General features: G+C 37.5%; 6 protein-coding genes across 32 annotated transcripts; 3 read left to right on the top strand and 3 right to left on the bottom strand.

Annotated features, from left to right (window-relative positions):
• Positions 1-20,603: 20,603 nt before the first annotated feature.
• Positions 20,604-23,395, bottom strand: LOC103720220 (transcription factor TCP15). Its single transcript, XM_008809826.4, has one exon. The coding sequence runs from the start codon at positions 22,586-22,588 to the stop codon at positions 21,479-21,481; it is 1,110 nt and encodes a 369-aa protein (XP_008808048.2). The 5' UTR covers positions 22,589-23,395; the 3' UTR covers positions 20,604-21,478.
• Positions 23,396-28,577: 5,182 nt separating this feature from the next.
• Positions 28,578-41,137, bottom strand: LOC103720218 (ran guanine nucleotide release factor). Of its 16 annotated transcripts, none has more exons than XR_003388092.2 (11): positions 40,975-41,137; positions 39,990-40,112; positions 39,847-39,882; positions 39,609-39,746; positions 38,220-38,306; positions 33,135-33,182; positions 32,981-33,057; positions 31,017-31,182; positions 29,993-30,045; positions 29,583-29,836; positions 28,578-29,498 (listed from the first exon to the last, which is right to left on the bottom strand). XR_003388092.2 is itself a non-coding variant. In XM_008809824.4 (9 exons), exons 2-8 carry the CDS (start codon positions 40,062-40,064, stop codon positions 31,035-31,037), a joined length of 609 nt encoding a protein of 202 aa, XP_008808046.2. In that variant the 5' UTR covers positions 40,065-40,112; positions 40,975-41,137; the 3' UTR covers positions 28,585-30,045; positions 31,017-31,034. The 16 variants fall into 16 exon arrangements, 2 of the variants coding, with proteins under 2 accessions (XP_008808046.2, XP_026665461.2); XR_003388091.2 differs by adding exons at positions 30,677-30,792; positions 30,882-30,921 and having other exon boundaries at positions 28,585-30,045; XR_005512157.1 differs by adding exons at positions 30,677-30,792; positions 30,882-30,900 and having other exon boundaries at positions 28,585-30,045.
• An 8,186-nt stretch (positions 41,138-49,323) lies between these two features.
• LOC103720217 (cullin-3A-like) lies at positions 49,324-61,355 on the top strand. 2 transcript variants are annotated; one of them, XR_003388087.2, is made up of 3 exons: positions 49,326-49,742; positions 58,106-60,202; positions 60,430-61,355. XR_003388087.2 is itself a non-coding variant. In XM_026809658.2 (2 exons), the coding sequence occupies exons 1-2, from the start codon at positions 49,582-49,584 to the stop codon at positions 60,144-60,146; spliced, it is 2,202 nt and encodes a 733-aa protein (XP_026665459.2). In that variant the 5' UTR covers positions 49,324-49,581; the 3' UTR covers positions 60,147-60,317. The 2 variants fall into 2 exon arrangements, 1 of the variants encoding a protein (XP_026665459.2); XM_026809658.2 differs by lacking the exon at positions 60,430-61,355 and having other exon boundaries at positions 49,324-49,742; positions 58,106-60,317.
• Positions 61,356-62,176: 821 nt separating this feature from the next.
• LOC103720216 (V-type proton ATPase subunit D-like) lies at positions 62,177-74,656 on the top strand. Of its 8 annotated transcripts, none has more exons than XR_005512153.1 (5): positions 62,177-62,403; positions 63,199-64,091; positions 65,396-65,544; positions 72,535-72,611; positions 74,137-74,656. XR_005512153.1 is itself a non-coding variant. In XM_039127263.1 (3 exons), the coding sequence occupies exon 2, from the start codon at positions 63,271-63,273 to the stop codon at positions 64,063-64,065; it is 795 nt and encodes a 264-aa protein (XP_038983191.1). In that variant the 5' UTR covers positions 62,177-62,403; positions 63,199-63,270; the 3' UTR covers positions 64,066-64,091; positions 74,137-74,656. The 8 variants fall into 8 exon arrangements, 3 of the variants coding, with proteins under 3 accessions (XP_038983191.1, XP_008808039.2, XP_008808041.2); XR_005512152.1 differs by having other exon boundaries at positions 72,532-72,611; XR_005512155.1 differs by lacking the exon at positions 65,396-65,544.
• Positions 74,657-75,041: 385 nt separating this feature from the next.
• On the bottom strand, positions 75,042-88,082 carry LOC103720215. Of its 4 annotated transcripts, none has more exons than XR_005512151.1 (9): positions 87,637-88,076; positions 86,662-86,709; positions 86,446-86,493; positions 81,220-81,575; positions 78,488-78,699; positions 77,986-78,213; positions 77,688-77,866; positions 75,538-75,614; positions 75,042-75,387 (listed from the first exon to the last, which is right to left on the bottom strand). XR_005512151.1 is itself a non-coding variant. In XM_039127261.1 (9 exons), the coding sequence occupies exons 2-9, from the start codon at positions 87,791-87,793 to the stop codon at positions 75,540-75,542; spliced, it is 1,332 nt and encodes a 443-aa protein (XP_038983189.1). In that variant the 5' UTR covers positions 87,794-87,803; positions 87,929-88,082; the 3' UTR covers positions 75,042-75,539. The 4 variants fall into 4 exon arrangements, 2 of the variants coding, with proteins under 2 accessions (XP_038983189.1, XP_038983190.1); XM_039127261.1 differs by having other exon boundaries at positions 75,042-75,614; positions 77,957-78,213; positions 87,637-87,803; positions 87,929-88,082; XM_039127262.1 differs by having other exon boundaries at positions 77,957-78,213; positions 87,637-88,074.
• A 1,888-nt stretch (positions 88,083-89,970) lies between these two features.
• On the top strand, positions 89,971-99,586 carry LOC103703289 (thyroid adenoma-associated protein homolog). The gene is made up of 4 exons (XM_008786093.4): positions 89,971-93,448; positions 93,832-94,103; positions 94,968-95,567; positions 96,970-99,586. Exons 1-4 carry the CDS (start codon positions 90,212-90,214, stop codon positions 99,503-99,505), a joined length of 6,645 nt encoding a protein of 2,214 aa, XP_008784315.2. The 5' UTR covers positions 89,971-90,211; the 3' UTR covers positions 99,506-99,586.
• The last annotated feature ends 10,992 nt before the right edge of the window (positions 99,587-110,578 follow it).

The raw sequence follows: 110,578 nt of genomic DNA, 5'->3' as shown, positions 1-110,578 counted from the left end.
GACGAGGTACTGATGGTAGAAAAGTATCTTGTGATTGACCTCTTTCCCTCCATTTCCTCTTACGTGGGGCAGGTGGAGCTGAGCGTACAGACTGCTCCATCGGGCCCTCCGAGAGATCTACTCCCTCAGATCTATTTCTACTGCTTTGCCCTTTCCCCATACTCATTTTCCTCTGTTCTCTTTCAGCTCTTTCCTCTTTGTTTCTGGTCTCCCACTGTTTTGCTTTATCAATCTAGATAAGGTGGGGACCTCTACTGCCAGTACTGCATTATAAAGCGGAGAAATCAGACCCCGCCTGAATCTTTCTATCCTGGCAGCTTCAGTGGGGATGATGTAAGGAGCATACTTCCCCAATCTAGTGAACTCACGAGCGTACTTAGATACGCTCATTCCGGGCATCTGCTTCAGCCTCTCAAACTGAAGAGCCCGATTCTGCCTCTCAGCCGGAGACAAGAACTCATCCATCACTGCATCTCTACTTCCTACCTCTCCTTGATCATCAACCCTCCGTCTATCAGCAGGAGGAGGTTTTTCTCTTTGGGGCCCGACATGTGCAGAACCCGCATCCAATACTATATCTGGCTCCATCCTCTTTCCAGGACGAGCAGGTCCTCTCCTTGGAGGTATTTTTTTATATGTCTCTAAAAGAATCAAGAGAGATGGCAGTTATTACACACTGAGTCATAATATATTTTACTGAATTATAAATGACTCATAAAATAACATACAGAAAAATCCTACGCTCCATAGTATAATCCTATACTTAATCCTGACTCACCCTATTGCTCTGACATGACTCTTCTTAACCTTTGCTCTGATACCAAGCTTTGTCACGACCCCCGCTCCGTTCCCGGCGGGCCGCCGCGACGGTCCTAGGGTGCGGGTAGGCATAAGGCCACCAGCCACCACGTAGAACCCTACTATCTATCAATCATCAATAAATCTTGAAAAATTTGGCATGATACATGCACAAAATGATCACTTTTTCTATAGTGACCTGTCAGGATTATCTCAATACATACAACAACACTACCTGTCAGAGCAGCAATCACATAATCTGTCACATAATGAACCTGGACATATATATCAATACATCATCTCAGGCATATAACTCATCTGCACACATATATATATATATACCTGCTTCCTAATCCATCCATGGTCAAACCCATATCCACAACAGGATCTATGACTGTAACTATGCACTATATACAATAGAAGGTTTATAATACACCAAAAGGTATAAACCTCTATCTACATTATATTATACTATACTATGGAGCGGCACAGCTAGCAGGTAACCACTAACCCTGCTCTTCTCTATACAATACCTGCCCTGCAATCAAAAACACCAAACTGGGGAGTGAGTATATAAATACTCAGTGAGTGGAGTAGAGAGTACTATGCACATGAGACAGAATATAATCATGGCTCGAGATGAAATCTCAAGATCAATAACAAGATGAACATGATCTCAACATAGAGAATATGGAGTAAGTCATCAATATCACCACAATCAATATCAACTCATCTGAAGCATATATGGAATAATCAAGTCAACATATATGCTACTCATGAATATGCTCAACAGGTCATAGTACTGAATCATATAAATCAGGTGTCAATAGGCTGAATCATCAACAAGACAGCTATCGGGAGGTGGGTTTTACGCCCCAGGCGAACCAGCAACAACTCCCTACTGCCGTATGCATACATCGAATATGACACCACACCAATATGTAAATCATCACTAGACAGCTGTCGGGAGGTGGGTTTTACGCCCCAGGCGAACCAGCAACAACTCCCCCCTGTCACATGCATATGCAGGATAAGACACCATACTGATAATGTAAATGATAGACAGCTGTCGGGAGGTAGGTTTTACGCCCCAGGCGAACCAGCAACAGCTCCCTACTGTCACATGCATATGCAGGATAAGACACCACACTAATCATGTAAATGCCGGCCAGTATCCAGAACAGAAATCCATCTCACATCTATATACTAAACGGCACCTCGCGGGAATTCTACATCCGCGGAAAGCCATACTGCACCTCGCGGGGTCTTACTATGCCCGGCGGCAAGCAGAATATAAGTCGTAGGACCGGCCGATCCTACGCCTAGGGCCGTGTCCCCCCCTAGGAAGGGACTGGGCTCCGCCCACCCAGAAGGCTACTATGTGCACAAAGGCCGATGTTCAACCCCCATCGACTATAGGTGTCCTGCAGATACTGCCAAGCCATGCATAAATGCCATAATGCACCCTCCCAATACTCTACTAAAAAGGAGTATGATCAAGACTACCACTCACTCGACTCCGACCCAATCATAAACTAACATCAGGGTTAGGAGTGAGGGTCAAGGAAGTGCAATACAACTCAATATACCACTAAGAAGGCTCTACAAATCTTTGAAATGGAGGAAATGAAATCAATTTACAAAAGAAGTTATTTCACAATTTGGAACCAATTTAATTACTCATAAAAGAGTATAATCAAGCTACGACTCACAAGTCTTTAAAATAGAGGAAATGAAATCAATTTACAAAAGAAATCATTTCACAATTCGGAATCAATTTGATTACTCATCAACCCCTCGTAATTCCTCTCAATGTTCCCTTAAATGCATGTACAGAATAATCAAGCATGGAGAATCAAGATTATAGAGGAATCTACTACAATATCAATCAATATGCTCAAGTGGAATCAATTCACACTTGGCGACATTCATGAAAATGAATTAAGAATGCTCATAGTGCAAAGTACATGACTCCCACTCACCTGTCAATCTGGCACAGCCCTGATACGCCTCCAAAAATCTACAGCAGGCAGTGGGGAACTTCTTCCTCTTGTTCCCTAGCTTCTTGCCCAACTGTGACATGCATTTACAATACATTTAGTCTTGTATCAAGGGCTATAATCTACGTGCCAATTATAACATAGGGAACTTTAATTGATTCAACTCCCCTGTTCCCTGAATCTTTTCTTTTCTTTCTTCTTTTTCTTTTTAATTAATTAACTCACCATTTATGTGTATTAGGGACTCCCTTGCATGAGTACAAGGTCCCTTTTAGCTTGATCTAGGCTTAATACCCTATTATAGCATGAAATCCCCTATTTTCCACCCGGATGAACAGTAACCCGGACCGACAGCCGGTTACTTCATCCCGGGTTTGATCCACTTTTCAGACTCCAAATTTGATGAAATTTTTACCTAACATTCTACACTCATAGAGGATTCCAAAGAGATAACATGCATCATCATCGGAGGCCGTTTGGCCCCCTAAATAATTCGCCGAAGTTGGGACTTCGACACAGTTTTTCCGTAGTATCGGAAAAATTTGTCAAAATCTGATTCTTCCTCTTTTAACCGCCTCTACAACCCTTATCCGACCCCTCTAGACTATATCCACCCTTTGTATAGCCTAATGTCATCAAAAGACTAGATAGGGACGGATATTTACCTTTTTCTTTTTGGAAATCGAGGTCCTTGCGTAGAGGGGAAGGAGATCTACACTTTTTCCTTCAGCTGGCAGCGCAACCGGGATCTCCTTCTTCTTCCTTTCTTCCTTTCCTTTCCTCTTCCTTTCTTCCTTTCCTTTCCTCTCCTTCTTTTTCTTCCTCTCTGTCCGTCTGAGACTCCCTCTCGGTTTCCATCCAAAAGCCACAGCAAACCCCCTAATTAAATCACATCAAAACACTATTCACCCTTTGTTTAATATTATTAAATTCCCATTTTGCCCCTAACACTTCAACATATCTACCGTTATGCCATTAACTTTTGATTCCTTCCAATTTTACCCTTACCACTTCAATGCATCTACAACTATGCCATTATCTTTTGATTCTTTCCTATTTTACCCCTTATATTAATTGAAAAGGACTATTCTATCCCTTTTTATATAAAAAAAAATATTTTGGAGTTATTACAATAGATGACTCTATGGGAGTTTATAATGTAATTGTTACTAGTCTTGCAGAAAAGTTACAATACATTACTAGAAAGAGATATCAAGAATCATCTAGTATCTCTAGAAAGGCATGTGGTATGGAAATTAAGAAATGCAATGACGAAAGTGTTTGAAAGCTTCAGCTTTTACTTCTTCAACAATTGATAATGGGATGTTTGACTATGGTTCCTAGTGCAATTTCTTACTATCACCATATTGCTAGAGCCCATCATATTCCAAATGGCATCAACACTACATTTAACCCAACCAAAAGGAGAGGCATCCCAAAGATCATTTGAGCTGAGAATAATAGATGAGCATGCTATTAAAGTTAATCCATAGGGAATAGAGGCTTCTCATTTGAATGTGAGAAATTACCCTATTCACAACTTGAAGTGTGGAGAGGTTGGCATCATTAAAGATCTTCAATTGTCTAGCCTTCGAAATATGCCATAAAGCAGTAGCAGTACATATGAATAACCATGTAAGAATCATAATAATATGTGTTTTCTCTCATATGCATTGTACATGCCCAGCACCAATATAATATAAAAAGTGCTCGAGTTTTCTGGCTTCATCCATTCTAAGCTTGCCATTCCAATTTGTAGTCTTCATTTCTTTCATCACAAATTTACTTATTTTTCAAAATTTATCTAATATTAACCACTATCTTTAGAAATCTTAAAATTTTAATTTCTTATCAACTCTTTTTTATATTTTATATAAAAGAATGATCGCAATTTTGTTTTAAATTATACTAGCCTACGAATAATCTCCCTTGATAAGCACTCTCTCCCCCTCATGGATCGGATCAACATTGATATGTTTTACACTTTTATTTTTGATAATTTCGGATACCTCATAGTTAATGTTTTTAGATTTCTTTTTGCCTTCGGAGAAGTAAGAGAATTTGTTATTCTACTATCTATTTACTCTAATCATTTGTATAATTTTTTTAAAAAATTTGTAATTTTTACTAGTTCCAATATATGTAGATTTGAATCACAATAAAATCCATTCATATGAATTATTGGTGATTGTATCAGTACAATCACAACCATATGAAAAATTATATTCCACATTGTTTATGTAAAACAAAAAGAATGTTGCCCAGTAGATACAACCCAAGAGGGGGGGTGAATTGGGTCTTTTAAAACTTTTAAGCTACTTCTAGCACTTTTTGATTAATTATGCTAAGTTGTATATATGCGCAGTGAAAGTTAAACTTAGCGACAGTTTGATGTATAGAATGTGACTTGATTGAGTATGCTTGCAACTAAAGAATTCGCGGATAATAGTTAAGCAAGCAATTTATCTAAGTGAGTAAGTGTGTGAGTTAGATAATGACAAAAAGCATTACAAACACAGCAAACATATAGTGGTTCGGTGCACCCCAGCACCTACATCCACTCCCCAAGACTTCTTGGGAATTTCACTATAATCCTACAGATTACAGTCGGTTGTTTTACAAGCTCACAACCCAACTTGTTGTTTTACGAGCGCACAACGAACTCGGTCGGTTTTCCCAGGCTCACCGACTAGAACCACTCCGATTGTTTTTCCGGGCTCACAATCAAACCCTTACACGTTGGTTTTACCCTCGGCTCACCAACAAACCTATCTCCGTTGGTTTTCCCTTCGGCTCACCAACAAACCTTACACCGTTGGTTTTCCCTTTGGCTCACCAACAAACCTTAACCCCTTGATTCAATCCCGTGATTGAATCAAGTTACAAGATAATAAAACAAAGTTTAAAACAAATCAAAGCTTCTTAAACAAGCAAATATAACAATATAAACAAACAGAGTAAAGAGAAGCCCTCAAACGAGTTTTGAAGATGGAGGAGCTCGACTTCTTCTTTACTTGACCCTCTTCTGATTTGGCACGAAGTAGAGGATCACCGAGGCAGCACACTGATGGAGAGGAAGCTTTGGGATTCACTTGGAAGCTCTTCTTCTCTCTATTTCGTTTTGGATGGCCCTTTTGTGCTTGTGGGAGATTTCCTTTGTAATCTCTTTGAGATCTCTTTCCTAGATGATCTCTCCCACTTCCATGCGTTCTCTCCTAGCTCTCTTCTTGTTTTTATAGCTTTAGATGGCGTGGAAACAAGAATCTAGCCGTTAGAGACAAAAATAGAGCCGTTGGAACCAGTCTGCACCTCCTGACAATATGACCGTTGGGATCGGAGTCGACTCGCGCGATCAGGAGTCGGCTCGCCTGTTGCAGGAGTCGGCTCGTGTTTTACCGGAGACGACTCGGCCACTGTTCCAAATTTGAATTAATGTGCTTGCCTCGACTGGGAGTCGACTCGTCTTAACCTGGAGTCGACTCGCCAACTTCTGGAGCTGACTTGGCAATTTCGGAGTCGGCTCATCCACTGAAGTCCGTGGATCCAATTTTGAATTTTGTCCTCTCGAGTCGACTCGACTATCCTGGGAGTCGACTCGAATCCCAGAGTCCGAACTCCCGATCCTCTGTCTTTTGGCTCGTCCAGTCTTGGAGTCGACTCGAACTTCCTTGGAGTCGACTCGGCTCTCAGTTTTCGAAAGTTGGTCTTCTGCCATCTTAGTGTAGTGCTGCCTTGGAGTCGACTCGAGCTGTCTGGGAGTCGACTCGAATCTCAGAGTCGGAAAACTGATCCTCTGTATTTTGGAGCCGCGCTGCCTTGGAGTCGACTCGACTTGTCTTGGAGTCGACTCGCCTCTCAGAGACGAAAATACCGTCTTCTGTCTTGGGGTTGCGCTGTCTTTGGAGTCGACTCGGACTTTGTGGGAGTCGACTCGAATCTCAGTGTCCAAAAACTGCTTCTCTGAGTTTTCCCTTGTGTACCACTGAGAGTCGACTCTCGCTTTCTTTGGAGTCGACCCGACAACCATTGGAGTCGACTCGCATTCCTCAGGAGTCGACTCGAATCTCAGGGTCGAAAATCCCTCTCTGACTTTTCTGCCTTTTACACCCTGGAGTCGACTCGTTCTACTCTCGAGTTGACTCGCCAAGCATTGGAGTCGACTCGAATTCCTCAGGAGTCGACTCGAAGACTATTCTTTTAAATTTTCCTTGAATTTGCTCCTCCAATTTGAATCTTTTGAACTTGAGACTTGGGCCAATAACTTGTAGCTTTCTTCCAACTTTTCTTGAGTGCTTTTAGAGGCCTTCTTGTGTTCTTCCAACTTGCTATGTTCCTTGCAACATAAATATCTTTCTCCTTGCAACATAAACATTAGTATCTATACTTCAAGGTTTTGTGATCATCAAAATCAATCTATGAATCAATCTTTGGGTCATCAATCTCCCCCTTTTTGATGATGACAAAACTTGGAGTATATGCAATATAAAAGATATTGTATTTCTAGAAGTAATACATAGCTAAGTTGCATGAAGTGGAAAAACATATATATTTAAAAACATACTTCATGATAATGCTTTAGATTTAATCAGCTTAACACAATCAACATATTTAAATTTTAAGCTGATTTGTATTCAATTCAAAGTAATAAAGCATTCTGAGTATATAGCATATACTTAGATATTTCTCCCCCTTTTTGACAACATCAAAAAGATAGTGAAACATTAAGTACAAAGATCAGATCAGAACACATCGAGTGTGAATTCAAGAGATTTTCTAATTTGATACCACAGATAGTTTTCTAATCAAGTGTAGGTGGAATCTTCCTTAGGTTAATTCAAGAAGTACCACAAATGATATTCAAGGAAAAACATGAGTGGAAATCTAACCTCTCTTTAATAATAAGTATGAAAGCTTGTTCATTGAAGAACGTTTGCCCAATCTATTAAGTATTTTATCAACATGAGAGCAATTTAATTGATTTTCAGAGTAAAAGATCAAAACTTATATACTTGAAAAACATATCATCATGTTGGATCATGACTTCAAAGTTCTTTTTATGATAATAAGAGCATTGGGGCACAAATACCAAAATATGAATTCATGCAATTTATGATATATCTTAGAGCTCTTTTAAGGACTTTCTTTTATTCCTTTAGAAAATAAGCACGATTTGATACATATATAAAAATATGAATTGGCACAATATTGAAGTTCTAAAGAGCAAGCCAATTAGGACTCATTAGTGAATTCCAAAATAGATTTTCTACGAGATACTCAAGAAAATTTAACACGTTATTCTCCCCTTTTTTCATTAAATTAGAGGCTCTTAAGATCAACTATTTGAATTGCAATTTGGTTCATGATTTGTGCAGAAGATATATTAACCAAATAACATGCCTCAAGGTGTATCATAAAGATTTTCAGATTTAAATTTCAGATGATACATATTGGAGAGTATTAGGATCACTTTTCATTTAGTATTCTTTCCCTCTTCTATAGATTTATGTAATTAAGTTCCGTGAGACCTCTCCTTCTGAAATTTTCTTTCTCCCCCTCTATTGATCATTCCATTTAAGAGTTTAGAATTTGAAGATAATGTTCATAAAATTGTCAATCTCAAAAATATATTTTCTATAAGTTTCAGCTCATTTTCATAAGACTCAAGGTTTGAGATAAGACAGCCTTTATAGAACTCATCTCAAGGTAATTAAAGCATGTCTTGCAATATAAGGAGGTTCATCAAAATCAATCCATAAAATTCAAGGTATGCATCAAATTAAAGTTTCTTTAGGATAAGATACTGAATATCTAAAGCTCCCCCTCAAAAGATGCATTCTTCTTTAATCATTCTTTTCTTTGGTTGAATTTCAGAATTTAATAATAAACGTGAATAAAACTGAAATTCTATGTTATCGAGAATGTAGAGTGATCTAGAATTATTCAAAATTTATAGTATTCACTCTATATATATATATTCTGATGATAGTTTCTAAGAATGTAGGAGAGAAAAACATATAGATGATCATTGAGGTATGTGTATTTATAGAACTCAATTTCTTAATCACAGTTCTTCAGCAATGTATACATGAAGCTCAATAAATTTTTTAAATATTAAAATAAAGTCATATATTTTAAAAATATTTACTTGCAATCAAGATCATCGTAAGACACATCATTTGAATCAAAATTAGTATACTTTGAAGATAAGAAATGATATGTTTCGGATGCGTATCGGAGCAATCAAAATAAATTCTGTTTTTCTTACATTAACATTTTATTTAGTAATCATATGGAGTTTAAACTTTTATACATAATCGGATTCTGAATTACATAGGATTTTCAATAGAAGCTTTCTAAGTCATAATATGAGATATGTATCTTTCACAATGTAGCTCATCTTAAATTGTTACGATTGAAAAATACATATTTCAATAACATTAAAGCACTTTCAGAATCTTTGTGTTTAATTTTGAGTTTCGATACACAATAAAGGATATTTTAACAAGTATTAGGACATTATGTATCAAAGTTAGGCAAGTAGAAAGATAGATCAAAATCAATTTATTTTCCCTAAATAGAGATATTCTTCTCTTCTCCTTTCTACAATTTTATTTAGCTTTCAGATTTTAACAATGATTGTGAATGACAAATCTGAAATTTCTTTTCAATAAAACTAAACAAAGATGTTATGTAGTATTTCATTCAATCAAGTTGTCCAAGTATGGGGAACTACAAAAAATATTGAGAACCCATAATTTAAAATATCATGCTATATGCAAAATATAGTGTGTGTTAAGTCATACATTAAAATATTAAGAACAAGCATGTCAAGGATCGAAATCAATTCTTTTCGAATTAACTCCCCCTATTTAAATATAATCTTCCACTAATTTCATCCTTAAGGTGTGTTTCCAAGTGATTAAAACTTGACTTGATTCTTCTTATATACTTTCATTTACTTTGTCATTCATTTTTACTTTCTTATGCTTTATACTCTATTTGCTCCCTATCCGGTGGAGTTGGGAAGGGGCACGAGGTACTACCACTAGCCTCCCTCTTGTGCCGTCCCTAATATGCCCTACACCGAATAGTTGGGTCAAATAGTGCCGGGTACTACCACTAGCCTCCCCATTGGCACCATCCCTATGATGAGCAATATAGAAAGGTTAAAATGTTCACTTCAAACTCTCCCTGTTTAAGTGTAATTAATTGTGGATTTTATCCCTTCCAAAAGAATGCTCACACAAGTCTCACAAATGTGCCGAATATATTATGTTCGTTTTGCTTTTCCTTAAGATTGAAGTATTTGCCTTTACTTAGATTTTACTTCTCTTGAATAACATCCATTTTCTTTTCTTTATCTCTCTCTCTTTTTGTTATTCTCAAGTAATTTACATGAAAGAGCAGAATAAAGAATATGCAAACAACATTTTCATTGTGCTCAAGGATTCATAACTTCTCACAAGTTATTTTACATCAAAATTTTAAGCATATACTTGTGTATTTCATGGTTATGACACAGACAAAGATATATTTTAGTTTGGGCAAACCATGAAACAATTTCTAAAAGTATAAGTCAGTCAATACACATATAGACATGATATCAAAAATTAATAATTAAAGAATTTAATCATGCCATAATAGGATTTAAGTTATTGACTTAGCTCAATTAATTTGTGAGAAAGGTATCTAAAGTTACCTATTCATTGTATGTTCTTCAAGCCAAACTAGATTTCTTATGTGTGAACTTTTGGCTGAAGAAGATCCTCTCTCTTGTTTGCATGTGAATGTTTAGTGTATCTTACATGAAGATATCCTTCAAGTTGAAATTTCTCATTTTTCTTTCTTGAAGGAAGGTTATTAGTTTCTTTAAGATATAAAGCATTCATCCAACATATATATTTTTTAACTAGATGACTCAATATAAGATATGACAATAGTTGCATGTTGAGTCACTTTACTCAAGAGATTCCCTAAATATAAGCAAGCACATATCACTTGAACTAAAGAGATAGTTTCATTAAATCAGATGGTTCAAGGACAAGCATGTGAGGCAATAGGTAGATTTATCAAGGTCAAATCAATTTCTTATTTTCAAAATCAATTTAGTTTAGATTTTATTCAATAAGGCACGCTAGCTAAGTTTTAATCAACTTATCTTAAACAGTTATTTCTATCACAATTCAGATTATGATTTATTTGTTTATCAATAAAATATGATTCATTAAAGTTAGATTGATGTCTTGCACAAGGTCACATAATGAGCATACAACCTGGTCTACTAGCTGTATGATAAAATAATTATTCTATCATGCTTCAATACAGCTTTAAACAGTAGATCTATTTTGCTCATTCTTTTCAAATCCTACAAGATGGGGTCATAGACATACCTTCTTCATGCCAATCTTCTATGAGAGTTTTCTTGTGGACTAACATTGGTCAATGAAGATCCCCTTTCCTGTTTGTCTTAATTTGGAGTTTGAGAGAAGATGTTAATTCATTCATCATACATATTTCAAACTCACCTTGCAATATAACTCTTCATTAGTAGAACCAGAAATGATGTCATTAATGTATACTTTGAGCAAGTGAGGTGTCACACATTTTTTGATGCAAAGAATTATCACTATTACCTTCTATCAAAAAGGTTATTTAAGCTTTTATATCATGCTCTTGATGCTTGTATCAAATCATATATTGCTTTATCATATTTGTAATGAGTGTTTTCAAATATGGTGGTTATTTAACATATATCTTCTTTAATAAAGTAAGCACATAGGAGTCCATTCTACACACTCATTTGATGGACTATAAAGCTCATAAAGCAAGCAAATGATGATGGTGATCTTTACTTCTAATCATGCAAAAATTTCATCAAGATCTATTTCATCTTTTCTTAATTTAGTCTTTTAGTAGTCATCACTTTTTCTTCATTAAGAGCATATCTGAAAATCCAAGTTGGTTCTAATTATTAACAAGTTTTTCAGATTGTTATATGTAAAAGATTAACCATATACATACATAATTTAATTTTAGTATCTTGATAATAAATCATTAGTCTCATAAAGAATAAAATACCTTGATATTTTTGCAACTAAAAACTTTTCATTGAATACTCTATATGCATTGCTTGATGAATGATATCCAAGGATAGACATATCTCTATCAGATTTGGCATTATTTTCATAAGAGCATATCAAGCATAACATGTACGACTGAAAAATATGAAAGATATGCAATGGTTCATTTTTCATTTTTTCAGAAGATCAAAATTTTCATCAGAAATAGATCTAATAGAAATCATATGTATGACAAGCAGTGATGATAGTCTTTTTTAAAAAATGACTATCATACATAATTGTCTTTTTCATTTCTTCAAGAATTCTATTAACCCCTTTTTACTTATGATGTCCATGGGGCTGAAATAATTGAATTTAATACTATTTTCTGTATAACTTTAATCTGGATTTTGGTTTTCAACACTGTGCCATGATCTTCACAGTTTGGAAACCTTTTTCATTTGAAACGCTTCTACAAGATTTAGTAAATACAGAAAAATACTTCAGTTTTATTCTCCAAGAACAAGTCCAATGTAAGCTTTTGAAGACTTAGAGATGGAAACAACATCTTTAGATTTAGAAATGATTTTTGTTTGTTTCCTTAGTTAGCATGCATAGCAAAACTTTGACCTTTAAGTAGATAATCTAAGCAAGCCTATGGCAAGGTCTTTTGAGATTAAGTACATACTAGCATGAGTTGATTCTATGTGCCAAGGATGGTTTCTTTAATCTTGGTATTCATAGTGCATATATTCAAAAGCATACCAAGTACACATTATCATATTGATGATCAATAAAAATAATGCCATGGATAAAAATTCTTAATCAAGCATATAGAGGGTTCATAGAGTTATTTTTAATGAATTAATTAATCATTTAGCAACTTATCCAATAGTGAGTGGAGCATACAAAAAAAATGAAGTGATTTGAATATATTTTCTTTTCATACCCAAAAAGACAAATATCACTTATATCACAAAAATGATTAATACTTTCAAGTTATGTTTTAATCAACTAATAAAGTAATTTCAATACGAGAAGATGTAAGAATTACTTATTTCATCCTTTCTTTCATTTAAATCATTCTTTTTAATTACATTTTAAATTCAATTCTTTAACACATGTCTAGAGCACCCATTGTTTAGATAACATCTTTCATTAGAACCTTGGATAGCTAGACATGCTTGCTGAAAGAATAATCATATTTTCAACTTAGGAACCCAAGCTCTTTTGGGTCCTTGTAGGTTAGCTATAATTATTCCTTTTGGAACCCATATTCTCTTAATAGCTATTTTGTCCATGAATTTACAGATTTTAGGATTACAAGGGATGTATTTCTGTATCCTCTTGTTGAATTTAACAAACTTAGATCGAACATGAGTAGTAGGAAAACTTTTAATTTTCTGTTTCTCCCTTTTTGGTTCATCAAATTTGTAATGTATAGATTTAGGAACAACAGAAGAGATTTTACTTAGCTTTTGTTTATAAGAATCTGTTTTAGAGTAATTAAAAACTGTTTTAACAAACATATTCTTAAAAGGTTTTTGGGTGTACCAAGGTTGATATCCTAATGTAACTTTATCAAATTCAGCTCCTTGATTATTTATCATTAGGTTCAATTTTTCAGAGCTGAGGGTAAATCTTTCAACAACAGGTTTTAATCTGTCAACTTCTTTAGTTAATCTTTTGTTATCTTCTGAAAGTAACTCATTGTTTTTCTTAAGTTTATCATGACTTTCAGTGAGAAGTTGATCTCTTTGATTTAGTTCTTGATTTTCTTTAATTAAGATTTCAGTTTTACTGGTTAGTTTCAGTTTTTCATCTATTAGAATTTGATTTTCAATCTTCAAGTTTTTGTTTTTACAAATAAGTTTCTTATATTCTAAATACAAATCAGAAAAGGCATCATGGAGTTCATCAAATGTAAAATTGCTTTCAGTTTCAGCATGTACCTCTTGTGCCACCAAGCATGGATTTTCAATATGATACTGCTCTCCTTCTACACATGATGTTTCAGATTTGTTAGTGCATTCATATTTGTCTTCAAGCATATTCCATATTTCTTTAGCAGTCATGCAAGAAGATATGCAATTAAACTCATTCCTATCTAATGCACAATATAAAAGGTTCATGGCATCAGCATTCAATTGTGCTAAATCCTTTTCATTAAAAGTTTGAGAGAGTGTGTGAAGATCATTTATTATGATTTTCCATAAATAATAGTTTTGTGATTGAATAAAGATGCGCATGCGTATTTTCCAATGTGTATAGTTTATGCCATTAAATAGTGGTGGTGTATCAATTGATTGTCCTTCTCCTAGAAAACTATCTATTTGAGTTGTCATGATCTTTGGCTCTAGTCGGTTAAGACTACAAATAATATTTGAGCACCTGCTCTGATACCACTTGTTGCCCAGTAGATACAACCCAAGAGGGGGGGTGAATTGGGTCTTTTAAAACTTTTAAGCTACTTCTAGCACTTTTTGATTAATTATGCTAAGTTGTATATATGCGCAGTGAAAGTTAAACTTAGCGACAGTTTGATGTATAGAATGTGACTTGATTGAGTATGCTTGCAACTAAAGAATTCGCGGATAATAGTTAAGCAAGCAATTTATCTAAGTGAGTAAGTGTGTGAGTTAGATAATGACAAAAAGCATTACAAACACAGCAAACATATAGTGGTTCGGTGCACCCCAGCACCTACATCCACTCCCCAAGACTTCTTGGGAATTTCACTATAATCCTACAGATTACAGTCGGTTGTTTTACAAGCTCACAACCCAACTTGTTGTTTTACGAGCGCACAACGAACTCGGTCGGTTTTCCCAGGCTCACCGACTAGAACCACTCCGATTGTTTTTCCGGGCTCACAATCAAACCCTTACACGTTGGTTTTACCCTCGGCTCACCAACAAACCTATCTCCGTTGGTTTTCCCTTCGGCTCACCAACAAACCTTACACCGTTGGTTTTCCCTTTGGCTCACCAACAAACCTTAACCCCTTGATTCAATCCCGTGATTGAATCAAGTTACAAGATAATAAAACAAAGTTTAAAACAAATCAAAGCTTCTTAAACAAGCAAATATAACAATATAAACAAACAGAGTAAAGAGAAGCCCTCAAACGAGTTTTGAAGATGGAGGAGCTCGACTTCTTCTTTACTTGACCCTCTTCTGATTTGGCACGAAGTAGAGGATCACCGAGGCAGCACACTGATGGAGAGGAAGCTTTGGGATTCACTTGGAAGCTCTTCTTCTCTCTATTTCGTTTTGGATGGCCCTTTTGTGCTTGTGGGAGATTTCCTTTGTAATCTCTTTGAGATCTCTTTCCTAGATGATCTCTCCCACTTCCATGCGTTCTCTCCTAGCTCTCTTCTTGTTTTTATAGCTTTAGATGGCGTGGAAACAAGAATCTAGCCGTTAGAGACAAAAATAGAGCCGTTGGAACCAGTCTGCACCTCCTGACAATATGACCGTTGGGATCGGAGTCGACTCGCGCGATCAGGAGTCGGCTCGCCTGTTGCAGGAGTCGGCTCGTGTTTTACCGGAGACGACTCGGCCACTGTTCCAAATTTGAATTAATGTGCTTGCCTCGACTGGGAGTCGACTCGTCTTAACCTGGAGTCGACTCGCCAACTTCTGGAGCTGACTTGGCAATTTCGGAGTCGGCTCATCCACTGAAGTCCGTGGATCCAATTTTGAATTTTGTCCTCTCGAGTCGACTCGACTATCCTGGGAGTCGACTCGAATCCCAGAGTCCGAACTCCCGATCCTCTGTCTTTTGGCTCGTCCAGTCTTGGAGTCGACTCGAACTTCCTTGGAGTCGACTCGGCTCTCAGTTTTCGAAAGTTGGTCTTCTGCCATCTTAGTGTAGTGCTGCCTTGGAGTCGACTCGAGCTGTCTGGGAGTCGACTCGAATCTCAGAGTCGGAAAACTGATCCTCTGTATTTTGGAGCCGCGCTGCCTTGGAGTCGACTCGACTTGTCTTGGAGTCGACTCGCCTCTCAGAGACGAAAATACCGTCTTCTGTCTTGGGGTTGCGCTGTCTTTGGAGTCGACTCGGACTTTGTGGGAGTCGACTCGAATCTCAGTGTCCAAAAACTGCTTCTCTGAGTTTTCCCTTGTGTACCACTGAGAGTCGACTCTCGCTTTCTTTGGAGTCGACCCGACAACCATTGGAGTCGACTCGCATTCCTCAGGAGTCGACTCGAATCTCAGGGTCGAAAATCCCTCTCTGACTTTTCTGCCTTTTACACCCTGGAGTCGACTCGTTCTACTCTCGAGTTGACTCGCCAAGCATTGGAGTCGACTCGAATTCCTCAGGAGTCGACTCGAAGACTATTCTTTTAAATTTTCCTTGAATTTGCTCCTCCAATTTGAATCTTTTGAACTTGAGACTTGGGCCAATAACTTGTAGCTTTCTTCCAACTTTTCTTGAGTGCTTTTAGAGGCCTTCTTGTGTTCTTCCAACTTGCTATGTTCCTTGCAACATAAATATCTTTCTCCTTGCAACATAAACATTAGTATCTATACTTCAAGGTTTTGTGATCATCAAAATCAATCTATGAATCAATCTTTGGGTCATCAAAGAAAATAGTGGTAAATCATGTTAATAATTATCCATCAAATACATATTTGAATGAGATTGTATTGTGCGTAATGAGATCATGGATATCAATGGAATTGGGTATGTACATCAACTATGCCACATGCTAGCATATAGGAAAGTGTAGTTACAATAGGCTTTCGAATTAATTAAGGGTGCTAAGAGACTTAGTTGGTAAAGTTTTTGGTCTTTGATACTAACATTTTTGGGTCTGAATCTTGTCGTCAGTTTTGGCCAGGATTTATCCCATCCTAGTTCACAGAAAAAAAAAATCCAATAGAATTTATCTTTTATAACCCCTCCACCAATGTATAAACCAACAACATTTGCACACATAAAGATTAATTTCACTATATACAAGGAGTTGTTGTGTGCTAGGTAATGTGCTCGCCTCTTCTTTTAATTCTTCATGAGAACCCCTTTCTTCTAGATTACTCTTTTTAGTTTGAAAAATGGCTTCTCTTAAAGTATAACTAAACAAGATACCCTTCTAATTGAATAACACAAGCCAATTCATAGGTCTATATCAAATATGGATTGTTCACCTAATTCATTTAAATTTCAGCATGCCATATAATGGAAACATGTGCCACATTACTCATGCATAAATATTAAAAGAAGGAAAGTGGATAATGTACTTATAACCATCCATCAAAAAACTTCCATATGTTGGACATATCACAAGTGGTGCAATCATAGCAATCCATAAATTCAGTTATATGCATCACATGTGGGAAAGGGTAGTTAAATATTAAACCATAGTCTATCACAAATCTCAAGATATTATATTACATTTAGTTCAAAAGCTATCAACCTAAAAGGATTCCTTTAAGAATTACACTCTACCGGTCTCTGTCCTCCTAGCATGAAGAATCTATATTTACAACCGCAAGTAGATAGAAGGATAAGTTATGTCAATGGAATGTAACTTTTTTCATTCAAGCAATGTGGAGGGGAACATGTACAATCCCATAAGAAAGGAGGATTAAGAAAGTGTATTATAGCTCGGCAATTGCAGTCATAGACCAAAAAGATAAGCAAATCGTTAAATTATCAAAGATATTAGTTATTCACAAATGTTTCAATAACTAAATGACCAAATGAAAAATTTTAATAACAAACAATCATATAATATATAACATAATTTTCTGAGGAAAAAATGTAACATAACTAATTAGTATATTCCCATCACCAAATCTCCAATGAAGTTCGAAATTATAGTGATTGTCACAACCTAAATCCACTCCAAATTTGGATGGAAAAGATGGAGGGTAGATGACTTACAATATAGAACAATGGAGTTCCCATCACCTATCATATTGCTTGGACAGCTTATTGTACAAAGCACATCAAACAATGAAATGAATTCTAATACAATGAGGATTTACGATATAGAGTTATTGACTGGCAAGTGAGAACTTATAAAACCAGCCCCAAGTAGTTGGAGCAAGGCTTGAAGGCAGAAAGTTATGGTTACCAAGCTTGTCATTGTGCTATCTGTTGGCGTAATACTTATTGCAAAAAGTTTCCTTCCAAGTGGTTCCATCCCTGAATTAAAGGACCTTATTCACATAGATGTACAACATTTTAAAGCTTCAAAATTGTTTTCTTCTTTGCTCTTCACCTGAGCACCATCATGCATAATCCCATGATCTTCAGTCTTCTCAGGCATTTTCGTTTTTCTTTTTTCAATAGGCAAGATGAGTTTATGTGATCCTACCATTTTATTGTTCCAAGAAACAAGAAGAAAAAGAAGAAGAAGAAGGTTGAAGTCCATGTATGCGGAGCTTGTCAAAACCTCCTAAACTTTCACACCAACTAAAAACAAAAGCAAAAATGAAAGAAAATAAAAACAAGGTTGGAGTCCATGTAGGCGGAGCTTGTCAAAACCTCCTACACTGACATGATGGATTTCTCAAAAAAAAAAAAGAAAGAAAAAGAAGAAAGGAACGAGAGAATCCTTCTTTAGCCTCTTAGCTAGAGACAAAAGCCATAGTTGAGAATCTCTAATAGTTTTCTCCTTTTTTTTTTTGTATGTTAATTGGAAGGCCACCTGTTCAACAGCTTTATGATCTACGTAGAAAGTAATTCTTAATAAATCGTTTCAAGTTACACCCAAAATGCATCAAAGTTGATAGAGTACTGGAAATTGACTCCCATGTAAATGGTCGAGTGCTGACGAATCAAGAGATGGGCAAAGGAGGATGATGGGAGACCAAATGGTCCATGCAGGAGTATCTAGTCAAGCTTCTTCAATAATGATGCAAATCATGAATTCTACCACATTTAGGATTTTTAGAGCATTTATTTTACAATTTGACTATTTTTTAGGGGCATGGATAGAGTAATTCATGTCTTTGAGGCAGGCTCTGATTCTGAAGTTTACCAAGTTCCACAATTTCCTTTTTGTGCTAGTCGTTTAATTTCAAATTTGAGTTTAAATTTGCAGAATATGAGATTAAAGTGAATGAGAATCAGTTTTTAGGAAAGGTTTTTACAGTTTTCAGGGATTAAATTAAAAAAAAACTATATCAGATAATTTTGTTTCCAAGGTGTTTGACAAGTGCCAGCATTATTTTAGTAGCTCTATACATAGTGCAAATCATACATACAAATCAATTAATCATGTATTCTTTGGCTTACAAGTTATTTGTCGTGCAATATGAAATCCATAAATCAAATGGCGATCCCTTCTTCTTTGCATTTTGGAAACAAGAATATTTTGTTCATATATCTTGTTTTGGTGCATGATGCATTAGCATTTGGGCTGACTATTTTGTCTGTGTGCACCAGTGGGGAGAGGGATAGGGGGAGAGTTGCTTTAGGAAAACTTGTAGCTATGACAGAGTCGCCACTAAATGTGCAGATGAAAAACCGTAGAATGCCAATGTAAAGGAGCCCCTTAGACAATGATATATGAAGCTTCAAACTTTTCTCTCTCTTTTTCCTTAAAAACAGTGAATAATTTGGTCAAAGTATTGCTCTATGCTACAATAAGCACATATATATAGATGTTGCCATGGTTTCTAAGAGAGTGTTGTTACTGTACCTCGATGCAAGAGGAGCAAACTAATTTTGCCTTGATGAAAGATAAGCATCTCAAATATAATAATCAAGGCACTTGCCTAATTGGGCATCATATACTCCTTGCAGGTGCTTTTGGGGTTAGTCTCTCTTAGAGGACAAGAGTCTCTAAAACTCAAAGCTAGCGCATGCCTGTTTCCTCAAGAAACAATATTTTTATAACCTTATACTACCCTCTCAGGTGAGCAGGAATTACATGGATTTCATAACCCAATATACTAGTTTCCATCATGATCCCATCGCACATAAATAATGCAGCAATCTCGGGAAAAAGAATTACAACCACAGGTGAAGAAAGCTTGAAAGACTGAAACGAAACTTTCTTTTAAAAAGGAAAAATCAGATGATGATGAAAACTTGAAATAAACTTTTCCAGAAAAGGGATTATAAACATTACAAGCATGCCATAAAAAAATAATATACGCTTCACAGTAAAGTGCTGACATGTTAGAGACTTCATGAACATGCATAAAGAGATAAAAGACAGGACCTTCAGAAACTATTTATCTTAGTGATATAAATGCATTCCTTGCATAAAATAAATAATTATTCTAAATATATAAAAAAACCAGCACAAAATTAATCAGTAGTAGCCGATCGATATATAGTCGTGTAAATCCATCATGCCCAAGTATAATATCCTAAAATCTAAAATATATTTTATCAAAAAAAAAAAAGCTGCTGTTTTCCTTACAAAGCTAACAACAAAACTAAGCAGTTACCAGAAAAAAACAAAAGAAATAAGCAATGTCCTAGCTCTTAGAAGTAATGGCAAGGCGGGCCTAAAGATGCTTCCAGTTAAATCTGCTCAGAACTCTCTCTCTCTCTCTCTCTCTCTCTCTCTAGAATTGGTGACTGTAACTCCTGAAAGTGGTCCAGTTTTCTTTCTTATCATTGTTGGAAGAGGGAGTGTCAAGAGAGGAGAGCTTAAAAGAGAGACCGAAAGGATAAGACCGCTTATGTGGTTAGGGTTACTCAATGCAACCCATCACAGCTCAACATATGACAGCTCTAATATGGAACAGAACAACAACCGACAGCTACACCATTGTATTATACCCATTTGGGCTTTTTCCATGCTCTCTTGTTCACATTCAGCTTTCACACCCTGGAACCACTACACCAACGCACAACTCGAATAAAGAAGGCACCCTTTGTGCCAAGAACTTCTCTCCCCCCACCTTCAATGCTATTTTAATGACTATTAAAACACTCATACCTAGTAGGTATGAGTATTAACAGATAAGAAGTATAAACAAAAGACTTTCTTATGTGTCTTACTTCTAGAAAGAACCATAGAAGCCCATTCTAGGAGAACGAAATCATTGATCGGATGATGCTATGAGCTAAAATTTTAAGTTACTCACTATTGGACTCAATGGGTCTTGTGGTCTTCATTGGCTAGGAACTTCAGGTTCCTTCTATTCTGAGTGCTGTCATCACTCGTTGCTGTTCTCTATCTCTATCTTCCGTTGAACTGAATGGCCTCTCTCTCACTCATAAAAGCGTCTGGATGCATTGCAAGTATATTATGGTTGGTTGAAGATTCATGAACATAATACTCCCAACCATGGAAATGGAAATGGAGAAACGAGGAACAATGATATGCTGAGAATATGATAATTGTGTGACAGCACTGAATTTGTTGAACCAAAGACTCACCACCATAGTTCAAAAAAAAAAGAAAAAAAGAACTCATCAGTACTCACTCACTCTTCTCCTCCCTCACTGAAACCCTAGCTGAGAGTCTCACTCACAAACAAAAAAGAATGGCTTGCATGATGTATTGCGAGCATGTTTTATACTTCAGAAATATGAGATTCAAAGATGATAGAAAAATGATAGGATTAAAGAAGAAGAAGAAGAAGAAGAAAAGAGAAAGAGGGAGAGCAACATCATCGCATGCATGGACGCGAGACCAACCGAACCTACGAGTCGCTCGTGCTCATCGTGTCGTGCCGGTCCCCCCCGCCATGGGCTTGCTGGGACCCGGTCGGCATCGGCTCGGAAGAACTGTGTGGCCGGTACGCGTTGAGGGCCGCGAGGATTCCCATGTGCCCCTCGCCGGGGCCTCCGCTGCCGCCGGAGCCGAGGCCTAGCTGCTGGCTCGGCAATAGAGCCATGGGGGTAGGGAAATTCATGAAATGTAGCCCACTAGACATGGAGCCTCGGAACATGGCGGCGCTGCCCATCTGTGGGAACGTCCATAACGACTCGCCACTTGGTATACTTTGGCTGCTAGGGTTTGTCACCATCCACAAGGGTCCCGGCATCTGGCCGTGGCTTGCCTGGCCGTAGCCCGCCATCTGGTGTTGCAGCGGCTGCTGCTGCTGCTGCTGCTGCTGCTGCTGCTGCAAGTGATAATGATGGAGCTCCTGCTCCCACCGGCGCTTCCGCATGTTGCTGCCGAGGTCGGCGTCCGATGATGGGTCGGCCGCGATGCAACTGCCTGAGTTGAAATTGAGGAGCAAGGATGACGAGGACGATGACGGGCCCTCCGAGAGGAAGCTGGAGCCGCCAATCCTGAGGGGAGGGGCGGCGAGGGCAGAGGGAGAGCTGAAGTAGTTGGCGGCGCGGAGGTGGGACGGGGCGGAGACACTGGACCCGGAGCTGCGGAGGGAGATGTTGAGGGAGGTGAAGTTGGCGGGAATGGTGCCCGTGCCGGTGGCGGCGATCACGGCAGGCTCGGCCTGCTGGAGGAGCCACTCGATCGTCTCTCCGTCGGACTTGTGGCCCAGCTCGCGGGTAAGCTGGAAGACCCGTGCAGCGCAGAGGGCCGGCATGCGGATGCGGCGACCCCGGCCGTCGACCTTCGTGTGGCGGTCCTTGGTGGAGCTCCGCTTGGGGGCTGGCTTTCGTGGGGGGTCGACGGCGAGCTCGTGGCCACCACCACCGCTGCCGCCGGCGGCAGTGGAGGGGCCGGAGGAGATGGCAAGGGACGGGTAGCCGGAGCTGGAGCAGGAGTCTTCTTCCTTCTTCTCAAGGAGCTGGAGGGGGAAGTTGGGCCTTCTGGATCCTCCGGCGGCGTCGCCCTCCATATTGGATCAAACCATGATAATGGTTTCTGATTTGATGGGTGTGGGGAAGGGGAGGATAGGAGATAAGATTAAAAGTTCTTAAGGAGCTTGCAGGGGACCCAATTCAAGTACTTACGTTGTAGAGAGAGAAGGGAAGGATAGGCAATCCAACTAGCTCGTTGGTGGAGTTTGTAGGATGATACACCTAAAATTCCAATTTTCATGAATTTATGGAGATGGAGGGATCAGAGAGGGGGGAGAGAGAGAGAAAGAGAGAGATGAGACCATTTTATGGAGTTTGGGTAGGACATCTAATTCAATCTCTTTTTTCTGTGTGTGTGTGTGGATATGATCAGGAAGGGGGGCGGAGAGATCAAACTATGGTATGGGGAAAATCGATCAAACAGGTAGAGAAAGAAGAATCTGTCAATACAAACAAGTAGAATCAAGCTATTCCACCCAAGCGTGTGATCTGTGTAGAGAGGGAAAAATAGATCGATTGGTGGGGGGAGGGGGGCGAGAGGGAGAGAGCAGAGAGAGAGAGCCTGAAGGACACCCAAGTTCAAGTTTTTGACGTGCGGAGAAAGAAGGATGATTAATTGATAGTAGATGAAGAGAGAGATAGAGAGAGAGCCAACTATTCTGGGGAGATTGTAGGACACCCAGTTCAAATTTAAGCCAGTACAGATAGAATAAGGAATAGATAGAGAAGAGAGTTAACAGCTCCGTTCTTTACATGCTTCTAAAGAGAGAAGGAGAAGGGGCTTGAGAGGATAAGGGAGGAGAAGGAAAACTTTAAGCAACAAATACAATGAGTGGAAATTATATGGTGGCATGGAAAGCAATGGTTTTGGGGGAAATGTTCGCTTTACTAAGCTTTTTTTTGTTTTCCCCTCCTTCCCTCCTCTTTTCTTTCAGGTCTTTCTCTTTTTCCTCTCTTTTTTTTTTTTCCGCAATCCTTTTACTGTGGCGGGGCAGTCACTTGGCTCAGACTCCACGTGCGGTGCTCTTTATCATTCAATCCATAAAGACAGTAGTGGCCGTGGTGGGCCCCTTTACCAAGTCAAAAAAACGAGAGACTGCAAAGAAAAGATAATTTGGTGGGTCCCCCTCCATATCAGTAATCATTCTGCTGCCTTCTCCCCGTTAGCCTTTGCCTTTGCCTTTGCCTTTGTTTTCCTAACCATGGCCGGGGATCCCAGGATGAGATCCTTCCAAACTCCCCTTGGCTGGGATTGTGGTTCCTAAGCCTCTTTTAGCTAAGGCTCAAGTAGTGCGTGGGGTCAATATATAAGAACTCCATGCGAACGGGAGGAGGATAACTCTGGATGGAGTCAATTGTAAATGCTCGTAGTGGCAAGTGGAATGATATTACATGGACTCTAATTGCTCAAAAAGATACTACATGGACCCTAGGGTCACATTGTCATAAGATCTCAGACCTTAAATTTTATTGGTTAACGTCCTATACATATATATATATAAGACCCATGTTTGACAAATTAAGTTGCCAAAACCATGAGCTACAAGACTACTTCAGAACCATCCAACTTTTTGATGTGTTAAATCTTGGCTTCCTCCTCCTATCCTTGTATTCCTTGTAGTGCTCTCTTTTTGGGTTTGGCCATCGTCTTGATGGTTATGTGCTGCGGCCATTGGCTTAGATGTAGCGGGAGCTGTTCTACCATGGGAGAGAGGTGGGAGAATAGGTGGAAGGAATGCCCGCCTTTTCTTTTGGTGACGCTTGCTGTTTTCTAATTAATGAATTGTGGTCCACTTTCTGCAGGAAGGCTTTCTTCCAATACATCAGTAGCCCTTCAACCATATGAATTAGAACATGTCACCCCAAGGTTTTTTCTTTTTTTGGTGCCAAATTGGAGAGGGGTTATGGAAACATAAATGTTGGTCATCAAATGGGACTATTATGGTGATAAATGAAATTCAATAACATGTCTCCTACCACGTCCAATAATCTATGTCCAAACTGTGCACTGTCCATTACTTGATGGACTTGTGCCAAAGGTGGTTCAATTATACTCTGTGGGAACAAGTTGATGTTGGTAGGGCCCCAAACAATGCTTTTTTAATGAAACATGCTTCTTTCTTTTTGGTAAGTCGGATAAATTAAATAATATGAGTGTAGACACATTCGCAGAAATCAGAGAACGAAATATTCAAAAATTAAGGCAGAAGGTGCGTTGAAGAATCCCAAAGTGTAGTTCCAATATGATTTGCCACATAGCTTATCATCGGTCTGCAGCACTATTAGCTGTCATGTAAACACATAAAATCTTAATAAAGAGCAAGATACATATCCTTCATTAGCAATCATGTAAAAGTGGATGGAGTCTGGCATCAGCAAGAGGTGGATCCAAAAATCATCTAACAACCATCAAGAAATCTGCCTCTAAATAAATATGAGAAGTACTCCACCTCTATGTGGCATAAGTCAGTCCTTCCCATACAATATATAATTTTGCTATTGGTACCGTAGCATGAAATATCCTAATAAACACGAGAAGTACTCATCCTCTATGTAGCATAAGTCTATCCTTCCAATATAGCACGTAATCTGTAATAAACATACTCCTTTATTTAAGGACCTTATGCAAAACATTAGTATTCCCTTGTGCTATCATTAGTAATTTACTTAAGGGTGTTAAATAAGGAAGTCCGCAACTTTTGTAGCAATAGAATCAAAACCAATGGAGAGAAAACAAAAAAATGATTGTTAGTTGGGCAGTAACAATGTTCCAAGTGCTCAGTCTATCGCTAATTATTATTTTTTTTCTCCTTTAAAGGTTATGGTACTAGTTGCTAAAGACTAATTGGTCTTAAGATAATTACAAGATTTTTAAAAGGATAGAAAAAAGGGAGGAAAGATGGCAATCTATATTTTAGCTTTAAAACTTAAATTTATACATAGCCTTCCTATGCTCCTATCCCTCCCTTACAAAGAGATGGGGCAATTGATTGGGGTCTTAAGGGGGACAAGAACCAGAATTTAAGGGAGCATGGGGATGGTAGGGGAATTAGAGGGAATGGAAAAGGGTGTGGATGTTTAGTAGCCAACACTCCAAGTTCAACCGAGGCAAGAGGAAATCAAATATAAGAAGATTCCTCCAATGGGGCTCAACAAGCAAGCAAGAAATAACAAGATTGCATTAATCATGTAGAATAATGACATGATTTGAAATGTCATAAACTGTGCTAGCCCCCACATAAATGTCCAAAACGTCAAGAAATTTGGTAAGTATAAAGAATACATCATGGAAGTTTTCTCATAACTAATGATTGAGAAAAACTAACAAACAATGATACACCAATTGTTTAATAAGCAAAGCTGTTTATGGTACAAGTTTTTATATAATTAAAGTAATATTGAATGGCATGAGCTGAGACTTTTGTTTTAGGTTTTCCTTCTATATGAGCTCAGACTTGTATGTTAGTCATATATAATTTAAAAAAGATATATCCAGAATTCGCGATGGTTTAGCCAATTGATCAATGAAAGACTTGTAAATATCAATGTGAAATCCTAACGACTATTAGATAAGATAATCCTCAACAAAATTAGTTTGAATCTGATAGTTGAACAATTTAGAAAAAGCTACAAGCAATGCATCGCCCCATAAGGAGCAAGTGTTGGATCTGATTAAAAGGCTTCTAGCTTCCATCTGTATTAAAAAAGAAAAAAAAAGTAGAGTAGATGGTGATCGTCTGCCTCATTAGATCGTTATCAACAGATCTCTAGCAACATAGGCCGTCTAGTTAACATTCTTCCATAGAAACCTCAGGTTTACCATGGCCATAAATATTACACTAAAGTTGAACTTGTGCATGACATACATAGGATTCACATTGAAATTATGCAGTTGCATTGCCTGAATTAAAGGATCCATGAGCCAGGCATGCATAAAGGCATGGGTGATATATATAATGCCTTGTATAAACTATTGCATATATGGATGAGGGTGCTTGAAGGATCCTACACATGTATAAATAGGAAATCAAAACATGCAAGTAACATATGTGTAAACCCTTTCCACCCCAATCTTTTTCCCTTTTAAATTATCATGCAAAGAAAAATAGTCAATTTCAGGAAAGCTTTTTCTATCATCTGAAGTTATATGCAAAAGGTTAAAAGTTTAGTGAGAACATTTCATTGACATAGGAAGTTGCATTTCACCATATAAGGATCGAAAGCAGACTTGATGCAAGCTTGAAAGCAACGTTCGTCCTACTGTTCCAATTGAATGTGGAGTGTCTAGACATGCCTCTACGTGATGGATACTATGTATCCTTTGACCACAATATTTCTAAAAAATTAGAAAAAATGCAATAATAATTCACATCGTAGATGTTGGTGTTGATTTAGGTGTTGCATGTTCAAGCAATGCAGTAATATAAATGCTAGCATGCTCTCTTGTCGATCCTCCATACCGATTTTTTTTTTCCTATAACCAGCTAATGGAAACATTTCAAATGCAAACAAACTTTAACAAAATTAAGTATAATTACACTTAACAAAAATGCTGCAGACATATAATTTGAATACAGTGGTATCTCCATTTCTAGTTAGATTTCTTTATTTTCTTATTCAAAGGTGTCATCTTTGATGCTAGCACCTCCTCAAGCATTCAAAACATTAGTCTCCAATTTAATATTTCTTAGCATGGCATACGTCTAAGTGTAACTTGGCGAGCAACATACAAACTAATCATTACTTCAAATGTAAATATCAAATTTGTCAGTGAGAGACATTTGCCTCAAATAATACACTAGGGCGACAGTTATTCTCTCCAATGTCAACTCACTAGCAGTGCCAAAATAAAAACTACCAAGACTGGCATAGATACATCAAGGTCACTAGGCCCCACATGCCGAGCCCTTCTTGAAAACATACTTATATACAAAAAAACAAAAAATAAAAAAACAAAATCATGTCACAAACCCTCACCAAAATCATAATTATTGCCAACTTAACAAGTTGTAAACAAAGTGTAATGATGAGCCACGAGGTCTAAAAGCCAAAGAAGCCGAGCTACACTGCCTATACATCTAAAAGGGGACAGCGCAGAGGTGGGGCCCAGGGTCCAGCTAGGTAGGGAATGTCCTTCTCGGAGGCACGGCCCGTGGTGGGTGGCCTTGGGACGCCACGTCATCAGACAGTTGGAATCTTCCTGGCTGGATCCCTAGGGCTCACGTCACCCGCCCTCACAAAAACTGGCACGCCGAGTTCAGTCACATCCGCCACGTGGGGCCCGCCCGTGTATTCCGGACTATAACTGGCTGCCCGCCAGCACTAATGATAAGGTTTTCCGGGTCCAGCCACGGATCCGGTGCTCTCACCTCCATGCCTCCATCAACATCAAGAGAGAGGAAGAGAGTTCCTATAATTAAGCGCATGTCCTGGTGTCCAAAGGATAAAAGGATAAAAGTCTCGGCGGATTTTTAAAAAAAAAAGGATAAAAGTCTTGGCAGATAAATGCTTGTGATGTGCATGCATTCATGCATGGCCGGCATAAAGAGGAGCTTAGCCAAAGGGTGACCAAAACTGACCTAACGTGGTACTATTTGAGCCAGGCCTGGGTTTGGATGTTTTAACCTATGTTGGTTGGGTTCGACTGTTCAGGTGAAGAGCTTTTCCCGAAATTTTGAAATAGACTCTGGTTGAATGGGAGCTTTGACTTGATTCAAGTTTTACTTTTTCTTTTTAGAACCTGATTCAAGTTATAAAGGTGGCCTTTTATGATTGAGCTGGGTCGGGTATCTTTAGCGACCGATTTGCTGGAAAATGTTTAATTATTATTTATATTGGAGTACTAACATCTGTCCTCGCAGCTATAATACAAAAGACTTTTTGAATCGAGAGGTTCTTGAGATTCAAACCCCATTTCACATTCTGATCCCATACATGCCCCATACTTCAAGAGGAGCGCCTTCAATGCTCTATCATTATAGGAACGATGGAAAATAAAGTGCAACAAGCCAAAAGAACAAAAAAAAAGAGGAAGGACATTAATTAGCAACTTCAAATTTCAAGTATTATTTTTGAAACAAAATTTTGTTCAAGCGGCCGCACCTCTCTACTTAGCAGTTAAAGGCTTTGGTTTGAATTCTTGAATGATACATCCGCAGATCTCCCTCTCAAAAGATCAATTGTTGATCCTTATTTCCACCTCAAATACAACATGCTCAACACTGATATTTTGATCCTAATAAAGTTGAGTCAAGTCATTTTTAGCACTCATCAATTTAAGATGGGTCTAGCTAAGTTCAAATCGGTCAGGTAGAGTCCGGCACAAGTCGTGATTCCTAATTTAGCACTAATCAATGGCTCTATCTGAGCTAAAACGGGTCAAGTTTGAGTTGGCCTGTTCCCATCAGGAACTAGGAGTTTCTGCAGTCCATTTTCCTGACAGATCCCACTCACTGCCTGCAACAAGAGGTGAAAAGGAGCAAACTCACGTCTTAGCCCCCTGATCACGGTCTCAGGGCCCCACATGTCTTCCCAATATGGGCTTAACACAGGAGAGTAGCTAAATTGAAGGGAGAGGGAGAGCTGGGCCGCAGCTGCCTAACGTTCACCCTGGGGTGACCAGAATCCAACTCTCCGACCGCTAAAGTCCACCCTCGGATTGGAGGAGGCAAACTGTGCAAAGCTGAAAGAGGACACGTGCTACTTTCCTGCTTGTCGTCCAATGTGGGTCCCGTCCTCCTGCCCAAAACAGTGCTTGAGCCCATGAGTTTTTACCCAAAAATGGCCAAGGCCCATACTGCAGAAACCGCCCTGATCCGATGATACCTGCAACCGTCCAATAAAACGGACTCTCAGGTGTACCTGCTGCACTCAACATCCTGACGGTCCATATTTAGCCACTTGGCGGACGAGCTCGCATCTATAGATGCCACCGCGACGCAGATCAATCTGTGGATCATCATATGTACGGTAGAGATTGACTGTAATCATTTTTTATTTTTTTATATTTTTTTGAGTGAAGCTCCAACCTACCATGGCCCACATGTTACTATAATTATTGGTAGCGAGCAAGATAAATTGATGCCATCTTTTAAAATATACAAGAGGAACCAGCTCAGATGCAGCAATGGAGCCCACCACTCATATTGATCGGGTGCGAGGCTGACGAAAGTTCGCAGCCGACAAGAGATAGGGCCTACCACTTTGAACCCAATCGGCCATGGAGCTCTGAAGTAATTTTGATGTCATTAGCGAACAGAGTAATGCGATCGGCGGCAGCAGCAGCACTGGTAAGTGATAATAGACAGCAGTGACAGCAAAAATAATGGTAAGAAGCCAACGATATGACGTACCAAACAACCTTTCTAATTGAGAGCCAAGGTTCAAAACTAGTGGAGAGATTTGTAGCCTCAAAACGACATTCAGGCAATGTTCTCATCTACCTGGGTGATTTGGTCATCATCAGCAACTGTAACCATCAGACGAAGTGATGTGCCTGTAAAAGAGAGAACACAGTATAAATCATGCAAGGCCTTCCAAGAGACGTCCTGAGATTTGTGTCGGCAGTTAGATCACAAAAATTGATAAGTGTCGTGCCTGCTAATTTGGGAACGGGAAAAAGGTGATGCATAGATCAGGAAAACCCTCGGTAACTTTTTAACTAGCATTTGGGAATTGATTGAGGACAGCAAGGTTAAGAAAACCTCGACAACAAATTGATGAATATGGAAATAAGCCAAACAAGTACCCTGCTGGTTTTGATGTCAAGAGACTTTAAAAAAAAAAAAAAAGGAATCCTCTAACTTCCTCTTCTGTGAGAACTCTTCTTTCCAGCTGTTAGAACTGGGTTTCTATCTCATGGATTTAGCTAAAGATTCCCATTGTAAATTTCCTCTTTCAGGTGCAGCAAAGAGCAACAATGTCTAAAACTTAGTTAAAGTGTAAAATTCCAATCAACTTTTCAGAAACCTAGTTTGCTGACGGTGCCTGCTACCACAACAGTTATAACTGATAATAGAGATGATCCAAAGTTTAAGAAAACAAGGATGAATAAGGAATCAATTTATATGGAGAGTCTGGCCCATTGTCAGCACGCGACCTGTTAGAACTGGAACTAGACTCCGCACCTGACCGTAATTTCTTCCCTTTTGCTGAATACCCTCTTCTTACTATAGACATGCATCTAGGAAAATTCATAGGCACTGCATGAATGTGGCTTGGACCATTCCTGAATGCTGAGATCCTTCGGCAGTTTAAAATATGCATTAGTCACTGTGGATTATTGGAAACACGGGCCCTGTTTAGAATAAATCCCGACCAATTCGCACATACCTTCAGTCTTTCAATGGTTCTACAAGATGATCAAGATATGCTTCACACAATGCACAGATATTTAGCCCATTTCTAGAAGAAATCTCATGGGGTAGAAGAGATGGTTACATTTTTTTGATAACATAACCCACATACCTATCTGCTTTTATTTTCTCACGCCCCTGACCCAAAAAGACTCCAGTCATGGACCTTAAAGTTGGTGACAGCGAGCTTGAAGACCTCAGCTACCGGCAGACATCCAGATTGTGCAGCAGGGACAGCTGGCCCAGCTCCTACAGTCCTAGCACTTTCACTCAAAGGGCTGAAATCATAACAGAAAAGATACAGCCTTTAAAATAAAAAATATACCTAGAAAGCCCCAAAAGGAGGATCAATAAAAGAGGAAAAAATCACTTGCATGCATAGGTGAGAGAAATTTTGTATACCGAGAAGATATCAGACATAGTACCAGATAATAGTAAAAAATAGAGAGATTTTACACTGCATAGAGATAATAGAATCAAACGCACATTCTAACAAGGCCAACATGCATGCCAATAGGCCCAGCATGATCATGCATGCTGATGTGATGTTAGTTATTGCACTTCAAAAACACGGCACAGGTCAGCTGTTGGTCATGCAGATTTCGGACAACAAAATACATCAACAGATCAGCCATTTAAGCCACATAACTGATAGATGAATTTTAAAAGAAAAAGCAAGTTGTTTAATTACAAGTTATAGGCATTTTTATCTACAAAACATGTGTGCATCATCCATGAGCTCTTCGTGAAAATTGACACACAAAAAAAGGTTCCTCCAAGAAAGCTGTTGAGGCTATGAATGTCACTGGGGCACTGCACCCATCTTCAATAGCATGTGTATTAAAGTAACATGAGCTGTGAGGCACAATCTCCCAAATCTTATGCATTACATGTGCTTCCCTGACATAGCTTCCAGACCTTGTAGCAAGATCCAACCACATCTACATGTCTTTGTGAATAGGTCTCGCGCACGCTCGGTGTTACTTGTTGCAGGTTAGTAAAACCAGTATGGTTCTGATAATCATCCTTGTATCCAAATTATATAGGATCACTTCTTTATCGCAAGATTCCACCACCAGCATGAGACACAGCATGCAATCTCCCTCCCCCTCCTCGCCCCTACCCCTCCCCCAACCAAAAATAGATAAATAAATAAAGTTTTTATCTTCCTCATATCCAAATTCAGAACCCCTTAACTTTTTCCTTGATTTAGCTCTAAACCCCTCTCATCAAATTATATAAAGACTGGGGAAAAAGAAAAGTACCCGCAGAACCAGCTTTATCGTCTTCCAGAAATCTAGTATATTATTTTCATTCATCCAACAGACTCCAGGATTAAAAATATGGTCTAACTTCTCAAAAGATTAAAAGAAAATTCATTAAGGGAGTAGAAAGCATGCTTTTCAGGCGTAGTCTAAATTCTAGATGCCAGACCATTATCGTATGAAACTATAGCATCAGTTCACACTCTTGTTTATAAAGCAATGTTTGATCGCCATCTGTCAAACTAATTTTTGCTATCAACTTGAGTATTTCAGGATATTGGCAGCGAAAGGTTTACTTTTTGCCTGGCAAGCCCCTGGGCTTAATGCCACAGCGATAAAGAAAAAAGTACAGAAATGGGGAACTCTATCACTAAAATTTTAAACATAAGCACTGATTGTTCCTTTCCTGCTCAAGAATTTACATGTTGCATCACCGAAAAACAATTGCAAACAGAAAACCATCAACAATTTACAAAACGTAGAATCAACCAGCCAAAGAAAGCATGGAGTTACAAGGCATCAACCGGCCAAAGAAAGCATGGAGTTACAAGGCAATTGTGCAGAAGTATGGTGCACTAGAACACATCCCTACATGCACATGAATAAAGCTATTTAATAACCACGGATATACTGCTGGCTATAGCATGGTTTAAGTTCAAATCTGAGAACTTCAATTGAATGTCAAAGGCTGGCAATCGACTATAACAAGCAGGCTGTTCAGTTCTAATATAGGGTGGAGCATATCTAAATCCACGAAATAGACCTTATATAAATTTGACATTTGACCTACAAAGTTATGCTTGGCACTTACTTGATCAATATCGGCTCGTGTGCAGTAATCAGCACATCAGTAGAAACTTCCTTCAGACGCAAATTTGCCAGATATACCTGAACTCAAGCAACAGTTCAAGACACCATGTATCATCATTTGCAAGCATAGTGATAGAACCAAAAAGTGCACTTACCCGCACAAGATTCTGCGCCTCCCTTCCTTGTCTTCCTTTCGATATGGCCTATCAAGGAGATGATGAAAAATGCCATTGTTAATGGACAGAGGTACTGGAGTTCCAACACGAACAGAACCATAAGAAGCAGGCGCTTATTTTGTAAATGGTCTTAAAAGAGCAACACTTACCAACCAGTGTATCAATATTACTGAATGAATAGAAGCATCAGATATTGTATCACTTTTCTGTCTTATTTTCTCAGGTAGTATCTCAAGTCATTAATATAATAGCATTACGCAGTAGATCTCCAAATGTTGTTTTTGTCAAACATGTTGCATATCAAGACCCACGTAATCCGAAAAAGTTTCCGATAACAATTCGTGTCATAGCTACTTATGTATAGAACTGAAAAGAGAAGTATAGAATTTTACAAATGACAGGATATATAAATATATATATATATATATATATATATATATATATATATATATATATATATATATTCCCCTGCAGTAGTCAAATGAATTCATCAATTCAAATGATTTTGGAAAAAAAGGATACATGAGGACTTGAAGAATTGTCATGTATAAGAATTCAATTTCATGAAATAAGGATAATCAGTAATTATGTATCGTCAGAATACTCAGTGGTTAAGTTTATAAATAAGTTTTGCATCTTCAGAAATTGGCATTGCAGAAAATAGTTTTCCTGGCGCATTGACAGCGTAATTTTTTGCACTAACTCAAAGTGCTCAGAAAATTGAAATACAAGTGCAACACAAATGGTTACCAGCAATGGCATATCTTGAAATGTCTAAAAGTCTTCAGGACAAAAGCCTCCAGAGAACTATTATGGTGGTTTCATAAGTAGGAGAGTATTTGAGAGAAATAAAAACAAAAGAGATACTCAAAAAACATGTGGATGATATCTACGTCACATGAAGCTCAGAACTAATTTCATACTTCTCACACTCATCATATGTGTTATATATTTCAGTCACAGCCTTACTCACATGCTATAAAACCTGTGAGAGCCGGTCCAATGAAACCAGCTCTAACTTGGTCTTCAGCCAAAGTCGGCAAATTAATTGCCGACTTCGGCAAAAGTCTGCAGGTGATTTGCCAACTTCACCCAAAGGGAGATCGGCAAATGATTTGCAAATATCAATTCAAAATTAGCAAAAAAAAAAAAAAGAATGTAGCACCACCAAAGAGTGTGATGCCCACCAAGGAGTGCAGCATATGCCATAAATAGTGGCGTCAACCTTGGGACTCGCCATTGGTCAGCAGCAATCGCCTCCCTTCTCTACTGCCCCCTGGAAAGCCACTACCTTCCCTCACCACCATTGCTCCCTATTTAAATGGATCACCCCCCTCCCCCCACCTCCACCAACGTTCCATTCTCTTCCTTACCATTTACTTCTTCCATCCTACAAAGACCTTGTGTCTCACCTCGCGGATCGTCATTTTGCCATCACGAAAGCCTACCAATCCTTCCAACCACAGTCTCAGCTTGAGCTTTCGACCAGTAAGTCTTCCTTCCTTTCTTCTTCATCCTCCTATTCTTCTTTCCTTCTTGTTCGACCATAGAAAGGACGATAGAGGGCCATCCCTGTTTCACCACCCAAGGGCCCTTCCTGGCCTCCTTTTCTCCTTCTCAACGGCTGGGAGCCAAAGGCCCGACCACCGGCATCCCCTCTCTCTCCTTCTATTTCCCACGGATAGGTTGAACCTGTCCCTCCACCCACACTCTCATGCTCTCACTCCTCTATTTCTCTTTCTCTCTCTTGCCCCTCTCTCTCTCTCTCTCTCTCTCGCGCGCGCGCCTACTCCTCGAGTGCTTGTGAAACCCTAGGGTAGACCCACCTACCTGCAGCCGCACCACATAAGATATGAATAAGGAGTTCCGAACCCACTTGGATCAGAGGATCTAGTCTCCTTCTAGACCTCCAATTGGGCAATCACTAATGATGCTATTGACGACATATTGTAGTCAAGAGTTAGTTCCCATCTGGGCCATGTTGGTGGGGCAATCACCAGCATGTGTGGTTGCAAGCATGTTTTTCATGTGGTTTCAGAGGTAGTTTCCTTCTGAGCGGAAAGAAAAATTAGAATTTAGTTGACTTTATATGTAAAATTCTTAAGTTAATGAATTGATAGACAATTGTATGTTTTTACTTTAGAATTGTCCAGACAATCATTCTAAATTTCGTTATGCTAGAAGTGTTTTGTTGTAATAATACGACTACCTGGATTTTGAGTTTATAATATATATATATATATATAAGGCAAGCCTTACATGTAGGAATTTAACCTTAAGGATGTGCGGCTGTCTGCCATGCAATTGGCTCATGCCTTGAAGTCTGGGCATGACAAAATCATTCAGTGCCACCCAACCCCCAATCAAAGTCTGCTTTTATAATAGTGTTGTTAATAATGTGCTCTATGTTTGAATTCAAAATAGGCTAAATCATGTAAAAGTCACTACATGAAGCGTTCAACAATCCCGCTGGGAATGTCTTCATACATTTAGCAGTGCATAAAAGTAGAGCTCTAAGGCATATGTGATATCATGTAGGTTTTGCAGACACATACACAACAAGAAACTCATCAGACCCCTCAGCTTCCAACTGCAGTTTAACTCCTCCTCGTGTGCCCAATTCCCTGAGGATGGAAACTTTCTTCTGACTCTAGTTAGGATAATTTTACATACTCCAATAGTTTTCTCATGCTTGCAGACCCATCAAACCACCAATTTGAAATCCACATCAAGTTATGTAACTCTACCATATGTGCACTCTAGCACCATGGGAAGTTCTCACAATCTGAAGTTTTGAGCTGCAAGAAAGAAGATATATTCATTGTGATGTGGCTAATATTAGGCTGTCTCATGGCATGTTAGTGGTTGTTGGGTATGATTCCAAGGCCATAAGATGTCATGCGGAGTGTTCACATTTATTTAAGTTTCCCAACAATCAAGTACCATCAGCAAGTTTTTCAAAACATGGGTCTAATTATGAAATGAATGTTCCAGTTAAGAATTTTTTATGTCCTCAAAAATCTCTCAATTTTCATGTCCAACATATCCAAGATAAGAACAGAACATGAAACAATAGTCAAGTCAGCTCTGATCAGGTCAGCCTCCTATAATCAGACTTGACTAAACCAGAACTGACCTGCTGGTCCTGTGACCATACCTGCCAGCATGTAGAGCATGTGATCTGACGAGATCCATAAAACAAACAAAAAAAGAGAGAGAGAAAAATCCAAATGTTTCAGAATGCATTCAGCAATTCTCAAAATTAAAAACAGCAAGTACAAGTAAAATCCCAAAAACTACGTTGCTAATTTTTTTCTGCTCGTTGTGATCCTGTCAAGTATTTGCTAATTTTGCTTGTTGGAAATGAGAGGGGGAAGCTAAAAGAAAAACGGAACCTATTTTGAGTATATAAAAAGGTTCGAGAGAGGGAAGGAGGGCCTGACGGAGATGGTTTACCAGATTCAATCACCACGCAAGGTGAAGAGATATTGCAAAAGAGAAAAGATGCAATACAAATAGAAAAGGCTCGTTGTCAATGGTTATCATGTAACAACATTAAAAAGCAGAAAGTTTCCTCAAACAAATACATGACTTGGAAAATGTTCTACACTGGTGGTAAAATCTATAAAGCTCACCACCTTTTTAACAAGTAATTAGTAGATGGTATTCTTATATACAAGTTTCAGAATGTAAGTTAGTTGAAGCCCAATTATTTGCAGTAGTTGCTTGGTGGGCATGTAACTTATCAGGCAAATGCCTTAAATGAGATCCCTTTAATATTGCAAACCATGCAATAGCAAAGACCAACACTGAGCAAGCAGTCAATTAATCCAAACTCAACTCAAAATAAAATAACCATGGCCTCAATCTAGCTCACATCAGGTCAAGTTAGGATCAGGGTATTGGATTGGTTCAATTTTTGCCACTCTAAAATTATGGTATCTCAAGGCCATAAAGTTTGACTAGAACCTCATTTCATAATGTATTCCCAGAATTCCATCCTACATACTTAATTTGGTTTAATAGCATATATAACTCTCCTCTAAGACTCAATTTGACATTCACCCATAGTCCAGTCCTATTTGTTAACATTACATCCATAAACAAAATCAACATTGTTGTCTCCTATATTTCAGCAAACATATTACTCAATAATTCAGATTGCCTCCTTCACCGTAAAGATCTAGGGATTTCAGTTTCCAATATGTGCATGCTGCCACAAAAGAAGTTGCGACAAATTGTAGGGGACAAGCGTAAAAGGCCTAAAATCCTTATGCATACCATGCATACCAGCAAATGTGTCACTCCATGCCCCATAAAACGACTTAAAATCTCTTTTTCTAATTAAAAAAATATTAAAAAGATTCAATAGAAGCCTGCTGAGCCATGCCTTGTGCAAATACTGACCAGCACAGTACATGATGACCAACAAAGAGCGGCAAAAGCTGGCACTTGGAACACTGCAACAACCTTTTTCACTAACAACTAAATGCAGAAGTGGTGCATATACATCTTCAAAACTATTAAAATAATATCATAAAGTTTCCACTTAAAATCTCACAACCCTATGATGTTCGAAATTCAAAAGATAGAAGAATGATCGGATCTAAAGATTGCATTAATCTTAGTTCCCCTTTATATAGACAACACAAAATATATGAGGATATTTAGGTATTTTTTGTATTTGGATATTAGTAATACTAGTTGAACATTAATTGCTTGATTAAATGAAATAATCCAACCTTTTATTCATTGTCTAAGTCAAAAATTGTTATAACTTGCACCAGTTTTTTCGAGTTGACAACCACCCCCCCCCCCCCAAAAAAAAAAAAAAAAAAAAAAAACCACCTGGGAAGTGAATTTTTTGGCATTAACAATCCGATCCCAAGATCCAAATTTTGGAACCATTCCCACCACAATATGCATAATAAGATCGCACAAAAATAGCAATGAAGAATTCACATAAATAACACCAGAAACAAGAAACCAATAATAATAATAATAATAGTAATAAATTAAGTAATCAAAGTAACATGTGAACATAAATGTTGAATAATATATCACCATTTGACCAACAGCCATTTTAACTATTGTAGGTCCACCTCCATAACCTAAACCAACTGCCTCGAGAGTGCCAGAATGCTCTAGGACCTGGTTATTTAACAAGCAAACAAAAAAATCAATTAGTTAATAACTTTGCCCGCAGTTTTTATAATCAAATAACATCAAAGCCTACTGCTTCTATTAGACAGACTTTCAACAGAAGACATCAAATGGCTAACAAACAATACATATCAATGTTTTAAATACCACAAAAAGTGTCTTCATTCATGTATTAACCAACAAGTTCTACTTCAAATACCATCTGTGAAAATAAAAAGGGATCTGATTGCTGATTAAAGAACCTTGAGAAGATTATAAAGAGGCCTAAATATCTCTCAAGGCTTCACTATCCGTTGCATGGCTATTCATCATCACTATAAGAGTCAGAATCAGCAGCGAACGATACAAAATGTCCACAGCTACACCCCGAAAAGTAATTGCTAATTTGCTACACAGACCATATATGAGCTCTGTTACCGACAATATTAATAGAGCAATTAACATATTTACAGCCCCAATAGAAGAAAGATATAGAGAAACCTGGTCAGAGTCTGCCCTGGCCTTCCCTTATGCTAGATTTATAAAATAGTTACAGTTTACCTTCAGAAAATCAGCTGTTGATAAATATTAGCTCTTCCAGTTTGGCTCAGGACTAATTTTATCTGGGTCAAAAATAATAAGAGGAATTATTTTAGATCAAAAAGGATGGGCAGATGCTAACCAGAAAATATCTATTGTACTATTTCTGTCTAAATATATTTATTCAGGTTAGGAAAAATGAGTAGAAGCTTTTTCGTAAATCTCCATATTGCCCCTACAATGCTGTTCCGGAGGAAAAAATGTCTGCTTGGAGGAATCAAGTCAGGCTGAGATATTTTATTCTGGTTTATTCCTAAACCAAACATGACCTCACGGGGGCGGGGGTGGGAAGAAGCTGGCTTAAAATTTAAACTACAAAACACTCCGCCCTCTCCCCCATCACCACCACCAAAACGAGAGGATATGCGCGCGCGCGAGAGAGAGAGAGAGAGAGTCCTCATGTATCATTATCTTGTTGTGCCAATAATTTTTAAAAGGTCTGCCTCTATCAGGTTGTCATATAAGCATACAGTTACAAGCCTTTATGTTTTGAAATGCAGTTTTGCCTTGTAGAAACTACCATGTAATCTTTTAGTAACAAAATGCACTTTGGGCCTTGTGAAACTACATCACAGTCATAATGCAACTTCAAGACCCTTGACACTAATGAAGTTAAAACACCATCAAGCATGGCAGTTTGTTTACTTAAACACAGCTCCGTGCCTTAAGCATAATCAAGATTAGCAAAACAGTAATGGGAAAACAAGTTACCATGGTTTCTGCAGCATCTTGTTCATTGGCAAGGTCACGTAAAAACCAGACAGCACTTCCATCATCTCCAACCTCATGTTTCAAATCTAACAGCTCAAAAATCAGGCTCTCATCACGGCTAGGATCCGCAAAAACCTCCTATATAGATTCAAGAACACAAGAATTGTGTCAACAAACCCAAACTTCATCAAATTGAAAAAAGAAATATCAAAGCTTAGCAACAAAACTATTAGTGAACCTGATGATCGGGAGCTTCTCGTATGTTGCTTACATCCTGTCCGAAGCAAAGCCGTATATTAGTTCCCCCACTTCTATTATTATATTTGGATTAACTAAAACCCAAAATTGTTACAATTGAAAGAAAAGAAGATGAGGAACTACCTGAAACCTTGGAGGGAAGCAACTAGTTATAGCACCTCCAAATAAGGGCCGCACTAAGCAATCATCTCCAGGCATTTCACCACCTATTTTCTTACAAACTCCCTTCTTCGGGAATCCAAATCACTAGAATATTCAGCAAGAAATCATAAAACGGTTGCCTAATGATGATTCTAGAAATTTGAAGGCAATTGGAACCCATTTCAGTGAAAATGATTTCTTGTTGGATGAGAAAATTGCTGTAAACTAAATTCAAAAGTAAAAGCTTTTTGGAGGAAGAAAAACAATTGAATATAGAGAACTAACAGGGATGGCATGGGTATGTACGACAAATCTGAGGAGGCCACGGTAAAAAGAAAAACTCAAATCTTTGTGAAAAGATTTCCATAGATACATCAGATATGATCCTTAATAGGAATAATCGGTGAATATATAATCTAAAGCCAAATTCAACTAGTCAGTACACGGGCTCGACAATCACAGTTAGGCTATGATTGTCAGTGGTGCAATTAACCAGATACAAAAGAAAAATCATTTGGGCAAAATGTAACAAAATAATACAAGTGCTTCAAGATGAGCCCAAAATAAAACAACCACTACAACAGTAAACACAATAAAATCAACCTACTAAAAAGAAGTTTTACTTGAATTCGTGGTACTGAAGTAACTAATTGAAAGATAAATAGTAAATACTAAACGGGTGGGAGAAAAGGTAATATTATGTTCTTTAACACTGCGTACAAAACAAGCCACTCTAAAAATCAGGCTTTTTGATTGGTCTTGGTGGAGTAAGATGGTTCGATTTTTTCAAATAAAACAGCAAGAAATATCTACCATCTAAGAAAAGAAAGAGGGAGAACCAAATCATGGCAGGAATCAGTGTGATGGTGTAACTGAACAAGTGAGATTTTAGGGGAAGATAGTGAAGGTAAAAAATTGGAAGAGAAATTTTAATTCGAGAAAAAATGAAATAAGGGAGAGCTTTTACCGTGCGATGTCTAGGGTTTCCACAGCTCAATCGGCCCGGTCTTTATCCGGAGAGAGAAAATATCACCACCCAAAAAGATATAATTGAAAAGAAACGGTTGCAGAGGATAGAGATTAGAGGCGGAGGAATAGAGAAAGCGAGAAGAGGATAGAAGACATAGGGGCTTGGCGGTATTTGGGGAGTTCGGATAAGGACTTCAACAAGAGAGAGGCAAGGAGGCGTCTGATTGGATAACCGTACGGACAGACTTTCATTTTCTTTTCTTTTCTTTTCTTTTCTTTTCTTTTCTTTTCTTTTCTTTTCTTTTCCAGTAAGCAAAAGGAGGGACAAGAGAATTAACCTCACCTGCATAACAGCCCCTACTAGCCTCCTTTCCACCAAGGAATATCTGATACGGAGGGACAATACACTCATACTCTCTCCAATCCGTAATTAGGTCCTGTTTGGGGGAGCTTTTGGAGGGCCAAAAAGTACTTTCTCGCCCTCCAAAAGTACTTTTGGATGAAAAAATATATTTGGTAAAAATTTCGGAAAGCTGTTACAGCTTTCTGACAAAGCTAAAAACAGCTTTCTGGAAGAAGCTCCATTTTGGAGCTTTCCAAAAATACTGTTTTTAGCTTTATTGAAAATCTATTTTTTAACCAAAATACCCTTATTTAAAAATCTATTTTTCTTTCCAAAATCTTTCATCCTACGCCTCTTCCTCTCCCTCACTGTTCCCTCTCTATCTCCTTCTTCTCAACACTGCAGCCCATGTTTTTTTTTTTTTTCTACATTTTGGGAGGCAGCCCGTGGCTGCCCACGGTGGCAGCCACCACCCGGGGCCGCCTTCCTGGCCGCCGCTATGGCCTGTCGCTCTGGCGAGCCGGCACCGACGTCCGGCTCGCCGCTGCGATGCACCCCAGCCGTTGGGCGGTGGGAGGTTAACAAACAAAAAAAAAAAAGGAGGAAGGGGAGGAAAAGGCAGCCATGGCCGCTGCGTCCCCGTCCTGGCCCCCTTCCGCGGCCGCCGTGGCCCGCCGTCCCAGCCCCCTTCCGGCGCCGCCGGCCTCGCGAAAGGAGAAAAAAAGGAAAGAAAAAGAAGAAAGGGAAAGAAAAAAAAGAAAAGAAAAAAAAAGGGAAAAAAGGAAAAAAAGAAAAAATTAATAAATAAATGCATAAATAAATATGTATATAAGTGAACGAATAAATAAATAAATAAATAAGATAATAAATAAATATATTTAAATGAGATAAAATAATAAATAAATAAAAATATTAGTAATCATTTAACCAATTTTATCACCTAGGTAGAAAATTTGTTAAAGAGATAAATGGTCATTAGAAGGGTTAAAAATTAATTTACACTAATAATTATAATATTTTAAACCTTTATTATTGTATTATACTATAAATATAATATATATTATATTATATAATAATACATGAATATGTTATGTTGAATAATTTAATATTATGTTATATTATAAAAAATTAATTTACTCTAATAATTATATTACTATTATGCTATGCTATACAATGTCATATTACTATATTATAATAATATTATTTTATATTGCAGTAATATTATACTATATCGTATATTATGTATTAATATATATTATATTTTATTATGCTCTGTTGTATAATACTATGCAATGTTGTTTATGGTAATTTTGTTATATAAAAGTACTTTCTCAGTTTGTTTACCAAATACATGTTAAAGTGCCACAGCACTTTAGAAATGTAGTTACCAAACAGCAAACAGCTTTTTATAAAAGCTCTACTTCAGATAGCTTTACTTTCAACAGCTCTACTGCCAACAGCTTCCCCAAACAGGGCCTTTACTCATGTGTGAGTATGTCACCCCAGCACCACCTCAGTACCAACGAACCAGAAATGCTCCCATCAAGTGCATTCAGGTGGAGGGCATCCGATTCCCATATTTAATCAACATCCGCACGTTTCAAACCTGGGCCACACCGGTATAAACAAAGCCCCGTTCCGTCTACGCTACCACCTCGGTGGTTCCTTTTTCCCCTTCTTTCTCCCTCTATCTCGCTATATTTGGTGGAGGAATAGAGAGGATAAGCGAAAAGAAGCGAACCCCTAGAGAAGAGGAGACAAGATATAGAATAAGATGGTGACTCAGAATAAAAGAGATCAGAGACGGCCCCAAATCGAAACCAAAATTAAAATCGAACACCACAGCAACAACAGAAAATCTCTCGGTATCTTGGGTGCGATGAAATAGACGGGCTGATTTTTTCCCTTTGTGGGCTGATTGATAAGACGCCCTCTCAACTAAGCTGATTTTTTTCCCCTTGCGAGCTGCGAGCCTAAGGCTACAGGCAGTGGGCCTGCGGGTCAAGGAATCCCGACTCGGATCGAGCCGGATCAGGATTTTTAGTAAATAATTCAAAATTAATCTAAAAAAATAGGTTGGTCGGGTCCAGATCAATTCGAGATTGGGTTGGCATGAATCCAATCCGAAAAAATAGAACGGGTCCAAATTTATCTTGGTGGAGTAAAATAAGTGATTTATTACTAATTTACATTAGATGGTTCGATTTTTCTAAATAAACAGCAAGAAATATCTATCATCTAAGAGAAGAAAGAGGGAGAACCAATTGAAGGCAGGAATCAGTGTGAGGGTGCAACTGAACAAGTGAGATATTAGGAGAAGAAAGTGAAGGTAAAAATTGGAAGAGAAATTTTAATTCGAAAAAAAAAGAAATAAGGAAGAGTTTTTACCGTGTAATGTCGGAATGGAAGGTTTTAGCGGGGTGGAAAGGGCGAGAAGAATGGAGTGGGGGAGGATTGAAATAAAGAAATAAAATATTATTAAAAATAAGATTGGGAGGAAAAAAGAATATAAAAATAAGAATGAAAGAATAAAATAAAATTAAAAAAAGTTATGCTCTTTAACACTAGGTACGGAACAAACAACTCTAAAAATCAGGCTTTAATTTGTCTTGGTAGAGTAAAATAAGTAGTTTATTACTAATTTATGTTAGATGGTTTGATTTCACCAAATAAAACAGCGAGAAATATTTATTATCTAAGAGAAGAAAGAGGGAGAACCAATTCATGGCAGGAATTAATGTAATGGTGTAACTGAACAAATGAGATTTTAGGGGAAGATAGTGAAGATAAAAAATTGGAAAAGAAATTTTAATTCGAGAAAAATTAAAATAAGGAAGAGCTTTCATTATGTGATGTCGAAACATGTAAGAAAATATAAAATATATAAATAAATTTATCTCATCTTATTAGCTTAAGTTTTTAGGATAAGTGGTGATTTCAATATGATATCAAAACAGAGGTCCTACAACAAGCAACTCTAAAAATTAGGTTTTGATTTATCTTGGTGGAGTAAAATAAGTGATTTATGACTAATTTAAGTTAGATGGTCCGATTTCTCTAAATAAAACAGCAAGAAATATCTACAATCTAAGAGAAGAAAGAGGAAGAACTAATTTAAGGCAGGAATCAGTGTGATGGTATAATTGACAAAGTGAGATTTTAGGGGAAGATAGTGAAGGTAAAAAATTGGAAGAGAAATTTTAATTTGAGAAAGATTAAAATAAGAGAGAGCTTTTACCGCGTGATATCATGACGGAGGGTTTCAGCAGGGTGGGAAGGGAGAGATAAGGAATAAAATAGGGTGGGAAGGGCGAGAAGAATGGAGTGGGGAAGGATCGAAATAAAAGAATAAAATATTGTTAAAAATAAGATTGAGAAAAAAATATAAAAATAAGATTAAAAAAAGTAATGTTCTTTAACACTGCGTACCGAACAAGCAACTCTAAAAGTTAGGCTTTTGATTTGTCTTGGTGGAGTAAAATAAGTGATTTATTACTAATTTACATTAGATGGATTGATTTTTTCAAATAAAACAGCGAGAAATATCTATAGTCTAAGAGAAGAAAGAAGGAGAACCAGTTCATGGCAGGAATCAGTGTGATGGTCAGATGGTGTAACTGGACGAGTGAGATTTTAGAAGAAGATTGTGAAGGTAAAAAATTGGAAGAGAAATTTTAATTTGAAAAAAATTGAAATAAGGGAGAGTTTTTACCATACAATGTCGGAACGGAGGGTTTCAGCGGGGTGGAAAGGGAGAGATGAAGGAATAAAATGGGGTGGGAAGGGCAAGAAGAATGGAGTGGGGGAGGATAGGAATAAAATATTATTAAAAATAAGATTGGGAGGAAAAAAGAATATAAAAATAAGATTAAAAGAATAAAATAAGATTAAAAAAAAGTCATGTTCTTTAACACTGTGTAAAGAACAAGCAACTCTAAAAATCAGACTTTTAATTTGTCTTGGTAGAGTAAAATAAGTGATTTATTACTAATTTACGTTAGATGGTCCGATTTTTCGAAATAAAACAGCAAGAAATATCTATAATCTAAGAAAAGAAAGAGGGAGAACCAATTCAAGGCAGGAATTAGTGTGATGGTGTAATTGAAGAAGTAAGATTTTAGGGGAAAAGGTAAAAAATTAGAAGAAAAATTTTAATTCGAGAAAAACTGAAATAAAAGAAAGCTTTTACCCTGTAATATCAGAACGGAGGGTTTCAGCGGGTTGGGAAGGGAGAGATGAAGGAATAAAATAGGGTGGGAAGGGCAAGAAGAATGCAGTGGGGGAGGATCGTAATAAAGAAATAAAATATTATTAGAAATAAGATTGAGAAGAAAAAAATAATGTAAAAATAAGATTGAAAGAATATCATAAGATTAACAAAATTATGGAAGCTTCTCTACGAGTGCCAGGTTTCGCCCTTGGGACTATGGGTTATGGGCCCACCACGCTTCCCTTGTGCCACTTTGATGGTGGCAAACAAAATGCTAATAACTAATTTAAGATATATATGAAAAATAAATTGCTTATTTACTGAAATTATTTATAATAACATGTATAATAACATGTACATGTGTGTGCATCCCGTATTATACACTAACGTGGCAAAACATGAGTTTTAGGATGCTTTATCATTGATATGCGATGGGCATGCATTTTAGAAGGTTTTACTTGTTCATGAACTGCTGAGTCATCATGTAAAAGCATGTAAGTGGATGTGACAACATTCTTGCATAAAAAAGTCATGATAAATATGTATTAATTCGATGGGTCATTTCAATTCTCATAGCTCGCACATATCTTTTCCTTCTTAAAAAAAAAAGATGTAGATGGGCCATAGAGAATAAATAACTCATTCAATTTAATAAAATATTTCTCTTGCCTCTATAAGATAGCTCATGACTTCAGATGAGATCTTGAGGAAAATAATTTTTCTCTTTAATGTAGAAAATAACATTGGTTAGAGCATTAATGGCGCACTTAGAAAAGTTAAGAGTAATTTATCAATGATCTAAATCATGCTTAACTACATAAGAAATTATTCTATCGGAATCAATTGAAAATTAATCCATACTTTTAAGCTTGCTTCTGGTCAATACATTGAGACTCATTTTTTGCGACATAAACTTTAGTATTTTTCATGGCTTCCACATATGCAAGCAGATTTGAAAGTTCCTTATTACAAACTTCAACCATCTTTTAATATACTCACAATTTAAACGATCATTTTATATGGTTGCTTTGAAGACTGAAGTCATTTCTAATTAACAAAAGATTCTCATGGAAAACTTTACTTCATTATATGCATAGCATTGTGTCATCCATGTTGAATTTTATATGGTTGTTTTAAAACTTTACTTCATTGTATCCTATCTTTCCACTTGGTCGTATATTTTTACCCCTCCCCTCTCATGTAATTTGCAGCCTCTCTTGGCCACTTCCTTTTGATGTTTGGGCTCATGATATACAGATAAATTCTGATAAGAATTTGTAATTATACCATAACAAAAGTTGATAAAAACATATTTGAGGCACCGTGATATAAATTTTGCACATTAATTGAATTCAATACTACAGGATAAAATTTACATGCAAGAATCATAAAGAGCCCACATATATCTTTGTGCACCAATATGCATAAATATCAATTTCCGCTTAAGTATAATGCTACATAGTATTAGAATTTAGGCGACTAGAAGGTCCATAACATATATATGTTATGGAATGAAAGAAGACTATGCTGTATCTTAGAAGAAGTACGACTTCACGTATATTTATCTCTTATCTCGAAACCAAAATTTAGTTTTATATCTTTTATCTTCACCTTTAACAAAATATTAACTTGCTCTATCACATTAGAGATGCCCCAACTCTCTTTCTCTTCAACTTCCAGTCCTCCCTTCTCTTTCTCTTTCTTATTTTATTTTGATTTTAGATTTTATATATTCAACTTATGTACTTTAAATAATTTTGTTTATAATAATTCAATGGCAAAAAAATGAGGGAAAATGTGAGAAATTGGCCCCATGGAAAGAAGAAATTACAAAGTAACTTAATTCGTGTTCTCAATTTATTTTTAACTATTTAAACATGCATTGCATGTTTCTATTTTTCATTTTTTATTTTTAATTTCAATCTATATAAATATATTTTAAGGATTCATAATTGTACTTTTTTTTGGTAGAATGGAAATATAATACTATTTTAGTATGCATGCAACCTATAAAATCGGAAAAAAAAATATATCGCAAAATAGAGAATGAATAGATACAAAATCAATCCAAGAGTGTTACCAGAGTGCTTGGCCGCGTAGAAAACTACCCAATCCATAATACTATTCATCTCTGGATAGATACAAATAACTCAAAATACAGTGCAACTCGTAGCGATCTTAAAGACATCTATTAGTAAAAGAGGCCCATACACAAGTTGGGGCCGCCTCAAAATCTATTTGAGTCGCCCTTAATATGAATACAGTCAGCTCTAAGGATGAACTTTGCATAACTGAAATCTTCCAGCAATAAATCTAGAATCAGAGCATGTGATCACAAAATTTGCACCTTCTCTACTACTAACAAAGTTTTCTTTGAGAAACGAGGGTGGATGCTTCTAAGGGCTCGTTTGGTTCGCGAGAAAAGAAAGGAGGAAAGTGTGGTCAACAGAAAAGTAATGAGATGCCTCTTGTTTGGTTGGAGTTTTCAAAGGAGAGAGATGAGAAAGTTGTATTTCCATGGGAATATGATTTCCACATTTAACTTTCCCATGAGGCGGGAATTATTCTAGTTTTATTTCTTTCCAAAAAGGTCCTTCAGCATTAAATAAGCATTAAAGAGGCATCAAAGTCCTAATTTTTATTAAGGGTATAATAGAAAATATACATAACTTTTCCATATAAATGGATGGTCAACCAAACATAAGCATTTTAGAACTTTGTCACTTTCCGATGGTCAACCAAATATGCCAAAAGTATTTTCCTAGACATCCTCTTCCTCGAAATCTTTTTTCTAGAAATTATATTTCTAGGGAGGAAAATACTTCTCGCGAACCAAACAAGCCCTAAGTGAAAAAGATTATCTAGGATGTAGTTGATGCTGAGGAGTCATAGGTGTCTTTAGTTGTCATAGGTTTTCTAACTACAAGCTGGTAAATAACTTTGGCGGCTTGCACTTTCTAAATATACACTTTAACTTTTATATATCTTTCTAAATATGTGTTGCATGTGCTTGTATTACCAAAAAATTAAATAAATTGATCAATGAACACTCACGCTTAGGGCTCGTTTGGTTCGCGGGAAGCATTTTCCTTCCTAGGAATATGATTCCTGGGAAACAAATTCATAGGAAGAGGATGCCTAGGAAAGTACTTTTGACATGTTTGGTTGACCATGGGAAAGTGACAAATTTCCAAGATGCTTATGTTTGGTTGGCCATCCACTTTCCTAGGAAAGTTATATATAATTCCTATTATGCCCTTAATAAAAATTAGGTTTTTAATGCCTCTTTAATGCTTCTTTAATGTTGAAGGGACTTTTTGGGAAAAAGTAAAAATGGAGCAATTCCCGCCTCATGGGAAAGTAACTTTCCCATGTTTCTCATGGGAAAGACTTTCCTATGAAATGTGGGAATCACATTCCCATGGGAATACAACTTTCCCTTCTCTCTCCTTTGAAAACTCCAACCAAACAAGAGGCATTTTATTACTTTCCCGTTGACCACACTTTCCCCCCTTCTTTTCCCGCGAACCAAACGAGCCCTTAAAGAAAAATTTTATGCAAATATTTATCAGATATCGAATTACACCGAAAATCATTCCTTGATCAAATAAACGGTCTTGATCAGTCATGCTCGTCTCTAAACTCTCTGATAATCGGAATCCGATTCATGGCCCATCATGATTGGAGCCGCTCGCCGAACCAAATCCAACCGAACGAAAACCCCGTCCGCGAAGTAAACCGGAGCGGAAGAGAGCAGCGCAAGAAAGGAAAGAATGGAAGCAAAAGAAGCCAGGGGACAATACTAAAACAAGAGATCATTTGGTTTTATCCAATTTCCACCCCGTCTCTCTCGCCTCTCTTCTATTCTCTTCCCTCCTCGCACGCCCGCCATCTCCCGAAACCCTAACTCCCCCTCCCTCGATCCGACGCGGCCTTCGGCGCTCCCGCCCTATCTTCGCGACCGGTTTGGTCGGAAGAATTGGCTACGGCGCCACCTGAGGCGGTCTCTGACGCCCGACTTGGGGGAGGATTGGCTCCGGCGGCCGGGGACGATGAGCGCCCAGAAGAAGCGGAACTTTAAGATCGAGGCCTTCAAGCACCGGGTCGAGGTCGATCCCAAGTACGCCGAGAAGACCTGGAAGATCTTGGAGCACGCGATCCATGAGATATATAATCACAACGCCAGCGGCCTCAGCTTCGAGGAACTCTATAGGTTCGGTTTGTTCCCCTGTCCGATTCATCCATTTCTCTCGCGAGACTTTCCAATTCCGTATTGATTTGTATGCTTTGTTTCAATGTTTTCTGGTGTTAATTGGTAACTAGTTTGTCTGTTGGATCTATTAGGGTCTGTAGATTTTTATAGGAATCGGAGATCAGGAAACTTCATTGATTTCATGGTGGATTGCTGAATTATAAATTGTTTTCTATTGTTTCCTAGCGGTTCTATTTTTCCTCTCACTATCGAGACGAACATTCTTTTAAGGATTTGAAACTGCTTGGTACTTTCGAACCTACTGGAGTAGAATTTTGGAAAGCTGACACTGCCCTATTTCCTTATAATATCGCACTGGTTATTTGCATGATTGAAGAAATTAGGTATCTACAGTTATTTGTAGTTAGAGTCACTTGTTTCCTGTTATTTCTTGTATGGAAATTCGACATATAGTAAATGCTGCACGACCTGGTAGAAAAGTCTAGCCTGAAATGGGGTTGGCTCGTTCGAAGTACTTTTTTTTAAAAGCATGAACTATTTTGTCTTCCTCAATTATACTTTTTATTTTAATTTGTGAGCTTCTCAATTTCAGCAAATATTGGTAACTCCTAGAAAAAAGAACAGCCTTGGGCATGTGGCTCCCGCTATTGCAGGGTCTGGGGAGGGTCAGATGTAAGCATCTTTACCCCCACATACAGAGAGGCTGTTTTTATATTTCGAACCTCTGATCTCCAGATCACAATAGAGTAACCTTGTTGTTACGCTAAGGCTCACCCTCTACTCCTAGAACTAAGCAAATTAGTTATTTGTTGAATATGAGTGGTATTTTTTCTCTTCAGTCTCTACCACTTATGTTTGGTCATTTGTTATACTCTTAGCATTGACATTTTATGACTTGGTAGGGAATGAAATAGTCTAGAATCAGGACTGGCTTGTTGGATATTTTTTCCCTCCTCAATTTTAGCCACTTTTGGAGGATCCATTCCCCTCCAAAGTGGGCACTTCTTCCTTTTTATCTATTTTATATTTTATTTTTTAATGGACATATGTCAATTGGTAACAGAGCACTTCTTAGGCCAAAGGTTGTCGGTTTAATGAAAGAATGAGTTTTGTGAAGATAAAAGGTTGGGAGAAAGACCCCTGCTAAGGCGGCCAACTTTTTTCTTGACAGCATTTGCATGCATGATGGTGGCTCCAATATTGCTTCTTCTTGAAGAGTTTGAACCTCGGTTCTTATGAGAAGTAAAATAAATTAATTATAGTGATTCTAGGTAGCTATTGGTTGTTAATTCCAGTTATTTTTAGTTAGTAGGAGTTATAGTAGGAGTGAATGGAAGAACTATTTGAAATGTGCTTAGCTTAGGAAGTTTTTACCCTCCTCAAAGCAGGCAGTTTTGGAGGACTCTGCTTCCCCAAAGTGCATATTTTTTTCTCTTATCTGCTTGTATTTTAGATTCGATATCCATCGATAATGCTCATATCTTATTAGAATGTTGTAGTGGTTGTTTCTTCTATAAACATAAGCATCTGATCAAATTGCTGCCTTTCAACAATGTTTTGATCACATAATATCCTTAAAGATTAAGTAATTTGCTCATGATGGATAGTTTTTGTTATCTTTTTTGAAAATCATTATCGTCATCAATACCGAGTGTTTTCCCACCTAAATGGGGCCAACAACGGAGCAACATCTATGTCAAGCAGGTTTTGCGGAAGACTTGAGTCCTGAACAGATTTTCATGACTACAACTCAAGCTGACAACTTCCCAAGAATTAGTGCTCAATTCTTGTCTAACACAACTTCAAGAGAGGAGACTGCTATGAAACCTAAAATGCTGTTTGACAATCAGAGAAGAGTTACTTTATTGATTGTGGTTTAAACACATGCAATATGGAGAAAGCCTCCAAACTCCCTTAGACATGAAAAGACAGCATATAGAGCTAGATGACAAGTTTTGATATAAGGAATCACATTCATTTCTAGGGTGAAAACTATGTGCCAAAGAGTCCAATTAAACACAAGCACCCAATGCAACAATTAGTCTGAAATTATAGTATACTATTGGGTGCAGGAGATGCTTTTCTTTACTATTGCTGAGTTTTTATTTATTTATTTGATATAATCATCAATTCTAGAGGATCAAAGCGTACATGCTTTAGCTTAGTGTTGGCTTGTGACTTAATTATCATATGTTGCAAAGCTTCATGTGAATCTATATTTTTCAGTGAAAACTCTCTCAGTTAATCTCATAAATTTTGGCTCTTGGTAGGCAACATTGATTATTGCAGTTTTGATTGGCACCAAGTGTACTATGTTTTCGTTATGTTCCTAGGTCGCACATCTCATATCCAAGCAATCATGCTGCCACACCAAGCTTGAATATATATGTATACTCTTTTCGATGCTTGATGCCATAACCATAGTAGCTAGCCTATGTTAGCTCCAAGATTCCTGCTTATCCACTTATCTATAGCCATGTTGTCCATTATAATAGACTTCCTCAAATTTCTTGTTAAGGACTTATACCTATTCCTCTATTGCTTCTACCTCTCTTCTCTTTTATCTCTTTTTTTTTGGTACAATGGTGGCTTACACACAATGGGTGTGAATGTGGCCAATAAAATCAGAAAAAAGGAGGTCACACAATGGCTCGGGCACAGACTTGTGGTTGGCCCAAAGAAAGTCTCCAGAGTGGTGAGCCGCAAAGGAGGCAACCCAGTCTGCAGCACTGTTTGCTTTCCTGTAAACATACGTGGCTTGATAGGAGCCACACTCTCCCAGTAGTATACGGATGTCATGGAGCAGTGGCCTTCCCAGTAGTCTTTTATCCCTTTAGGTGAGCCTTTAAGATCAAAATGTATTCCCCCCATCAACATGCAGCCAGTGCCTATTTTTTGTATTGACTGAATCTTTGCAACTTAATTCGGTCATATATAGCATCTCATGTCTAGGTCAACAACCAATTTTTCTTTACTGCATTTAAATAGAACTCTATACCTTATCTCTTATACACAAATAGAGCATATATGATTGCCATCAAGCCTTAAGTAATTAAATTTGTCTTTATGAGTAATTTCGACCATTTATTCCTATTAATTGCTACATTCGATATTGTTAAATGCTTTTGTAAAGCCTTGTCGCAGATTTCAACTTTTTATTTTAAGCTTGCCACCTCATTCTTGTTTCTATAGAACAAACTTGAGCCCCTCTGGTCACTGGGTTCTATTTTGAGCAGATACGCATACTTTGTGTTATTATCTTGTCTTTATGCCTTCAACTTGGAGGAATGCATATACAAGTTTAGTCAACCATTTTGTTTAATGTTATCTTGAGACGAGCTTCTGAAAGTAAGGTATACGCATGTGAATGTGGGTAAGGAAAAATTATGTTGAAGGGTCTTGCAGTACAAAAGGAAAGGAAAATGAAGAAATTGAAAATGACAAGTAGAAAGGTTTGTAAGGCAAAGCTTCCAGTTACAAGTGAATTGGGTCTTGGGGGCACTAAAGATATATATTTCATTGGTGTTTTGAAAGCAAGTTGAGGCTTGGAGAAAACATTTCTTGAAGTTGTTTATGCATAGGAATTTTATCAAAGGAAGAGATGTGGGAGGATGACATTTCAGATAATGCATACACACCACCATATATTTTGCAAATCGAGGTAAAAAAAAGGTTGTGCAAACGTAAGGCTTTGGTTTCATGCAATATATTGTACTGCTATGGTTTTTTTATTTGGGAAAAATTGGGCTTTTGTTGGCTAATCTGCTTATCCACATGATCTTAAACATACAAACCATTGGCTAATCTTCAAGTTAAATGTACAAAATGTCGAAAGTTTTCTCCATTAATGCTATTCCAATATCCCATTAGATGGATTGCTTTTTTCAAGTAATTTTGCAAAGTTATGTCGGGTTAGGATGGTCATGCCTGCCAACAATTCTTGTATAAAGTGAAAGCCTAGTATGGAATTCTGCAACCATAACCATAACAACAAGCCTTATTCCAACTTTTCTATGTTGGCTTTATGAGTCCTCAATCGCCAAAAATTCCTATTAAGAACTGCTTTTATGTTATTTGCAAAATTTTCCAAATTCTTTCCTGCAAATTCAATCCATCTTGGCTATATGTGTACTATACAATTTAAACTGGGAAGGAATTGGTCCATTTATGGTGCTAATTGATGTATTAGTAGAAATAAAGGTGGGGGTGGGGGGAGATTTAAGTTTTTGTAGTTTAACTTGGAGTGCTAAGATACTGGGTATTGATAATAGAAGAGCTTGCATTAATGGGTGATTCAGAAATTGTAAGTGCATCTATCTCTAGTACAATCATTGTGAGGGTGTTGACCCTCTAGAAGTGACGATTAGCTTTTGAATGTGGTGGGGCATGTTACATTGTATACGCAGTGATCCTTGATGTATCAGGAATGACTGTGTTTTTAGCAGTTCTCTCCCTGATAGACTGACGAAGTTTTTTGATTAATAATTCAGTTATCCATTCAAGTTGGTATTTTCACATTGATGAATTGTTGTTAGCATCTAACATTTTAAATGTTTTAGTAATGGAAGATTTGGATACTGAATTTGTAAAGTCAAAAGTAAAGACTTTCCCTTGTTTGGCTGCCAGCCATATATTTTAACCTGTCAAGTTATATGATTTTTGAACTCCAATGTGAATTGTTATTCTGCCATATATTTCCTTTTCCCATTTATTTTTGGTTTAAACTGTTCTATTGAGGAATGCTTTAGCTAGGGGCAGTATTGAATTAATAATTAGTTCATGGTTTTGGCAGGCTGCCTCTCTGTGATTCACTCTGTCAAGGTCAACTGTTATTTTCTGTCATGATGATCTTAAGGATCCAACCAAATTGTTGGGTCTTGATGACTATGGTAATCTCAAGGACAACACAAGCATCCACTGCATACAATTAGATTGAATGAGGGGCTTGTTATAACTTAAAAAGTATATGTCAAAGCTATTTTTTTTCTTGGGTAATGGGATAAGGCCTTCAGGAATTTGAATGATGAACTACCCATTTTTTGTCCCCTGCGAAGATGTGAGAGAACTTGTAAGAAGAGCACATTATTGATGGGAAAGGGATGGGCCGAAAGTTTTAGGGGGCCTGAGGCTCTATAAGAGGAATGACAGTAGGCAAACTCAAATGTGCTTTGGCTTGAAAAACAAGGTTCAACATTTCATGGACATGATGTAATAAAATAGAAGTTTTGTTTCTGATGGCAGGTTAGCAAAAGATGAGAAATGCTGGCTTTATTGTTCTTTTCCAATAGACAGACCTAAGACCACTAGATTAGGAGTTCAGGCTCATGTTGAGTGGGTTTTCATCTATGGGCAATCTGAGTAGAGGTGTAATAGAGTATCAAAGTGATTTTTTAGGGTTTTATGTCTTTGTTTGTGTGGGAGGGGTTGCTCTTGAAATTTTGGTAGATATCTCTGATGGCTAATCCTCTTGGACTGGGTGCAGTCTCATTGTTGCAAAGCACTCTTGTTCGAGGGACGCAAATGCTTATTGTTCATGATTTGCTGTCATAAAGTGGAGGAGGTAGGTGATAGACTGAAGATGGAAAGTGGCTGCATATGTAGGTTAGGACTTCTTGATTATTTTATGTACTCAATGAGTTCCTGAGATAGTGGAGTCATTAGATTGGGGGATGAATTCCATTGCTTTGGTTCTTGATATTGGACAGATCTGTTTTAATTTTTCAATTCTACTTCTCGCTAATTGTTAAGTTCTTAAGAGTACCATGAAAATATTTGAGGTGGCAAATTTTAATGTTGTTTTGTTGAATGACCACATTTTCATGATGCTTGTCCCAAATGAGTGAGCAAAACTTTTCTATTGGAATTCATTAATTGTCCGACTTCTCCTATGTAGTATTTTTGTGTAGTCAGAAACATGTAAATAGAACAATGAAAAAGTCTTTTGCCATATGCCATGCGATCATTTACATCCAAGGATAAGTTGCCAAGCCATGCCAAAAGGAATGTCAATAAATTCTCTCTACACCTTCTTCCTAAGGAATCTTTGACATTTTCCTTCCTTTTTTTGACCTTTAGACTAAACTCAAGAGCCTTACTGTTACGGGGCTATCTCTGGACTTGCATCACATGCTACATGACCCGACCACATTTAAGAAGGTCTTCACATTGTTATCTCCATTGACACCATCTTTCAAGTTCCTATAATATACTGATGTCTAATTATATTCTTCTCATTTTTTACCACGCACCAAACATCCTCATCTCTATGGCATCCATCTTGTCCTTTTCTGGTATATTTGTTGCACAATATTATGCTTCATATAACAAAATTGGTTGAGTTTCCTTTAATTGGAATTTTATTCTGCAGAACTATAATTCTGTTACAATAGTCCTGTTTTGAGTATTCTCATTTATTTCTTCATTCATTAATGGAGCAATAATGCATTCGTCTATTACGTCTTGTTCTTAGTTCTGTCAGCAGCTGCATTAAATTACCATGCAGACTAAAAACGACATTAGCTACTCACCTTGATCAGGCAAGGAGCAGAAAGAGTGAAGCTAAAGTTTCTTTGGTATAAATAATGGAAATAATTGACAATGTGCTCTGTATTGAAGTTTATCTTTAACAGCATATGTTTTCAGTACCTATTTGGAATCAATTACTTTACCATCTTGACTACGAATTTTCCTTTATTAAGCCATTCCTTGCACATACTGATACATTCAAATAACTGGATTTTCTCTAGTAATGACAGTTAAAGTTAGATTATTCACTGTACTGAGCAACCCATGGTTGCATGCTGTACCCTCTAAATCACTGCAGCAAAATGGTAGAGTTTGTTTTCCTTGCAAAGTTAATTTTTTTTCCATCTATTCATGGAGCTTTCAACTCCTAGTGCTGTCTGTATTCAACTTACCATTTTCGTTTCTGCTCGCTCTGAAAGGGAACAAGCTAATTTTGAGGTGTTTCTGCTAAATTCCAACTTAGGGTGGGTCAGCTGAGGCCAGAGTTGACAAGTTCCACTTTACTCTTCCGTTTGTTTAATTAGACTGGCCGAGTCTATACTTTATAGCTCCAGAAATGCTGTTTTTTGGCTAGGGTAGGAATGCATTCATAAGAAAAAAAGTTGTTCAAATGCTGTCTAATGTCAACTCAAATTTTATGTACATTTGGTTTGTGGTATAACAATTTGACATCTATATATATAAAAATTTTCAGTGTTACTGATCAGGTCTGATATCATAATGTTTTTCCTAAGAACATGGTATATACTATATAGTCATGCATTCTCCGATTACTACTGTTTTTTTTTTCAGGTGCTAAGTACAGCATGGAGTTATTTGACAATGTTACTGTTATTCCAAATATAAAAGCCTTTCTGTCCACTTAAGTGGCTGTCATGATTGTATAGATAAACAGACGATCTTTTTTTAGCTTATAGACCATTTATCGTTGGCAATTTTCTTGCCAACATACATAACTGAAACACCAAGGTAAAATTTGAACCACAATGTCATATACATAGAGGTTTCTGGTAAAGAAAGCAGTTTTAGCATGGATATCATGCCAATGTAACTCTTTAATGGAATCAACATGATAACGCTTTAGAATTTCTAGAAAATACAGTTTGGAATGGTCAGAATTGTGCATGCAGGGAGATGAGTACCAGCTAAATTTGGATGTTGCCTTGTAATTATGGTTTTTGCAGAGTCTTGGTATGACATTTTTCCTTATGGGGTTCGTATTGATGCAGCATGTTTTAGTGCCTTGTACTTTAAGGTATGTATTTGAATTTGAGAGGGAACTTTGAGGCTAATTAACCTGTATCACATTTGAGGCCGATGAGCAAGTTTATAACTTAGTCATGATCATGTTGGGGTCTTATAGAATTTAAGTTTCAACGTGGCATATGCCTTAGTGGCATGGGAATCTGCATACTCGAATATTTAGAAGTGCACAGATCAGTTGCATCTCGGTCATCCTAAGCTTGTGTGGAGTTTGACCTGTGTCTGAATTTTCTTCTTTGTGCTATTTTCAGGGGAAGAGTGGAAATACCCATCTTTTTTAGACTTTGTATGTTTTTCTCATTTTATGATATACTGCTGCTTAGAAAAAAAATCCCACTTATATTATTTTAATTAAAGGATGATGCTTCTTTTCATGTCACATATGCTTTCTCCACTCCACTGATTACTGAATGATGTCCTGCACTCTGAACTGGCATCTGTATTCACAACCACCAAAGATTGTTTAGGTTTTTATAATTTCATTTGTGTTTATATTGAGTTGCGGTTTTGGTCATAATTATTCTGTACTTGAGCCCCTTCTTGGTGAAAACCTGAGCTTCTTCTTGGGAATTCAGGAATGCTTACAATATGGTGCTGCACAAATATGGAGAAAAGCTGTACTCTGGCCTTGTAACCACTATGACATGGCACCTAAAAGAAATAGCAAAATCAATAGAGGCTGCTCAGGGAGGTTTATTTTTAGAGGAGCTCAACAGAAAATGGGGGGATCACAACAAGGCCTTGCAGATGATTCGGGACATACTTATGTACATGGATAGGACATTTGTTCCGAGTAATCGCAAGACACCTGTTCACGAGCTTGGACTTAACCTGTGGAAGGATAACATCATTCACTCCCACAAGATCCAGACGAGGTTGCTTGACACACTCCTTGACCTCATACACAGAGAGCGGACAGGTGAAGTAATAAACCGGGGGTTGATGAGAAACATTACAAAGATGTTAATGGACCTGGGATCTTCGGTATATCAAGAAGATTTTGAGAGACCATTTTTAGAGGTCTCTGCTAGTTTTTACAGTGGTGAGTCCCAGCAATTCATCGAGTGCTGTGATTGTGGTGATTACCTTAAGAAAGCTGAGAGGCGGCTTAATGAAGAGATGGAGCGAGTTTCACACTACTTAGACGCTAAAAGCGAGGCAAAAATAACAAGTGTAGTGGAGAAAGAGATGATCGCTAACCACATGCAGAGGTTGGTCCACATGGAGAATTCTGGTCTTGTAAATATGCTTGTGGATGACAAGTATGAAGACTTAAGCAGAATGTACAACTTGTTTCACCGAGTTCCTGGAGGGCTTTTGACGATCAGAGATGTGATGACATCTCACCTTCGAGAAACTGGGAAACAGTTGGTAAGTGATCCAGAGAGATTGAGGGATCCTGTGGACTTTGTTCAACGCCTCTTGGATATGAAGGACAAACATGATAAGATCATCAGCATTGCGTTTAACAATGACAAGACCTTCCAGAATGCTTTGAACTCATCATTTGAATATTTTATTAATCTAAATAACAGGTCTCCTGAGTTTATATCCTTGTATGTTGATGATAAGCTTCGTAAAGGTCTCAAGGGGGTCACTGAAGAGGATGTAGAGGTGGTTTTGGACAAAGTGATGATGCTGTTTCGGTACCTGCAGGAGAAGGATGTCTTTGAGAAATATTACAAGCAGCACTTGGCAAAAAGACTTCTTTCTGGGAAGACTGTTTCTGATGATGCGGAAAGAAGTATGATAGTCAAGCTCAAGACTGAATGTGGGTATCAGTTCACATCTAAACTAGAAGGTATGTTTACAGATATGAGGACATCACAAGACACCATGCAAGGTTTCTATGCCAGTCAGTATTCTGAGACAGGAGATGGCCCTACTCTGGCTGTCCAAGTTCTCACCACTGGGTCTTGGCCGACGCAGCCCAGTGCCCCATGCAACCTTCCAGCAGAAATTCTTGGTGTGTGTGAGAAATTTCGTGCATATTATCTTGGAACTCATACCGGACGGAGATTGACATGGCAAACAAATATGGGAACAGCAGATATAAAAGCAACCTTTGGGAAGGGTCAGAAGCATGAGTTGAATGTTTCTACTTACCAAATGTGTGTCCTCATGTTGTTCAATTCTGCGGATCGTTTAAGCTATAGAGAAATTGAGCAGGCAACAGAAATACCGGCTTCTGATCTGAAGCGTTGTCTTCAGTCTCTTGCTTGTGTCAAGGGTAAAAATGTTCTCCGTAAGGAGCCCATGAGTAAGGACATTGCAGAGGATGATGCCTTCTACTTCAATGATAAGTTTACGAGCAAGTTTATCAAGGTGAAGATAGGGACAGTGGTGGCACAGAAGGAGTCAGAGCCAGAGAAGCACGAGACTCGCCAAAGAGTGGAGGAAGACAGAAAGCCTCAGATTGAGGCAGCTATTGTGAGAATAATGAAATCTAGAAGGGTCTTAGATCATAACAGCATTGTAACTGAGGTTACCACTCAATTGCAGTCCCGTTTCCTGCCAAATCCTGTTGTGATAAAGAAACGAATCGAATCTCTCATTGAGCGGGAGTTTTTAGAAAGGGACAAAGCAGACAGGAAACTGTATCGCTATCTTGCTTGATTCTCGCATGCATGTCCTGTGGATTGAGGCCCTACTTTTCAATTAAAATGCATTTGGTAAGATAAATGCTGTCTGATGTATTTGTCAAAATGCTTTGCTAATGTTGCTTCTTATTTTTGCTTCATTGACCTGTTCTGATGAAATACAAAATTTTTACTTGCATTTTCTGTTCTTCTCGTAACGTCAGCAGAATTTAGTTTTGTTTTATTCTCTTCCCATCAAAATCAAATGCTCTGCCATGTTTCTGTAAGTTGGTTTCCATCTATTACATTTCCTGTTTCAGATGGAAATCTTTGATGCTTGGGACATGGGAGGGCCAACATTAATTTCTTAAAGCTGAATCATAATGTGTGCACAACCATACTTCTTCGGCAAAATCTGGGAGAGGAACGCACCTCCTTGCTCTCAGACTGGTTTCATTGTAGCACTCTGCTTCATCCCGCGGCAGTGGCGGTGGGGATTTTAGAAGAGGGAACACTGTTCTCTTCTCAGTTGTCTTTGGTTAGAAGAGGGAACACTGTTCTCTTCTCAGTTGTCTTTGGAAAATGTAAGTTAATTTTTGGTGGGTTCTTTATTATCAGGTAATGTTACTTGTCATGAAGAAAATCATACCTTTCATTTTGATATTTGTGAACAATGAAAGAGTTATCCCTGGCTATAAGCTACACTGATCTGTACGTAATTGTGAGACTTACCTGCATGTAGTGGGTGGTCAAACTACGGAGAGGACGCTGCATTGTGGTTGCTTATATGTTTGAGCTTGTTCTTGTGATCCGAGATCCATGGTCGCGTTATGCCAGCCATCGCTTTGGGGCAGCTTTCACTTGCCAATGGAGCATGCAGAGAGTTTTTGAGGGTGGGAATAACATTTCCCCTGCTGCTTTGTTGGAAGTAGAGAAATAATACAGGAGCTCATGGAGAGTTGCATTTTAAGATTTTGAGTACCGCAAGAGACATTGTTGCAGAGATTGAAGGTACAGCTTGGTTTGATCGGCACATCTTATTGCAGGATATGATTGCCTAGCAATAGATCTCGGAATGGCATTGGTTTATTCTAGGCTGACTATTTTATCTGAAGATTTGGCTTCGGTGTTGAAAATTATGTTTCCTCCATGGTATCCCAAATCTCGAAAATTTAATCTTGTAGGGAATGTAATCATTGCGATTCTAATTTTAGTTATGAATTAAATGCATTCGATTTTTATTTCAGTTCATTCTAATTTTAATTTTAATTTTGATTTTGGCCGCAAATCAAATACATTCTAGATATATAATTTAAATCCAAAATGGACTCCTCATGAGACATTATTTGTTGACTAATGTAAGGTCGGGTCTACATTTATGCAGCTCCGAATTGTACATCGTTCCCCACTTCCTCGTCGGATGCGGTGGCATTTGGAAGTTTGCCCAGACCAGTTTTCTCGTTGCTCGTGGTATTACAAAATTTTGCCTTCCCAAATAACTCGATACAGACTTTCTAATGCAATCATCAAGAGACCATTGACAAGATTGTCGGCACACTGGTCCACCCAGTGTTTGCTGTCCATGATCTTAGAACCTAGATAAATGCATCGCTGCATGTTTCACACAGCTTCGTCACTGTTCACTGGAGGAGGGAAAAAGCTAACTCCACGTAGTTTTTGTCGTCGAACCAGTAAATGTATCATTTAGATGTTTTTTCTTATAATTGGGGTTGGGTGTCGCAATATAAATCCTAGTTGAATGCTCACCCATCCGCCACGGCCGCGACCGACTCGCCACCATAATTTTTTTTTATTATATTTTTTACATTAGTTGCTTATACTAATCGTGTGTGTGAGTACAACCAGCTGTGTTAGAGAAAAAAAACAAAAAGACAACTCAATAGAGATGGAATAATAGAACTTTAAGTCCAAAAACTCTCATTAGAATGGTGAGCATTGTAGAAGCCTGAAAGTCATTGAACTTTCTCACCATGATTCCTTTTTTTCACTCTATCTGTTTATGTGACATGGGCTCTATTAACACCTGTACGGACTCAGGCTAGAGCCCGAATCGCGGGTTGCTATTAAGCTTCGGCCGGGACTGGTCTTTTCTCAGGTCCGGACTACTCGTAACTCTCGGGTAGTTGGCCCTGATTCCCGTTTCCAAGGGGGGAGGAGATTCTTTTCTCTGCTACGTCTTCTTCCTGCTGAGATTTCCGGTTGGAGATCTCAATCGGAGAATTCCGTTGAGGAAAGAGGGATCGCAGATCGCTGTGGTCCTGATCGATTATCTGGTAAGCATCCAACGAAATCGTTTCGGAATCGTTCGATAATCAATATTTATAGCAATTTTCGAGAAATTTCCCTGTAAAAGCGAACAATTTGATGTTTTTTCTTGTTTCTGAGGCCGATGACGGGGGGTGGCGCCCTAACGGATCTCAAGCGGTCTGATAAGACAGATGTTCATTCTGGTTTTTCCGCATGAAGCGAGGCAACAATTGTTGTATAATATAGTACAGTAGTTTTTACGATTTTTTAATATTTCTGATATTTAAAACTCCCTTGATCATCCTCTATTTTGGATATTTATGGGAAAGAATAGGCTATAGCTAGCGGAAAAGCGAAAAAATCTAAGGGTTTTTTTTAAAAAAAAAACAAGATCGTGTAGTCGTTGTACAAGCTCTGAGAAATGGTATTAAGCAGTTCATTGGCTCAATTTTCATATTATTAGTTTTGGATATTTTGGCGAGATTTTGTGATGTTTCATGTAATCTAGTGCGTCGTCCATTTGTTTAGATCTTATAAGGAAATAGTAAGCTAAATCCGTAGCAGAGACGGTACTCTAGGCTTTCTCGTGAATATTGCATAGAAGAATTAAAGAAACTCTGATCTCCTGACCCTATTATATGCCCTAAGTAAGATTTAAAAAGGCCGATTTTGTTCCTTGATTACATAATTTTTGGGTGAATTTTACGAGATTTTTTTTGATTCCTCCTTCACTTTAAATGCTTTCAGGTTCATCTTATTAGATTTTGAAGGCAAAAAAAGGGAAAAATAGAAAAACCTAACCCTAGCTAAATCCCTTGCAGAGGTTTGATTTGTAGAATTTCCTCCGAGCATCTCATAGAAGATTTCAACCCTAATCTTGTAACTAAGGAAGGATGTCCGGCCAAAGCCAGCGACTGAATGTCGTTCCCACGGTGACGATGCTTGGGGTGATGAAGGCGCGCCTCGTGGGCGCTACCCGCGGCCATGCCCTCCTAAAGAAGAAGAGCGATGCCCTCACTGTCCAGTTTCGAGCAATCCTAAAGAAGATCGTCACTACCAAGGAATCGATGGGTGAAATCATGCGTGCCTCCTCCTTCGCCCTTACTGAGGCCAAGTACGTAGCTGGTGAGAACATCAAGCATGTTGTCCTCGAGTCGGTTAAGTCTGCCTCCCTCCGTGTGCGCTCCCGCCAGGAGAATATTGCCGGAGTCAAGCTCCCACGGTTCGAGCACTTCACTGACTCAGGTGCTGGCGATACCAAGGCTGACCTCACTGGACTTGCCCGTGGAGGCCAGCAGATCCAGGCTTGCCGTGCTGCACATATTAAGGCCATTGAGGTCCTTGTGGAGCTTGCCTCGCTCCAGACCTCTTTCCTCACCCTTGATGAAGCCATTAAGACCACGAACCGGAGAGTCAATGCCCTTGAGAATGTCGTCAAGCCGCGCCTGGAGAACACCATCAACTACATCCGGGGGGAGCTTGATGAACTTGAGCGAGAGGACTTCTTCCGGCTGAAGAAGATACAGGGGTACAAGAAGAGGGAGGTTGAGCGGCAGCTCCAGGCTGCGAAGCAGTTTGCTGAAGAGCAGTTTGCTGAGAAGGTCTCACTCAAGAAGGGTATCTCCATTAACTCTGCCCACAACTTGCTTGTTGCTGGGGCTGAGAAGGATGCGGATATTATCTTTTGATGTGGGAACATTCATTTGGTGATTAGGTGGGTTGCTCTCATGTTGTTTCCAATAAAGGTTTACTGGCTTTTTAGTAATATTGTGCATATTCTATGCCTAGACATTTTTATTAGTCAATGGTAATAATTTCTGTGACCAAATCCATTATTTATCTATTTATGCATGTATTGAACTATAATGTCAACGAATTGTGACTTGGCCCAAAAGAGGAAAAGGTAGTACTGGATCAAATAATGTAGAGATGTATCTTCTTTGTTGTTTGAAGCTCGTAGGATTTATAATTCAATCCTGAATATCATAGTGGCAGCATATTAACCAATGTGGTGAAGTCAAAAGATCTGCCCTATCTTCTAAAGCAAGGTTGCATGCTTGTTTTTTCTTGATTTTAACTCTTATCCTGATGTTTGGTGTCATTTTTTTCTTTCCTGTGTTCTCATCCAATTGGTCACCTCTGAGTGAAGATTTCTGGGCTATTGGTTCTTTCAGATATTGGTTCATGAGTTAAATGCATCCACTGCTTCTTCTACTCCTCTTAGTTGTTACTATATCTTCCTCTGTTTTTTTTTTTTTTTTTTTTTTTTTTTTTTTGCACATTTGCAATCATGTAGAAATAATAGGATTACCAGTACTGACTACCTTTTTTGCTTAAAATGATTCTTTCTCATTGAAGTAATGATGAACCCTGATTTTTTTGCCATTGATGTTGGTGCACAAATGAAGACTTAACCATATGAACGAAGTCCTATTCCGCTTAGGCAAATTGTTTATCTTCCATATATTCTTATCCTAGTACGCAATCATCATTAAGTGGCTTACTCATTTTTCAATACCCTTGTGTTATTTTTTATAAATATTTTTCATCCGTCTATTGCTTATCTTCAGTTTGTCCCCAATTTTGCTGCTACTTTTAATCATCCTCATGTATGTAAATTTCTATATTTATAAGTGAAGTTTTGAGTGTGAGGACGAACTCCATGAGGCCACTTGGTCATCTTAGCATTTACATTCAGTGGATATATGGGTGAGTATCCATATTCCACTTATTGATACAATATATAACTTATTGGCCTTGGCTGATATAGGCTAATATAGCCCTAGATGCATGTTGCTAAGATATTATTGTATCAATCAAATTTTTAATATCCTTTAGATGTGTTGTTATAGGTTCAGTTTTCTAGTCACTGAATACTAAAGTTAGACCATAAAATGACAACTTATCTGTTTTTTACTATATCGACTGAATTTTCTATATCCTGGTTGTTATATAGGCCAAGATTTATGGACTTTTTGATCATTTAAAAAAATTCTAAACTTTCCTATCTGGCTCCAGATATGCTCATACCTCAGCCCCTCCTGCTATTGGTTACTCATCAGATTACGAGGGTATTGGAGATATAAAATTGCAACAATGCAATCATGGGGCTGACTGTCTATGCTGATGGGACACTTCAACTAACTTGTCACATTGCTAAGCCTAAGGTTTCAAGCTCAACATTATTTTTCATTTAACCCAACATTCAAGATGATTGCCTAAAATTATTTTGTTGGTGGCTGTTTGATTTCACACCTCTATGAATTTAAGAGAGACTTAAGCTATGAATGAACCAAGCCTGGATGTAATTTGGATGCTTTTCCATAGCCCACTTTGAAAAGCGTCAGATCTAAAATAGGATTCTGTTATCTTCGCTTTTCATAAAATCCATGCTAACCAAGATGCCCCTAAGAGTTGCCTACCTTTTGGTTTATTCCAAAATTTTTAATAAGGCCATAGCTTTGCCCTGTGGATTTATTTCTCTAGTTTTTGTTTCATTTTTAACTGTCATTATTTGTTTTAGTAGGCTTTGTGATATATCCATATCCTTCAAGTCCCCATGTATTTTCAAGTCCACCCATTTCCTTCTTTCACACTCAAGTTGGTGATACACCCCTAGTTAATTGTTATAGAATTAACTTTCTACTACTCTGGTTTCTGTTCTTTACCAGACTCGCACATGTTATGAGTTTTGGCTCTTAATTCTTTTTCATAAGTTTACTTGAAATGTAGACCTTTCTGTTACACCCTTGATTCTAGCTTGTATTATATTACCTTGCTTTTATGTAGGTTGTAGAGGTAAGAAATCTTTTGCAAGTGCTGTAATTTGTTCTATTTGTTCACTATTACTTTAGGTCAATCACTTAGGGAGAGAGGGGGGGGGGGGGGGGGGTTGCTGCTTTTCTTCTAGGAAAATGTGTAATCCCCCATGCTTTTGGATGCTTATGAACAAATTTTGTCTTTATCACTCAATTCCACTATTACGAATATACCGATGCCTGTACTAGAGTTATTAACAAAGTGTCCTTTGTCAATTGTTTTATGTTACTCCAGATGTCATAAGTTCTAAACAAAAGTGTAACATCACTTGATTCCAGTAATCCCCATACCGTTTATTTGAGCTTTAGGCTTTATGGAACCTTTTTTCCTCAATTTGTATCTATCAACTGCTATGTTATTTGTCAATGCAGGCTATTATCTAATATGTTCTCACAACACTCGTTCACATGAATCTTTTTCCCAACACATTCCAGTAACCTCTCAGCTTCAGTGGCCTTATATTTTTTGTATTGGGTGTGATGATACTGTCTTGTATAAGCTCTCTATCTATATATTCTCTAAAGATTAGATTCATATGAATTTCAAGCTTCTCTGGTTTACTTGTTTTTTAGCTATATCCTTCTTAGCTATTACTAGCGTCCATCTTACTTTTCACATTTATCCATCTCTCTATTTGCCAACCTTTTGAAAAATACAACAATTTTTCCCCTTAATATACTTGTAATCATTTTCTTTTAAGTTACTGGCATTAACGATCTTGCAACACCCTAGAAGCACATTATCATCTTCATGCACTCATTAAATTAAATATTAAGATCTTGAGTTAATTCTTTTGAGACGATATGCATTCATAAGTTTTTAATAATGCTTTGACACAGCTGTAGTGTTATTTTGGTTGCTTGCCCAGCATATTTGTTGAAAGCTTGTGCTCGAGTTGTGTGACTGCATTTCCCCATTTCCATGCTTTCTCCTATTATTCCTTTTTTCCAACTGGCTAAAAAGTAATTTTTGTTCAGAATATCATTACATCATTAGGTTTTAGCAAGACTCAATTAAACTAATGAGAAAGAAAAAAGCAAAAACCCCAATAGAATAACAATTTATTTTCACAATCAGTTTCTTTTTTTCTTACGGTCTGGTAACTTCAACTACACAATAGATAAGATTTCTATGCTGACGGCATATAGCGACATACTGGTTATATCAAAAACATGTTGTGTAGAGTGTTTTGAAGATTTTACAGAAGAAATCAAGCTATATGGTTCTGTAATGGATCGGTAGCTTCTTTAAGATGGCGCAAGTGAATGGCTCAAGGGTTTGGATTTGAAGAAACTAGGTGATGATCAAACAGAGTTAATCCTAATGTTAGGAGGTTGAATAATGTGCTAATAATGATCTTATATACATCCATGTTTCTCTTGTCTTTGTGGGAAATTAATCATGGACGAGGTGACCTGTACGCCATGACCAAATACAAGCATCAGAAGCGTTGCTTGCCGGCTTTTCGCAGCACTAATTTGTTATCAGTTTTTTGAATCAAATTTCACTATTCATTCCTTGTTTTGTCTAGCCCATATTCATGACTATATCCCACCATCACTACTGAAAAATGATATTAAGGCATTCTCTCTTTTTTCTTGTTATTTGACCTTACCTAGCTGGTCTTTTGTTTTGTTCTTCCCCTTGTGGATGCTTTTCTGCAGGCACCATGCTTGCGCCAGCTATTATATATTCAACAGTGGATGGATAATTGTTTTTATTCTAAGCTCCATTTTTTCATGAATCCAGATCCTTGGACTGCTGCTTTCGTCTTTCTTTCTTTCTTCTAGATAGGTTTTATCGTATCATACTTTGCATTTTTTTTGTTTGAAAGTGGGAAATTGAAACATAAGTCAGAACCTAAATTGGAAACTGCCGACCCAGTTTAATTTATATATAAAATGTTTATTCTAATTTATATGGTGGTATTAAATTCCTAGTAGATCTATCTAGAGGAAATATGACTTTGACATTGATTTGGCTACCCTAGAATTGTATCTGTTATCATATGTTAAATTGCTAACGACAGAAAACACTAAACACGACTTTTTGACATTTTATTGTCAAAATATATTTTTTAGATTATTAAATAGCAAAGCTAATCATCTAAAGGTTTTTAATAATTTAATATGTTTTGAAAGGATGTCTAGTCTGTTATGCTTGACTGATTTTGTATTTCTTCATTGTGTTTTTTTTTAACATTTTTGCTTTTCTAATTTACATTTTTCAATTTCTTTATCATATTTAGCTGAAACTGTTGAACTAGAGTAAAAGCGTGGAAACTGCCAAACTAGAAGCCATTTTTTTCAACCTAAACCAAAATCAAAACCAACTTCTCAAACATTCACATCCTTCTGTGGTTTATCTATTTAAACCCATATTTTTATGTGAACAGAGCATCCTGCTCGTTTTTTATCTTTTGCTTGTAATTTGCAATTACGGTGTCATCTTTTGCATATCTCTTGGCTTCACAAGCACCAGAAATTCGAGTAGAACAATTTTTTTTTGGTCATTCCAGTGGTAATGTTTAGACCATCTTCTATGCCCGTGCTTCTTAGGCAAGCTTGGGCTTTCATATCTAGAATCTGGATTGTTTTGAGCACATGACAAGTTATGCTGCATAAAGAGGGGTTGTTATTATGAGGACTTCACCTATATATGGATTTATGGATAACCTTTCTGCTAGAGGGATGATCATTGCTGTTATATTCCATCTTTGTCAGCAAGTTAGTTTAAACACCTAAAAGCATCAAGTGTTCAAGAAGTTTGAAATTTTGAAGAAATGCTGTTGGATGGTATAGCCAAACTAACTCTTGTGGCTGCCTCCTCTTCTATTCCCTATGGCTATACCATCTTAACTGCAAAATGCAGGACACAAATTTATTTTCATTCTGTCATCTGTGAATCCTTGATGTCATTTCTGGTTTCTATGTCAAAAATAGAGTAAATTTTTTGTGCTCTAGTTGTGTGACTGCATTTCCCCATTTCCATGCTTTCTCCTATTATTCCTTTTTTCCAACTGGCTAAAAAGTAATTTTTGTTCAGAATATCATTACATCATTAGGTTTTAGCAAGACTCAATTAAACTAATGAGAAAGAAAAAAGCAAAAACTCCAATAGAATAACAATTTATTTTCACAATCAGTTTCTTTTTTTCTTACGGTCTGGTAACTTCAACTACACAATAGATAAGATTTCTATGCTGACGGCATATAGCGACATGCTGGTTATATCAAAAACATGTTGTGTAGAGTGTTTTGAAGATTTTACAGAAGAAATCAAGCTATATGGTTCTGTAATTGATCGGTAGCTTCTTTAAGATGGCGCAAGTGAATGGCTCAAGGGTTTGGATTTGAAGAAACTAGGTGATGATCAAACAGAGTTAATCCTAATGTTAGGAGGTTGAATAATGTGCTAATAATGATCTTATATACATCCATGTTTCTCTTGTCTTTGTGGGAAATTAATCATGGACGAGGTGACCTGTACGCCATGACCAAATACAAGCATCAGAAGCGTTGCTTGCCGGCTTTTCGCAGCACTAATTTGTTATCAGTTTTTTGAATCAAATTTCACTGTTCATTCCTTGTTTTGTCTAGCCCATATTCATGACTATATCCCACCATCACTACTGAAAAATGATATTAAGGCATTCTCTCTTTTTTCTTGTTATTTGACCTTACCTAGCTGGTCTTTTGTTTTGTTCTTCCCCTTGTGGATGCTTTTCTGCAGGCACCATGCTTGCGCCAGCTATTATATATTCAACAGTGGATGGATAATTGTTTTTATTCTAAGCTCCATTTTTTCATGAATCCAGATCCTTGGACTGCTGCTTTCGTCTTTCTTTCTTTCTTCTAGATAGGTTTTATCGTATCATACTTTGCATTTTTTTTGTTTGAAAGTGGGAAATTGAAACATAAGTCAGAACCTAAATTGGAAACTGCCGACCCAGTTTAATTTATATATAAAATGTTTATTCTAATTTATATGGTGGTATTAAATTCCTAGTAGATCTATCTAGAGGAAATATGACTTTGACATTGATTTGGCTACCCTAGAATTGTATCTGTTATCATATGTTAAATTGCTAACGACAGAAAACACTAAACACGACTTTTTGACATTTTATTGTCAAAATATATTTTTTAGATTATTAAATAGCAAAGCTAATCATCTAAAGGTTTTTAATAATTTAATATGTTTTGAAAGGATGTCTAGTCTGTTATGCTTGACTGATTTTGTATTTCTTCATTGTGTTTTTTTTTAACATTTTTGCTTTTCTAATTTACATTTTTCAATTTCTTTATCATATTTAGCTGAAACTGTTGAACTAGAGTAAAAGCGTGGAAACTGCCAAACTAGAAGCCATTTTTTTCAACCTAAACCAAAATCAAAACCAACTTCTCAAACATTCACATCCTTCTGTGGTTTATCTATTTAAACCCATATTTTTATGTGAACAGAGCATCCTGCTCGTTTTTTATCTTTTGCTTGTAATTTGCAATTACGGTGTCATCTTTTGCATATCTCTTGGCTTCACAAGCACCAGAAATTCGAGTAGAACAATTTTTTTTTGGTCATTCCAGTGGTAATGTTTAGACCATCTTCTATGCCCGTGCTTCTTAGGCAAGCTTGGGCTTTCATATCTAGAATCTGGATTGTTTTGAGCACATGACAAGTTATGCTGCATAAAGAGGGGTTGTTATTATGAGGACTTCACCTATATATGGATTTATGGATAACCTTTCTGCTAGAGGGATGATCATTGCTGTTATATTCCATCTTTGTCAGCAAGTTAGTTTAAACACCTAAAAGCATCAAGTGTTCAAGAAGTTTGAAATTTTGAAGAAATGCTGTTGGATGGTATAGCCAAACTAACTCTTGTGGCTGCCTCCTCTTCTATTCCCTATGGCTATACCATCTTAACTGCAAAATGCAGGACACAAATTTATTTTCATTCTGTCATCTGTGAATCCTTGATGTCATTTCTGGTTTCTATGTCAAAAATAGAGTAAATTTTTTGTGCTCTAACTTACAGAACTTTGGATTATCTATTGAGAAGATCAGCACAGGAATTCTTTACATTTTCTCATGGTGTCACTAAATTCTATTACTTTTTATTATCGTAAAGTTTTGAAGGAGGTCCATTGCTATAGGTTTGAATGGTGGGAATGTAGGAATCCTATTGAGTGGATTTTGAGAAAACAAAATGATGTTAGATGAAGTGAGAAAACAAAAACATATTGAGAAACTTTTGCAGCCCTGTGGAACATGACAGATTGAGTGGTAAATATTTTGTAGAATGAAGAGCTCTAATGATCTCAAAATTAGATCTGTTGGAAAGCTGAAGGAAAATTGCATGCTTTGTTAAACACTTAATCAGAGCATAGATCCAAAAAATGTAAAAAAAAAGGAAGAAAAGGAGATTTGGGAAGATTTTAGGATCAACGGAGGTGATAATTTTGGATAAATTGATCTGAGAGGATAATAGAGGATGATAGATACATAGCATCCCTAACAACCAATATAGGGATATCTGTATGCCTTTTATGAACATTACATGTATATCTATTTTTCAAGCTTAATTTCAGGTCTTTTGGTGTTAACTAGCTGCATTAGTGTCTATTCTTGTATGTTTTCTCATAATTGAACTCAATGACCAAGGTCTGCAGTGTAAGTTGCTAGAACTTGGTATCCTCCATATGAATGTGATGGTGTGAGGCCCTTCTTACCATACAATGCTTAATCACATTCTGTCACTTCGTATTTAGGTGTTGTTTCAGAAGCTGACATTATTTGCTATAATACACTAAAAAGCTGCTTGCTGTCACTTCGTATTTAGCTATTGTTTCAGAAGTTGACATTATTTGCTATAATACACTAAAAAGACACCATTGTTTCAGTGATAATTCCATGGGATGACCTGATGATGTTTCTTTGATGCATCTTGGTTCTAGTGATTGGATTTGGGGCAGTTGCAAGGAAATCAACAGCAGTTGCATCCAGAAGAGTACCTTTCCTTCTCTCAAGTAATGGTGTATAACCATTGAAAATTGAGGGGGTAGATTTTATTGCTTCAAGCAGGATCCATTATTCCTAGAATTAAACATTATATAGAAACCTTAGAATAACATTACGGTTCACAGTTGTCATCTTAAGTGATCCAATTTAGAATGTTTCATTAGCCTGTTCGGCTTAGATTTTTTTTCCTTGTGGCTCACTGTTGTATCTTATTCGATGCTCTCTGTTTGGGTAAGATTGTTGTTATCATGATGTTTAAATGCTTCATATTGATCAAGCTAGTCAGCTTATTATGAATTAAAAATTGGTGGCAGAAGATAGCGTGGAGTCATTTACCTACCTGTGATGTCTAATGACACAAAAAGCTTTTTGGTTGTGCCGGAAAGGCTTGTGGGTAAGCATTTCTCTAGCAGCATTTTTTTGTGCTTAAATTGTATGACATGAAGATTAATTCAGAATAAGACACTCTGAAAACAGCATAGAACGTTTGTCGGGTATGCTCTCATGTCCTGAACCTTGATAGTGGATTAGTGTTGTTATACAAAGTGATAGTGTAACCATGGGATTTTATTACTTTTAGGCCCTGCAGTAAATGAACATTTAATAAATACATACTTCATACTTACCTTTCTGAAAATATATTTTTATATATACACTTCATATATACCAGTTATGCATAACAAAAGCTTCATTTGAATTAATAGAATATTGTTTAATATTTTTCTCAACACAGCATTTCTGACAACGGGAAAAAATAAACATTGCATCTTAGTTTAATTTTATTTTGAGACTATGATGAAGTACAAAAAGTGAAAAAGGAGAATGGTCAATTAGTGATGGAGGAACTCTCTAACCAAAAAAGAATTAATGAAAGAGAGAAGAAAGGAGATAAGCAGGTGAAAAGTTGGGGTGGGAAGTCAGCTGCTGTTTGATTGTGTTTAGAATTTATTAAATCTTCATTTAGTCCTATTCATCTATTATCCAATTTTTTGTTTGATGTGATTTTTATATATTGCTAAGTTCTCTCAGTATATTTCTAATTAAAAAACTTATTTCTGTACCAAGCAAAAAAAGTTATTTTCAGTCAACCTTTTACTAAAGTCATTGTTTGCACCATGGATTGCAAAGGTATTGAGCTTGTATGAGTACCAAAGTGTTGGCTATAATAATCAAAGCCCTATATCTGATCACTATTGTCGCCCATTTTTATTAATTATTTTATAAACTAAATACAAGTAAATCAAAATTAAATTATATTAAGATCTAAACTTTATCTTTATAAATGCAATGCAAGTACCAATAGTAATTTTTATCTGTTATTCTTAACAGGCATGTAAATGCTACCACCAAAGCCTGATTACAAATATGACCTCAATGCTGATTTTTTATAATATCAGTTGGAGGAAATTTCTACAATAAGGATGGGACAGATTTTTAATTAGCCATAAAACTTTGATCCACATCCATTACATTGGAATAGTTTATGTTTAATCAAAAAGTAAATATATATAATTTCTGACACATATCAAAAACTGCCTTGTACTCGGTTGTGAAAACTTCTTACAACTTAGGTTGATTTATTATTACAGCGGCCCGGTTAGATCATCTGAAAACAACATGCTTTAGTAACTCAAAATGCAAACATGCTTTAGTAACTCAAAATGCAACTCAGAAAGTCGATCGGCTGGTGTGTTGTGCTCTCATTGCTCTCTTTATATTTGCATTTCCAATTGTGCCACATAATCAAGCAACGTTCATGGTGGAAGACGGCTGACATTCTAGACTGATTTTTTTTCATTGCTCCGTATATTAAGATTCATTTATCTTTCCTCGCTGGTATCAACCAGCTTACTCATGCCTAATGGGCAGAACTTTACCAAGACCTTCTAGAGCTGAAGTTGCGCTGCTTGCTTTTGCAGGACTACTTCCTCTTGGCTGCGCCGCCAGTCCGCCGGCCCTTCAGCTCCTCTGGCTCTTGCTCTCGGTATCTCCGGTCGAAATCCCAAACCATTCCTGGATAGTGATCCTACCAAATTAAAATGTCCAGCGACCGCCATTTGCCGAAGGGCTTGGTTGGTCACTGGGCAACCTACTTTGGATGGCTCTACATGGTAGAATACTACATGGTCGAACATAGCTGAAGGACACGAAAAAGGGAGTTCCTCTCCAATCCCTCTCTCGCTCGAGAATCACAAGGAGCCACGACGCCTAGGCAGCAGCTAAACGCGATTGCCAAGCCAACAAACCTTCTTTCATGTGATTCGATGGCAATATTCTTCTACTGAAAATGGTCATGGAAACAGAATATTCCAATCGATATCTTTTAAAGTATCACTTTATGTCAGCAAAGATAATAAGGGCCAATATTTTTGTTGTGAATTTTACACAAAAGATCTATTTAGCTATTGATTTTACAGAAGAAAGATTGAATTTTCCGTACCCATAATTGTTTAAAAGTTTCCGGATATTTTTGCCCCAGGGTGCAAGTGCGAGATAGGTAGTACATATTTACCGAACGCTCAAAACACTTTCATTGAACGTCTAATACACTTTATATGATATCATATCCTTCGCTGCCCAGTATCTTTCCAAATGGATGCCTCAAAACATATACATACTATGATTGAAAACGGGGAAGAAAAAAAAAAAACTGCACCTAATGTACAGTACAGATCTGGTACAATGCCTCTAGCTTAACAAATATACAACCCAGGAACTGTTTGTCCAGTCAGTTGTTTCACATGTACAAATTAACAGAACCAACGAAGTCTAATGCACACAGATAAGATCGAATTTTGCATCATGCTGCAAAACATCCCTGGTATCTCATAATATTGAGTATTCTTCATTGCAAATGTGAAATTAGCGAGGCAGTTACTACCAAATCAATTGTTGTACAACATTTTCAGAAACATGCTAGGAAAATGTGATTGGCTTTTGTTAAAAAATAGTTAGTACGAAAGAATGAGAAGCACAATAAAATTTGAATTGGACGGAGAAATGATATACAGTGAATTTGATGCTCTCAGAGAGAGAGAGAGAGAGAGAGAGAAATCAGATACATAACACCAATTACAAGACTGCACATGATGACTAGCCTGAATGTCCTCTGAAGAGCCTTATGCTTTCCTTTCATAGTTCTGGATATAAATCAATTCAGGTACATCAAACTGCAGAGAACTTCAGCCGTCAGATTGTCTAATAGCAGCTGAAGAACTGGCAGCTAGAACTGCCCATCCCCATGATAACCAAGCTGGAATCTGATAGTAATATGTAAAAAAAATCCTCTACCAAGAAGAATTTCTCAAAAAAAAATTCACCATCAAGAAGCAGGTGGAGGATGTGAATCTTCTGTCCTGTGATGAAACAATTTAGCTATTGCCCTCCGTTCGCAGTCCTGTGTCATACCAAAAAAGAGGGGAAGTTAAAAGATTTAAATAATCAATCAATGGTGCTGTCACAAACTTCTTTTCAGCCCATCATCATTTGATGATGACGATGCAATAGTAATGTTGTACCGTCCAAAAAAGTCCCAAGAATGAAATGAGTGGTAACTCACATATTCTCTTCTTGTCCGCATTCATTAGGTCAGATTGCTGAAGACAGAAGGAAATGGAGCTTATTCTTCCCATTTTCTAAAACACTGGTGGATTCTATCAATTCAAGAATCATCTGTATCCTTCAGAATTTATTGCTTATAATGAGTCTTTCTTAAAGTAATGGGTTGTCCCAACTGGAATAATTTAAATGCAACAAGGATAATAGCTGCCTTCCTTATTTTCCATTTATTGTTTACCCTAGATATGCCATATCAACTACCCTATCCAGCAATAAAAGTACCTTACTATTCATTACTCTACATGCATCAAAGTATAGGAGATCCACCGAGAGATTTTTCACACAGAGTACTTGTTACAGCCTCATATAAAATGATGTCTTCATCGCATATTAAGAATAAAGAATCTGGGTACTAGTATGATCCATTTAATGACAGAAGGAAAAAAAGAGAGGAATAAGGAAAATTCTCATCAAAATACCTAATTGTGAATGTCTGCAGTAACAAATTTTGATTAAAAAAAAGGACTAAAATGGATAAGCTGAAAACAAAAATTAGAAGTATATCATTTTTGCATTATAAACCTGAAAGTTATGAGGAGCAAAAACACTTTCATTCAGGTAGCCATTCCAGACTCCACCTTCAGTATAACAATGGAGGATAGGACCGTTAATCAACAGATGAAGCTGATAGAAGAATGGAAACTGAATTTGTCAAAGGTAGGCCTCCATCCAAATCGATGTGTCTGTTTGATGCTTTAAAAAGAACACTCGAGAAATAATCTAACAATCTAGTTAGAGAAAACACCCATTTTTTCAGGTTTCTCATAAGTTACTGGTGCAACAGCAACTGAGGAACCTTGCAAACTACAGGTGGCCTCAAAGGTTAAGAATCCCATCATTCAAACCCAGCCAATTGCTGTTTGAGACAATGGAGGGCTGAACACGAAAGTGGATAGCTAATGTGGTACCTTAGGGTTCCATCCTTCTATGATCAACATCTAGAAAGAGAACTGCAGACACAACATTTAACGTTCCGATTCATTCCTGATTGAAGATTTCCTGAAGTTTAGCTACTAGATTAGGGCTTTATGGGTTATTTGGGATTATAAAAGGAGTTTTAGCGATGAAAAATTAAAACACAAATGAGTTTTATGGATTTATGGTTTCAGAATCTTGTTCCACCTGTCATAATCTTGTTTACTGATTTTTACTTAGGTCAGCTCTTGAACCTCTAATTTAGACCAAAACTTTTCAGAATCTTGATTGTCATGTCCTTCCCCATCATCAAAATTCTAAAGGCAGGTTTTCTTGACCTTCTATTTACCTTCAATCGCTGTTGTTCTGTATAGAGGCTAGAGACAGAAATGGATCTGATTAGCCCTAACGTATTTAATCTTTTCCCTAGGTCCTCCCACAAGTGACTGACCATCTCTAAGTGGTCCTGCATCAGCCACACATGAAGCCACTCCATCTAGGCTTTTTTCACTTTGTTGGTGGCCAAGTTGTACCTTAGTCACCAATAGGAAGCTTGCAAATTTGTCGCGTTATCTGAGTAACATTGTACACAATATTGTAGTTACATACAGATGCACATTTCCAAAAAAAATTGTAAACTTCTCATTCTAATTTAATAAGTTTTTCTAAGTTTTAAAAGAACGAGATTCTGGATTTCAAAAATGGTAATTGCACATGCCTGAAGTGCATGAAAGTAGTATGGCAAATGGGCATCCTATCTGGAAATAATGGCATAAAAGCTTCATCCCCTAGCATTAGTAGTTTTCCTATATTAATATGATTTAATAATCGAAAAGAAACTTAAAGTCATAAGTTAGAGAATAAATAATCAGGCCATCAAAGTTGAGGACTTAAACCTCATTATAATAAAGCTCTTACCAGGGTTTGTTTTACTTACCTTAAACATGTTTAGGAAAAATGGTTTTCCAGGATTCATTCTTCTTAGCTTCAAGAAAGTGTATGCAAAGCTCAACTGATCCCGTGAGGTAAACCGACTCACTTCATTAAACCAAAGGCACGAAAATAAATTCGACATGGGTGTGTGTGCACGCACAATAAATGAACCTTCAGGTACATCTGCAAAAACACAGTAATGACAAAATCTATCATGGGATGACAAGGGAAAAAATAAAGTTGGTTCAACTAAGACATGAAAATGACACAGACAACTCGGAAGAGGAACACTAGGGTCAGACTCGTTAAACTTGATCAGACCATCTGACTGGTAGAATTGAAACTGTTCATCAATGGCAGAATGATTATATTTATTCAAGCGCTTGTTTTGAAGAACTTCTTCCCAAACACAATGGCGGTCATAGTGGCTTGAAATAGCATATTCTGACCCCTTCCGCCATAAAAAGTATTCAAGAATCAGCAGAGGATCAGCTTGAAGACGCATTTTGCTATCAATCCAAATAGAATACCTGGAATAGATAAATACCAATTAATGAACCCATTTCCAACATTTGCACCATATACATCCAGGATTGCAAAAGAAAGATAATTTGGTAACATAGTGTAGAATGGCTGGCATTCATATAATTCTGAAAACAAAATCATCAAGGTTGATTTGTAAGAATAAATAGATCTATATGCATCTTTTTAAAACATGAAATATTTGACTTGTAATAAATATCCTATGATTTACATGTTATACAACTCAGAATACAGAACAATATTCTTGGGAATTTGTCTTACCTAGCTGATTGGAAAAGTCGGTGGGACAAAAATTTCGGCACCTTCCCAGATTTCCGCATATCTGCATATGGTAAGTTATTCACTAAAATTATTCTCCACAGACCAATGTACCCGTTGTCATCGGGAATTTGTCCTTCTGAAGAAAGTTTTGCCAATGTTAGCTCATCCAGGAACATCACGAAGCATACATTCTTCTTAGAATATGCGCGAATCTGTAACATTTACAAACTGGTAACATTCATCAAACCAATGATATAAAACTTATAGTAGACAATTGTTCCACAAACAACAATTTGCCTAATCATGGTCCTATTCTCCTATTAAATAACATTAAGGAGTTCCCTTCTTTTGAAAAAATCAAGGAGCAATACACCTTCAGAGATGTTATTTCAATGTGAAACATACACAAGCTGGTAACATGTGCAAAAATTTAAAGACCAATATCCTTGGAAAAGTTACAAAAAAACAAAATTATGCATTTCGCTCCATAAGCAATCAACACACTCAAAAATCCTCCTGTTCTACAAAGATTGCTGAGGCACACAAAAGAACAGATATATCTTTCAACATTTGAAAAGGTTTCAAATAATTTATCCAATTCATAAAAATCAATGGCTTCATAATAACATGGATAACAAACGTGTGACAATCCCCTTCAGTATCAAGCATGAAATCGATTGACTAAACAAACTCAAATATAACATAAGCTAAGCAAAATGCTTTAAATACAAAATAATGAAGAATGGCAATCGCCCAATTAAATGAAGAAACGCCATATTCAACATGGGTATTCTTAAACATTAAACATTCCCCTGACCTAACTAAAAACAAGATAAAATCAATCAGCAAAAAATGTGAAATAATCATTAAAACTATGCGGAAACAGATATGTTTCAATGACCTGTCCCACTTCCCTTAGATGCAGCATGGCAAACCAAGCTTCAGATGCCCAGTTAATGGCTTGTCATAGCCATCTATCTCATACAAGTTGCTTGGATGATGAAAGATAAGGTATTCAAAAAGATTAAATAACAATATTTGTTTGAACAAATATAAGCCACATGGTGGATGGATATCAAAATTGAAATTCTTTAGAAGAGACTCCATGTTGTTGGAAGAAAAATGCTTGATCATCAGGGACTAATCATTATTAGATGGAAGTTGGGCGAGATTTAGAAATTTTTGGGACAGATTGTGCTGATTTATGTTATGTTTGCAAAATCAAATATGCAGGTACTTTAGTTGGTGGTGAAGGAATGAATTCTTTTATGATCACAAGCTGAAGAGGGCGAAATGAATCTGAAACCTGGAGCTTTTAAGTGCTTTCTCTAAGATTTTTCATTTTTTTTTCTCTAGGTAATTGTGAAGATGGTGATCTGAGAGGAGAGTTTCCATACATACACTAGAAAAGAAAGATGCCATGACAGCCAAAATGAAAACGTTCTTGGATGCGAAAAAAAAATAACATTGGAATAAGATCAGAATCAATAGTTTTCCAACATACAATTTCAAATCAACTTGCACATTTTGCTTATATGTTAATGGTATGGCAAGTTAGCAAACCATCTTCTCCTCCACTATAAGGTGGCATGTAGAGTGTGATATTTCTTATTGTTGTCAGGGTTGCTTAGGCAGTTCAGCATTGCAGCTCCACTTCACCCACTGATGTAGAGCATATGGAAAAATAAAGTTTTAAACAGTTAAACAGAGCCTTCTATTTGTGATTAGAGTTGATATTTGATAATAAACAAATGGTCTGGTCTACCAGCATGTTTGAAGAGGTAAAATTCCTTCATCTTGCCTAGAGATGGGAATTGGAGTGTGATTGGACTTAACGTTGCAAAATTCTTCTGTTGTCCAACGTGAAGGTCTCCTTCCCTGGCAATCCCTAGGTTTGACTACAATGTTAGCTTCTTTAGCAACCCACTGGCTTCTGTTTATGGTTAAGTGGTACAAGAATATATCGGTGAGATTTAACTGAAGGTTTCCAATTCATTCTTGGTGAAGACGTGATAAAAACTGGAGGCCAACATCCTTGCAAAAATTTTCCAAAGAGGGGAAAAAGATTGGAGTAACAAAAATTCTCTAGCCAACAATGGCAAGCCACCTTAGAAGTTCATTTCACTGTTTAATGAGAGGATATTGCTACAATGTGGCGATGTTTCATTGTCAGTCTTGGAAGTATCACCAATATGGCAGATTTCCTTACTCATGGCACTCTGATTAAATCAATATACACCAGAAAAATTACACAAGCTTATGGGTTCCTTCAAAAGCAACTTTGCCATCTCTTAAATTACTTTTTTTAGGAAAACATATATTTTTTCAAAATATTTTATAGTTATCAATGATAAATGAGAAGTTGAACCAAACGGTAGATGTGAACACGGCAAAATTCCTGCTTTAACACATTAAAATATAAACCAAGTACCCACTTTATGACTTAAAAAACTTCAAGAACCAACACCGAAGCTAGGCATATAGAGGTGATTATGGTTAAATTGATCAGCACGAAAAATATAACACGGCAAATTTGGCACATAATGCACTTGTCGATCTCTGGCTTTCCTGGTCAGCAAATACATGCGTTGTTCACACGTGGAAAGATATGAGGCCTGTGTCTTTATTCATGGATATACGTACATAAAGATATACATATATATACATACATACATACATATAACAATGCTAAACGAAGAAGTTGGTTGCCTTTGGATTAGAAAAGTGCATACCTTACTCTTTGTTGGCCTCCTCAAAAAATCAGAGCTTCCAAAAATGCAAGATGATACCACAACTTTGCAAGTAGCCATGTATTCTTTGTCCTTCTCATGCAAATCAAATCCAGTGCTAGGGAATCCCTCTGGTCCTTTGACAAAACCACAATGAAGTGTTTGACTTCTAGCATAGTATGAGTTCTCTCTTTGTTTAAGGGTCTGATGTCCACCAAATCGAGGCTCAAATACATTGTTCCCACGAGGTATCTCCTCTTTAGTGATGTATCTTAGCAAAAATTGTGTAAAATTCATGTAGTTTTCTGGCTCCACAAGGTCATCAACTGACTCCAGAAATCCAACTTCACATTGAACATCTGAAATGTTCATCATACAAAAATAAACAGTCATGGGAATAAGTTTTAGTTGAATTAAAAGAAAAACTAAGTAACCTTAGAATCATGTAAGAAAAATGAAAGCATTATTAAGAGGCTACAGTGATCTATTACGTAGAATATTCTATGTAAAAAATCTTTGATCGACAAGCAAGACTGTGATTTCTATATAGCATAAGAAAATTTTTTAATATTTTGGATTAGAGATGTTTCTTGTTCCATCTTAAAAGTGCAGTACTTTCATACTAAAAAAAATATGCTCTGCAATATTGCAAAATCTTTTTTTCGCCGTTGTAGACCTCCCTCAAAGTACTGGCAATTTCTGTAAATCAGTCAGGAATGTCCTACCTAATTATCTCTTCAGTTCAATTAAAAAATAACCTTTTCGAAGTCTCCAGAAGTACCTCAAACCAGTCACTAACTACATAAATCTGTTTCCATCGATCAGTATCATTATATTTATCCAATATCTTCATATGTTTTGGCATTTTGCTTTCCCATGTTTAAGATGATAAAGTCAAGTTACAGGTTCACCATTTTGTCTATTAGACAAGCATAGAATGGAAAAACTAACACCAAACAGATAGGCCAGGGATGCTAACCAACAAAAGGTTTGCAAGGTTCTTCCTCACTGCAACACTGGCAATAAAATTGTGTTTAACCTTACCAAATTCTGGTTAGGTTTTTTTGGCATGTACAAGCAAGACTCATATAAATTTCTATATGCATGTTAATGTGTTACAACACACATGTCCTAATTCTCCTCAAAGCTTCATATGTGCTATGTTTGCCCCAGGCAGCTCAAACACCAACTGCTCATGCATATCATATGGAAGCAAGAAATGCAGTATATGAAATGCAATATTACCTTTTCCCTCCAATCAGGCCAGACAACCATCTCATATAACGAGTGGGTTATTTTGGATTTTCCAATAATATTCAACTATGGGATTTGATATCATAGTATAAAGATGTCACAAATGTTGAGAAGTACAACTTTATGTAAATCTCCACAAGCATCCTGTACAATTAGGCCTTCTGTTGATCTCCACATCAATCATAATTATCAAGTAACAATAATTCTGTAAGTGCTATTTTCTTATAACACACAAACTAAGAAGTCCAAAAGATTCTTCTCATGCAAAAAAAAGGGGCAAGGAGAAGAAAAACAATAACAAAAAGCATAACTAAAAAACTAATGAGGACCAAGAGATAATAATTGATGCATCTGTATTTTAATGTTATTCTAGATACTGGACATTGTTCTAACGAGAATAATTAATGAATGTAGATTATCTTCCATATATTATGAACAAAAACATCTGAATGACCATGCACTTAAAGAAGGAATGAACTATCTTAGCATTTGTGAACACCAATAAGTACAATCACATTGGTGAGATCCAAGGTTTTAAAAAAACTTTAGGTGAAAGACAAGTGACTAGGGGACTGCCAAGCACTTAGGCACTAGGCAGGCGCCCAGAGTTCAAGGCGGTCTCATGAATTAAAAAATACAAAACAATCATAAATACGAGGAGATTCCTTGAAAATATTGAAGATAATAACAACCCACAAAATGTTTCATATATTAGTAACCAAATCTAAAAGTAAGATAATTTTCAAAACATCAAAGGCATTAAATTTAACATTACAATGAACTACTAAATGATATGATATCATGAAAACTTTTAAAAATGAGACAATAATGAAGAATAGTATTAAAAGCATGAAAACAATGGTATGACCAGCTAATAAATAAACTAATGAGACTATAGAGTATAGACTATACCAATTTGTTTCCCAATCCTCCTCCTCCTTTTTGTTTTTTTCCTCTTTAGTCTAGTAGATGCTAAATTCCTTGGACAACCACCACCAGCAACAGCAGTGTCAGCAGCGCCACTAACAGCAATGTGGCAGCAGCACCACTACTGTCATCAGCAGTTGCTGTTTCCAATGACACCAGCTACAAACACTGCTACTCTGAACAGCCCTTTGCAGTCCAAGGAAGGCTAGAATAGCAGCTTCAACTGTAGAGCAGCTGCAACCCATGATGCCAACCCCGACCAACACTACTGGTCCCAGTGACCAAACACAAAAGAAGAAGAAGAAGAAGAAGAAGAACCAGAGCCTCAATTGTAGGGTAGCTGCTGCTGACGATGGCAAACCCACCAACATGATTTTGGTTCCAGTAACCAGACACATAAAAAGAAGAAGAAGAAGCCCCAACTATAGGGTAGCAGCTGCCTATGATGGCAAGACCCACCAGCACTATTGCTTCGAAGAAGAACAACAAGAAGAAGACAGTATCCTTCCTGATCACCAATTGTCATTGACTGTGAAGTCCTCGAGCGCCGGTCACCGCTGTTCATCTTTGTTCTTCCCATTGTCTTAGGGATTAGGCCCTAGGGCTCATTCCAATAACCGCTCCATTTGAAAGGGAAAGTTGGAATGGCTGATGGGTCGGACAGCAAGTCAAAAATCAATACCTGACCCAAGCTAATCTGACCTGCTAAAAACCAGCCCAGGCACCCAACTTGAGAGGTCGCCTAAGCGTTGATGAGCATCCAAGCGCCTGCTTAGTGGCGGGCCAAGGCAGGGTGTGTGGGGGCTTGATTTGCCTTAGGCAGCTGCTTGGTTGAGCGCCCAACCTGCTTTTTAAAACAGTGGTGAAATCCACAGGGGGGGGGGGGACAAGATACCCTATTCCATATCTATGATGCGTAAGGGGATATCTGATCCGAACGAGGGAGATAGAATCACAAAGCCTTCGTTCTGATCGTTCAAATAGGAGAGAGAAATGTTTTTGGGACCAAGGGGTTATATTGGGAAGAGCTCCCATACACTTATGACTCTCTCTGTTACAGGTCTCCCCCCCTACTACAGAGGCTATCCCTTCCTTTTTTAACTCCCAAGCTTCTTCCCCTACTCTCTCTTTCTCTCCCATAATCCCACGAACCCGACGTGGACCACCTCCTCTGGAGTGAGCAAGATGTCGAGTGGTTATGTGGTGCAACTGCATGGAACAAAGAACTGGCTTCCCATGCTACTCCCCCACATCCCACGTTCTCCCCAATAACCATGCATGGCTCAGAGGTACCTCAAAGCCTCCCGGGTCCCACGTTGCATGAGATTATGCCATGCAACAAAACAAGCGCGTCACGCGGGTTAGTTCGGAAAACTTCCCCCATCCCTTGTGCATAGTTCTTGAGGTGGGACCCAGGCGCGGATGCATGATGGCTCGGGAGTAGGCTTGGAACACGCATCCCACGCTCCTCACTCCCACGTCCATGCAATGGTTACCGTGCATGATGCGGGATGGCTCGGCTCGAGCTTCCTCCTGCTTGGCGAATGTATGGGACTCACCATCATCTTCACGTTGGGATGCTTTCTCCTCCTCGCATGGAACTCGGAACACACGTCGGGTATGGTTCTCCTCGCATGGAACTCGGAACGCGCTTCCTCCCGCGCGTCGTGTGATTCCACTGGCGTGGGGCTGAGACAACCAAGACACTCGTAAGTGCTAGAGATCGTCCCGGATCAATATCCCTCCTACTTAACGGATGAGTCTACTCCATGGGGAGGTGTGGAATAGACTTATCCCCTCCCATGTCATTAGCCAAATACTATATGACCCTCCATTCTTTCTATCCATTCATTAGTACACAAAAAAGTGGGACTGTAATTTTATCTTTGCAACGAAAATCTGAATCATCACTAAATCCAGAGGCATTAAGCACACTCTATCCCCTTCTCTTACCCTCCTGCTTACTCCTCCAACCAAACACCAAAAGGCATTGATCCTGCGGAATCCTACGGAATAAGCCCATTACTTCTACAGAACCTCAATAATTTTTTCTAATTCCCTCCAAGGTTATTTCATGACCACCACAGCCTAAGAATATGGAACCATTTTGTATAATACAAAAAGGGCTAGAAAAAATGAATAGAAAGTAAAAAATGTCATTTTGGTCTTTATCAAAATACTTTGTTGACTTCACTCTATCAACATCTCATATTAGGTGATTCAATTTCTTTTATGATTTTCAAAGTGTTGATACTTTTGGCACTTGCCATGAATGGAAGGGACCTCTAGGCACGCGAAACATTAAGTGATGTGTTGAGATTAGCCTAAAGTGACAGTAGTAGGAATAGATTTTACACTTTTTTAAAAAGGAACTTGAATCTAGGTGTCAGAATTCAATTATAAACACAAAGCAGTTTAAACACAAAGTGTTTCGTCATCTCACCATTTCTTCCCTCTCCTATCCATTAGCAGAATATAACACATAATATAGTCATTCAAGTTGAAGCTCATATTGAATGGTAAAGTTAATTCAGTAGTTCATAATTTTATGCAATTATGTCTGTTCCTAAGCAGATAGCATGGAAGTGCCTCTGCATAAGTTCTTTTATAACTATTTTTTGTTGGACTCTATACACCCAAACAAATTTTTCAGGTAATACCAGCCACTCCTTTCTCTTGACACCCTTTCTCTGAACATTTTGTATAAAGAAGAAGATGAAGAAGAAGAAGAATGGGAATAGTCCGATTCTGGAAGTCAATAATAAAATCTTTGTAACTTAAGTTTGTTATATCTGGCACAAAAATAACATATAACAGATGCCATCTTCAATGAAACCTATTAGTTATCACATATAAACAATTGAATTTAAGCCAGAAAGTAAGTAATACTATCCAAGTATATATCACTTGGATTAAAAAAGAAATTTCCTATGGAAAAATTATGAAAAATATTATGGAAAGGACAAAGACACCCTTACACACAAAAATGCACACACAAAAGAAGCAAAAGGTTTAGAAAACATGAGAAGGTTAAGGGAAAACTCTTACGATGTTTGCGAGATTTGGCTCTTGGAGGTCTAGAGAACTCCAGTTCACCTGCAGCACTAGCATGTGAAACATTACTTTTATTGTAGGAAAGCAAGTCCAAATTTTACAAAGCTATTGCACTTACAACACCTTCTTATTCAGCACCAGTATAAGAATGTTGAACCTAAACAGAAATAACAGTTATGCAGTCATGGGCATGTCTCCAATTGCTCTTACCAATTTCATCTACAGAAATTCCTTGGTTCACCAGCCCGTGGCGCAAACCTGATGAAAATACATTAGATTTCTTCCACATGAATGTAATGAGTATAAAGAACAAAAAAGCTTGCAAATGGCACTAAAAACTCCAAATTGCTAAATCACAGACTTTCACAAATAACAGAACAAAGATCATGTAATGAGGAAAAAATATCTCGAGAAAGAAAACTATACACACCTAACTTGGTAGAAAGACATGAGATGGTTCAGAGATGAAACATACACAGGTGATAAAGCAGGTTGTAACCAAATTACTTATATGGGAAACATTAGATCATGTGTTTTACTTTAATGCTTGCAATTATCTAATTGAATTAATATTGTCTTGAATCTACAAGGTCCTCTCAGAGATCTAAATTATTTGCTTAAATTGGAGATCAGCAGTCTTATATGCTTACTATAAGTTTAACTTCAGCCAAATCTGGTTTAAATTAATTCGACCACCGGTGGGACTCCCATGGAGAAATTGGAACAACCCCGGCCTATAGGATTTAAAGTTGCCATTTAGGCCATTTAAAACCTTGTTTACCGTTGTCTCTAGAGAGACAAGAGAAGCGACTGGACTTTATCCCCTCGAGAAATGGCCTATATGGCAACTTTCTCCCAGCTACACTGTCATTATCTTAACTACAAACATTAATAAGAATGTCAACTTCCAATATCTCTTCGTTCTTTACTCCATACTTCTACTCAATTTTGAATTGCCTGCACATATTTTATGATAACAAACATGAGATAGTACAATCAGCGTACTCAAGCCCATCCAATTACGGAGGAGTCGAGACACACCAATAAGTCTGGAATTATGCTGAAAAATAAACCGAATGGAAACATGAAAAGAAATATTTAAGCGATTAAATCGCATTTTAGATAAAAGCAAACCTTTTGAAAAAAAATTAAGAAGTACGATGAGAAAAGATTTCGGAAACTCACCATGGAATTGGACCTTTATATCGAAGAAGGAGAGATAAACTAAAGAAAGCAAACAGAGCGAGAATATCCAGAGGGGGCATCTCCGCTTCCAGACTCGCGCATACCTTCTCCACCGGCGAGATCGCGACCACTCGCCAATGAGCCGGTAGAAAGCCATTCCAGGATCACTCCAATTGGGAATTTCGAACCACGGAACAAGTTAAGAAAACTCGAATTAGAACCTCGAGAAATACCAAAAATTCATCGAAGAATGAAGGGAAAATCGCGCAATTCCTGCAAGAGTCGGGCTTACAGTTAGGGTCTTAGAAGAGATATTCGGGAGATCGGATCTAGAGAAAGACCGAGATGCAAAGAGAGGGGAGATGAATGAGGCCATGAGGGTCGGACGGAGGTTCTTCTCTCTCTGACCCGCTCTCAATGAAGGGCTCGTACCAAGATCCCGTGTTCGTTCGTCATAAAAAGTAATGTTGTAATTTTTTAGATAGATAGGGAGTTAAATGTAAGTGTGTCGGTGATTTCTTCTACTCGGTCCGGTTCAACTTTTAGTATAATTAGAGACTCGGAATTATAGCTCAACTTTTTCTGTATAACTGGATTTAAAAATTTACTATTTTTTATTCAATTAGAGACTCGGAATTATACCTCTTCTCTTCTTGATAAATTTCAATTATTTCTTTGACTCGTTCCCCTATGTGCAGGTGTGCCTTAATTTATTTTTTCTTTCTTGACTGTGGACATGTTCGGTGTTGTTTTAGAAAATTCTTTTATAATTTTTTTAAATAGAAAGCACTCATTAAAAAAATAAACACTTGGTTACATTATTTGCAAATATTTCTACAATAAGTCAAAAAATGATTTTAAGAGGAACTGAAATACCTAGCTTCGATCTTCTTGCCTTTTTTTTTTTTATGCGAGATAACTCATTCTCTTCCAAATATGGTGATTTTATATGCAAAAAGTAGTTACCAATGATTAAATATATTAAAACATCATATTTGCTTAAAACATGTGGATTTGATTTTTGAGAATGTTTTTTGAATAACTTGTGAAACTCTCTTGACATTACATACCAATTAGATATTGCTTTTATTTCTTATCTTTTTTAAAAAAAATAAAATCACAACAATCAAGACAAAAATATAATTGATACTATCATTCTTATTTTCTATTTTTCATAAGTTATTTTTATTATTTTCAAAAAAGATGAACATAAGAAATTCTTACTTCCAATATTTTTAAAAATAAAAATTCATATTTTTACCACCACTAATACCATCTCTACCATCACTGTTGTGCCTTTACCACCACCATAGCCGTTTTCACCATACCATTGCTACTACTGTTATCGCCTCCATTACATTGCCTGTAGTTTTACCACTATTATTGTCATTGTTGCCAAAACACTAATGCCATCATCTTTGTTTTTATCAAAATAGCCGGTACCCTCGCTACTTCCATCATAGTTGCTCCCATTACTGCTGTTGTTGCAACTGTCATTATCATTACCCTCCTCAGCAACATCACCAACACTTTTATTGCTTGTCTTACTATTACCATCATTGTTGCTGTTGTTGCCACATTTATACTTTTAAGGATAATGGATTATACGACACATATTCATATTTTTTAAAAGCTAGGAAAAAAAACTAAAAGTAGAATTTTATTTTTTGTTTTTAAAATAGAAAAAATGGAAGTGATGTTTTCTTTTCCCTACAAGAATGACTCGTTTCCAAAAAAAAAAATTCTTTAATATTTTTTTTATTAGTAAATAGCTATGTGCATCACATGTTTGAGAAGATAGTGATAGAGTTCAATTTATCAAAGAGTCGAATCTATTCGAGAGTCACATTAGAGAAAAATAATCTTATATATTTTTGATTTCTATGAAAGGTCCGATGCAATTGGAGTGGTCAACACAAGTGATAAAAATGGTAGGATATAAATTATATTTTTCAAGATGGATAGAAAAGTATTTTCAATATAAAACGAGAAGACATGATCAAGAGAAGATTTTCTCCAATTTCAAACCTAATATTTTTGTATGTAGTATAAATATAACATGCATGTCATGGGGCCAATATCGGGCAATGGCATCATGAAAACTTCTACAAGCCCATAAAAGTGCAATTATTGGGTTAGACATGTTAATATCTTGCTTCATAATCCGGTCCTGTTTAACCGGATCCAGCAGCTCATTGGATCTAACTTGAGGATCCATTCAGTTGGGTCGGGTTAACCGAGAGTCATACATCGGATTCGAACCCGAATTTCGGGGTAGAGTGGTCATTTCACATCGTTCTAAAACCCTAACTGGTGCCCTTTCTTCCCAGCTATTTGCGCGTTCTCTGTGTCTGCTCTCTCCTTCCTCCTCGCGGGAAGTAGAAGAGATTTGAATAGAGAGATAGAGATTCCCGAAGCAGCGAAGTAGGATTCTGTCATAAATATATCCAGGTGAATCCTTAGCATTAAGCACTGTATCTTTTTTTTTCTTCCATTTTTTTACTTTAAATTTATTCTAGATCAATCCCCTCCCAAAAACCAAATTTCAATAGATTGATTGATAAAAGGAGGCAAAATGTCTGCAAAATGGCGCGCTTTGCAGCACCGGCACCGATACACTTACAGCTCAGTCGTGTTCCCTAAACCCTTTGTCGAAGCCCTCAATCTCGTTCCCTCGAATGTTTTCTCTTCTGTTGATTTCTTCTCCCAATTGAAGCATTTGATCTCCCTGAACTCCACCTACTCCCAAGTTCCTGCTGTTAAAGACCTCTCTTCTGCTTTCTCCCAATTGCTTGCCACCCCTGAAATCCCCACCGACATCGTGTCGACGGCCACTAGGCTCTACCTGGAAATCCTCTTTCTCGAAAACTCCCTCCCGCTCCACCGAACGCTGATCTCCTCCATCGCAAAGAGCTGGAAGTTTCTTTCTGTGATTGATAGCTGTTTTGTGTCTCTCTGTGAGGAATATGGCGATTTGAATAGCAAGGGAAGGAAAAGGTTTTTGGTGTCTCGGGCAGCATTATCTTTGATAAGTTACCCAAAATTAGGATTTTTGAATGAGACGATGGAGAAATGTTCGGGTTTGGCGGCGATGGATGTAGCTGTTGGGTTGGAAGGCGTGATTTCAGATATTGAAAGTGGGTCTCGGCCCTCACCAGTCGTGATGGAGCAGTGCCAAGAGGCTATGTCTTGTTTGTACTACTTGCTTCAGCGGTTTCCTTCCAGGTTTCTGGGTTTGGAGGAGGGGTCAGGTATTTTTGGGAGTGTTATAAGAACTATCTTGGGTGTTCTGAAGTCATCAGCTTTTTCGAGAGACTGCTTGGTGGCTGCTGGTGTGAGTTTCTGTGCGGCAATTCAAACCCGTATGGAACCTAGAGAGCTCTCTGCTTTTATTTCCAGTGGGTTCTTTGGTTTTAACAATGACAACAGAGGTATTGGTGATTTGGGGATGAAGAAGGTGCTTCCAGATGGTGATCTGTATTTAGAAATGAGCAATCTCTCGGTTTTGAGTAGGATTTGTTTGCTGAGAGGGATACTGACAGCAATTCCAAGGAATTTGCTCAATACACGTCTCACTGAGTTGACTAATTGTATGGCGTGGACTGTATTATACAACGGAATTCTGCCTGGGCTCTGCAAGTATTGTGAAAACCCCATTGATAGCCACTTCAATTTCCACGCTCTTACAGTGATGCAGATTTGTTTGCAGCAGATAAAAACCTCCATATTAGCGGAACTTACTGATTTCTCCGGAGATTATGAACCCCTTCCTGAAGACATGATCAGCCGCATACTGCGAATTATATGGAATAATTTAGAAGATCCTTTGAGTCAGACGGTCAAACAGGTGCATCTCATCTTTGATCTCCTCTTGGATATTGGGTCATCTCTTCCTTCGGTAGAAGGTAATGAAAGATATAAGTCACTCCTCTGCAATATTGCAGGGGACCTTCTTCACTTGGGGACCCGTTGCAAGGGCAGATATGTTCCTTTAGCTTCTCTCACCAAACGCTTGGGCGCAAAGACTCTTCTGGAACTGAATCCGGACCTCCTCTTTGAGACTGCTTATGCCTATATAGACGATGATGTTTGCTGCGCTGCCACATCGTTTTTGAAATGCTTCCTTGAATGCTTGCGTGATGAATGTTGGAGCCATGATGGCATTGATAAGGGATATGATTCTTTCAGAGAGTTCAGCCTGCCTCCTTTATTGCATGGACTCATATCTGGCAATTCGAAGCTCCGATCTAACCTAAATACTTATGCTCTTCCCGTCATTCTTGATGTTGACACAGACAGCATATTCCCAATGCTTGCTTTTATCTCAGTTGGACCAAGCATAGGAGAGAGCAGATTCAATATGGATCTAAAGATCGACCACTGTGTAGCTGCACTAGTTTCTTTGCTAAAGGTGTCCCGCTCACTTGCTCTTCTTGAGGGGGATATTGATTTGTACCATGATTCCTTGACTCAGCAGAAAAATTCTGATTATATTGCTCTTGTATGTATAAAAGGAATTAATGTTAGAATTCCTGTTGAGTGGTTAATCTTGGCACTGGCACATGCTGATGACAGTCTACGGATAGATGCAGCTGAGTCTCTCTTTCTCAACCCCAAGACCTCTAGTCTGCCATCCTCCTTAGAGCTCAGCCTGATGAAAGAGGCAGTGCCATTGAACATGCGCTGTAGCTCAACAGCTTTTCAGATGAAGTGGACAAGCCTGTTCAGGAAGTTCTTCTCTAGAGTTCGGACAGCATTAGAGAGACAAGTAAAGCAAGGGTTATGGCAGCCAACTGCATGCTCTGGTGGCATAGAAGATAGTCCTGATGATTATGCTCAAGATGCAATGGTCCATCGAGCGAGGGACCTTTTCCAATTTATGAAGTGGTTGAGTTGCTTTCTTTTTTACTCCTGTTATCCTTCTGCTCCATATGAGAGGAAAATCATGGCCATGGAGCTTATTTTGATAATGATTGATGTCTGGCCTCCACGACCACCTCAAGGAACTCATCTTCTCTATCCTTATAGTGAAGGAATTACTTCATCAGATTCCACATTGTCATTGGTAGGATCTATAATTGATAGTTGGGATAGACTAAGAGAAAACTCTTTTCGCATTCTCTTATGCTTTCCAACCCCACTTCCTGGAATTTCCTCCAATGACTCAGTGAATCATTTGATCAGGTGGGCAAAGAGATTGGTCTGCAGTCCACGTGTCAGAGAAAGTGATGCTGGTGCTTTGACTTTCCGCCTCATATTTAAGAAGTATGTACTCGATCTTGGTTGGATAATTGGAGCTTCTGGTAATGTTGTTTGTGTCAATTCTCAAACAGAGTTGATGAATGGAGATATTCCTAAAACTAGGAGTCCTGTTGTAGAGTACATATCATCACTTATAGAATGGTTGTATGTTGTTGTCGAGGAGGGTGAAAAGGATCTTTCAGAAGCTTGTAGGAACAGCTTTGTTCATGGAGTTTTGCTTACACTTCGCTACACTTTCGAGGAATTGAATTGGAATTCTGAGGCAGTCCTGTCAAGTTGCTCTGAGATGAGGTGTCTACTAGAGAAGCTTCTGGAACTAATTATGCGAGTAACTAAATTGGCTCTTTGGGTAGTTTCTGCAGATGCATGGTGTATGCCCTATGATATGGATGATATGGTCGATGATGCTGCTTTTCTTTCAGAAGTACCATTGGAGATGGATCCATCAGAATCCTTGTCAGAACCAGTGGATAGCAATTTGAAATCTGAAAATGATGTTAGACCAGCTGAACAGGTTGTTATGGTTGGTTGTTGGCTTGCTATGAAGGAGGTAAAGACTAATGCTTGTTGTTCACTCTGCATCTATCTTGCTGTACTATGTGCCTGCTATTAACTACAAAGGCTTATTGTTTCTCTCCTTTTGATAATTCTGGCTAATTTCACGAATATAACCTTTTTCCTTCATGGGCTAATACAGCAGAGATTCTGTTTAAGTTTATTTGCTAACGTAGTAAATATTTTTCTGTATATTTTAAGTAATATGACATTGAAAACAAGCGAATAAAAAATTAATTTTTAGGTTTTATATTGATCATTTTCGTTAAAAAAAGTTTGTGTATTGTGCACAAGAGTATGCTTGTACAATTTAGATATCAATAGCTTATCATTTTTTATTGTAAACTACTAATGACAGCCTTTTGTTTCCTTTTTCAGGTCAGTCTTCTTCTAGGAACCATCATTAGAAAAATTCCACTGCCTAGCTGCACCCTTTCAGATTCATCTAGTCAGGATTATCCTCATAGCAATGCTGATGACATAGAAAGCATCAACATGTCTGATGGAATTCTCGATTTGGTACAACTGGAGACCATAGGGAACCATTTTTTGCAAGTTCTTTTGAAAATGAAGCATAATGGTGCAATTGATAAGACCAGGGCTGGATTCACTGCTCTCTGCAATCGCCTCCTTTGCTCAAATGTACCAAGGTGTGCTTAGTTTTTGTTCTTTTATTGGTGATTGGGCTTTTGTCTCCATAACGATTCATTTCATCTGCTTGAAATGAATATTCCTTTCATTTATCATGGACATGTAATAGGTATATTCCTTTTGGTTTTTCTCAAAACCACCTTAGTCTTGCTAGCCCATGAAACTTGTAATCTAAACTATAGAATGAAAATGAGATGACAACTAAAAGCAAAATTCCTCTTTTGCTTACACACAACCTGCTTTTGTTTTATCTTGTTGTGGATGTCTGTACATGCATGCGTCTGCATGCATGTTTGTGGCTTTGTGCATATCTGCATGCAGGCATGCCTGTGCGCGTGTGCATGTGTGTGATTCTCATGCTTTGAGAAACTTACAAGTTCACGTCACAAAACCTTTTCCTCTCTAAATAATATATGCTTGATATTTGAAGAAAAAAAGGAAGGCTCGATAAAATCATTAGAGCTGTTCTGTTCTGCTGCATTTTTGGTAGCACTTGCTGCTTTATTTTTATTTTGTATAAATGGTGTAAAGTATGCTTGTGTCTTCTATGTCATTGTGCACAAAACGATGTTGTGAACATCATGGAAAGTGTAACCATCAACTTGAGTTGTATTTTGCCTAAATAATGTTTTCCTCATCATCTGCTAATATATGATTGCAAAGTATATCTTTCCTTTTTACAGCCTGATGAGGAGCTATCCTACTTATTTTTCTGTTAAGTCTATATAAGGTACTATGTAAATGTCCCTAATTAACTTAAAATATAATGGAAAAAGAAATTTAATTTGTTTACACGGTACCATGTAAACAAGGTTTGAACATTAGTCAAATATAATGCACTGAGAACTTTTCCTTCTTTGCAGGCTTTGCAAGTTAACAGACTCATGGATGGAACAGCTGATGGAAAGGACTACTGCAAAGGGTCAATCTGTAGATGATTTATTGAGGAGAAGTGCAGGAATTCCTGCTGCTTTCATAGCTCTGTTTCTTTCAGAGCCAGAAGGAACACCAAAGAAACTTCTTCCAAGGGCATTGCAGTGGCTGATAGATGTTGCAAACAAGTCATTGTGCAATGCCCCTGAAGACGGTGACTGGAAGACTGAAGTGGTGCATAAGGAATTATCTACAAATCAAAATGACACAGCATTGGGAGATATGAAAACAGAAACTCATGTCAATATAAGGGCCTCTAAGATTCGAGACAAGGGTGTTGTACCCACAGTACATGCATTCAATGTACTAAGAGCTGCTTTTAATGACACAAATTTAGCAGCAGATACATCAGGTTTTTGTTCTGATGCTATGATTGTCTCGATACGCTCATTTTCATCTCCTTACTGGGAGGTTCGCAATGGTGCTTGTCTTGCATACACTGCCTTGGTTCGTCGTATGATTGGATTCCTGAATGTACAAAAACGCCAATCAGCACGACGTGCATTGACTGGGCTTGAATTCTTTCACAGGTAATGCTTCCATGATTATTTTGAGTCATTACAGCATGAAGATTTTGACAGCAATAATTTTAATATCTTTTTTAAGATATGTTAAAGATTCTCGATGGCATAAATGTATGATCCTCCCGTTCAAACTTAAACCTGTATTGTGCTACTGGTGTTTTATGTCTTATATAGCAATTATGAAGTAAATTATAGAACATATCTTCATTTGCAAACTAAAATTGCAGCCATAACCATCCAATACTTCCATTGTTTGTTATATCCTTGTAATCCTTTTTTTTTGTTTGATTCATTTGAGCTACTGGTGAATTCAACAAGAACAGTGAAGAGTGAATTATCAGATGAGTCTATATTGAGGCATCAAATACCCCTTATGATCTTACTCTTATAATGTAACATATGCTATGGCAATCAAACTTGTATTTTGTGATTTGAAGTTTCGCTAAAAATATGTATTAATAGGATTCTGTTAAGGGTTTCATTGGGAGTTGTTTAGTCTTAACAGTACTATTTTCAGGTCGATGAACTAAATAGCTTTTTTTCAGAGGCATTACCGTGTTTTAAGCTTCTAATTAATCATTTAAAATTTCAATGTTAACTTGAGCTCTACTGTTACTCTTATATGATTTTTCCAATCTTCATAATGTGCCTCAAATGGTTGGTCTAGATTCTGGTAATACGATATATATTGATAATATTAGTATAATTTATTGTTAAACAAAGAGTCTAGATTGCTTTTGCACTGAGTTACTGCAAGCATTTTGAAAACTTGGTCGTGCCTTTTAATGACAATATATTCTCTAATTAGCATAATGACTTGATTATTGATGCCCTTTTGATGTTGCAACTCCATTAAGGTGTTGTTGGTAACTAAGGTTAGACTACAGAGTGCTTCAAAATAAGAATTCTAAGGCCTTCAGTTATTCTCAAGTTTACCCTTGACTTATCTCCACATTGAAAGATAAAAATTTCACTATTTCCTTGATTTAGGGAATGTGCATGGCGTGCAATCAAGTGCTAAGACTTAATTGTATGCAACCATATTTAATTTTTGCAACGACATTGTAAATTGAGAGTATGCCTATCAATTTCCAAAAAACATATAAAATATTCATAGAAAGCTACTGAGATTATCTCAATGATAGGATATCGGAGCTATGAATCAAACTTAGGGGTTTGGAATATGATATAGCCGAGTTAGGGATGTTTTTATTTTAATTGGCTTACATCAATTATTTTGTTATCAAATATGTTTTGATGGTTATCATTTGCTGGTATTATGAACGAATCCTGGCCAAGAAGAGGACATCACCCATGGGGGCATGACTTGCTTATCATGTACTTCTGGCCATGCTAGATATTTCATTTATGTCTAAACTAAGAACTGACCATAGTTTCTCTTATGTAGGTATCCTGCTCTGCATCCATTCCTGTTTAGTGAATTGAAGATTGCCACTGCTATGCTTAGGGACGCATGCTCTGGGCATATGGAATCAAACATGGCAAAATCCATTCACCCAAGCTTGTGCCCGGTTCTTATTCTTTTATCCAGGCTGAAGCCGTCACTTATCAGCAGCGGAATGGATGATGCTTTGGATCCCTTTCTGCTTATGCCTTTTATCTGGCAATGTGCAACCCAAAGTAATCTCAGAGTTCGTGTTCTTGCATCAAGGGCTTTGATTGGTCTGGTATCCAATGACAAACTGCAGACTGTCATTAATGAAGTGGTCCATGGATTGCCTCATGGAAGACATTCCACATCCAGAGCCTCACTTTCAGCTAACATGAGCAATGGTGATGTAACTACAGCAACATCCAGTGCCTCAATGTCAGCTAATATGAGCAACAGTGATATAAGTAGAGCTACTTGTGCTGCTTCCTTCAACTCGATTCATGGACTTCTACTGCAGTTATCTTCTCTTCTCGATAACAACTGCAGAAACTTAATCGACATAGGCAAGAAAGATCAGATTCTTGGTGAACTGATCAAGGAGCTTGCAAAGTGTTCATGGATTGGCAGCATCAACTTATGCCCTTGTCCTACCCTAAATAGCTCATATTTACGGGTTCTAGATTTGATGCTTGACATTGCAAGAACATACACAAGCCAACATTTAGCTACAATCCAAACTTTTTTGCTTGAGTTAGCCTCTGAATGCTTGGGTGCTGAAAATTCTTTTGGGTTGTTACTGCATGATCCAACTAAACTTGAGCTCCGCAGGCAAGCAGCTTCATCCTATTTTAGTTGCCTGTTGGGTGGAATTCCTGAGGCTCCTGAGGAGGATATGCAGCTACAGAGATTTACTTCACCCACCTTAAATTTGTTGAGGGTGTCTGAAGTTGATATTTCTCCATTGGAACTGCAGGAAAGGATAATGTCCTGCATCTCTGATTCTACTTATGAAGTTAGGATTGCAACGCTCAAAGGCCTTCTTCGTTTAGTGAAATCCATGAAAGTTGGTGATGGTGATGGAATTATTTACAAGTGGGCTAGGCCCAATCTGCAGCCAATGCTGACGAATGTTTTATTTGTGGAAGAGAATCCAAAATGTGTTTATTATGTTTTAAGGATTATCTTTAACTGGAATATTCTGCGACTTGTGATGTCCAATGGCTTGCAAGTTGAAAAGCTCAATTATATTGGGACAGATTGTGATTCGGCATTTTGCTTGTGGGACAGATTGGTTCACCTGAACAGCACCATGATGCGTGCAAAGACCCGAGAAATCATTCTGTGCTGCATGGGTATTTGCGTGAAGCAGTTTGTGGAGTTGCTTAGGAATTCTGTTTACAGTAATCAACATCTGATAGAAAAAGAGACTACTAGTGATCACAGCAGAATCGGCCAAGCTATGGGTTGGGCCAAAGCCCTCAGTAGCATTAATTCTTTCATTAGCCTGGTTAAGCGTCATAGTTCGCCATCTGAACCTGTAAGCATGCGCAAGGCAACTGCAGAAGCCATTGTAGCATCTGGATTGCTCGAAGAAACCAAATCAATTGCTTCGTTTGTGTCAAACAGCCATATCCCATCTGAAGAACCAAATGTTTCTGATATGGCGGAGAAACTTTCCCAGTTGAAGATGTTGGAAGTCATCAATTTCTATGCTTTCAGGATACTAGATATATGGTTCACATGTATCCAGCTGTTAGAGGATGAAGATGTCGGGCTTAGACAAAGACTTGCCAAGAATGTCCAAAAGTGCATAAATTTCAAAGGATTGAATGGAAGCCTCAAAAATGATGCAGTACCGACCCAAGTGGACAGAGTGATTGAATCAAGCTTTGAGTTTCTATCTTCAGTCTTCAGCCACTGGCTAGGATACTTCAATTACCTATCAAGATTGGTCTTGAGCACTGCTATTTCTGTGAGTTCCTGTCGAGATCTAGTTCGACGGATATTTGACAAAGAGATTGATAACCACCATGAAGAAAAGCTGTTGATATGCCAAATCTGTTGCTCACATTTACAGCAGCTCTCAACATCAAAACCTTGGATGGATGGGGTTGATGAAGGCTTCAATAAGAGCACTATCAAAGTGTTTATACAGAGTTGGAGACTTGGATTTTTATGCCAACTGATATCATTTATCAAGAGCTTTCTCAACACTGAGGAGAGAACAGACTGGATTGGAGGTATTGGGAACCATAAGGATGCTTTTGTATCCATATATGCCAATCTGCTTGGCCTTTATGCACTCACACAGTGCCCACATGAAGATTACGATTTGTCGGCACAGATAACAGATACTCATAAGGTTTATGTGTTGGAATTTGTGGAACTTAGAGAGCTTATCAGACCATTTCTTAGAAATCCTTTAATTTCTAACTTGTATTTCTTGGTGATCCAGTCGCATGAGAAGATGCTTGGAGTTTCACAAACCCCACAATTCCAAGGAGGATACTCGGTCTGGGATGGTTTTGATCCTTATTTTCTTCTTAGATGACACTGACTTGTAATCTGTAAACTATAAAAGAAACTCAAAATCATTCAATAGATAAGATTACTGGAATTTTCACTAGGCTTGCATGCAGTGTACATATCAAATGATATGATTTCCATTTTTCTTATTTCTCATCTTGTCAAGGGGATTACCTGATTTTCACATATTACTGCTGAATACTGATTCTGTGACTGTTGTGACCTGGAACAATTAGAGTGTCCAGATTTAAATGATATATCTAAGCTAAAACAATATGTATCATATGGAGATGGATGCTTTGAATTCATAGCAATGATAGAATTTTTCAGCATGTTGTTTCTAATCCTAGGTATGTTGCAACCCAACTTGTTAGAGTGGCATTCGAGTATTTTGAAGTTTCCGTTTATCATGGCACTGGATCACCTGCAGCTCTAGCCGCTTTCCGTCTATTATACCACAGCCTGTGAATTGGGTGCCCCCTCCCAATGGGATACCAAAAGTCAAATTTTGATGGCTCACTTGGAGATAATATTGGGGCTGCTGGCCTTGTGATCAACAGTTATTTCCTCGTGTTCTTCTTTCTTGTAGTTACTGGTGGTGGCTTCTTGAGTTCTTGTAGTGCTTTGTGGGCCTCTCTTGTAAGATCTTATACTTGAAGGGCTCGTTTGGTTCGCGGGAAAAGAAGGGGGGAAAGTGTGGTCAACGGGAAAGTAATGAAATGCCTCTTGTTTGGTTGGAGTTTTCAAAGGAGAGAGAAGGGAAAGTTGTATTCCCATGGGAATATGATTCCCACATTTCATGGGAAAGTCTTTTCCATAAGAAACATGGGAAAGTTACTTTCCCATGAGGCGGGAATCACTCAATTTTTACTTTTTCCCCAAAAGTCCCTTCAACATTAAAGAAGCATTAAAGAGGCATTAACAACCTATTTTTTATTAAGGGCATAATAGGAATTATACATAACTTTCCTAAGAAAGTGGATGGCCAACCAAACATAAGCACTTTGGAAATTTGTCACTTTCCCATGATCAACCAAACATGCCAAAAGTACTTTCCTAGGCATTCTCTTCCTAGGAATTTGTTTCCCAGGAATCATATTCCTAGGAGGAAAAATATTTTCCGCGAACCAAACGAGCCCGAATAGGTTTTCTGTCGCTAATTTCATAGAGTTTGTCTCGGAAAATTTGTGCTGGAACCAACAGGCCGATAGGTATTGATTCCCATGACCTGATTTATTTTAAAGCTGGATAATGGATTTTATTCAAGTTTCTTTCTATTTATTCACAAATCAAATAATTCCCCAAAGTTATTGAGTTAGATGGCCTAACCTTGGACATACTCCAGAAATATGATTACATTTTTTTACAAAAAATATTGAATTAATATTCTATTTGAGGAAAAAGAAATTATAATTCTAACAGACTAACTTTTAATTGCACGGTGGAGAATTTAAACATCTTAAAATAAAAAAGAATATCTTTCTAATTTTTCAAAAACCTAAATAATATCTTAAACTTAAATCGGCCCAAAGTCTGGGCCACTTCGGCTGATTCATCAACCATGGCAGTCTATTTATAGCAAGCCCTTCAAGCTTCGCTCAGCATATTGATGAGCTACTCGAACTCAAATCGAGCTTGAGTCAAGCCTCAACTTAATTTCAACTGTTTAAGCTTGGCCCTTTAATCCTTTTTTTTTTTTTTTTGTGAGCTTAGGCTGTGGAGTAAAGCTTCTTTATTATGCTCAAGTTGAGCTACTCTATAAGTTTTAAGATTGTTTGAGCTCGACTCATTTTCCAGAAAACCTGAGTCAGGATCGAGCCGAGCTCGAGATACTTGTGAGAAGCCCGTATCGTGTACGGCCCTTGAGTGTTGTCATTATATGATACCTATGCGGTACATGAATCTCATGCTTGTAAATGTTGTATGGCCCAAACAATCATAGCCATCATGCAAGCAAGAAACAGCCATAATTGATTGACACGACCACTTCAGTCGGACACGATTCCAACTCGTTCACAAAGCTACATCAAGTAGTGTGAAACACTCCATCGGACTCCAACTATTTTTAATACAACATTGGTAACTATTATTTCTGACTTCATTGATGGGAAATATATTCATGCCTCTTGAATGATTAGTAAGGCACAACTTAGATGACAAGAAAACGAGAAAAAAATTAGAGGTTTGTTTAAGCATTGTGACCTGTTTCTATTCATTTTATATAACTCTATTCCTTCCTAAAGAAAACTTTATATAACTACTGTAGTTCTATATAACTATATTACTGTTATTATATCCCTAATTGACTTGGATTTTCAATTTATAGATGACTAGTATGCCACCAAATTATTCTAACTATTTTTTACATTGTTAGAAATTGGAGGAAATCAAATTGTAAAATTTAAATTAATATGTTTTTAAAAATAATAACAGATAAGGAGAGATGTTGTTATTGAGATGAAAAAAGAGAAATTACTTTAAATTAAAGCTTATTCAATAAATTAGAAAATATATTTAGAGTGAAGAAGAAGTAATTTTATATAGTTTGAGTTTCAGCATCGAGCCAGATCTAGTTCAGGTCAGAATATGTCTATTTTTTGTTGACCTAAATCAGACTTAGATGATATACAAGTTGAAAATATACGACTCAAATCTAACATAGATTTCAGATTTGGTTCAATTTTTGAGCTCCACCCAACACATTGATCTTCAAACAAGACCGGGCATCCCATCCTTTGCTGAGATTATTATGAATTTTGAAGCAAGAAGAAAACCTACTTCTATTTCTTTTAGTTCTCCAAGTAAACCCAAACTCTGTTTCCATTAGTTCAAGTCCAGCCCAATATATGCAAGGGAGGGATGTTTCGAACCAAGAAGAAGAGCAAGGTGGCCAGAGCTCGAGCGATCTCCTTGAATCATTTCTACATCTTGTCTTAGTAGGCTAATTCTAGTATTCTCCACCGAAAATTGGTACAAAACTTTGTAAATAATTAAAAATTGCAGGGTTGAGATTTGTCGTTGCAGACTCAATTAGAATCACTTTTGCTTTGATGGTTGTCGATTTCTTTTAGGTTGTCGGCATCCATGAGATCCAATTCCTGTAAACTGGTGGCATGTCGTAGTCCTTCTGGAAGAGCTCTCAGCTTGCGACACACTCTAAGTTCCAGCTTCTTGAGACGAGGCAGCAACTTGGGGGCTCATCTACTTTCTTCACCAACCCCCTCCACTATACCAAACAAGCGATCATTCTTCCCAGTTGTCCCTCCAGCCAAATACCAGCTCTTCAAGCTTGGGACATGCAGTCCCTTCTGCTATTGATGCACGGGGGCTAAGAAATTCAGGTCCGATGGTTTTAATTGCATCTGCTCCATCAATGCCAAGGGATTTCAGCTGGGGCAGCAGGCCAGTGGAGGAAGTTGCGGACATGATATACAATCATTGAGCTGTATGGATGTCAGATTAGGAAAAGAGACATCCAAAGAAGGTGACATCATCCAGCTGAGAAATCCATTGGCATAGAAGAAATCGATCTCAAGTCTTTGTAGGTCGGTGGATTGAGGAGAGAGCTCAATATAATATTTTAAATCCCAGTGTAATATAGTATATTTCAAATTTTTAAAAAACTAATTAAAATTATTATAGCAATATTTAAAATTTTTAATGGATTATGTATTCTTTTTTAAAGAATGATTAGGATTAGTTTAGAATCCAGACGATGGAAAATTAAGTCACTTTTAGATAGTTTAAGAATTAAGTATTTAAGGATGTATGTGTGTATTACGTGCCTGCATATATATGTTTCTGTGTATGTTGTTGTTGTTTTGGTATGCATTACGAACTATAACATATAAACATGGTGTATAATAATTTTACTTTTAGTATTTTTTTTTCTTTTGATAAGTAGTAACAAATGGTTTTATGGTTAGTCGTTGGAAGATGCAGCCAACTCTATCAATATAGACCCCATTGAGGATAGCAAATGGGTTGGTTCATATAGGGTATCGAGCCAGATCTAGTTCAGGGCAGATTATGTCCTTTTTTTGTTGACCTAAATCAGACTTAGATGATATACAAGTTGAAAAATATACGACTCAAATCTAACATAGATTTCAGATTTGGTTCATTTTTTGAGCTCCACCTAACACATTGATCTTCAAACAAGATCCGACACATCTCTTACTATATCAGAAAGTTTCCTAATAGCTGGGCATCCCATCTTATGCTGAGATTATTATGAATTTTGAAGCAGAAGAAAACCTACTTCTATTTCTTTTAGTTCTCCAAGTAAACCCAAACTCTGTTTCTATTAGTTCAGGTCCAACCCAATATATGCAAGGGAGGGATGTTTCAAACCAAGAAGAAGAGCATGGAGGCTAGAGCTCGAGTGATCTCCTTGAATCATTTCTACATCTTGTCTCAGTGGGCTAATTCTAGTATAAATAATTGAAAATTGCAGGGTTGAGATTTGTCGTTGCAAACTCAATTAGAATCACTTTTGCTTTGATGGTTGTCGATTTCTCTTAGATTGTCGGCATCCATTAGATCCAATTCCTGTAAACTGGTGGCATGCCGTAGTCCTTCTATAAGAGCTCTCAGCTTGCGACGCACTCTAAATTCCAACTTCTTGAGACGAGGCAGCAACTTCGGAGCTCCTCTTCTTTCTTCACCAACACCTCCACCATACCAAACGACGATTCTTTCCAGTTGTCCATCCAGCCAAATACCAGCTCTTCAAGCTTGGAAAATGCAGTCTCTCCTGCTGTTGATGCATAGGGGCCAAGAAATTCAGGTTCGATGGTTTTGATTGCATCTGCTCCATCAATGCCAAGAAATTTCAGTTGGAGCAGCAGGCCCAGTAGAGGAAGTTGCGGACATGATATACAATCATTGAGCTGTATGGATGTCAGGTTAGGAAAAGAGACATCCAAGGAAGGTGACATCATCCAGCTGGGAAATCCATTAGCATAGAAGAAATCGATCTCAAGTCTTTGTAGGTCGGTGAATTGAGGAGAGAGCTCAATGTAATATTTTAAATTCTCAGTGTAATATAGTATGTTTCAAATTTTTAAAAAACTAATTAAAATTATTGTGGCAATATTTAAAATCCTTAGTGGCTTATGTTTTCTTTTTTAAAGAATGATTAGGATTAGTTTAGAATCTAGACGATAGGAAATTAAGTCACTTTTAGATAGTTTAAGAATTAAGTATTTAAGGATGTATGTGTGTATTACGTGCCTGCATATATATATTTTTGTGTATGTTGTTGTTGTTTTAGTATGCATTACGAACTATAACATAGAAACATGGTGTATAATAATTTTACTTTTAGTTTTTTTTTTCTTTTGATAAGTAGTAACAAATGATTTTATGTTTGTCGTTGGAAGATGCAGCCAACTCTATCAATATAGACCCCATTGAGGATAGCAAATGGGTTGGTTCATATAGGGCATCGAGCTAGATCTAGTTCAGGTCAGATTATGTCCATTTTTTGTTGACCTAAATCAAACTTAGATGATATACAAGTTGAAAAATATACAACTCAAATCTAACATAGATTTTAGATTTGGTTCAAATTTTGAGCTCCATCCAACACATTGATCTTCAAACAAGACCCGACACATCTCTAACTATATCAGAAAGTTTCCTAATAGCTGGGCATCCCATCCTATGCTGAGATTATTATGAATTTTGAAGCAGAAAGGAAACCTATTTCTATTTCTTTTAGTTCTCTAAGTAAACCCAAACTCTGTTTCCATTAGTTCAAGTCCAGCCCAATACATGCAAGGGAGGGATGTTTTGAACCAAGAAGAAGAGCATGGTGGCTAGAGCTCAAGCGATCTCCTTGAATCATTTCTACATCTTGTCTCAGTGGGCTAATTCTAGTATTCTCCACCAAAAATTGGTACAAAACTTTGTGAATAATTAAAAATTGCATGGTTGAGATTTGTCGTTATAGACTCAATTAGAATCACTTTTGCTTTGATGGTTGTCGATTTCTCTTAGGTTATCGGCATCCATGAGATCCAATTTCTGTAAACTGGTGGCATGTCGTAGTCCTTCTAGAAGAGCTCTCAGCTTGCGACACACTTTAAGTTTCAGTTTCTTGAGATGAGGCAGCAACTTGGGGGGCTCCTCTTCTTTCTTCACCAACCCCCTCTACCTTACCAAACGACCATTCTTTCCAGTTATCCATCCAGCCAAATACCAGCTCTTCAAGCTTGGGAAATGCAGTCCCTCCTGCCGATGATGCACAGGGGCCAAGAAATTCAGGTCCGATGGTTTTGATTACATTTGTTCCATCAATGCTAAGGAATTTCAGGTGGGGCAGCAGACCCAGTGGAGGAAGTTGCGGACATGATATACAATTATTGAGCTGTATGGATGTCGAGTTAGGAAAAGAGACATCCAAGGAAGGTGACATCATCCAGCTAGGAAATCCATTAGCATAGAAGAAATCGATCTCAAGTCTTTGTAGGTCGGTGGATTGAGGAGAGAGCTCAATGTAATATTTTAAATCCTTAGTGTAATATAGTATGTTTCAAATTTTTAAAAAACTAATTAATTTTATTGTAGCAATATTTAAAATCCTTGGTGACTTATGTTTTCTTTTTTAAAGAATGATTAGGGTTAGTTTAGAATCCAGACGATGGAAAATTAAGTCACTTTTAGATAGTTTAAGAATTAAGTATTTAAGGATGTATGTGTGTATTACGTGCCTGCATATATATATTTTTGTGTATGTTGTTGTTGTTTTAGTATGCATTACGAACTATAACATAGAAACATGATGTATAATAATTTTACTTTTAGTTTTTTTTTTCTTTTGATAAGCAGTAACAAATGATTTTATGTTTGTCGTTGGAAGATGCAGCCAACTCTATCAATATAGACCCCATTGAGGATAGCAAATGGGTTGGTTCATATAGGGCATCGAGCCAGATCTAGTTCAGGTCAGATTATGTTCATTTTTTGTTGACCTAAATCAGACTTAGATGATATACAAGTTGAAAAATATACAACTCAAATCTAACATAGATTTTAGATTTGGTTCAAATTTTGAGCTCCATCCAACACATTGATCTTCAAACAAGACCCGACACATCTCTAACTATATTAGAAAGTTTCCTAATAGCTGGGCATCCCATCCTATGCTGAGATTATTATGAATTTTGAAGCAGAAAGGAAACCTATTTCTATTTCTTTTAGTTCTTCAAGTAAACCCAAACTCTGTTTCCATTAGTTCAAGTCCAGCCCAATACATGCAAGGGAGGGATGTTTTGAACCAAGAAGAAGAGCATGGTGGCTAGAGCTCAAGCGATCTCCTTGAATCATTTCTACATCTTGTCTCAGTGGGCTAATTCTAGTATTCTCCACCAAAAATTGGTACAAAACTTTGTGAATAATTAAAAATTGCATGGTTGAGATTTGTCGTTATAGACTCAATTAGAATCACATTTGCTTTGATGGTTGTCGATTTCTCTTAGGTTATCGGCATCCATGAGATCCAATTCCTGTAAACTGGTGGCATGCCGTAGTCCTTCTAGAAGAGCTCTCACCTTGCGACACACTTTAAGTTTCAGTTTCTTGAGATGAGGCAGCAACTTGGGGGGCTCCTCTTCTTTCTTCACCAACCCCCTCCACCTTACCAAACGACCATTCTTTCCAGTTATCCATCCAGCCAAATACCAGCTCTTCAAGCTTGGGAAATGCAGTCCCTCCTGCCGATGATGCACAGGGGCCAAGAAATTCAGGTCCGATAGTTTTGATTACATTTGTTCCATCAATGCTAAGAAATTTCAGCTGGGGCAGCAGACCCAGTGGAGGAAGTTGCGGACATGATATACAATTATTGAGCTGTATGGATGTCAAGTTAGGAAAAGAGACATCCAAGGAAGGTGACATCATCCAGCTAGGAAATCCATTAGCATAGAAGAAATCGATCTCAAGTCTTTGTAGGTCGGTGGATTGAGGAGAGAGCTCAATGTAATATTTTAAATCCTTAGTGTAATATAGTATGTTTCAAATTTTTAAAAAACTAATTAATTTTATTGTAGCAATATTTAAAATCCTTGGTGGCTTATGTTTTCTTTTTTAAAGAATGATTAGGGTTAGTTTAGAATCCAGACGATGGAAAATTAAGTCACTTTTAGATAGTTTAAGAATTAAGTATTTAAGGATGTATGTGTGTATTACGTGCCTGCATATATATATTTTTGTGTATGTTGTTGTTGTTTTAGTATGCATTACGAACTATAACATAGAAACATGGTGTATAATAATTTTACTTTTAGTTTTTTTTCTTTTAATAAGTAGTAACAAATGATTTTATGTTTGTCGTTGGAAGATGCAGCCAACTCTATCAATATAGACCCCATTGAGGATAGCAAATGGGTTGGTTCATATAGGGCATCGAGCCAGATCTAGTTCAGGTCAGATTATGTCCTTTTTTTGTTGACCTAAATCAGACTTAGATGATATACAAGTTGAAAAATATACAACTCAAATCTAACATAGATTTTAGATTTGGTTCAAATTTTGAGCTCCATCCAACACATTGATCTTCAAACAAGACCCGACACATCTCTAACTATATTAGAAAGTTTCCTAATAGCTGGGCATCCCATCTTATGCTGAGATTATTATGAATTTTGAAGCAGAAAGGAAACCTATTTCTATTTCTTTTAGTTCTTCAAGTAAACCCAAACTCTGTTTCCATTAGTTCAAGTCCAGCCCAATACATGCAAGGGAGGGATGTTTTGAACCAAGAAGAAGAGCATGGTGGCTAGAGCTCAAGCGATCTCCTTGAATCATTTCTACATCTTGTCTCAGTGGGCTAATTCTAGTATTCTCCACCAAAAATTGGTACAAAACTTTGTGAATAATTAAAAATTGCATGGTTGAGATTTGTCGTTATAGACTCAATTAGAATCACATTTGCTTTGATGGTTGTCGATTTCTCTTAGGTTATCGGCATCCATGAGATCCAATTCCTGTAAACTGGTGGCATGCCGTAGTCCTTCTAGAAGAGCTCTCAACTTGCGACACACTTTAAGTTTCAGTTTCTTGAGATGAGGTAGCAACTTGGGGGGCTCCTCTTCTTTCTTCACCAACCCCCTCCACCTTACCAAACGACCATTCTTTCCAGTTATCCATCCAGCCAAATACCAGCTCTTCAAGCTTGGGAAATGCAGTCCCTCCTGCCGATGATGCACAGGGGCCAAGAAATTCAGGTCCGATGGTTTTGATTACATTTGTTCCATCAATGCTAAGGAATTTCAGCTGGGGCAGCAGACCCAGTGGAGGAAGTTGCGGACATGATATACAATTATTGAGCTGTATGGATGTCGAGTTAGGAAAAGAGACATCCAAGAAAGGTGACATCATCCAGCTAGGAAATCCATTAGCATAGAAGAAATCGATCTCAAGTCTTTGTAGGTCGGTGGATTGAGGAGAGAGCTCAATGTAATATTTTAAATCCTTAGTGTAATATAGTATGTTTCAAATTTTTAAAAAACTAATTAATATTATTGTAGCAATATTTAAAATCCTTGGTGGCTTATGTTTTCTTTTTTAAAGAATGATTAGGGTTAGTTTAGAATCCAGACGATGGAAAATTAAGTCACTTTTAGATAGTTTAAGAATTAAGTATTTAAGGATGTATGTGTGTATTACGTGCCTGCATATATATGTTTCTGTGTATGTTGTTGTTGTTTTAGTATGCATTACGAACTATAACATATAAATATGATGTATAATAATTTAACTTTTTGTATCTTTTTTCTTTTTATAAGTACTAACAAATAGTTTTATGCTTGTCATTGGAAGATGCAGCTAACTCTATCAATATAGACCCCATTGAGGATAGCAAATGGGTTGGTTCATATAGGGCATCGAGCGAGATCTAGTTCAGGTCAGATTGTGTCAATTTTTTGTTGACTTAAATCAGATTTAGATGATATACAAGTTGAAAAATATACGCCTCAAATCTAACATAGATTTCAGATTTGGTTCAATTTTTGGGCTCCACCTAATACATCGATCTTCAAACAAGACCTGACACATCTCTAACTATATCAAAAAGTTTCCTAATTGCTAGGCATCCCATCCTATATTGAGATAATTATAAATTTTGAAGCAGAAAAAAACCTACTTCTATTTCTTTTAGTTCTCCAAGTAAACCCAAACTCTATTTCCATTAGTTCAAGTCCAGCCCAATATATGCAAGGGAGGGATGTTTCGAACCAAGAAGAAGAGCATGGTGGCTAGAGCTCGAGCAATCTCCTTGAATCATGGGCTAATTCTAGTATTCTCCACCAAAAATTGGTACAAAACTTTGTGAATAATTGAAAATTGCAGGGTTGAGATTTGTCGTTGCAGACTCAATTAGAATCACTTTTGCTTTGATGGTTGTCGATTTCTATTAAGTTGTCGGCATCCATCAGATCCAATTCCTGTAAACTGGTGGCATGTTGTAGTCCTTTTGGAAGCGCTCTCAGCTTGCGACACACTCTAAGTTTCAGTTTCTTGAGACGAGACAGCAACTTGGGGGCTCCTCTTCTTTCTTCACCAACCCCCTCCACCATACCAAATGACCATTTTTTTCAGTTGTCCATCGAGCCAAATACCAACTCTACAAGCTTGGAAAATGCAGTCCCTCCTGCTATTGATGCACGGGAGCCAAGAAATTCAGGTCCGATGGTTTTGATTGCATCTGCTCCATCAATGCTAAGGGATTTCAGCTGGGGTAGTAGGCCCAGTGGAGGACATTGCGGACATGATATTCAATCATTAAGCTGCATGGATGTCAGGTTAGGAAAAGAGACATCCAAGGAAGGTGACATCATTCAGCTGGAAAATTAATTAGCATAGAAGAAATCGATCTCAAGTCTTTGTAGGTCGGTGGATTGAGGAGAGAGCTCAATGTAATATTTTAAATCCTCAGTATAATATTGTATGTTTCAAATTTTTAAAAAATTAATTGAAATTATTGTAGCAATATTTAAAATTCTTAGTGGCTTATGTTTTCTTTTTTAAAGAATGATTAGGGTTAGTTTAAAATCCAGACGATAGGAAATTAAGTCATTTTTAGATAGTTTAA

This window comes from Phoenix dactylifera, chromosome 6 (assembly GCF_009389715.1).
Source record: "Phoenix dactylifera cultivar Barhee BC4 chromosome 6, palm_55x_up_171113_PBpolish2nd_filt_p, whole genome shotgun sequence".
Classification (NCBI taxonomy): Eukaryota; Viridiplantae; Streptophyta; class Magnoliopsida; order Arecales; family Arecaceae; genus Phoenix; species Phoenix dactylifera.
Note: the sequence above shows the minus strand (reverse complement) of the source record. Positions and strands in the feature narration are given on the sequence as shown.

Bases quoted from the DNA above. Each gene is read 5' to 3' on its own strand.
- LOC103720220 (XM_008809826.4), bottom strand. From the start codon at position 22,588: ATGGAGGGCGACGCCGCCGGAGGATCCAGAAGGCCCAACTTCCCCCTC.
- LOC103720218 (XM_008809824.4), bottom strand. From the start codon at position 40,064: ATGCCTGGAGATGATTGCTTAGTGCGGCCCTTATTTGGAGGTGCTATA. The intron at 39,883-39,989 runs GTAGTTCCTCAT...TGCTTCGGACAG, and splicing joins GCTTCCCTCCAAGGTTTCAG to GATGTAAGCAACATACGAGA. The intron at 39,747-39,846 runs GTTCACTAATAG...GAATCTATATAG, and splicing joins GAGAAGCTCCCGATCATCAG to GAGGTTTTTGCGGATCCTAG.
- LOC103720217 (XM_026809658.2), top strand. From the start codon at position 49,582: ATGAGCGCCCAGAAGAAGCGGAACTTTAAGATCGAGGCCTTCAAGCAC. The intron at 49,743-58,105 runs GTTCGGTTTGTT...TTGGGAATTCAG, and splicing joins AGCTTCGAGGAACTCTATAG to GAATGCTTACAATATGGTGC.
- LOC103720216 (XM_039127263.1), top strand. From the start codon at position 63,271: ATGTCCGGCCAAAGCCAGCGACTGAATGTCGTTCCCACGGTGACGATG.
- LOC103720215 (XM_039127261.1), bottom strand. From the start codon at position 87,793: ATGGCTTTCTACCGGCTCATTGGCGAGTGGTCGCGATCTCGCCGGTGG. The intron at 81,576-86,445 runs GTAAGAGTTTTC...TGAACATTTCAG, and splicing joins AGCCAAATCTCGCAAACATC to ATGTTCAATGTGAAGTTGGA. The intron at 78,214-78,487 runs GTAAGACAAATT...TATCTATTCCAG, and splicing joins CGACTTTTCCAATCAGCTAG to GTATTCTATTTGGATTGATA.
- LOC103703289 (XM_008786093.4), top strand. From the start codon at position 90,212: ATGTCTGCAAAATGGCGCGCTTTGCAGCACCGGCACCGATACACTTAC. The intron at 93,449-93,831 runs GTAAAGACTAAT...TTCCTTTTTCAG, and splicing joins GTTGGCTTGCTATGAAGGAG to GTCAGTCTTCTTCTAGGAAC. The intron at 95,568-96,969 runs GTAATGCTTCCA...TCTCTTATGTAG, and splicing joins GGGCTTGAATTCTTTCACAG to GTATCCTGCTCTGCATCCAT.